General features: G+C 39.4%; 1 protein-coding gene and 1 long non-coding RNA gene across 6 annotated transcripts; one reads left to right on the top strand and one right to left on the bottom strand.

Moving 5' to 3' along the window:
- Nucleotides 1–22987: 22987 nt before the first annotated feature.
- On the bottom strand, nucleotides 22988–118815 carry ANO5 (anoctamin 5). 4 transcript variants are annotated; one of them, XM_055416044.2, is made up of 22 exons: nucleotides 118095–118815; nucleotides 107580–107620; nucleotides 104350–104397; nucleotides 93258–93299; nucleotides 90297–90410; nucleotides 82895–82963; nucleotides 81146–81430; nucleotides 74423–74536; nucleotides 69065–69180; nucleotides 62704–62838; nucleotides 61204–61309; nucleotides 61049–61109; nucleotides 56048–56199; nucleotides 53734–53808; nucleotides 51724–51946; nucleotides 49457–49626; nucleotides 48473–48570; nucleotides 40796–40926; nucleotides 37159–37364; nucleotides 34927–35105; nucleotides 32911–33016; nucleotides 22990–27189 (listed from the first exon to the last, which is right to left on the bottom strand). In XM_055416044.2, exons 1-22 carry the CDS (start codon nucleotides 118813–118815, stop codon nucleotides 26947–26949), a joined length of 3435 nt encoding a protein of 1144 aa, XP_055272019.2. In that variant the 3' UTR covers nucleotides 22990–26946. The 4 variants fall into 4 exon arrangements, with proteins under 4 accessions (XP_088688562.1, XP_088688561.1, XP_055272020.2 ...); XM_088832435.1 differs by lacking the exon at nucleotides 82895–82963 and having other exon boundaries at nucleotides 22989–27189; XM_055416045.2 differs by lacking the exon at nucleotides 93258–93299 and having other exon boundaries at nucleotides 22989–27189.
- On the top strand, nucleotides 118244–125081 carry LOC148773884 (uncharacterized). 2 transcript variants are annotated; one of them, XR_016036440.1, is made up of 4 exons: nucleotides 118244–118332; nucleotides 120825–120958; nucleotides 121705–121907; nucleotides 124804–125081. It is a non-coding gene; the product is annotated as an uncharacterized LOC148773884 (long non-coding RNA). The 2 variants fall into 2 exon arrangements; XR_016036441.1 differs by lacking the exon at nucleotides 124804–125081 and adding an exon at nucleotides 124442–124790.
- Nucleotides 125082–144179: the final 19098 nt, after the last annotated feature.

Below are 144179 nucleotides of genomic sequence, written 5' to 3'. Positions count from 1 at the left end.
AATCTACACTAGATGCTTTCCAGTTTTGTTATATAGATGACAACCTGGAGTCCTCAGTCACCATCATTCTGAAAGGTCTTTCCAACTCTTTTCTGTGTCACCTTCTTGCTTTCTGGATCCTGCATCCTTCCTGGATTACATGCTCCCATGGTTTCCTGAAATAGGAGTCTGTTTATGTATAAATAGGAGCCTGCTATTCATTTAATACAAGGCTTGTTATTTGAAACCTGGCAAATATGAAAGTTGACTTTTTCTACCTTCACACTTGATTGATAGTTTTGTTTCTATGAGTTTTAAGTATAACATTTTTTTCCTGATAATTTTTATCATATTGTTTCATTTGATCATATTGTCTCATTGATTTCCATCTTATAGTGTTCCCATTGGGAAGATTAATTCCATTATGATTCCTGAAGAAGTGTGTGTGCGTGTGTGCGTGTTTAATCTTTCTATGGAAACATTATGGTACTCTATTCTTTGGAAAATTTAATAAGGGACATTTTGTATCCTTTGTGCTTGTCACTAAGAGACAGAGTCTTTCATGTACTCAAATCAGGAAACACTCTTATTTAATCTTCCTGATGATTTCCCCTCCTTCTCATCTACATTGGAGTCCTCTAAGATTTTTCCTGGAGAAGATCACACATCTGGTAACCAGCCTTCTGGAAGCTGAATAGAGAAAGGAGCTGGGGGGGTAGAGTCTTACTATTCAGTATGAAAACTTAAATTTTTCCTTTTGATTTCATCTCATCTCACCCCAGGCCTCAATTATACCTCTCTCCTTGAGGTCTGGAACTATATGATCACCCTTGAGAGATACATTTCCATATCCTTTCATGATAGGTGAGTTCATGTGCCTGTCTGGGTAGGTCTAACTCCTCTTTATATACAATTGCAGCAGAGCACCTGTTTTTAACCCTGAGCCAACCACCCTGCTTTCAGAGTTATCTGTTCATTTCAACTCACAAGCTTTTCCTCACTTTGTGCATGAATCAGATGACTTCTGGTTGGCTTCCACTGGAAGGCATTTGGAGATCACCCTTCCTCACTCTCTAGATACTTTCCAATTGTCTATCAGCTTTCCATCTTCTGAAAGCTTAGTAACATCTTCTAACTATTGTTGCCTGGTGTCCCATTCTCTTTTTCCTTGGGGCTTTATTGCTTTTTAAAAAACTTTTTCATTATCATTTTAGTGAACCACTAGGAGAAAATGAATACAAATGGTATGTTCAATTATCCCAATTTAATTGGAAGCTTGTGTCCCTTTTATATTTAAAACAAAACTCAGTTGAAAACTTATGTCCACAAAAAAAACCTGCACTTGAACATTTTTAGCAGCTTTATTGATAATTAACAGTTAGAACTGGACATGGAACAACAGACTGGTTCCAAATAGGAAAAGGAGTATCTCAAGGCTGTACACTGTCACCCTGCTTATTTAACTTATATGCAGAGTACATCATGAGAAACGCTGGGCTGGATAAAGTACAAGCTGGAATCAAGATTGCCGGGAGAAATATCAATAACCTCAGATATGCAGATGACACCACCCTTAGGGAAGAAAGTGAAGAAGAACTAAAGAGCCTCTTGATGAAAGTGAAAGAGGAGAGTGAAAAAGTTGGCTTAAAGCTCAACATTTAAAAAACAAAGATCATGGCATCTGGTCCCATCACTTCTTGGGAAATAGAAGGGGAAACAGTGGCAGACTTTATTTTTTTGGTCTCCAAAATCACTGCAGATGGTGACTACAGCCATGAAATAAAAATATGCTTACCTCCTTGGAAGGAAAGTTATGACCAAGCCAAGACATTACTTTGCCAACAAAGGTCTGTCTAGTCAAGGCTATGGTTTTTCAGGTAGTCATGTATAGATGTGAGAGCTGGACTATAAAGAAAGCTGAGCACCAAAGAATTGATGCTTTTGAACTGTGGTGTTGGAGAAGACTCTTGAGAGTCCCTTGGCCTGAAAGGAGATCAAACCAGTCCATCCTAAAGAAAATCAGTCCTGAATGTTCATTGGAAGGACTGATGTTGAAGTTGAAATTCCAATACTTTGGCCACATGATGCAAAGAACTGACTCATTTGAAAAGACCCTGATGCTGGGAAATATTGAAGGCGGGAGGAGAAGAGGATGACAGCAGATGAGATGGTTGGATGGCATCACCAACCCAATGGACATGAGTTTGAGTCAACTCCGGCCCTTGGTGATGGACAGGGAGTCCTAGCTTGCTGCAGTCCATGGGGTCACAAAGAGTCGGACACGGCTAAGCAAATGAACTGAACTGAACTGATTCATAATTACCAAAACTTGGAAGTTATCAAGATGTCCTTCAGTAGTTGAATGGATAAGTAAACTGTGGAATATTATCTACATCAATGGAATATTATTTAGCACTAAAACTACATGAGCTATCAAGCCATTAAGAGACATATACATGTGCGTGCATGTTCAGTGGCTCAGTTGTGTCCAACTCTTTGTGACCCGATTAACTGTAGCCCTTTGGGCTCCTCTGTCCATGGAATTTTCCAAAGAAGAATACTGGAGTGGGTTGCTACTGACTACTCCAAGGGATCTTTCTGATGCAGGGATCAAACCCACATCTCTTGTGTCTCTTGCATTGGCAGGTGGATTCTTTACCACTTGGGAGGCAGAGTAAATGACTATAACTAAGTGAAAGAAGTTGGTCTGAAAAGGCTACAGACTGTGTGATTCAAATTGTACTAAACTACACGACATTCTGAAAGAGGCAAAATTATGACAACAGTAAAAACATCAATGGTTGCCATTGGTTATGAGAGTAAGGGTGGGTTTGTGGGGGAGGGGTGAATAGTTGAAGCACAGAGGATTTTTAGGACAGTGAAAATATGACATCATATTGATGGGTACATGTCATTATACATTTGCCCCAACCTATAGAATACAGGAGACTGAGAACAAACCTAAAGAAACTACACAGACTGAGTGATTATAATGTGCCAATGTTGGTTCATCAACTCTAACAAATGTACCACTCTGGTGGGGGATGTGCATATGGGGGAGGCTATGCATATTGGGGGACAGGAGTATATGGGAAATCTCTACATAATTCTCCTCAATTTTGCCATGAACCTTAAACTTCTCTTACAAAAAGTCTTAATTAAAAAAAATAAATCCCTTCCTTTACTGTGTAAAACTTTAAGCAGGCCCACGTTTCTCTTTTCCAGGCATAGAAAAAACACAATATTCATCACAGAAAAAATCGGTGTCTAAGCTTAACAAGACCAGGAGCTGACTGTGGCTCAGATCATGAACTCCTTATTGCCAAATTCAGACTTAAATTGAAGAAAGTAGGGAAAACCACTAGACCATTCAGATATGACCTCAATCAAATCCCTTATGATTATACAGTGGAAGTGAGACATAGATTTAAGGGACTAGATCTGATTGATAGAGTGCCTGATGAACTCTGGACGGAGGTTCGTGACATTGTACAGGAGACAGGGACCAAGACCATCCCCATGGAAAAGAAATGCAGAAGAGCAAAATGGCTGTCTGAGGAGGCCTTACAAATAGCTGTGAAAAGAAGAGAGGTGAAAAGCAAAGGAGAAAAGGAAAGATATAAGCATCTGAATGCAGAGTTCCAAAGAATAGCAAGGAGAGATAAGAAAGTCTTCCTTAGTGATCAATGCAAAGAAATAGAGGAAAACAACAGAATAGGAAAAACAAGAGATCTCTTCAAGAAAATTAGAGATTCCAAGGGAACATTTCATGCAAAGATGGGCTCGATAAAGGACAGAAATGGTATGGACCTAACAGAAGCAGAAGATATTAAGAAGAGGTGGCAGGAATACACAGAAGAACTGTACAAAAAAGATCTTCACAACCAAGATAGTCACGATAACGTGATCACTGACCTAGAGCCAGACATCTTGGAATGTGAAGTCAAGTGGGCCTTAGAAAGCATCACTACTAGCAAAGCTAGTGGAGGTGATGGAATTCCAGTTGAGCTATTTCAAGTCTTGAAAGATGATGCTGTGAAAGTGCTGCACTCAATATGCCAGCAGATTTGGAAAACTCAGCGCTGGCCACAGGACTGGAAGAGGTCAGTCTTCATTCCAATCCCAAAGAAAGGCAATGCCAAAGAATGCTCAAACTACCGCACAATTGCACTCATCTCACACGCTAGTAAAGTCATGCTCAAAATTCTCCAAGCCAGGCTTCAGCAGTATGTAAACCGTGAACTCCCAGATGTTCAAGCAGGTTTTAGAAAAGGCAGAGGCACCAGAGATCAAATTGCCAACATCCGCTGGATCATGGAGAAAGCAAGAGAGTTCCAGAAAAACATCTATTTCTGCTTCATTGACTATGCCAAAGCCTTTGACTGTGTCGATCACAATAAACTATGGAACATTCTGAAAGAGATGGGAATCCCAGACCACCTGACCTACCTCTTGAGAAACCTGTATGCAGGTCAGGAAGCAACAGTTAGAACTGGACATGGAACAACAGACTGGTTCCAAGTAGGAAAAGGTGTACGTCAAGGTTGTATATTGTCACCTTGCTTATTTAACTTCTATGCAGAGTACATCATGAGGAACGCTGGGCTGGAAGAAGCACAAGCTGGAATCAAGATTGCTGGGAGAAATATCAATAACCTCAGATATGCAGATGACACTACCCTTTTGGCAGAAAGTGAAGAGGAACTCAAAAGCCTCTTGATGAAAGTGAAAGAGGAGAGTGAAAAGGTTGGCTTGAAGCTCAACATTCAGAAAACAAAGATCATGGCATCTGGTCCCATCACTTCATGGGAAATAGATGGAAAAACAGTGGAAACAGTGTCAGACTTTATTTTTTTGGGCTCCAAAATCACTGCAGATGCTGATTGCAGCCATGAAATTAAAAGATGCTTGCTCCTTGGAAGGAAAGTTATGACCAACCTTGATAGTATATTAAAAAGCAGAGACATTACTTTGCCAACCAAGGTCCATCTAGTCAAGGCAATGGTTTTTCCCGTGGTCATGTATGGATGTGAGAGTTGGACTGTGAAGAAAGCTGATTGCCGAAGAATCGATGCTTTTGAACTGTGGTGTTGGAGAAGACTCTTGAGAGTCCCTTATACTGCAAGGAGATCCAACCAGTCCATTCTAAAGGAGATCAATCCTGGGTGTTCATTGGAGGGACTGATGCTAAAGCTGAAACTGCAATACTTTGGCCACCTCATGCGACGAGTTGACTCACTGGAAAAGACTGTGATGCTGGGAAAGGTTGGGGGCGGGAGGAGAAGGGGACAACGGAGAATGAGATGGCTGGATGGCATCACCGACTCTGTGGACATGAGTTTGAGTGTACTCCGGGAGTTGGTGATGGACAGGGAGGCCTGGCGTGCTGTGATTCATGGGGTCGCAAAGAGTCGGACACGACTGAGAGACTGAACTGAACTGAGCTTATACCAGTTCCAAATTTCCTCATTCGGATCAGGGTTAGATGGGCTCACGAAGCATGTTAGTGTCTCCTCTCTAATGAAGCCCACCTCTTCATCTCCATCTTCACTGTGAATCATTCTTTCACTAACACACCAAGAACACAGGTCGGGTGTAATAACCTTTTCAGTGGTTCACTGTCATATTATCCTTCCAAACTTTTTCTTCACTCTAGATCATAATACTACCCAAAAATATCTTGGCTTTTTTGTTTTTTTTTTTTTTCAGTTTACTATCTGTTTTAATATTTCTGTTGCTGTGGTAATAAGTGAACACAGTTTAGTGGCTTAAAACAACAGAAATATGTTACCTTAGAGTTCTGTAGAAGTCGGACACAGTCCTTCAGTTCAGTTCAGTCACTCAGTCATGACCGACTCTTTGTGACCCCATGAATCACAGCACGCCAGGCATCCCTGTCCATCCCAACTCACGGAGTTCTCTCAAACTCATGTCCATCGAGTCGGTGATGCCATCCAGCCATCTCATCCAGCCATCTCATTCTCTGTCGTGCCCTTCTCCTCCCGCCCCCAATCCTTCCCAGCACCAGAGCTTTTTCCAGTGAGTCAACTCTTCGCATGAAGTGGCCAAAGTATTGAAGTTTCAGCATCAGTCCTTCCAATGAACACCCAGGACCTTTAGAATGGACTGGTTGGGTCTCCTTGCAGTCCAAGGGACTCTCAAGAGTCTTCTCCAACACCACAGTTCTAAAGCATCGATTCTTCAGCGCTCAGCTTTCTTTATAGTCCAACTCTCACATCCATACATGACCACTGGAAAAACCATAGCCTTGACTAGACGGACCTTGGTTGGCAAAGTAATCTCTCTGCTTTTTAATATACTATCTAGGTTGGTCATAACTTTCCTTCCAAGGAGTAAGTGTCTTGTAATTTCCTGGCTGCAATCAGCATCTGCAGTGATTTTGGAGCCAAAAAAAAAACAAAATCAGACACTGTTTCCACTGTTTTTCCACCTATTTCCCATGAAGTGATGGGACCAGATGCCATGATCTTTGTTTTCTGAATGTTGAGCTTCAAGCCAACCTTTTCACTCTCCTCTTTCACTTTCATCAAGAGGCTTTTGAGTTCCTCTTCACTTTCTGCCATAACAGTGGTGTCATCTGCATATCTGGGGTTATTGATATTTCTCCCAGCAATTTTGATTCCAGCTTTTGCTTCTTCCAGCCCAGCGTGCCTCATGATGTACTCTGCATATAAGTTAAATAAGCAGGGTGACAATATACAGCCTTGACGTACTCCTTTTCCTATTTGGAACCAGTCTGTTGTTCCATGTCCAGTTCTAACTGTTGCTTCCTGACCTGCATACAGGTTTCTCAAGAGGTAGGTCAGGTGGTCTGTTATTCCCATCTCTTTCACAATGTTCCACAGTTTATTGTGATCCACACAGTCAAAGGCTTTGGCGTAGTCAATGAAGCAGAAATAGATGTTTTTCTGGAACTCTAGTGCTTTCTCCATGATCCAGCGGATGTTGGCAATTTGATCTCTGGTGCCTCTGCCTTTTCTAAGACCTGCTTGAACATCTGGAAGTTCACGGTTCACATATTGCTGAAGCCTGACTTGGAGAATTTTGAACATGACTCTACTAGCGTGTGAGATGAGTGCAATTGTGCGGTAGTTTGAGCATTCTTTGGCATTGCCTTTCTTTGGGACTGGGATGAAGACTGATCTTTTCCAGTCCTGTGGCCACTGCTGAGTTTTCCAACTTTGCTGGCATATTGAGTGCAGCACTTTCACAGCATCATCTTCCAAGATTTGAAATAGCTCAACTGGAATTCCATCACCTCCACTAGCTTTGTTCATAGTGATGCTCTCTAAGGCCCGCTTGACTTCACATTCCAAGATGTCTGGCTCTAGGTGAGTGATCACGCCATCATGATTATCTTGGTCATGAAGATCTTTTCTGAACAGTTCTTCTGTGTATTCTTGCCACCTCTTCTTAATATCTTCTGCTTCTTTTAGGTCCATACCATTTCTGTCCTTTATCGAGCTCATCTTTGCATGAAATTTTCCCTTGGTATCTCTAATTTTCTTGAAGAGATCTTTTGTTTTTCCTGTTCTGTTGTTTTCCTCCATTTCTTTGCATTGATCACTGAGGAAGGCTTTCTTATCTCTCCTTGCTATTCTTTGAAACTCTGCATTCAGATGTTTATATCTTTCCTTTTATCCTTTGCTTTTCGCTTCTCTTCTCTTCACAGCTATTTATAAGGCCTTCTCAGACAGCCATTTCACTTTTTTGCATTTCTTTTCCATGGGGATGGTCTTGGTCCCTGTCTCCTGTACAATGTCACGAAGCTCCATCCAGAGTTCATCAGGCACTCTATCTATCAGATCTAGTCCCTTAAATCTATTTCTCACTTCCACTGTATAATCATAAGGGATTTGATTTAGGTCATATCTGAATGGTCTAGTGGTTTTCCCTACTTTCTTCAATTTAAGTCTGAATTTGGCAATGAGGAGTTCATGATCTGAGCCACAGTTCGCTCCTGGTCTTCTTTTTGCTAACTATATAGAGCTTCTCCATCTTTGGCTGCAAAGAATATAATCAATCTGATTTCGGTGTTGACCATCTGGTGATGTCCATGTGTAGAGTCTTCTCTTGTGTTGTTGGAAGAGGGTGTTTGCTATGACCAGTGTGTTCTCTTGGCAAAACTCTATTAGCCTTTGCCCTGCTTCCTTCCGTGCTCCAAGGCCAAATTTGCCTGTCACTCCAGGTATTTCTTGATTTCCTACTTTTGCATTCCAGTCCCCTATAATGACAAATACATCTTTTTTTTTTTTTGGTGTTAGTTCTAAAAGGTCTTGTAGGTCCTTAGGAAGCTAAATTCAAGCTGCCAGCTGGGCTGCACTCTTCTAAATGCTCTAGGAGGGAATCTAGTCCTTTTTTTTTTTTTTTATCATTGAATGTGTGTTTTAAATAAGCTGCTGTTTATTTTCAGTCCACCGTATTCCATTTTTCTGTGTGGAGCCCGTGGAAGAAGAGCTTAAGACCACACCCATTCAGTGGCCTGAGCAGTGAGAGTTCCAGACCAGTCCCTGAGGGCGGCTCAGCCCTGCTGTCTGGCCTGGAGAACTGGTGACTAGGCACAAGAGTGCCCACAGTTTCAGAGTGGTCTGAAACCTCAGGTTGTGCACGCATGCATGCTAAGTTGCTTCAGTTGTGTGCAACTCTTTGCGACCCCACCGACTGTACCCCACCAGGTTCTTCTGTCTATGGAACTTCCCAGTCAAGAATCCTGGAGTGGGTTGCCATTTCCTCCTCAAGGGGATCTTCCCAACCCTGGGATCCAGATCGCATTCCTTGTGTCTCCTGCATTGGCAGGCGGATTCTTTACCACTAGTGCCAATTGGGGAGCCTAACCTCGGGTTGAGCTGTAAATGCAGTAAACCCAGGAGCTGAAGCAGTACACTTACCCTGAAATTCCTCCTGGGTCACAGCCTTTCCAGCAGCAGCTTGTGCTTCCTTTTCAATGTCTTCAGGATTCAGTAGACGCAGAGATAAGTGATGCTCTCTCATGGGTGCTCACATGGTACCACACATGCGCAGAACTTCCTGGGCCAGGAAGTTCAGACCCGTCACATCAGTGGCATCACATCAGACCCACTGCTGTTGCAGAGGATGGCATGTTTGCCAAGTGCAGAGTCTGACATATAAGACAGTTCTGTAAGAGGCTGTCTTAACCTCTAGAAGGCATGGCTTCTGGAAGGCTCCCTGGATCTGACTAGTGAAGTTTCCAGAAGCCAAGTGGCCAGCGATAAAAGTGGCTCTGGCAGCAGCAGCAAACTTCAGCTGAGCCCCACAGCCAGTTTTCATAGAGGATATGATGCTGACATCAGCCAGATTTTCAGTGACAATAATCATACAAGCCCTCAGCAGAAGCTTTTCCCAGGTCTTCAGATTTATGCTGTAAACACCATCACTTATTTCCTTTTGTAGAGGTACAGTTATTTGAAAGGCAACTAAGTATATTCCTGCTGCAAGAAATTTGAGAAGGAGACTCCTCCTTCCTTTGCAGGATATCAAGTGCTTCAGACAAGTTTCCCTTTAAGTTATGATGTGAATCTTAGACATTTTCATATGGATCCCTACTTGGGTAGCACAGAAATGCTCAACAGGCAGTTGGGGTTTGGCCTAAGAGTTGCTTTCTGCGGAATGTGAATGCATTTTGTCCCTCTCTTAGAACATTTGGCTCCTAAATGGGTCTTTGATCACCAGTCTGCCAGTCGCCAATCTGCTTTTCACACTCCTGGGGCGTTCGTCTCCCTGAAGCAGCAATCGGATCATTCTGCTTGGTTTGGCACACTCCTTCTGAACTTCAATCTCTTCAAAGAATAATTTCCCAGCTTCTCCTGACATTGGCTCGTAGGTCAGCAACTGGTCTGAATCTACCGTTCCAAATAAAGTCCCATGCTTCTTTTTCAGCGCACCGCGCACCCCAACAAATCCGGGCGCTCTGTTACTAACAAAAGGCCCGTTCTCTGTTTTCCTGCCTCTGTGCTCACTGTCATGCCCACAGCGCCCTTTTCCTTGCCTTTCACTCATCAGTGCCCAACATTACTCCTCATTCATGACCCAGGAAACGAGTGGTGGCATCTGCAGCATAAATCTGAAGACCTGGGAGGAGCTTCTGCTGATGGCTTGTATTCTCTTTAAGTTCCTTCCTTTATCCTCTCACTGGAGATCCCACCCTGGCATTGCCAAAAATACACAACCTCGAAGAAGGTAATTAAACTTCATCACGCTTCAGTTTCTTTTTCTGCTAAATGCAATAAGTTATATATACCTTTTGCACATTAAATTAAATAATGTATGTAAGTAATGACTCACAGTGCCTGGTACATATACGTAATACATGAGAGTGATTATCACTATTATTATTACCATTAATCTATACTTTTATATGACACCTATCAGCTCCTGCTTTGCAGTCTTTGAAAGTGGATCCCATATTTGCATCCAGTGCACCTTTCATAATTCATGTCAAAATATCTGACAAACAGTATTAACAGTCAATAAGGCTGAATAAACAAACAAATCCTCCTAAACTTTATTATTAGGCTCCCCTGTGGCAAAGAGTACTGCATTATTTCTCTTGGGCTGCCGTAATCGATCACCACATATTGAGTGGACTAAAGTAACAGAAATCAACTCTTTCACTGTTTAGGAGGCTAGAAGTCCAAACTCAAGGTGTCAGCACCGATTGCCTGTGAAGAGAAAATGGCCTCATTTCTTGGCTAGTTTCTAGTGTTTAAGGGGGTGGCAGAGGATAAGATGGTTGGATAGCATCACTGACTCAATAGACATGAGTTGAGAAAACTCTGGGAGGTAATGAAGGACAGGGAAGCCACGAGTCCTGCAGTCCATGGGGTCACAGAGAGCTGGATATGACTTACGACTAAACAAAACGAAGAGGATAGATGTGTTCCTCAAATCTGTGCTCGCTCTTTCCATTCCCTTCTTTGTGTCTCTGTGTCTTCTCTTCTTACAGAAACATCAGCCATTGGATTTAGGGCTCAGCCTGAATCCAGAATGATTTCATCTTAAGATCCAAATAAGGTCACCTGCCAAAGTTTGAGGAAGCGAGTTTTGTGGAAACACTATTCAACCCGTGACAAGTTTCAGCTTCTGCATGAAGTAAGGATAAGTCATAACATCTACCTGAAAGTGTTTCTATGTGGATTAAAACAGATAAGTCTTATAAAGGACTTAGTATAGTCTAGTTGTTTTGAATCAGTCAATAAATGTTGGCCTCTTCCTTTATTTATTTTTATTTTTACGGGGTGTGTCCCTTCATCTGGAAACCTCCCCACCCCTCATGCTTTTTACTTGACTAACTCCTTCTAAATAGTTGAGCCTCAACTTAAGTGTCACTTCTTCAGGGGTGTTCTCTGACATTTCCATAGAATCTAATAGTCCTCAATCCCCTTTCTCATTCTTGATCACAATTGTGTAATGACTGGCTAATTATGATGATCAAATAGTAATTGAATGTACTTCAGCTAATTAAACTTCAGTATCTGGCTCTCCCTGGAGGTACATGCTGTGTGGGAATGAGAACCCTTTTAGTCTGGTATGCACTCAGATTACCTGGGATGAATCCTACCTCTTCTTCCTTGAGTAAGTCCCTTAATCTGCTTAAGCCTCAGTTTCCGCATATGAAATGGCTCTAATACCATTACTTGCATGAAGCAATTGTATGGATCAAATGAAATCTGGTATGCAAAACACAGCTCGTTGTATACATTCAAGTGCCTAAAAACTGCTGCTTAGTATTAATATTATTTTCAGTTCCTGGCATCTAGTTGAGAAAGTGAATGAATTAATACTGAATGAATGAGACAGGTTATTGGCCAAACCTAGGAATTCAACCTGTGCCACAGAACAGTGTGGCAGTTTAATATGTTCCAGTGACCTTGTCCTTATTAGAGAATTTCTCTAACCAAACGAGCTAGAAAGCCCAAGGGAAGAGGTGCCTAACACCACTGCCCCAAATAATTTCCTCCATTATAACCTTTACAATCCCATTAAAACAAGAACTCAAAAAAAAAAAAAAAATGGTTCATAGAATCCAATCTGTTTCTAGCCCCAGGATGGTCTTTTGGAGATGGACAAGGACAGGAGGGCAGTGAAAAAAGATCAGCTAAGTCCAGGTCCTTAACAGGTGAAGTGTGTCTGGAGGCAACAGTACTGTGGTGTGAGAAGGGATAGAAAGTCATTAGGACTTTGCAGCTTTTACTGTGCTTCTCTACAGTTTAAGGGAGGAAAACCAATGTTGTATGGACATAAAAAGCAGCTTCAGTATTAAAAAGAAAACTATTCACTATCGTAAGAATATATCTTCATAGAACAACCACGCCCACTGAAGAGCAAGCAGTATTTATTTCTGCTTTGCCTATACAGCAGAAAAGATAATTTCTTGGTACACCTTTGCCATCAGACTGACCTGGTTTGAAACTTGGTGGAAATGGCACTTTCTTTTTAAAATGAATCAGGAATCATACAGGGTTTTAAGTTTTCTTTGAAGGGTAGACGGCTGACAGTTTGATTCCTAAAGTCATTTTATATTTCCTTAAATAGAAGAAACTGAAACAGTGACTTTTTTTTTTTTGGTTGAGACACATACTTTTAGAAATTAAAGATTATTTAGCTCAAATATGACAAGTAGGAAATGCCACTGCTCATAGCTTTGGAGGATGGTAAGAAGAAAGATAAAGTCAGAAGGAGATAGGCATATTAATCAGATGTAGATCGTATTTACATCTTCCTAGACTTCAGTGGGAGAGGAATACATGTCCTAATAACGTAAGTAGATGTAAGCAGATTCTATCAGTACCCCACCAAAGCTGTCACTCACCTAGAGTTTGCCTGTAGATTCCTTGGACAATTTCCATAAAGATTGTTGCATTCTATCCCAAGTACTTATAACTCTTCACCTGGATTTTTTTTTTTTTTTTCCTGCTACAGGAATGTCCTTGTCCTAGTAGGGCAAGTAGAATTGCATAAGAGTTACTCCTAGAAGCCACCCTCAATCAATGAGTGATTGGAATCAGTGGATAAAGATCCCACCTTGTCCATCCCTCAGTGTAATGATTCTGCTTTACGCAGTCTCTGAAGACCCTCAGTGAGATTGAACTCTAATTTCCCATAAAGGTAACCCCCTGATAAACATTTGCTTTACCCTCTGTCTCACTTTCTCACTCCCTGGAATTGCATCCTAAATATAGTACTTTCAGTTCATTCGTTCAGTCGTATCTGACTCTTTGCGACCCCATGAATCACAGCACGCCAGGCCTCCCTGTCCATCACCAACTCCCGGAGTTCACTCAAACTCATGTCCATCGAGTCGGTGATGCCATCCAGCCATCTCATTCTCTGTCGTCCCCGTCTCCTCCCACCCCCAATCCCTCCTAGCATCAGACTCTTTTCCAGTGAGTCAACTCTTTGCATGAGGTGGCCAAAGTATTGGAGTTTCAGCTTTAGCATCAGTCCTTCCAATGAACACCCAGGACTGATCTCCTTTAGAATGGACTGGTTGGATCACCTTGCAATCGAAGGGACTCTCAGAGTTACCCAATCTTTATTCCAAACTCTGCAAGAAGCAGGGGGGACACTGAATTCAGGGAGCGATTGCCCCCATTTCCAGGTGGGGTCCCAGGAGGAAACTAGGAAGTTATACAGAGAACTTCACATTGACTTGGATCAATCCAACATAACAACCAAGGAGTAGACAGGTATGATCAGAAAGAACATCTAGTTCTCTTCCACAAGTCTTCCTCAATTTTTGTTACAGAGGGTCCTAAGTAGAGAATCTGTGACACTGCCAGTTAGTGCCCTACCTAGCAGAGGCTGAGAACAGCAGGCCACTGAGCCGCGGGCATGGTGGGGACATGAAATAAACCTAGGGGCTTTAGTTAGCAAAACCCGGGGGAGAATGGAGTTGGCAAGTGGAGGATGTTGCTCCTCCCAAGGAGTGTTATACAAGCCTCTACTGCAGATTTACTTGCCATACGATGTCAGTAGAAAAGACTACAGTTTCAATGGCCATAGGATGCTAGGAGGGCTCCGAGTGATCAGACCTACAAGGGTTATCTTGCCAAAGAACAGCAGAAAGCAGCTCACACACTAAAATCAGCATGAAACCAGATACCCTTCTCCCATGCCACATTTCCTTCCACAAATAAATTGTAACACCATCTTCGCAGTGGAAACAAGATGGGAGACAGGCTCTCTGAGAAACTGAGCATTTTTATCCAGGAATTACTGAGACCCAACTAAAAGCACTGTTTATGTCTTTGAAACCAACAAAGTTGAACAGCCGGTAACTGTTAGAAATTATATTTCTCCCTGTCTACCAGCAGGTGGCGATCAAGATAAGAGTAAATAACGAAAAAAAAAAAAAGATAAATATTTTGTGGCTTACCTCAGATTCTAGTGTGAGTTAAACTGTGAATTTAACTATACACAGATGAGATGACTGTTTTGTAAAATCTCCGTATCAATTTCAGTAAATGATTGTGTTGTATCCCTTTCAGTCAGTTCAGTTCAGTTCAGTCGCTCAGTTTTTCGCGACCGCATGAATCACAGCACGCCAGGCCTCCCTGTCCATCACCAACTCCCGGAGTTCACTCAAACTCATGTCCACAGAGTCGGTGATGCCATCCAGCCATCTCATTCTCTGTCGTCCCCGTCTCCTCCCACCCCCAATCCTTCCCAGCATCAGAGTCTTCAACTCGTCGCATGAGGTGGCCAAAGTATTGGAGTTTCAGCTTTAGCATCAGTCCTTCCAATGAACACCCAGGATTGATCTCCTTTAGAATGGACTGGCTGGATCTCCTTGCAGTCCAAGGGACTCTCAAGAGTCTTCTCCAACACCACAGTTCAAAAGCATCAATTCTTCGGCGATCAGCTTTCTTCACAGTCCAACTCTCACATCCCATTAGGTTAGCTTATTTAATAATTTCTTCCTAATTACTTTTAGGTTATTTCCAGTATTTGTTACAGATAATGCCATAATAAATTGAATGCATTTGAGTTATCAACATTCTACACATATTTTTCCAATATACAGTTCACTGAATCTATGTAACATCAATTTCTAGAGTGAAATTGCTGGTCAGACAGTGTAGTTTGCTATTTTTAACTTTATTGTGGAAAATGTCAATATATGAAAGTAAAAGAATAGATCTTAAAAACACATATGTCCCCACTACTGAATTTCAACAAATGTGAGCATCTGCAAATCTTGTTTTATTTATATCTCTTTCCATTTAACTTCTCCTCTCTAATCTATTTCCAGGGATATAATCACATCATTTCAAGTACAAATAGCAATAACACCATTATCACACCTAAAAATTGAAAATGATAGCATCATTCATTTTGAGATGAAACTATTGTTCAAATACATGCTTCCCTCATACTCTGCTGCTGCTACTGTTGCTATTCCCTAAAAGTAATCATTGTTCTCGGAGAAGGCAATGGCAAGCCACTCCAGTACTCTTGCCTAGAAAATCCCATGGATGGAGGAGCCTGGTGGGCTGAAGTCTGTGGGGTCGCTAAGGGTCGGACACGACTGAGCGACTTCACTTTCACTTTTCACTTTCACACATTGGAGAAGGAAGTGGCAACCCACTCCAGTGTTCTTGCCTGAAGAATCCCAGGGACGGGGGAGCCTGGTGGGCTTCCGTCTATGGGGTCACACAGAGTCAGACACGACTGAAGTGACTTAGCAGCAGCAGCAGCAGCAATCATTGTTCTGACTTTTACTATCATAGGTTAGTTTAACTTTATATACATCAAAAACATAAAGACATGAACTAGTACTCCTTTTATTGACCTTTTATTTTCTGTGAAATTTATCCATAAATAGTCCATTTTTCATTACTATTAGCATTGTTTAATTAATATAATACAACTTTATTATATCGTAGCTGATTTTTAGATTGTGTCTAGTTTAGAGCATTATTAATAAACCTGCTACAAACATTCTTTACATGTCTTTTGGTGGGCGTAAATATTTAAAAATTGCTCCATCATAAGGTAAACTAATTAGATTTTTGTAGCTCATACCAAACAATTTTCGGTTATAGTAAAAATTTCAGTCTCACTAGCAATGTATGAGAATTCCATATGTTCGTCTCCTTTTCAACACTTGGTACTATCAGTCTTTTCATATTCTAGTGAGAGTGTACTGGTCTAATCAGAATTGGTAATAAATAATGATGCTGTTTACTTTTTCATGTTTTTATTGGCAACTTGGATAACCCCTTTTGTGAGACATTTGGTTAGTCTTTTGCCCACCTGTAAAATTGAGCTGTAAGTAATATTCACTTTGCAGGACTTCTTTGTACATTCTTAATATGTCTTTATTGTGGAAATATCTTATCTGTGGCGTGTATTTTTACGCTCAATGTACTTCTGTTGAATAGAATTTCCTAATTTTAAATAAGTTAAATTTATCTGTATGTATTTATTGGTTCCTATTTTGCCTATCCCAAGTCATGAAGATATTCTCCTGATTTTGTATTTTCTTCTTAATCATTTTCTAGGTGTTTGTTAATTTTACTATTTTTTCAAAGAATCAACTTTTGCCTCTGTTAATTTTCTCTATTGTATGCTTACTTTTTATTCCATTAATTTCCAATAATATTTCTATTACTTGCTCTTTTCTCTGTTTTTTGGACTTATTTTGCTAATTTTCTGTCTATATATTTGAAACAGAGGCTTAACTGATTTTCATAATTTATTCTAAAATATATAGTGTTAAGATCTCTATATATTACTCCTAAAACAGCAATTTAACTGTTTCTCACAAATTTTGAAATGTCGACATTCATTTTCATTTTAAAATGTTATCCAATACCCATTGAGATTTCTTCTTTGATCCATATGGCATAAACAACTATGTTGCTTCATTCTGAACTTTTGGGAGATTTTTGAATTATCTTTCCATTGAGTCTGTAGTTTAATCCACTATAGTCAGAGAACATATTCTAAATTATTTCAGCCCTTTGGAATTGTGTATGGTTTATGGTCCAGGATATGTTCCGTTTTGACTGATGTGCACTTGTAAAGAAGGTGTATTTTGCCGTTGTTGGATGTGTTATAATTTTTCTGTCAGTTGTCACATTGACTGAATACATCAGTTAATTTTTCTATATCTTTACTGCTGTCTATCAGTTATTGAGAGCATAGTAACATTTCCAAAAGGGCTTCCCTGGTGGCTCAGAGGTTAAAGCGTCTGCCTCCAATGCGGGAAACCCGGGTTCGATCCTTGGGTCGGGAAGATCCCCTGGAGAAGGAAACGGTAACCCACTCCAGTATTCTTGCCTGGAGAATCCCATGGACGGAGAAGCCTGGTAGGCTACAGTCCTCAGGGTTGCAAAGAGTCGGACACGACTGAGCGACGGAACGGAACATTTCCAAACACAGTTGAGGATTTACTATTCTTTTTAATTTTATCAACATTTTAAAATATCTTTTCCTCAATGTTATTAGATAATACATATTTAGAAGTTACGTCCCCAGGTGGAGCTAGTCATAAAAAATCCACCTGCCAATGCAGGAGACTAGATGTAAGAGACATGAGTTTGGTCCTGGGTTGGGAAGAGTCCCTTGAGGAGAAAATGGCGGCCCACTCCAGCAGTCTTGCCTGAAAAATTCCATGGACGGAGGAGCCTAGGTGGCTACAGTCCATGGGGTCACAAAGAGTTGGACATGACTGAGCGTCTGAGCATGTGTTCTTTTTAAATTACCATTATTCATTATCAGTTCAGTTGCTCAGTTGTGTCCGACTCTTTGTGACTCTATGGACTGCAGGACCCGAGGCTTTCCTGTCCATCACCAACTCCCGGAGCTTATTCAAACTCATGTCCATCGAGTTGGTGATGGCATCCAACCATCTCATTCTCTGGCGTCCCCTTCTCCTCTCACCTTCAATCCTTCCCAGCATCAGGGTCTTTTCCAATGAGTCAGTTCTTCATATCAGGTGGCCTGTTGCACTAACTGTCTGGGAGCAAGTGTTGAGAATGAAGACAGAACATGAAATCTGGTGCTATGGGTCAGGGGACCTGCAGCCTCTATGGGACTGAAGTGCAGAGTCCACTCTGAGTCCTGATTTAATTCCTAATTGCAGACTACAAGATTTTCTCAGATCTTATCTTTCTCAAGACACATGCTGTGTTAATCACCTAATCCTAAATGTCATGGACTACACTGACATAGTCCAGATCTCCTTGTGTTTACCCCAGGCTGTTTCCTTCTGGGCTAGTCTCTGGAACAATTAGCAAGTGCGTAGGCAGCATTCATGCCTGGCACCCACTGGTGTTCCAAAGTCCATGCTTTCATGATCCCAGTCTTACTCCCTTCTGGGTCTGGCCTTGGGGTTTGTAACAAGGCAATTATTTTTAAGAAAAACATGAAAGATAATCATTAACATAGTTTCTTAATATATGCTGTTTTTCCAGGTGCTATTTCTGTGAAATTTCTCAAGGCTATGAAAGTACATTATTAGGAATTCCCACTACAGTGGCCAAAGTTTTGAATTTCAGTTTCAACATCAGTCCTTCCAATGAACACTCAGGACATCCTTTAGGATGGACTGATTGGATCTCCTTGCAGTCCAAGAGACTCTCAAGAGTCTTCTCCAACACCACAGTTCAAAAGCATTAATTCTTGGGTGCTCAGCTTTCTTTATAGTCCAACTCTCACATCCATACATGACTACTGGAAAAACCATAGCTTTGACTAGATGGACTTTTGTTGCCAAAGTAACGTCTTTGCTTTTTAGCATGCTATCTAGGTTGGTCATAACTTTCCTTCCAAGGAGTAAGCGTCTTTTAATTTCATGACTGCAGTCACCATCTGCAGTGATTTTGGAGTAATTTTTCATTATAAAATATCTCAATTTCTAGTATTACATCTTGCTTCCCAATCTTCGTCTAATATATGCATAAATCTGTTTTGTTTAGTGTTTTCTTGGCATATTTTTGGTCCATTCTGTTAACTTTCAACCTGTGTTCTTATATGTAATGTTTCAAAAGGAAGCTCTGGAATTTTATCAGGGGTACTTATTCTTGGAAGGACCTCAAGATAACTTTTTCCTAGGCCCTGAGTCTGTTGAATGCTCAGTTGAACTTTTATTTTCAGCTATTACTTTTGCTTTGGAAATCTTCTATTTCCTTAAGATCAAATAATAACCATAAGCACAGGTTTAACTCCTGCACATTGTTTTTTTTTTCCTCTCCTAGACACTGGTTCTGTAAGGCCACAAGCCCCTTTTGCCTTGAAATTTCCTGATGTTTTCAACCAATTTTTTAAACCCTTTACCCAGTTTCTCTAGTTGTTCTCTGGATTCAGTAATCTGAACAAGAACCAGGATTTTATTATGGGAAGTGTAATATCTTACTGCTGATTAAAAACAGGATGAGTCTAACATGTTCCCATTAAGAATGCTTTCTGTACGCTTTGCATCAATTTTTCCTCTTAAATTGATTTTTCCTTCCTTTTCCTTTTCTTAAAAAAAATTATATTACTATCTTCTTTTGATGCTATTTTTCTTTGTTCTTTCAAAGTAGCCTAGTTAAAAACTACGCATTGTCCCTAAAAACCCATGAGAAGTATTTACTGCACCCATAATATTTGAGCTGCACAGTATTTTCAGTACCGTGTACCAGAAATTATTTAGTAAATTCCATTATATGATCTGTGAGTTATTTCAAAATTTGTTACATTATTTTCCTAGTTATTTATTATTGTTTTATAGTTTGATTTTTATTGTGAATGAAGAATTATATGATTGATTTTAGCCCACTGAAATTGCTGGGGGTTTTGGTTTGCTTTTAATGGACTGTTATTTGGTGTGGTTTGTAAATGTTAAGGGTGTGCATGAAAAGAAATTTCTATTCCTCAGATACTGAGTACAATATTTCATGAAGGGAAGTCTACTTTTTAATCACATTGTTCAAATGACCAATAGTTTTTCGGTATTTTTTTAACATTTTTGTCTCCATGGTAGTTTGTACTTTGCCAACTTGGTGAAGCTGCATTTACCAGAAGTCTTTTCTTTTATATGGTGTCATGTTAGATTACAAAAGAGGCAGATAGAAGGGAAGATGCAGCTTTCTTTCTGAATGTCTTTGAAGCCACTTATGGGGAAGGACGAGGTCTCCCTGCTGGCTCAGGGGTAAAGAATCTGCCTGCAATTCAGGATACGCAGGATCAATCCATGAGTCAGGAAGATCGCCTGGAGGAGGGCTTGTAAACTCATTCCAATATTCTTACCTGGAGAATCCCATGGCCAGAGGAGCCTGGTGAGCTTCCGCCTACAGGGTCACAGAATTGGACGCACGTGAAGCAATAGAGCACAGCACAGCGCATGGGGAAGGACGCCCAGAAACGGATCCAGTGGGTTCTACTTATCCAAGATATTTTCTACTCCACATTCACATCTTTCCAGTCAGCAAGTGGCCCCAAGCCCCTGAGTGAAGCTTGACTGAGAGCTCAGGGCAGTAACACAGCATGCAGTTTTACACAGACTCTTTCCTGAGCGTCCCGCGTTCACGCATGCTCCAATGTGTCCGCACATGGCGGTGTATCAGCAGCGCTGAGACTTCCCTCCCAGAAAATTACTATTTCCTCCCACAATACAAAAGTCCTATCTTTATAGCGAATCTTCTGTTCTACAGTATTATTTTCTAAATTCCATCATATGATCTGTGAGTTATTTCAAGATTTGTTACATCATTTTCCTAGTTATTTTTTATTATTGTTTCCTAGCTTGATTTTTCGGAGAAGGCAATGGCAAGCCGCTCCAGTACTCTTGCCTGGAAAATCCCATGGACAGAGAAGCCTGTGGGCTGCAGTCCATGGGGTCGCTACGAGTTAGACACGACTGAGCGACTTCACTTTCACTTTCCACTTTCACACATTGGAGAAGGAAATGGCAACCCACTCCAGTGTTCTTGCCTGGAGAATCCCAGGGACGGGGGAGCCTGGTGGGCTGCCGTCTATGGGGTCACATAGAGTCGGACACGACTGAAGTGACTTAGCAGCAGCAGCTTGATTTTTATTGTGAACAAAGAATTCACAAAGAATGATTGATTTTAGCCCAAGGAAATTACTGGGGTCCTGCTTATATCCTGAGAATCAACTTGTATTGTTTAAATTTAGAATGTGATGTATATAATTTCTCACCAATATGCAGTTCTATTTTCTTGAATATATTGGTAAAAGCACATATTTAATCTTATCTCTTTTAAGATTTTCCATAGTTATTTTATGTAATTATTTTCTGAACTACACAGGCCTAGGGTTCTGCTGCTGCTGCTGCTGCTGCTAAGTCACTTCAGTCGTATCCGACTCTGTGTGACCCCCATAGACGGAAGCCCACCAGGCTCCCCCATCCCTGGGATTCTCCAGGCAAGAACACTGGAGTGGGCTGCCATTTCCAATGTGTGAAAGTGAAAAGTGAAAGTGAAGTCGCTCAGTCGTGTCCGACCCTTAGCCACCCCACGGACTGCAGCCCACCAGGCTCCTCCATCCATGGGATTTTCCAGGCAAGAGTACTGGAGTGGCTTGCCATTGCCTTCTCCTGTAAGAATTCAGCCACTTCATGTGCTCGCTTCGGCAGCACATATACTAAAATTGGAAGAATTCAGTCACTTCTTCACACTGCAGGATTAGAACAGTTTGACAAATTGGGAAGCCCTGAGTCTACATGCCTTTGCATATTTTTCTCTGATAGGTTGGAATGATAGATGTTTGGGAGTCATTACATAAAATTCTCTTGGCTAGTGAATTTGTTACTTTTATGAAATTCCTACCAGTTTTATATCCCACCCCACAAAGTAACCCTGAAGATTTTAAAAGCACATCTCCATGTGACTTAGCAGCAACATGGACTATATTCCTAGGGATATGGGATAGAAACAAGGGAAATGCATTATCTCACAAGTAGCCCAGACAATTCCAGTGAAGCTTGTTGTGGATTTCTTTTGGGGAAAGATGGACTTAGAAAAAATTCTGTAAAATATCTCTACACACTATTTTTCTTTTTGGGCTTTTCTGTTCATTTTAATCACCTTTCAAAGTAGGAAAGATTAAAAAGGCAAAACAACAAAAAATTACCACCTTCTCCATTTTTTTCTGGACCATTCAGACTCTTTCTTCAAGAAATGTGCATAGCTAAATGTGACAAATTTGTAATTTTATGAATTAAACATGTCCCATATAATGCATTTTAATGTTTCTAGACAACCAAAAATGATTTAAAATCCTCTTAGAACACTCAAATTCAGAAAAAAATTATCAACATTTTACTATAAGAATAAACTGAGTTCATCAAAATGGAGCTTAAAATTAAGTATTACTTTATTCATTATGCGTATTTGAATCTCTTGTTGCTGCTGCTGCTAAGTCACTTCAGTCATGTCTGACTCTGCAGCCTCACAGACGGCAACCCACCAGGCTCCTCTGTCCCTGGGATTCTCCAGGCAAGAATACTGGAGGTTGCCATTTCCTTCTCTAATGCATGCATACACGCAAAGTCGCTTTAGTCGTGTCCGACTCTGTGTGACCCTATGGACAGCAGCCCACCAGGCTCCTCTGTCCACAGGATTCTCTAGGCAAGAATACTGGGGTGGGTTGCCATTTCCTTCTGAATCTCTTGAGATGAATGAAATTTATGTATATGGGCTTCCCAGGTAGCACTAGTGATAATGAACCTGCCTATGAATGCAGGTGACATGAGACATGAGTTCAATCCCTGGTTTGGGGAGACCTCCTGGAGTAGGAAATAGCAACCCACTCCAGTATTCTTGCCTGGAGAATCCCATGGACAGAGGAACCTAGCAGTCCACAGTCCAGGTCATTGCGAAGAGTCAGACGTGACCAAGCAACTGAGCAAACAACATAAGAGCAAATTTTCCTGTGTACCTCATACCACCCTCTTTGCAAAAAAAAAAAAGAGAGAGCGAGAGAAGAAAAGAAAGCCCTTGTTTTCTTGGTTAACACCATGAATCATTCATAGGAAAGTCATAGCTAGTCAGTTTTGGGGGAATGGAAGCAGGTATCTCATACACATTGAAACACACTATCCTTTTTAATATTCTTCTGAATTTTCACATAATCCTGGAATAACTGACGTGATTGAAGTATCACACACAAATAAGGGAAGTTAAATATCGTCTAGAAAAAAAATAACATAATAGTTACAGTGATTCATGGGAGCAGGCTGCTCTAACCCTGGCCAATGGTACACCTCACAATGCTATTTTTCTTAATGCTACTCTTTGATTACATAATAATTTTGGTGGTTTATTCACTCAGTTGTGTTGGTCTCTTTTGAGACCCCATTGACTAGCTCACCAGGTTTCTCTATCCATGGGCTTCCTTAGGCAAGAATACTGGAGTGGGTTGTCATTTCCTTCTCCAAGGGATCTTCCCGACCCAGGGATTGAACCTGGGTCTCCTGTATTGCAGATTCTTTACTGACTGAGCTACCAGGGAAACATAATAACTAACTAAAATCAACTATTGCTGCTGCTGCTGCTACTGCTGCTACTGCTACTGCTAAGTCACTTCAGTCGTGTCCGACTCTGTGTGACCCCATAGACGGAAGCCCACCAGGCTCCCCCATCCCTGGGATTCTCCAGGCAAGAACACTGGAGTGGGTTGCCATATCCTTCTCCAAAATCAACTATTAGAGAGGTTCTTTCACAGCAACAGATTCACCTTCTGAATCAGTAGTACAAATTCCTTACCCACAACTGCAGTAAATCAACAGAGATCCCAGGGTTACACAGGGCACCTGACACTACAAAGTCACTTTGGAATCAAAAGTTTTATTTTGACACATAAGAACTTTTAACTTGAAATTTCTTTGACTTTTCTCTCACCCTCATTAGATGGCTTAGGAAAGACACACAGCTGCACCACGCACCTCCCAACACTTCTATCCCCACAGAGGTACACAAAGTTTCATAAGGAAAGAACTCTTCATAAGGAAAGAACTCCTTAGCTCCTTCCTCTTAGCCTCCTGTTTATCTTCTTTCCTTGATAACTTGCTTGATGGTTTAGTTAAAAGAAAACTGTTAAAGTCAAGGGATCATAAAATATAGCAAAAATACAGCATTCCATTTCTTAAGCCCCCACCTGTTTTTTGATGGGTTCCTGTAAAAGTAATGTCTTGAAGTGGATTCTGCTTCTTTTGTGCAAAGAAAATCTGATGAAGGCAAGAATTTGAGATGACATTTGAAGAGTTTTTTTTTTTTTCCAATTTTTAAAATTTTGTACTTAATGTTATTTTGAATAAAATCTCAAATGATTTCTGGAACATTTATGAAAAAAAAAAACAGCTATGGGTTTCAGTGAATGATAAAAACATCTGCCATGCTGATAAATATCAACTTGCTTTTGGTAATCAGATGCTCAATTCAGCCCTCTCACAATAACTAATGGGTCCCCTGTGGCAAACTGAGAGGAAACCCGAGTTCCTCACCTCAACTCTAGATGAGGACTGACTACCATTTTGCACCTTAAGAGGAACCCCTATAGTTCCGTGGCAACTCGAGAGGAATGCAGAGTTTCCCGCCGCAACTGGAGAAGAACCCCGAGTTCCCCGCCTCCACTCTAGATGAGGTCCAATTCCCCTTCAGTGACATGAGTTGAATCCTGAGTTCCCCGTTGCAACTCGAGAGGAATCCAGAGTTCCCTGTCACAACTCGAGAGGAACCCCTAATTTCCTGCCACATCTTGAGAGGAACCCCGACTTCCCTGCTGCAACTCAAGAGGAACCCTGATGTCCCCCTCGCAACTCGAGAGGAGGACAGACTCCCCTGTTGCAACTCGAGATGATAAGACAAATCTATCTGAACCGATTTGGCATCAGATTTTGTTTATTTTTTCACTTCGGGTTTTGTTTATTGTTTAGGAAAGTGACCGATACTTGTATGTCCTTTTAAAATGTGAGAAATTTCTTGGTAGAAAACTGAAAGGTGAGTACAAAGCATTTTAAAAGGAAACTATCTACCTCATAGGAACTATTTACTTAACTTAAAAACTACTTCCTTCCTTGCTAGTTTCTCTGTACAACCTAGAAACTCAACACTTGAGTTGGTTTCAGATTGCAGTGTTACAGATAACCTTGTGAATTAAATTTGTTTTATTTATCTTACAACCTAGCTCTGCAAACATTCTTCAGCCATAATAATTAAAGCTTATATACAAGAAACCAATTTCCATGCTCTTCCTTATTTTTTATTAGCACCCAGGAAGGAAGCAATATGAGCTGTACAAAATGTACAACACTGCAATAACAGAGTTTGATTTGACAGAGATACTGCACCTGTGGCTACTTTCATAGTAGAACTAACTGGTTCTCTCAAGCATGAAAATACATCTCTTCCACAAGTGAAATCATTCTTCAATAATGAGAACATTTAAAATTATGCAACAATACTCATAAAATCTACCTACTGGATGACCAGTTACTGCTAATATTGGGGTAACCATCTCATGGTTTTATAAAATTCATAATCCTCAGTTCTAAATGCTTAATATTGATCATTAGTTAATATTACCTTCCATATACTTAATACTGGAAATTTTATAAAAACTATTAGAATCAAATAATGAAATGCTACTTTGAAAAAAAATCTTAAATTTTTTTTTGTTTTGTGTGCAATTACAGAACACTATTCTTTTGAAACTGAAGTGTAATTTAAAACTAGAGATTCAAATGTTGTATAATTAAACATCGTTCTATAGTGTTTAAAATACGTAGTAAGTATTTTTAAGAGAAAGAAGAACAAGAACTAGAGTACCTGTGCCATAGGCTAAAGCATCAGAGAAGTAATTCAACAAACATACTTTTTTTTTGAACCACACTTTGTGGCTCAAAGGCATAGGAACCCAAGGCACTCAGCACTGTACAGCAGTGCATCAATAGAAAAAGTTGTAAACTCATTAAAAGACTTGAGACTGCTTTAAACAATGAGATAAAATTTCATAAATGACTTGTACCCAACTTACATGAATAGTTAATGCTCAGACTCGCTTCATGATGCAAAATAGGCATTGTGGAAGAAAAACAGTTTTTAAAAATATCTTAGCGATTTTTTAGACTGAATTCAGTAAGTTAATCAATATACATTGTCTTGCATTCTTAAACCACTAAGACATAATCACTTCACTATATCTTAAATTTACTTAAGGACCTGAAACAATCTAACACCTTCTTAATGCTGTTTCTCAGATAAGACCATTCAGTCTTAAAACCACTGCTACCAAAGTGTTATATTTAAAGAACTGAGTTATTAGTCCTTGGCTGAAATCCAAATGCTCAGTCTCTTGAAAAATCAATTTTGTGTTCACCTGGAAGGTCTATCTGGAATTCTGATGGAAGTTTACCTTATTCAGGATGATTTCAGAACAAAGCTCTGCCATATCTATCCAGTATTTTTAACATGTAAGTTTTCCTAACTTATCTGATTTTGGCTTTTCACCTGCATAGTCTAAAATGGCAGGATATGCATATATATAAATATATGGCTCAGTAGACCTCTTCACTTCTATTCTTTCTGTCCCAATACTTTCTCTGATAGGGTAGAGATACAACACAACCCAAAAGAAAGACCATGAAAATGTGCACCTTCACCAGAAGGTGATAGGAGAGCCCACATCCAGTGTTTAATTCCAAACTGCGACATCCCATGATTTTCCAATATTCTGATTTCACACATACATTTAACAATCATTTATAGAATCCCAGAAACAATATCTAGGGAGGGTCCAGCCAGTGAAGCAGATAGGTGTTCTTCCAACCTCCATGAAGCTGTACAAAGGCCTCCATAAAAGTGTACAAAAATTCTGAGTTTAAAAAAAAAAAGAAGAAGAAGAAAGGGTAAAAGACACATGGCTTCTGGCTCCAAATCCAGATAAACTGTGAAGCCAGACAGGCAACCAACTGCCTGCTCATTGTGTTAAATAGGTTGTTGATTCAGCCAGATTTTCTTTGTTTTCCTTGATAGCGAAATGCCTGGTAAAATCAGTAGAAGAAGCAGAATTCAACCTCAAGTTCTCTTTTAGTTTGTTAAGTTCAAAGTCATGGAGAATCTTGACAGTCATTAACTTTTCTCGCTTGACTCTTTCCAGAACATCTTTTGGAACATCAGGGATCATCCAGGCCAAGAGAAATTTAATTAAAAACACAACATGCTAGAGGAAACATAAAAGAAAATCAGAGACACTGTTCAGCTATCAAATGTTCGGCAAAATGTTCTTACAAATAGTTTCATTCATTCAATAAACTGTGCTTGACACAGCAGATAGAAGGAAAAGCAAGAAGATTTAGTCCTTGGTCTTGGAACTTTCCTATAAATCCAACATTAAGCAAATAAATAAATAAATATATACTAAAATATGTAATTACAGAGATTCCACTTGAACTTGGTTATTGAATATACTCTTTATTTATGCTTCCTCCTGAAACCTCATCAAATATTTGTAAAGAAATTAATAAATTGTATTGTTCACAAAGAAACAAAAAAAAGGGAGGAAACAGTGAAAACAGACTCGAGAGTGAAGAAAGCTGGCACTTAAATTTGCAATTGATGATACCGTGATGGTAGAAACCAAGACAAAAGCCAGTTTTGTCTTGAATCATCAAAAAAGTTCAGGAAAGATGGTGCTGAGGATTGTGAAGTCATAGTGTGGGTGGAGTTAAAAATAAGAGGATCATTTAAAAATCTGTATAAGGGGCAGATGAATTTTCAGAACCTCTCTCTCATCCACATTCGGGTATTACTTCTCTCCAACCCCTGCCCGGCAGCAATTGAGTGCTTTATTTTCTGCAGAAATTAAAACAGGAAGCTGTGCACTCAGAGGCAGCAGAGATGGCAGAAGATGATGTGGCATCATACTGAAAAGAGGACAACTCAGTGAAGTTAAGCATTCTGAATCACAAGGTCTCTAATCCCTCCTTCCCTTCTTGGCTCTCAACACAGCCATGAAATAGCTCAACAAGCAGGAGGTTGAATGATTTTTTTTCCTCTAGAAAATATACCTAATCAGAGAAATTAGAATTATAGATATCAAAATTTTGTAGGTCTCAAATGAAAAGGCCCCTTTTTCAGCCTATTGTGAAACCCACCCAAAATGATCTTCTTCCGGTATGTACACAAAGCTCATGATCAGGTATCATTGTTTCGCTCTTAAATATGAGCAGATTGCTAAGACCAACCAAATATGTAAGGAAGACTCTAACATGGAAGAGTGAGATGGAAATGGACAAATAGGATCTACTGTCCATTTAGGATATCTAAGAGGATATAGAGAGAATCATGGGAACGAGAGAACAGTAGCATAACAAGACAAAAACACAAACTGGACTATTTATAAAAGAGGAAATAAATGATAATTAGAATTTCAAAACAGTTGTTAACATCTGAATAAGAAAAGTCTCAGAAAGTAGGACAGAGAAAAGAAGGAAATTACCAAAGAAATAATACAAGCAAATTGTCTCAACTTAAAGGGTAATAACATTTGCAGATCCAAGGAGTTTAGTGAGTGTCCAAAACAATGAATATTGGACAATATCACATGACTTTCTGGTGAAGTTTCATGAGAGAAGGTCTAGTGAGAGAATCCTCAAAGTTTATTGACATATAAATGGATCATAAACAAACACTGGAAAATTATAATGGTATTGTAACTTTATAGCACACTGGAAGCTGACAGAAAATAGAGCAATGTCTTAAAATTTCAGGAATACTTAAATAAATTTGATTCAAAATTTTTCAGGGAAAATGACTTCTACTCTTGAATACTATACCAATTAAACATCTATGAGAAAAATAAGCAATTTTAATATTCAAGTTCTTAAAAATTGCCCATTTTCCTCAGAAAATTAATAAAAGATGTGCTTCATCTTAATAAACCAGTAATCCGAGAATGGGAAAAACACAGATTGAAGAAAATACTGTATTTAATACAAGAGAAGTTAAACTCCCAGAATGATGGTGAGTCAGAACCTGTAATGAAAATCATAAATAAACAAAAACAAAAATTCAAAAGAATTCTTTTTGTAATTTACCAGGCTAAAAGGTGATCTAAAACACTGATGGAAAATGTGGGAATGAAAGTGACAAATTCGTAAAGAACTGAGAGGGGTAGAGATTTAAATTATATACACAACCTCAGTAAGAATAAAATTAAACAAAAACTGATTGGAATTTGCATTTTTTTGCCTTAGACTTATCTAGCCTATTATTGGCCGTTACTAATGCTCAAAATCCTACAAGCTAGGCTTCAGCAGTATGTGAACTGAGAACACCTGCAGCCAGACATCCTGGAGTGTGAAATCAAGCAGGACTTAGGAAGCATTACTATGAACAAAGATAGGGGAGGTGATGGAATTCTAGCTAAGCTATTTCAAAGCCGAAAAGATGATGCTGTTAATGTGCTGCACTCATTACGCCAGCAAATTTGGCAAACTTAGCAGTGGCCACAAGACTGGAAAAGGTCAGTTTTCACTCCAATCCCAAAGAAAGGCAATGCCAAAGAATGCTCAAACTACTGCACAATTGCACTCATCTCACACACTAGTAAAGTCATGCTCAAAATTCTCCAAGCCAGGCTTCAGCAATACGTGAACCGTGAACTTCCAGATGTTCAAGCAGGTTTTAGAAAAGGCAGAAGAACCAGAGATCAAATTGCCAACATTCATTGGATCATGGAAAAAGCAAGAGAGTTCCAGAAAAACATCTATTTCTGCTTCATTGACTATGCCAAAGCCTTTGAACGGGTGGATCACAACAAACTGTGGAAAACTCTGAAAGAGATGGGAATCCCAGACCACCTGACCTGCCTCTTGAGAAACCTGTATGCAGGTCAGGAAGCAACAGTTAGAGCTGGACATGGAACAGACTGGTTCCAAATAGGAAAAGGAGTACGTCAAGGTCGTATATTGTCACCCTGCTTTTTTAACTTATATCCAGAGTACATCATGAGGAACACTGAGCTGGAAAAAGCACAAGCTGGAATCAAGATTGCTGGGAGAAATGTCAATAACCTCAGATATGCAGATGACACCACCCTTATGGCAGAAAGTGAAGAGGAACTGTAAAGCCTCTTGATGAAAGTGAAAGAGGAGAGTGAAAAAGTTGGCTTGAAGCTCAACATTCAGAAAACTAAGATCATGGCATCTGGTCCCATCACTACATGGGAAATAGATGGGGAAACAGTGGAAACAGTGTCAGACTTTATTTTGGGGTGTTCCAAATTCACTGCAGATGGTGGTTGCAGCCATGAAATTAAAAGACGCTTAGTCCTTGGATGAAAAGTTATGACCAACCTAGATAGCATATTAAAAAGCAGAGATATCACTTTGCCAACAAAGGTCCGTATAGTCAAATATATGGTTTTTCCAGTGGTCATGTATTAATGTGAGAGTTGGACTGTGAAGAAAGCTGATCGCCGAAGAATTGATGCTTTTGAACTGTGGTGTTGGAGAAGACTCTTGAGAGTCCCTTGTACTGCAAGGAGATCCAATCAGTCCATCCTAAAGGAGATCAGTCCTGGGTGCTCATTGGAAGGACTGATGCTAAAGCTGAAACTCCAATACTTTGGCAACCTCATGCGATGAGTTGACTCACTGGAAAAGACTCTGATGCTGGGAGGGATTGGGGGCAGGAGGAGAAGGGGACGACAGAGAATGAGACGGCTGGATGACATCACCGACTCGAAGGACATGAGTTTGAGTGAACTCCAGAAGTTGGTGATGGACAGGGAGGCCTGGCGTGCTGTGATTCATGGGGTCGCAAAGAGTTGGACATGACTGAGCAACTGAACTGAACTGACGGTATTACACAAAATCCTTTAAGCTAGGCTTCAACAGGATGTTAACCAAGAACTTCCAGATGTTCAAGTTGGATTTAGAAAAGGCAACCAAGATCAAATTGTCAATATCCATATGCAAGAGAATTCCAGAGAAACATCTACTTCTGTTTCATTGACTATGTTAAAGCCTTTGACTGTGTGGATCATAACAAACTGTGAACAATTCTTAAAGAGATAGGAATAGCAGACCACCTCACCTGCCTCCTGAGAAACCTGTATGCAGGTCAAATAGCAACCTTTGGAACCAGACATGGGACAATGGACTGGTTCAAAATTGGAAAAGGAATACATCAAGGCTGTATATATATTGTCACCCTGCTTATTTAATTTCTATGCAGAATATATCATGGAAAATGCTAGGCTGGGTGACTCACAAGCTGGAATCAAGATCCAGGAGATATATCAATAACCTTAGATATGTAGATGACACCACCTTAATGACAGAAAGCAAAGAAGAACTAAAGAACCTCTTGATTAAGGTGCAAGTGGAGAGTGAAAAAGCTGGCTTAATACTCAACATTCAAAAAACACTAAGAAAATGGCATCCAGTTCTATCACTTCATGGCAAATAGATGTGGGGGGGGGCAACAGTGGAAACAGTGATAGACTGGGCTTCAAAAACTGCAGATGGTGATTCCAGCCAGGAAATTTAAAGACACTTGCTCCTTGGAAGAAAAGCTGTGACAAACCTAGACAGCATATTAAAAAGCAGAGACATCACTTTGCCAACAAAAGTCCCATTAGTCAAAGCTATGATACTTCCAGTAGTCATGTACTGATATGGGAGTTGGACCATTAAGAAGGCTGAGCATCGCAGAATGATGCCTTTGAATTGTGGTGTTGGGAGAAGACTCTTGAGAGTCCATTGGAGTGCAAGGAGATCAAACCAGTCAATCCAAAAGGAAATCAATCCTGAATATTAATTGGAAGGACTGATACCGAAACTGAAGCTCCAGTACTTTCACCACCTGATGCAAAGAGCTGACTCATTTGAAAAGACCCTGATGCTGGGAAAGATGGAAGGCAGGAGGAGAAGGGGCAACAGAAGATGAAGTGGTTGCCTGGCCTCACCGATTTGATGGACATGTGCTTGAGCAAACTCCAGAAGATAGTGAAAGACAGGGAAGCCTGTTGTGCTGCCATCCATGGGGATGGCAAAGAGTCACAAAGAGTCAGACACAACTTAGCAACTGAACACCACCACCAACATTCAAGTGAATAAGTGCCTTATATTTCTTAGTTGTTTAGTCGCTAAGTCGTGTCCAACTCTTTTGTGACCTCGTGGGCTGCAGCCTGCCAGACTCCCCACTCCATGGGTTGCCACTACTTCTACTCGATGGGTTGTTACTTACTTCTCCCGAGGATCTTCCCAACCCATGGATTGAACCTTCATCTCCTGAATTTGCAGGCAGGTTCTTTACCACTGAGCCACCATGGAAGCCCTACATTTATTTATCTCTCCCTTAATGTCTCATGATTTGTGGCCCTCGGTTTAAACCTTGGTCAAACACCCTCTCTCAATTGGTTCTCTTGTCTTATATCCATAATTATACTAGCTATTCTACAAGGAAGGAAATGTGATATAGTGGGAAGAGTGAGTGGAGGTTTGGCAGTGAGATATCTGGCATTGAAACTCAGTTTTAATATTAGCTGATTATCTTTAAACCAACTACTTAATTTTGCTGACTGTCAGATTTATTTGTCAAGGGTGAATAATAAGGCTGAACGTAGAAAGTTATTATTATAACTTCTGGAACTGGTACATAACAGGTGTTCAGTAAAATTGGTGGATCCTCTGACCTCAAGGGAAGAGGTCTTAATTTTTCTTTTCTGTGACCTTGGTATCTTCAACAATAGCAAGGAATAACAGGCAATCCACTGTACTTAAACTATTCCTAACTTACTTCTTATGACAACAAATACTTCCTTCAAAACACTCCACTGAGATAACGCTAATTTTCTGCTCAACAGATACTCTTAGAAATATATGCCTGAAGGGTGAAAAGAGACTTACTGCCATGAAAGTTAAGAAAGGCTTACCTCCATGGTTATAATGAAGGTCATCTTGGCAGCAAGGACATGCCAGTACTGAATATTAGGAACATATTTGTCCTCACTGTCAGGAGGATTTCTGTAATCTCTGTACCTGAAAAAATGGAAGTCAACGCAAAAAATAAGCTATAACTTCAAACAAAGAGACCTAGCATAAATTCATATTGTTTCTTGTAAGAGACCCTTTTAGTTGACCACAAAAGTCAAGTCAAAGGAAAATAACTGCTTATTACCAAACATTTATCTTTCCTATACAGATAATCATAACCATATGCTACTAATGTATAGTATAGATGTAGCAGGAGAAACAAGTGAAACTTCTCTCTTGCCACGAAGACAAGTTTCTCAGGAGTTAGCTAAACTTGCTCTTTTCTTTCCATTCCCTTTCTTCCTATTCCTTAACAACTCAGTTCTACCATCACTCCACAGACACCAACTGTCTCTGGTCATTAAATTGAAGGAACATTTTAATTCACATCTTATTTTTATGTCTGTGAAGAACAGAACTTGACACTGTTGACCATTCTCATTTTCTTGAAACTCTGTTTTCTTTTGGTTTACATGACGCAGCATTGTTTTCGTGTTACTTATTATCCTTTGGGGGTTTCCCTGGTGTTCAATTTGTGAGTGCACTTTTTTTTTCTATAATGTGTCTAGATATTGATGTTCTTCCAAGATTCAGTCCAGCTAGGAAGTGATGGCATCAAGAAATCTGACACTTGTTATTATTCTTCTCTATATAAATATGGACTAGGACTTCCCTAATGGTCCAGTGGTTGGGAGTCTGCCTCGTCAATGGGGTCACAGGTTCTATTCCTGGTGTGGGAGGATACCACGTGCCCCATGGAGGCTGAGACTGTGTGCCAAAACTACTGAGTTAGCGCGCCTAGAGCCCATGCTCTGCAACAAGAGAAGCCACTGCAATGAGAAGCCCACCATAACTAGAGACTAAGCCCCACTTGTTGCAACTGGAGAAAGCCCGCGGGCAGCCAAAAATAAAAATATGGAATATAAAAATGTTTTTGTCTACTTGTGTTGCAGGTAGACAAAAACAGATATTGCTGTTTTTACTGGAATCCCAGATGAAGCAGTTGATTTAAGGTTTAAGTTTAAAAGCTTTGATATACCATATATACGTGTGTGTGTGTATACACACACATATATATACACATATATAAACACACACACACATATATACATATATACACACATATACATACACACACATAAATGATCTTTAAATCCTAAAGTAAAAAGATCCGCACAGTTCATGAGACACAAAGTGTGAAAAGAGCAGGTTTACAAATCCAATTTCACACTCCCTGCATTGAAGAAACCTTTCAAACGGGATGGCTAATGAACAAACTATATTGTTCTTTCTCTCTTCCTCTCTCTCTGTTTGAGGACACATAGTTAAATTCAAGTAGGTTGAATGCAAATATAATATGACCATGCTGTGTGATCTAGAGACATTACAGCTTGAATCAAGGGAACATTTGCTGGAGAAAATTTTTCCAATAAATTTAGAAATTAAGAAACAATTCAAAAGTGACATTATCTTTACCGATAGTATTCTCTTACTTTTGAGTATTCTCTGTCTGTTCCGTGAGTATTCTCCGTCTGTTCCGTTCCGTTCAGTCGCTCAGTCGTGTCCGACTCTTTGCGACCCCGTGGACGGTAGCCTACCAGGCTTCTCCGTCCATGGGATTCTCCAGGCAAGAATACTGGAGTGGGTTACCATTTCCTTCTCCAGGGGATCTTCCCGACCCAGGGATCGAACCCAGGTCTCCCACATTGGAGGCAGACGCTTTAACCTCTGAGCCACCAGGGAAGCCCTTTGAGTATTCTACTTTTTACAAATCAGAACCATACAATGTGTGAATTTTAGAACTGATGTACTTTATCCAAGATCTTTACTGCCTCAAGTAAATTTTTGTTAAGACATGAAGAAAACAGAGAACTTAAGAAATACATTTAAAAAGCAAAATGAAAACAAGAGAAAACCTGCAAGTGTTGTAGTCTCGTTTTTCCGAAGGTACGGTGTTGTTTGGAAAATCGGCTATGAGGAATACGGATAGGCTGTTATTGACATACCCTCTCATAGGACAAGTTTCGTTTACTGAGTAGGCATACCGGTAAACTAAACGGGGAACCATGTCCGATGTAAATGCAACAATAACAGCCTAAAGGACAAAGCAAGAGGAAAATCATGAGCTGATAATGCCGGTTTATGAAAGTCTGATTTGTATATCATGCAGATCTTTGTGCCTTAAGGATGCAAAATTACTAGTATGCTATTACTAGTCATGTTAACATATGAGTCTTTGCCCTAAAATGTGAAATAGTTCATTTATGGTGTATGATTAGTATTACAAGATTTCATAGCTAGAAAGAGTTACATTGAAAATTTAACCTATTTGTTTCCAAAAACACCATACCTGTATCTGTCTCTTCCATCTTGCCTTGCTATTTCTTACATTTCTTACTATTTCATAATACAGTTCTACTCTTTAACCAAATTTTACTTGCCTGTATCAGTTTCATAGGATAGGACTGACTCTGTGTGTATGTGTGTGTGTGTGTGTGTGTGTGTGTGTGAGGGGGTGTATAAGGGAATGCAGAAACAGAAGACCATGTACTGGTAAATTTCCCATAGTTCAGTGCAATTAATTTCAGTATTTGATTCGTAGGAATGGTAGTTTCCCATCTTTTCCTAAGCTCTGGAATAGTGTAAATGTCATGTTTCCTTTGGGTAAGATGAGTCAATTCAAAATCATTTTGCTCTGCCATCTACATTTTTAGTGATAGATTTTAAAAATATTTTAATATTGCTCCTATAGTATAGCTACTGGTACATTTCATGTTTTATATCACTCACTGAGCACATTTTGGCAGTTTTATTTTCTAAAAAAGTGACAATTTCAAACAGATTTTAAAATGTATTAGAATATATATATATGTAGTATTTTTATAATTTTCTCACCTGTGCATTGTAATTCTTTTTTGAGGTTGTCAGAATTTTATCTTTTCAATGAGCCAACTCTTGATTTATTTAACAATTATATTACCTTTTATTTGTTTTCTAATGTGATTATTTCTGCATATACCTTTATTCTTTCTTTCTTACTACTTTCTATTGATTACTTTTACATTTTTTTCTTAGTTTCATATAACAGGCTCAGTTCAGACTTTCCTTCTTTTCAATAATAAAATCATTTATTGGTATACACTTTTTATAAATATGGTTTTAGCTGATTTGTTTGGAGAAGGAAATGGCACCCCACTCCAGCACTCTTGCCTGGAGAATCCCATGGATGGAGGAGTCTGGTAGGCTACAGTCCATGGGGTCGCAAAGAGTCAGACACAACTGAGTGACTTCACTTTCATTTTAATTAAGTTCTCCTTGTAATTTCAATTTTATTTCTTCTTTGTGCAATAAGCTTTCCTGGAAGCATGAATATTAAGTGGCTAAAGTTTCTTTTTTGGCTATCTTATTATCAAATTCATTTTTTATACCATTATTGTACGTGAATATGCATTGTAAAATTTCAGCTTTTGGGAATTCAATTTTATTACCTTTTAAATAAATGCTCCATAAAAATAACAGGTAAATGTTTTATATTCTATTTGTACTACACAACTTTATATATAATCAAGCTTTAATTGTATTACTTAAATTCTTTATACCGCTACTTATTTTCTGTCTACTTTGTCACGTGGTATGGGTATCATGATATTTTAATGTTTTACAATTTTCCTTGTATTTCCAAGAGTTTGCATGTCACAAATTTGTGTTGTTTAGCACATAAAAGTTTGCTGCTGTTGCTGCTGCTGCAAAGTCACTTCAGTCGTGTCCAACTCTGTGTGACCCCATAGACGGAAGCCCACCAGGCTCTCCCATCCCTGGGATTCTCCAGGCAAGAACACTGGAGTGGGTTGCCATTTCCTTCTCCAATGTGTGAAAGTGAAAAGTGAAAGTGAAGTCGCTCAGTCGTGTCCGACCCTTAGCGACCCCATGGACTGCAGCCTACCAGGCTCCTCCATCCATGGGATTTTCCAGGCAAGAGTACTGGAGTGGCTTGTCATTGCCTTCTCCGACATAAAAGTTTACGTTTTGTCTCTTTGAAGGTCACCATGATGAAATCAATGTAAATATTGAGTTAAACATTATTCACAACCTCTCTATCCCCAAGAAAATAAATCAATTACAGTTTCCGCTGAAATAGGTCTACTTACATTAGTTGCAACAGAAAGGACAGCCATTCCATAAAGAATGTCTTGCCAAACACCTATGCTATGAGCCTTAGCAGCTACAGGTCTTCTGTACTGCGTCGTAAGCTTCCAGGCATCCACTCGAATCTCTATGATGTTATTTAAGAGCGCGAGAAGAGGGGCCAAAGGAAAAGAGGCCACGAATAATGTCACAAATCCAAACTGTATGACTGCGGGGAGAAAAGAGAGAGTCACAAACGCATCATTGTGCAGGGGAAAAGGGGAACAGTCGGCCTCACTCCTGTCACTTCCTTCATTGTGAAGGGATCTACACCAGCAAAACACTCCAGGCCTCCTTCCAGCTGCTTTCTTCCCCTTTCCTAGAGGAAGCACAGTGACTTATTGCTTGCTAGAATAGGAAGGAAAAATTAGTCATGCACAGCTCAGTTCTATCCCTGCCGCTTCTTTTAAGATCTGCTTGTCTGAAGAAAGCATCTATTCTTATAAGATAAGATAGTCTTCTTATTCATAAAACACAGTCTTTTATTAATAGGGCCTATGTTTAGGTCTGCTAGTCTAGTATTTATCTGTGGGGTAATCAAGCTTTCTATTTTGCTAACTTATGCACTTTTTAAGATCAGAAATAATTACTGACTCATTTGTATATTCTGAGTATATAAATGTACTCAACTATAAGCCTTATGAATGAATGCATTATTTAAGATTTGAAGATGCTAACAGAGGAGAAGGTAGTATCAACAAGATATTTGAGAATAAATCAGAAAATGAACCATATAAACATCAGAAATATATATAAGTTGCATGTGGGCAAAGGAAATGCAGATATCCTAGAATGAGGTGTTTGGAAGGTCCCGATCCTCTGTACTAACTTGACATCTTTCTACGTATGTTTTACTCTCTTTCCTAAGGCCTAACACCTGTATAAGCTGGCTTATTTCTCCATGTTCTTTTGTTTCCACCAGTGCTTGGGACAAAAGAATCCACGCAGCTGGCTGACTGTGCTTCCCACAGGAGAGTACCAAAAATCAATAGACAAAGAGGACTCTCCATCGTAGGAAAAAAGAAAAAGGAATCTTCCACTAGTTTTAGATAGATAGTGAGTGTTTCTGGATTTCAGCATTTCTCATGATACTTTCTCATTAGCATCAGTCTTTTCATCTACTAATCCAAGAGAACAAACTGCCTCCTTCCTAACTTCTCTACTGAACCAAGAAACAGGAAATTAAGGTGAAGTGTTACGCAGAAACAGCTTGAAGTTCTAGGTTCAAATCTCAGATCTTCACCTATAATCTCTGTGGCCCATGGCAAATAACTTCTCTAAGCTTCAGCATTCTTTCAAATAAAATGCAATGAATAATGACTGTTCTGTAGAATGTTTTAAGATTAGAGATACAGTATGTAAAACAACCAGAATAAATTAACTCTCAGTTGTGTCTCGATAATTAATCTTGTTATGAAACACAGATTTCATCTTTTACTTTCAGTTATAACCTCTGACACATTTATGCAAAAATTCACTTGAAACATACACAATTATTTAAATATTACAGCCTTATGACTCCACAAATCAAGGACCTCCTAGTTTTATAACTGCAGACATTTTCTTATTTGCCCAAATACACCTATTTTAATTCAGGTATCACTTCAGTTCAGTTCAGTTGCTCAGTCGTGTCTGACTCTGCGACCCCATGAACTGTAGCACGCCAGGCCTCCCTGTCCATCACCAACTCCCGGAGTCTACCCAAACCCATGTCCATTGAGTCGGTGATGCCATCCAACCATCTCATCCTCTGTCGTCCCCTTCTCCTCCTGCCCTCAATCTTTCCCAGCATCAGGGTCTTTTCAAATGAGTCACCTCTTCCCATCAGGTGGCCAAAGTATTGTAGTTTCAGCTTCAACATCAGTCCTTCCAATGAACACCCAGGACTGATCTCCTTTAAGATTGATTGGTTGGATCTTCTTGCAGTCCAAGGGATTCTCAAGAGTCTTCTCCACCACCACAGTTCAAAAGCATCAATTCTTCAGTGCTCAGCTTTCTTTATAGTCCAACTCTCACATCCATACATGACCACTGGAAAAACAACAGCCTTGACTAGACAGATCTTTGTCGGCAAAATAATATCTCTGCTTTTTAATATTCTGTCTAGGTTGGTCATAACTTTCCTTCCAAGGAGTCAGCGTCTTTTAATTTCATGGCTACAATCACCATCTGCAGTGATTTTGGAGCCCAGAAAAATAAAGTCAGCCACTGTTTCCACTGTTTCCTCATCTATTTGCCATGAAGTGATGGGACCAGATGCCATGATCTTAGTTTTCTGAATGTTGAGCTTCAATCCAACTTTTTCACTCTCCTCTTTTACTTTCATCAAGAGGCTCTTTAGTTCTTCTTCGCTTTCTGCCATAAGGGTGGTGTCATCTGCATATGTGAGGTTATTGATATTTTTTCCGGCAATCTTGATTCCAGTTTGTGCTTCCTCCAGCCCAGCATTTCTCATGATGTACTTTGCATATAAGTTAAATAAGCAGGGTGATGATATACAGCCTGACATACTCCTTTTCCTATTTGGAACCAGTCTGTTGTTCCATGTCCAGTTGCTTCCTGACCTGCATACAGGTTTCTCAAGAGGCAAGTCATATGTACATATTTCACTGGAGAATCAGTAACAAATTCAGGTCATCTCATTTATTCTACCATGACTTTTATAGGCTACAAAAATAAGCTGGGAAAACTGTCCTCTTTGAAAGTGAAGTCGCTCAGTCGTGTCCGACTCTGTGACCCTGTGGACTGTAGCCTACCAGGCTTCTCTGTCCATGGGATTCTCCAGGCAAGAATACTGGAGTGGGTTACCATTTCCTTCTCCAGGGGATCTTCCCGACCCAGGGATCGAACCTGGGTCTCCCTCATTATAGGCAGATGCTTCAACCTCTGAGCCACCAGGGAAGACCTCTGCCCTCTTTAATTTCACCAAAACAGCAGAGAAGGTCATTTGAGAGGAAACACCCTGAGTAGATTTCACAATCAGTCCTGGGGTTCTCTCTCTCTTAAAATTTCACCCCGACCTCTCTTTAATCCTTAGAATATTTTATGCGTTTCTTATGTCCAGTTTGGGTTTCCCTTGCATATCTACTTTTAGCTTTCTTCTTTTCAGCCTGAAAAAAGGATATACACTAAATGTATGTGAGACCCTAGTAATGTTTTTCATTGTATTCACTCTATGAGCAATCACCAAGGCAAAAAAAAAAAGCAGAAGGCTATTTTGAGACAAATATTAAAAAGTGATCTGATGGACAGGGAGGCCTGGCGTGCTGTGATTCATGGGGTCGCGGAGAGTCGGACACGACTGAGCGACTGAACTGAACTGAACTGAACTTTATTTTGCTCAACAATATTAACATTAAATTGATAGGAAAAATATCTCTGAGATTGCTGTTTTGAAACTAAATTTCATTCCGCATTATATTTGGGGAAAATAGAAATACTGAGCCAATTTCTTTCCATATTTAGCCACCAATCTTTTCATCTACTATCCAATGATTTATTGAACACCTACTCTGTGCAAGGTAGGAAGAAATATTAAGACATGAAAAACACTTTTTTACTCGGGTGCTTTCATGTTTCAAGGCAGAGGTTGAAAATTACCTGTTTCCAAATACTCATAGAATAATTCAAGAGAACCAAAAGTTTCAAGGTCATTATCCTGCTCCCATCGACTGTACAGCTTTTCAGAGTTGGTTCGGGCTTTTCGGCGTCTCCACCAATTCAGAACCAAGCTGTTGGAAGTGATAAAAGTAAACATGAAATAGGATTTAAGAGAAAGGGGTCAGAGAATCAGAGTATTCTGATTATTATTATTATTATTATTATGAGTATTATTCATTAGAGGTGAGGGAGGTGAGGGAGGACAAGTAAGTTTAGATCACAGAACAAGTAGAGAGAGACATGACTGCAACTAAAGTCCAAGTCAAAATCTAGTGTTCTGTTCATATCTGCTTGCTAAGGACGAAAGATCTTTATTTGGATGATTAAGAAAGTAAGACAGCCCTGCCTCTACAGGGTAATGTATTTACTCAGAGACAGTTCTTTAAAGAGCACATGGAGGAGAGGTCACCACAGGACTGATTTTATATATTTAATTCACTAACCTTAATGATGTTGTGATACTAAGGCCACTTGGGGGAATGAGAAATGGGTTACAATAGAAAATATATGACAAGGGAATATAGAAGTTTATCTAACACATGACAATAGATATAATAATCCTAAACAAGATATTCCCTAACTCAATTCTATGTATAAATATATACAGAATATATACATTATATATATATATAACTTAATATATCATGATATATTGGATTATTTAAGAAAAAACTTTTTCAAAATTAAAAACTCAATCCATGTAAGAGATCATATTAACACATTTAAGGAGAAAATCATAAAATCATGGTGACTAATGCAGAAAAATGCATTTGATGTATTTTGACAACCTATTAAAACCTATTTATGATAGAAAAGAAGGAAAAGAAGAAAATTGCCTCAGTCTGACCAAAAGCATCTACCAAAATCCTGGGCTAAACATAATTCTTAATAGGGAAAAATTAGCAGAATTCCCTTTAGAAGTAAGATCAAAATAAGAGTGTATACGATCACATTCAAGACTTTAATGGAGATCTTAGCCAAACAATAAAATGAAAAAGAAAAAGTCAAAAGAACTGGAAATGAAAGAGAAATCTATGATTACAAACAGTAATGTGAATGGACTGCTTGCCTAGAAAACTCAAATGAAGATAGACAAAATTATTACAAATAATAAGATTTTATCAATATATTGCATCCCTCAGTTCAGTTGCTCAGTCGTGTCCGACTCTGCGATCCCATGAATCACAGCATGCCAGGCCTCCCTGTCCATCACCAACTCCCGGAGTTCACTCAAACTCACCTCCATCGAGTCGGTGATGCCATCCAGCCATCTCATTCTCTGTCGTACCCGTCTCCTCCCGCCCCCAATCCTTCCCAGCATCAGAGTCTTTTCCAGTGAGTCAACTCATCATATGAGGTGGCCAAACATCCACAAACATAGTAGAAAATATAATTTTTAAAAGGTTCCATTTACAATAGCAATTAAAAGTATCTAGAAATGGATTTGATCAGAGATTTATAAGACCTGTATGCCGGTTTAAATATTTAAAGTGATTAATGTTCAAAATAAATGTTCATGAATAAAAAGACCTGGCATAATAAAATGTCAGGTGTTTTTACTGAAACAATTGAAATGCAATTCCAATCAAAAAACCAAAATACTTTTCCATGTGAATTCTGCCAAGATGTTTCTAAAATTTACACGGAAAGATGAAAGACAAAGGATAGTGAAGATGTTTCCATAGATAAATATAAGAAACTGGCCCCATCATATATGAAAAGTTAATTATAAAGCTGTCTTAACTAAGGGAGTGTAGTACTGGTATGCCTGGTGCTAAGTCACTCAGTGGTGTCTGACTTTTTGCAACCCTATGGACTCTAGCTCGCCAGGCTCCTCTGTCTGTGGGATTCTCCAGGCAAGAATACTGGAGTGGGTTGCATGCTCTCCTCCAGTTGATTTTCCCAACCAAGGGATTGAACCCGTGTCTCCTGCGGCTCCTGCACTGTATCTGGATTCTTTATCACTGAGCCACAAAGGAAGCCCTGCGGTATTGGCGGAGGGACAGACAAATTCTAGAACAGAATGGAGGCCAATTATAACCTTGCATTTGCTGTTTGGCATAAACAGTGTTGCAGATCATAGAGAGTGGGGAAAGGGGACTTTCAATAAACAGCAACATGAAATTATGTGTGTAAGAAATGAAATTGGACCTTTATAGCAAACATGAAAATCCCTTCCATAGTATATTAAGAATTTAAAAGAGAAAGGCAATAGTAATATTATAACATTAGAAGTATTTAAATATAAGTACATGAGAATTGGTTTTTGATCTTGAGGTATGAAAGGATGTATTGAACAAGACTTTAAAAATGCTAAACCATTAAAGAGTTGATAAAAACTCTACCACATTAAAAGTATGGACTTTTGTCCATCTACAGAAGTGGTTCCATTCTGGAAGTGATTTAGCCCACACGGGACATTATTTGAAGTATCTGGTTGTCATAACTGGGGAGAAGGTGGGCTACTGGAATCTAGTAGGTAGAGTTCAATGATGCTGCTAAACATCTTACAATGCAAAGGGAGCTTCCAATACCAAACGATTATCTGGTCCAAAATGTCTATAGTACTGAAGATAAGAAACTGATTAAAGACACAATTAGAAAAACTTGTGCTGGGATAAGGTACTTGCAGCACATATAACCAAAAAGAAGCTAACAAAAACACAGCAACCAAAGTTATAGAGTATTCCTACAAATCAATTAGAAAAAAATATAAACAGACAAGGAGAAAAATGATTAAACAACATGAACAGCATCTCATTTGTATGGTCAAAAGACTCACTCATGTTATTAATCAAGGAAATGCAAAATAAGAGCAAAATGAGATACTATTTATACTCTCCAAACTGGAAAAGATTAACAAATAAGCAATATAAAAGCATCGTGTCAAATGTGTTAATTAAAAGAAACACTTATATGCTGCTTATATCAAAACTGAAATACAAAGAAAAAAAGGAATGATAAAAAGGGAAGAGAACCCCTGAGATTTTTGAGACAATACCAACAAGATGGGCATACACGTACCTGGAGTCACAAAGGAAAGGAGACCACCCAATTCAAGAAAGAATTTTTCCAGGAATCACAGAAGCACATCTACGTGCTCCATTCTAATGACAAACCTCTTAAATCCCTATTTAGTAACCATTAACTTGAATTCTATAATCACTTCCCTGCTTTTTCCAAAAAAGAAAAATGGTTATATCTATGATCCTTTTGTGGAGAAGGCAATGGCAACCCACTCCAGTGTTCTTGCCTGGAGAATCCCATGGACGGAAGAGCCTGGTAGGCTGCAGTCCATGGGGTCGCTAAGAGTCAGACACGACTGAGCGACTTCACTTTCATTTTTCACTTTTATGCATTGGGGAAGGAAATGGCAACCCACTCCAGTGTTCTTGCCTGGAGAATCCCAGGGATGGGGGAGCCTTGTGGGCTGCCGTCTAGGGGGTCGCACAGAGTCGGACACGACTGAAGTGATTTAGCAGCAGCAGCAGCAGCATGATCCTTTTGAGCTAATTTTTGAATGAAGAGTCAGAGTACATGGAGTTTTGTTATTTTGCATATGGATGCCCAGTTGTTCTAGCATTAGCTATTGAAAAAATGAGTTTTCTTTAATGAATTGTTTCTGCACCTTTGTCAAAAGTAAAATAGCTATATTTGTGTGGATTTATTTCTTCAGTCTCTGTTCAATTTGGTTTATATGTCTATCCCTTCACCAGTCCTGAGTTGATTAATATGGTTTTATAGTTTTAAGTCTTAAAACCGTGGACAGTGAAGCCTGGGGTGCTACAGTCCATGGGTTGCAAAGAGTTGGACATGACTGAGAGATACTGAATAATGTTAATTTCTCCAACTTTATTCTTCTTTATCAAATTTGTTTTGACCATTCTAGTTCATTGGCCTTCAATATAAATTTGAGCATATGCTTCTCTATATCTACTAAAATCCTGCTGATATTTGGATTGGAATAACAGATATATTTATTAATTTGGGGGATAATTGGCATCTTTACTAAGCTGAATCTTCCAATCCATCAACACAATACTCCTCTCCACTCACATAGATGTAATTATTTTCAACAGGATTTGTGGTTGTTCAGCATACAAATCTTCCACATTTTTAAGATTTGTATCAAAGTGCTTCATTCTTCTCAACTATCAATCGCTGTACTGACAATGTTTCTTCCATTCCATACTTTCTTTTCTTCTTTCAGCAGTTTTTCCAATGAGGGTCTATGAATGTGAACTCTTATTTTTTTTTCATGTCTAAAAATGCCTTTATTTCACCTGTACTTTATGTAATAATTAAAATGCTTCTAGAAATCTAAGGTGAACTTATTTTTCACTAAGAATCTTGAGAATACTTTTGCATGTAATGTTATTAGTAAGAAACCTGTTGAATATAGGTGGCATTCCTTTTTCTTCTGAAAGATTTTAAGATACTTTTATCTCTGATGTTCTATAGATTGACCATAACATATCCAATTATGAATTTAATTTAACTTGCTTCATATGTTGGATTCGTTTTCATTTCTGGAACTCACGCTTTTATTCATTTCAGAAAATTTTCAGCAATTACCTATTCAAAGAATCTTTTCCTCCAGTATTCATTCATTTTTCCCCCTCAAACTACTAGCATATTAATGTGAAAGCCACTATATAGCCCCCCTGCCACTTTAATTTTTTTCACCTCGTTGCCTCTCTGTTCCACTGTACAATGTGGGAATTTCTCAGTACTGTTTTCCAACTCACTAATTTACTCTTCAATTGTGTCAAGTCTGTAATGGATCCCATCTATTGTATTCTTTATTTAAAGTATGATTTTTCACTTATATATTAATAATTGATTCTTTTTGATATTCATTTGTTCTTATTTCATTTATATCTATATTTATTTAAAGTATTTCCTGATCCTTTTTATTGACAATATCACCTCCTTCTATATTTTTTGACTTTGTCAGAATCTTCCACCTGGAGTAAGTTCACTTTCTAAGAACCGATTTTGTTAGCGACCTTTGTAGTATTAAATCTCATTTAAGTTTTCAAATTTTGGTTTGTAGGCTTAAATTTACTTGTCTCTCTTTCCTTCTACTGCCCTTTCTGTCTCCTTGCCTCTCTGCAAATATTAATTTTCCTCTTGTTTGGTTTAGGGGTTTAACTCCATTCTGCCCTCCAGGTTCTTGATCTAGAGCTAGGATTTAAAATAACAGGTTGGCATTCCTGTGCCATTATTTCTTTGTGGCAATATTAGGGATGTGGTATATCAAATACTGTTTCAAAGGATAACATCTATGTTCTTCCTTTGTTGGCATGTTAAGTTAGCACCCCAGGAGTACTGTGAAACTGTTGGGGTGGGTGAGAGCAGAGTGGGAGGGTACTTTCGATCATCTTTCATGAGTAAGAATAAACCCAGTCCCTGGATGTAAGTACTGTTAAACTGACTAGTCCCCTGTCTTAAATGCTCCATTTTTAGTCCAGTTCATCCTATAGGCGTTAATACCCCAAAAGTGTCATTTCCTAACTCGGAGCCTGGCAATATTACAGGCTTATAATTCTATCTCTTTGTATCCATGGGAATTTTCATCTTACAATTGTCATTTTGGTTTGCTTTCTTTCTTCTATTCTTTTTTTTTTTTTTAACAATGCATTTATTATTGCTATGCTTTGGGGACAGAGAATGATCCCTTCATGTGCCAGCATTTAATTCATAACTGATCTTCGTGCCTAGATGGATAACTGAGGAGGACCCTGTGGAGCCTTCCTGGGACAGACTCCTCCCCATATCATCTGCTTTAGCTCCTCTTTGAAGGAATTAGATAATATTATCTGAGGCACATTTCCTGAGTTGTTTTACAGATATGAAAACCTCCACCAAATGGAAGATGTTAACTACGTGATGACCATAGCATATACCCCCAGGATTCCTGGAGCCTTAGGATTTATAATGTTTACCCCGTGACATCGTCCTGTTACCTCACCATGAACCAATCAGAAAACTATGCATGAGTTGATCACATATCCTATGACCACCCCTGAGGTCACCCGGACTTTGAAAATGCTTTCCTGAAACCCATCAAGGAGTCCAAGCACTAGCTGTCTCAGACTATTTTATGGCACATTACAATAAATTTCAGATAAGCAGATGACACCACCTTTATGGCTGAAAGTGAAGAAGAACTAAAGAGCCTCTTGATGAAAGTGAAAGAGGAGAGTGAAAAAGTTGGCTTAAAGCTCAGCATTCAGAAAACTAAGATCATGGCATCTGGTCCCATCACTTCATGGCAAATAGATGGGGAAACAGTGGAAATAGTGGCTGAATTCATTTTTTTGGGCTTCAAAATCACTGCAGATAGTGATTGCAGCCATGAAATTAAAAGACGCTTACTCTTTGGAAGGAAAGTTATGACCAACCTAGACAGAATATTAAAAAGCAGAGATATTATTTTGCCAACAAAGGTCCGTCTAGTCAAGCCTATGGTTTTTCCATTTGTCATGTATGGATGTGAGAGTTGGACTATAAAGAAAGCTGAGCGCTGCAGAATCGATGCTTTAGAACTGTGGTGTTGGAGAAGACTCTTGAGAGTCCCTTGGACTGCAAGGAGACCCAACCAGGACATCCTAAAGGAGGTCAGTCCTGAGTGTTCATTGGAAGGACTGAGGTTGAAGCTGAAACACCAATACTTTGGCCACCTGATGAGAAGAGCTGACTCATTTGAAATAACCCAGATGCTGGGAAAGATTGAGGGCAGGAGGAGAAGGGGACGACAGAGGATGAGATGGTTGGATGGCATCACCGACTCAATGGACATGGGTCTGGGTGGTCTCCGGGAGTTGGTGATGGACAGGGAGGCCTGGCGTGCTGCGGTTCATGGGGTCGCAGAGTCGGATACGACTGAGTGACTGAACTGAACTGAACAATAAACACTACACTTTCCTTTACCACAATCCGGTGTCGGTAGATTGACTTTACTGTGGGCAGGCAAGTGGACCAGAGTTTGGTTCAGTAACAGATGTTTCCACGACACACAGATATCTTCAAAGAGTTTGACTTCCAGTAATTTCGAGAAATAGAATGCAACTATAGAATAATTTACAGGGCATATAACTTTTAGATTTCCCAGTGAAATATTCACAGGAGATAGGGATAATTATCTTTCCCTAAACTTCACTCAAGCAAACAGAGGTGCATATTTAAAAGTCTGTATTACCTTTATATACATTTGACTGTTGATTAAAAGTGGAATAGCATTGAACATGTATATTACCCCATGTAAAATAGATGACCAGTGCAAATTCAATGCATGAAGCAGGGCACTCAAAGCCAATGCTCTGGGACAATCCAGAGGGATGGGGTGGTGAGGGAGCTGGGAAGGGATTCCAGAATGGGGAGAAACATGTGCATCCATGGCTGATTCATGTCGATGTATGGCAAAAACCACCACAATGTTATAATTATCCTTCAATTAAATAAATATTTTTAAGGTGAATTTTTTGTTGTTGTTGCTGTTGACTTAGACATTAGCTAACAAAGGCACCATAATAATCAAAGAATTCCACCTTCTTTCAGAGGAAATCTCTCATGGTTACTTAAATCAAGCAAAAACTTGTAAGTCATACATACGGATAAATGGCCTCTTTAATATTTCCGAAGATCTGTTTTCCAGTCATTATGATGGTCAACTGGGTTGTCAGTTCTACTAGACAGCCTGCAGGATCACACTATCAGAAAGAAAAAGGAGAAAAATTAAGTGAATGATGAAAGATGGACTTCTGCGACAAAAGAAATCTCAAACCAGAAGGTGAGAATCTGAAGATTTGCATTGGAACAGATATTAAATGATACAAAGGGATATTTGGTTCCACGTTTCAAGCATGATCACAGTGGTGGTGGTGGTGGTGGTGGTTTAGTTGCTAAGTCGTGTCTGACTCTTGAGACCCCATGGACTGTGCCTGCCAGGCTCCTCTGTCGATGGGGATTCTCCAGGCAAGAATACTGAAGTGGGTTGCCATTTCCTTCTCCAGGGGATCTTCCCCACACAGGAATCAAGCCCAGGTCTGCCGCATTGCAGGCAGATTCTTTACCGACATAGCTACTAAGGGAAGCTACTAGATTCAGCTGTGAAATATGTTTTTTTTTAAAAAAACAAACACGTTTCTGGGCCTTATTCTTAGAAAATTCCGAATCTTTCTATCTGTGTTAGGGCTGGAAGTTGGTATTTTCTTCATGTGATCTGGTTGCAAGCCAGATTTGGAAAGCACTGAGCTGGTCTCATTCTACACCCATGTGGGCAGCCCTTTCTGCTGTACCTCTAGGAAGTTATCATTCATCCTTTGCTGGAAGCCTTCAGGAATATAGAATTTACTTATTCCAGTTCATAGCTCATGTTTTGTGTCAAACAATAGGTACAAAATGACTTTCTTTCCCCGAACAAACTGGAGAGTCTATCAGTAGGATTCTAAGACCAATATGATCCATGGACAGAGTCAGTATCTTAGACTTTTCTTGAAACTTGATAAAATTTGAGTAAGTGTGGGGCATACCAAAAGGTACTGAATTAACAGTGAGTTTCTGAAGCCATAAATATCACCTCCAGAGGATTCTTACCTCTTCACTTCTCCACACACCAAACAAATATGTGTATTTTTCAGGATATCCCACAAACTTCCCTTTAAAGAAAGCTACGTAGAAGCAGGATGAATAATAATTTACAAACTGAAACAGGAACATTTTCAAGGTAAGACTGCTCTCATACTCCTGGTGAGTCCGAGGAATTTCTGATAAAACAAACAACAACAAGGTTTAGTAACGCACCTTCCTGTTTCTTCTTAAAATGTTTTACTCCCTGGGACGAGTGGATAGCTAGTCATATTTACTCAGAGTCTATTGAAATGCTCCCCACTCAGTTCCTAACTGACCAATATTAAGTAGCTATGGATGTGTACCAAGCTTTCTAGGACCGGCACTGCATTAATCTCATCACCAGAGAAGCCATCATTAGTATGTTTAGAGGGGTGAAATACTTGCCTAGGGCCACACAGTCAGAATATGGAATTCAAACCTTTATCAAACTCAAGAGACTTCTGCTCACCTCCATGATTCTCAGGATATGTGTGTGTGTGTGTGTGTGAGTCGCTCAGTCATGTCTGACTCTGCAACCCCATGGACTGTAGCCCACCAGGCTCCTTTGTCCAAGGGATTCTCCAGGCAAGAGTACTGGAGTGGGTTGCCATTTCCGTCTCCATATCACTACATGATATCCTGTAAACATTTCAGATCTCTCTTGTCTGTTTCCAATCCGGTTTAAACAAAGTAAATCATATAAAGGGCAGAGGGTGATTTTACAATGAACTGTGCTTCCCTCTCATGAATTAAATGGGTTCATCAATTTTTAAAACAATGTCATGCAAACAGTGGCAGCAATAGTACACATTTCCCCTCTCCTTCATTTAAAGTGGATGATCATGATCTATCAATGAACTCCAAAGATAAGAAAATGTTAAGAGTCTCTTCACACCACAGGAGAATGGCATGAGCCGTGAGAGTAAGGGATCATATTTTTCTGAGATGATGATCTTCCAAGGGTACGAGCTGATCCAGCCAAAACCATGACATGTTCAGCAACATGGAAATGGTAACACATATTCTAAAGACACAGATACTCCTCCACTTTACTAAAATTTAGCTGCATTCCTACAAAATCTCTAATGTGAGTACAGGTGATTTTTCTCAGTGATGAAAGCTAAGGTATTTTTAGGTGTTTGGGTTTTAGGTGCTTATATATATGTACACACACATATATGTGTACACACACACTGTTGGGAACTCCAAATTTGAAAAGAATGGCAGTGACTTCCCAGTGTTTACCCTGCTGCTGCTGCTGCTGCTGCTAAGTTGCTTCGGTCGCGTCCAACTCTGTGCGACCCCATAGACGGCAGCCCACCAGGCTCCTCTGTCCCTGGGATTCTCCAGGCAAGAACACTGGAGTGGGTTGCCATTGCCTTCTCCAGCGCAAGAAAGTGAAAAGTGAAAGTGAAGTCGCTCAGTCGTGTCTGACTCTTAGCGACCCCATGGACTGCAGCCTACCGGGCTCCCCCGTCCCTGGGATTCTTCAGGCAAGAGCACTGGAGTGGGGTGACATCGCCTTCTCCAGTGTTTACCCTGGTGCTGAGTAAACACTGTGCTGCCTTTTCGGTTACCATTGGTCCAGTGACAGTGCACAGATTTGGAGAAGAGGCAGCAGCTCTTGGAGACTGCAGTCACAGAAGAAGCTGAGGCAGGAGCTAAGTCTCTGATCTCATCTCCAGCTTGCAGGGGGCAAGGGCAGGAAACAACTGCGCTACTCTCCCCAACTGAACCTTCCACTCCACCTGGGACCTCTTCACCTTCCCTCATGGCTTTAGGAGAAATTTTCACAAGAACATAATCCAGGTCTTAAGATATGGCAACTGAAAAGAAAAGCACTAACTTTTAGATTTATTCAGGAGGACCTGATTGTTTGACAGAGGCTTTCAAAATTCAACACCTTCCAAAAGCCATATACAAGAAATAAAAATTATCTGTGTCTTGAGAAATGTGTGAGGATTTTATTTAGGCTTCAATTAATCCCATCAAGGAAGGATTAAAGCAAGAATACTCAAAGAAGATCTACAGAGGCCTAATTCCTTTTAGTTCTTCTTCCTGCTTCCATTATAATAGGCCTGAACGTAGCTGTTAGGGAATTCTGAAGTACCAGGCTATGCGTCTACCTGTAGGGCAAAACTGTCTTGAAATGTGCTTTGAAAAGTGAACTCCCTGGGGGCTGATCTAGAATGAAGGTGTAACATTGGTAGGAATTCTTTTTCAGAGTCATACTAATGATTTGACCAGCTTACCCATTTTTGTAATCCAGGCAGATATCTTTTCGTAAAAGAAATTCAAGATCAAGATGACAATAAAGTTCAAGCACGATCCAGTGAGAGATGTGGCTATCTGGGGAGTGAGGAAACTTTTGACATGCTTTAAGGATGCTTCACTTTCCATGAAGCTAGCAAATGTAGCAAAGACTGACAGGCGGTATACAATCACAGCTACCATACACGCGACAACCAGAGCCATCTGGGGGAGGGAAACAAAAACTGGTCACTCTGGTCTCTGTATCTGTGCGACGCATACATAGCTGAAACATACTCTTCTCTTCAGCTCATATATTAAGTTTAGCAGGTCTGACGTGGAGAGCAAGCCAAGCCAGTTCCTCTCACTATTGTTGTGGTTTAGTGGCTCAGTCACGTTCAACTCTTGCAATCTCATAGATTGTAGCCCACCAGGCTCCTCTGTCCATGGGATTTCCCAGGCAAGAACACTGGGTTGCCATTTCCTTCTCCAGGGGATCTTCCTGACCCAGGGATCAAACCCACATCTCCTGCTTGGCAGGCGAATTCTTTACTGCTGAGCCACCAGGGAAGCCCCCTCTCACTGTAGATGGTATAAATGGCAGGAAATGAAAACTAGGAAAGTAAAAAGGTTAGAGATAAGGCATATGGTAGCAGCTGAATAAGTAGAAAATAGGAAAGTACTCATTGCTCATCCTCTAAGTCCACCCTCTTGAACAAGTTGGAAAATTAGCCAGCAAGCCAGCATCTGACTGTGGCCTTACCTGTTCCTGGGTAGCCCTCTAAGATTTTTCCTTTTTCGGATTTTTAAAAGATTATAAAGAAGAAGACAATTATATGTAAGAGATTATTTGTGGCCCACAAAACCTATAATATATCCCTTACAGCAAATGTTTGGTAACCTCTGTTTTAGTTTAATATGTATTGTGAAGATTACATACTTTCTTAAGAAAAATGTGTTTAAAAATTCAATTTTATTTCCCCTTACAGTATTGCCATTAGCAGTGTGCTATGCCTGGTAGTTTAGATATTTGTATAGATCTAGTATAAATTTTATACCTTTCCATACTGCAAAATCACAAAGATCTTTATAACAATGATTGGAGAATTTTATTGTGAAAGTTGAGGAACTGAATAAAATTAAATGAGTACTAGCAATAAATGACAGTGATCTTACCACACTCTAGAATATTTTTCATTTAGTGTTCCCAATTGATTATAACCCCTTTTAATTCTATCATTTCTCCTAAAATGATTGTTATATCATCTAGGAAAATACACATTTAAATAGAAAAAGGCTTTAATAAAAAAGGTTAAAGATAAAAAAAATTATGGGACAACATGGAGTAGTGAGGTTAATCAATAGTCTACAATTGCCAATTATTTATACTTCAACAGGCTAATATCTTAGAGGGTAAGCTTGTCTGTTTCCTAAAATTAAAGGTCAACTGTAAGAGGGCATACATAGATTTGGAAAGGGAAGGCAGGAAATAGATTATGAAGATGGAGGAAGCTATTAGGTAAAAGGCATGGAGAAAATCTGACTCCCTAACAATGGGATATACTAATTAAATTCTTTAAGTAGAAGATGTAACATTTTCTTCCTTTATTTTGGCAAGAGAATGAAGCTTAATGGTATTGTATAGATACTCTAGATGGGTATAAAGAAAAATTAATATTTTTAACAAAAACTAACCAAATAGCCTGCAATCGAACTGTTTTTTATACTGTTCTGATTTCAAGTTATCACCAAATTAATGAAGAGCTGGAGGAGGAGGAGGAATAGGCTTTAATATAAAGCACCTCTCTCCCCCCACCACTCTTTTTCCAAGGTTTAATTATGACACATCCATGTAAATTACATTTTATGTAAACGCTCCATTCAAGATAAAAACAAAATACCGTGGAGGGGGAGGGAAGAGAGGCACATGGGCCATTGAAGATGAAACTGCTGAAGTAACCCCAGTATGATCTGAAATCAAACAGATGACAACAGTTTTAAAGAATGCTCACCCATAATGTCACTGTGACTCCTGATAAAATGTACCACGGAAGACGGCTACATAGAGGCAAGTAAGGTTCCATCTCCTGTAATTTTGAAGAAATCACAGCAAAATTAAAAATCTACCCTCAAAGTCGGGATTCCAAGCAGTAGTCTAAATTACAAAGCCCAGTTCAAGTAGCTCTGAATCAGTGGATTCATCATAGCTCATGGAAAGCTATATTCTAGTAGAGTGGTTCCTTACATTAGGTAGTAACCTTTAAAGCTCCTAGATGGAATATTCCACAAATGATAAGACTTATAAGATACACATTATTTCCTGAGTGTTGAATTCTAGTGGTATTCAGGGCAACATAGACAGGAAAAACAAAGCCAAAAACCTGAAGGCTGCTGCTCAAGTGGATATGCTTTAACGACGTTAAAATGTTCTAATTGAGTTAAACTGAATTGGGCAGGCTGCCCAAGAGCTCTACTGAACTTCAGGATGTGTGTGCATACATCTGATGACGTACCTGTGTGTATCCAATGCCTGTGTGTTTGTATGTGTGTCCATATTTGTGTGTTTGTGTGGGTTTTCATGCATGCATATGCATGTCCCTGAAAGACTCTGATGCTGGGAGGGATTGGGGGCGGGAGGAGAAGGGGACGACAGAGAATGAGATGGCTGGATGGCATCAGACTCGATGGACATGAGTTTGAGTGAACTCCAGGAGTTGGTGATAGACAGGGAGGCCTGGCGCGCTGTGATTCATGGGGTCGCAAAGAGTCGGACACGACTGAGCAACTGAACTGAACTGAACTGAACAGACTCAAATGTAAGAGGTTAGGTTGTGCTTAACAACTGAAGAAGCACTGCAATGAAGTTAAAAATAAAAACAAAAACCTCATTTCCAAAACCATTAAAGCTAAGTGAAGTAGATGATTCACAGTGAACTAATACATATGTTTTTTTCAACTGGTTTCAAATGTAAACATTCAATACATCTTGGTTTTAGGTCAATAGTTTTTGGCAAAGCCAACTGAACTGTTTTTATATTCTTTTTCTATCCCATGAAGTATGAACAGATATGCATCAAATCATTATTAGGATAATATTTCTTTTAATATATTTCAATTAATTCCAAATTATCACTCAAATTGTTAATATATTTTCTGAGGTGACTTTTATTTTCATTTATTTACTGAATTTTTTGTATGGTTTCAATGCAATTTAATAAATCTTCAGTGAATGCCTGAACCGTGAGAATTTTGAGCGTTATACCTAAGAATAGTGTCCTGAACAGAGTGGAGAATTGTACTGAAGAGATTTTAGAGGCTTTCTACTCTCCGTTTAATAGCATCGGGTAACATAGTGATTATAGAGTATGGCAAGGTAAGAACTCTAAGAATATGCAGCCAAGAGTTACAAAGCACCTTTCATTTTCACGTGAAACAAAAATGAGATACCAAGAAGTCAAAAAACTCAATTAACAACATACAGCCAGTTTGCCAGTTATCCCCAAATCTAGACTTTCCTTTCTTGACACCAGTGCAATTATATTCCCATTACAGTCAATTAGTATGGTCTAGATGGATAAACTTTGGTTTAATAAAGCAATCAATCATAAGCTCATTACCTTAATACAATACCATTTTAATTTTCACACATTAACTTAGTATCATTTCCATATATATGTGTGCTTCATATATATATATATATATACATTTATATATAAAGTCCACAACATACACACTATTTTCCATTTCATTTTATTTCACTTAGCATTAAAACTAGGTATTTTATGTATGATGGCTTGGATCTGTTTCAAAATAATTGCAGGTGGCAACAGTGGTAAAGAACCTGCCTGCCAGCGCAGGAGACACAGGAGATGCAGGTTCAATCCCCGGGTCGGGAAGGTCCCCGGCAGAGGGCATGGCAACCCACTCCAGTATTCTTGCCTGGAGAATCTCATGGACAGAGGAGCCTGGTAGGCTACAGTCCACAGGATCACACAGAGTTAGACATGACTGAAGTGACTTAGCACACACGCATGCATGCTCAATCTAGTTGCGGGGAGTGGGTGTGTAAAAGAAAAAAGATTGCCCAAGAATTAATAATCACTGAAGCTGGGTGATGACTCCATCCTGGGACTCATTACTCTTTTCTACCTACTTTTTTATGTGTTCAAAATGCATATTAGAATCAAGTAAATAAGTTTATGTGATTTATATGTTGGAGAATATTCATATTTAATGGCAGATTAAAATACACATCATTATTTGAGAGACCACCCACAGGCAGTGTGTCCACTGAAATACACTGCCTATTTCAGTTTCCTAATATACCTGAGTCACTGCATTCATTTTCCTTTTTGTACACATAGCTTCAAATTCAGGTCTTAGCTGGAGCTGCTGCTGCTCCTCTTCAAAGTCTACCAGGTCCCACTCATATTCCAGTCTGGCTTGTCGCTGCTTCCAAAACTCCAAAAACAATGTGACTATGGGCAAAGAAATATATAAAAACAAATATAATAAGGAGATGGCACAATAAATGAATAAGAAGTCAATAATTGGGTTTTCTTTCCTTTAGAAAAATCATTTTGGTTGTATGATGGTTATTCTGTTACTATTATGTTTGATGATAAAACTATAATACTATGAATTTTAGTATAATACTACAAAATAGTACTGAAATAACTCTATATATAAATAAAAATTAGTTTCGTAGACAAACATAGAAAACTTTTTTTTAGGCACACTATTCTCTCTTTCTTCATTCAGATAACTGAAATAATATTTGAATGTGACATTTTACTATCACCTTGATTTTGTTTACATGTTTCACTGAAATCATTCAAGCAACAGTACCACTTTCTCAGGCTTAGGGAAATTTAAGGAAAATATAAGAGCCATTTCACAGCTCAATATCTTTCTTTGTGCCTCTGTGTTTCTCTCCTCTGTCTACATCTGTTGGTCTGTCCCTCTCTGTATATGAAAGTGAAGTCGCTCAGTTGTTGTTTAGTTGCTAAGTTGTGTCTGACTCTTTTGCGACCCCATGGACTGTAGCCCACCAGGCTCCTCTGTCCATGGAATTTTCCAGGCAAGAGTACTGGAGTGGATTGCCATTTCCTTCTCCAGGGGATCTTCCTGACCCAGGGATCGAACCCGGGTCTCCTGCATTGCAGGCAGACACTTTACCATCTGAGCCACCAGGGAAGCACCTGGTGTATAATGTATATATTATACATATATATATAGTATATTATATATAATAATAATTGTATATTATAATTATACATTATATATATACAATATATATATAGTTTTTTAAATAAACTATCACTTAAATAATAATATATTTAGAGAAAAGCACACAAACATGATCAGTACCCCCAGAAACTCTCCCTTAGAACCTTAAAGCATAGATGTAACTGGTTTTTAAATATATATATATGAATATATAAAACACACACACACAGCAATTTCTTTAACAATTTGTCTATCAATGGACATTTAGGCTGTTTCCACTCCACACCTTGGTTAATGCATTAATAAAGAGTGTTGCAGTGAATATAGGAATGCTAATATCTCTTTGAGATCCTGATTTCAATTATTTTGGGTAAATATCCAGAAGTGGGATTGCTGCATCATATGGAAGTTCTACTTTTAATTTTTGAGGAACTTCCACACTGTTTTCCAGTTGTGCCGTTTAGCACTCCCATCCATAGTATACAGGAGTTCATTATAATTCTCAACATCCTCATTAACATGTCTTTTTTTTTTTTTGGTAACAGTCATCCTGACAGGTATGGGATACCATCTCATTGTGGTTTGATTTGCATTTCCCTGAGAACTGGCAAAGGTCAGTTTTCATTCCAATCCCAAAGAAAGGCAATGCCAAAGAATGCTCAAACTACCGCACAATTGCACTCATCTCACACACTAGTAAAGTCATGCTCAAAATTCTCCAAGCCAGGCTTCAGCAATATGTGAACCGTGAACTCCCAGATGTTCAAGCTGGTTTTAGAAAAGGCAGAGGCACCAGAGATCAAATTGCCAACATCCGCTGGATCATGGAAAAAGCAAGAGAGTTCCAGAAAAACATCTATTTCTGCTTCATTGACTATGCCAAAGCCTTTGACTGTGTGGATCACAATAAACTGTGGGAAATTCTGAAAGAGATGGGAATACCAGACCACCTGACCTGCCTCTTGAGAAACCTGTATGCAGGTCAGGAAGCAACCATTAGAACTGGACATGGAACAACAGACTGGTTCCAAATAGGAAAAGGAGTACGTCAAGGCTGTATACTGTCACCCTGCTTATTTAACTTATATGCAGAGTACATCATGAGGAACGCTGGGCTGGAAGAAGCACAAGCTGGAATCAAGATTGCTGGGAGAAATATCAATAACCTCAGATATGCAGATGACACCATCCTTGTGGCAGAAAGTGAAGAAGAATTAAAGAACCTCTTGATGAAAGTGAAAGAGGAGAGTGAAAAAGTTGGATTAAAGCTCAACATTCAGAGAACTAAGATCATGGCATCTGGCCCCATCACTTCATGGGAAAGATATGGGGAAACAGTGGAAACAGTGTCAGACATTATTTTGGGGGAGCTTCAAAATCACTGCAGATGCTGATTGCAGCCATGAAATTAAGAGACGCTTACTCCTTAGAAGGAAAGTTATGACCAACCTAGATAGCATATTAAAAAGCAGAGACATTACTTTGCCAACCAAGGTCCATCTAGTCAAGGCTATGGTTTTTCCAGTGAGTCATGTATGGATCTGAGAGTTGGACTGTGAAGAAAGCTGATCGCCAAAGAATTGATGTTTTTGAACTGTGGTGTTGGAGAAGACTCTTGAAGTAAAGAAAATTATACTTGATGAATGTAGATAGAAAGAACCTTAACAAAACAGCAGCAAATCAAATTCAGCAATATAGTAAAGAATCATACACCATGATCAAATGAGATTTATTCCAGGGATATAAGGATAGTTCAATACCCATAAATTGATCAACATGGTATATCATATTAACAAAATAAATGATTTAAAAAAAACCATCTCAACAAATGCAGAAACAGCATTTAACAGAATTCAACATCCATTTTGATAAAAACTCTCAAAACTATGGGTATAAATACAATGTATTTCAATATAAGGCTATACATGACAGGTCCACAGTTATCATCATAGTCAATGGTGAAAAGCTGAAAACTTTTCCTTTATGATCAAGGATAAAACAAAAATTCCCATTCGTGCCACTTCTATTCAACTGAGCACTGGAAGTGTAGCCAGAGCAATTACTCAAGAAAAAAAAATACATAAATTAGAAAGAAAAAGGGAAAGAAGTAAAACTGTCTCTGTTTTCATATAACATTAAATTACAAAAAAATCCTAGAGTCTCCACCAAAAAACTGTTAGAGTAAAAAATTTAGCCAAGTTCCAGGATAAAAATAAATACATTAAAACAGTTGTGTTTCTATATACTACTCATGTACTATCAGAAAGAGGAATTAAGAAAACAATCCCATTTATAATAACATCAAAAAGAACAAGATACCCAGGGAAAAATGTAACCAAGGAAGTGAAAGATATATATATACTATATAAGACACTGATGAAAGAAACTGAAGATAGAAACAAATGGAAAGATAGTCCATGCTCATAGACTGGAGGAATATAAAAATGTCCATACTGCCCAAGTGATCTCCAGATTTAATACAATTCCTACCAAAATCCCAATGCTATTTTTCACAGAAATAGAGAAAACAATGCTAAAATTTGTATAGGGCCAGAAAAGACTTCAAATGAACAGAATAATCTTGAGAAAGAAGAACAAAGCACTAGGCATCATATTCCTGATCTCAATATAACAAAGCTATGGTAATCAAAGTAGTATGGTACAATTGGCATGGCAATACAAAGAAACACACAGACCTAGAGAACACAATCAAGGGCTCAAAAATAATCCCATGTATTATGGTCAATTAATATCTGACATAGGGTCCGAGAATATTCAATGAGGAAAGAATAGTTCCTTCTATAAATGGTTTTGGGAAAATTGGATACTTGTTTGCAGGACAAACCGAAGAAAAGGGAACCATTGTGTAGGAACATAAATTGGCATAGAGTCATTATGGAAAACAGTATGAAGGTGACTTAAAAATTAAAAATGTAACTATAACATGGAAGCAATTCCACTTTTATTCATATCTCCAAAGAAAAGAAAATCACTATCGTGAAGATATCTTCACCTCCACATTCACTGCAGCTGCTGGGTGTTCCACGTACGGTTGCTCTTCTGTTTGTTATGACGTGTAAGGTTAGTGTTGGTGTACAAGCTCTCTCAGTGGAAAGAACTGAAAAGTATTACATCTGTTGTAATTTGTATATATACCTGTCATCCATTTCTGATTCCAAAAAAAATGACAGAGGCAGGACCTGTCTGGCCCATGATGAAGAGATGTCCATACACTAACTTAACCAGAGGAGGTTGGGGAATTGCGGGTGAGACCTCACTGTCCCGTTTTCTCTTTGAATTGGGGCTTTTCTCTTCAGACAAGCAGTCAAGCAGAAGTGACAGAAACCCATAAACCCCTCTGAGACACACACACCCTCACACGTTTAGGTGTCCTTTTGACTGAATCAAGTTACCCTGCTCCTTTGGCCAGTTTTTAAATGCACACACTTGTGCTTTGTTAAAGACTGTTTGTTAAACTGGGGAGAAAAAAATGTCTACCTTTTCCCAGGGTCCCCCAGATTTTGAGACATGTCTTAGACGTCTTTAGGCCTCTTGACAACTTACTCTTACAGAAAATACTCTCCTCACTGATAACAGGAGAAACTTCATGACACTTACTTCCCATGGGATACAAAAGAGAAGAGGTACTGGGGCATTTCCAAACTTAAGGGGAATTCCACTTTATACGGGAACTTCTAACCAAATAGAATTTGACACAGGGAACTTAAATTCAAATGTTGATGTATGAGCCCTCAGAAATTTTTGAGTCTTGTTCAAGTTTGTGTCCATGACTCAATATCCTCTAGCCACCAAATACTTAACATTTATTCTCCTGAATTAAGCAATAATTGAGCCTATTTTTACACAGCAACAAGAGGGAATGTGATCTGAATACGTATGAAGTTTCAAAAATGAAAGTGTTCTGGACCAAGGACTAACAACCACGGATGTAGACTCCATTAAGGTAGTGATGCTAGCAGAGACATAAAGACGTAAAATCACTTTTGGTTTATAAGGTATGCCAACTGTGTATGTTATATGAATAGCCATATAACATAAAACACAGAGAAAGCTGTTTTCACGTAACTATTTACTTACCCCAAATTCCCATGAAAATGGCAAAGAACACTGTTGACTCATTGTCAAATAAATGGGAGACCTGCAAAACAATATCAGAAAGACTGCTTAGTATCAAATGCAATACAAAAGGAGACAAACTGCAAGCCTTCAAGCATACCACAATACATACGTACCTTTGAAGCCAAACAGGTTGAATTTAGTCTCCAATAGTCACACAGTTCATCACAGAGTGGGCACATGATAATTTGACCCCCAATCTCAGGATCACAGATCTCAGCGCTGCAGAGGGAAGAGCAAAGTTGCTTGGTTTTGTTTTGGCCACGCCTTGTGGCATTTGTTGCTTAGTTGCTAAGTGTCCAACTCATTTGTGACCTCATGGTCTGCAGCCTGCCAGGTGCCTCTGTCCATGGGATTTCCCAGGGAAGAATACTGGAGTAGGTTGCCATTTCCTTCTCTGTGCCTCATGGCATAAAGAATCTCAGTTCCTCAACCAGGGACAGACACCATGTCTTATATAGTGGTAGTGCACGGTGCTAACTGCTGGACTACCAGGGAATTCCCAAGAGTAATACTATTTTAAAAGATGTGTTTGGTATGCGCATGTTTGTTCTCAAGGGGGAAGGGGTATGCACATGTGCTGAGTTGCCTGAAAGTGAAAGTGAAGTCCTCAGTCGTCTCCGACTCTTTGTGACCCCATGGGCTGTAGCCTACCACCCTCCTCTGTCCATGGGATTTTCCAGGCAAGAATACTGGAGTGGATTGTCATTTCCTTCTCCAGGGGATCTTCCTGACCCAGGGATCAAACCTGGGTCTCCCGCGTTAAAGGCAGATGCTTTACCGTCTGAGCCACCAGGGAAGTCCTAAGTTGCCTGAGTTGCATCTAACTCTATGCGACCCTATGGACTTTAGCCTGACAGGCTCCTCTGTCCATGGGGATTCTCCAGACAAGAATACTGGAGTGGGTTGCCATGCCTGTCTCCAGGGCATCTTCCCAACCCAGGAATCAAATCCACATCTCCTACGGCTCCTGCATTGCAGGCAGATTCTTTACTGCTGTGCTACTGGGGAAGCCCTGAAAAGGGGTGGGGTGGGAGGAATTGAGAGGTTGGAATGACTCATATACACTATCGATACTATGTATAAAATAGACAACAGATAGGAACATACTATATAGCACATTAACACACTGTGGTATCCTAAATAGAAGGGAAATCCAAAAGGGAGGGGATATATGTAAATATACATATGGCTGATTCATTTTGTGATGCAGTAGAAGCTAGCACAATATTGCAAAGTAACTACACTGCAATAAAGATTAAATGATAATAATAAATAGCTAAATAAAACATTCCAAGAAAAAAAAAAAGTGATGTGTTTGGGTGAAAGTCCAAAGCTATTCTTATTGAAACACCTTTATACAATTTTTCACATATGGGACAGGGTAATATAGCAGCAACTTTTGTAGGTCAAATCATGCTTAAGGAACAGAATCTTTAGAGCCCATTCTTAAACAGACTTTCCATAAAGTACCAAGTGAGAGGTAGCTGTTGTGTTTGGGTCTTTTTCAGAAATATCAATTATCTGCTGTAATAAAAAACATTCTGACACAAATTCCAGAAAAATACAATTTTGGTTAGCACAAGATTCTGTTTGGGCAGCTCAGCTGCACTTACCTGCTTGAGGTATTAGGAATTGTTAATACACCATAAATAAAACAAGCTAAGCCAACCACAGCTGCAAAAAACAGCATTTCTGTGTAAAATCCAAGAAAGACGAAATAGATGCCAATTTTTTCTCCATAATAATCCCTGTGAAAGAAGGTAAAAATAAAATCAGAGGCTGCAAGAATAATGCACTTCAGAGAGTCTTGGTTTTCCATTCAGACACACTTGTATTCTAACTTTGGCCCCATTGCCTCCTAGCCCTGTAATTTTGATAAAGTTACTCAAAGTTCTAAACTTTAGTTTCCACATCATAAAATGCAGCATGCTGCTTATTTATAGACTTGGTGTAAGGATTGAAAGAGACAACACATATAAATAAGAAGCCAACTGAGTGGAAGTTAAGATTTAATTTTAAATAATCAGGTAATTTGAAAAACTTTGAAATTTTAAAGAGAGTTTAAATGTTTTGAAATAAAGTACACAACGTGTTTCTAGCAATTAACAAATTAAAATCACATTCACAATGTGTCCCAAGACTTCTGCTTTATCTCTAAGATTGAAGAAAGTACTTGGACCACAATGGATGAGGGTAGTTTTACGTATGAATTTTTATCTTCCTCTAACTCTGGACCTCTGATGGATCATACAGAACAGTAAGATAGGGTACAAGCCAAGGAATAAAAAATGAGTGTGCAATAATATTCCAAACAATATATGGGCTCAGCTCTTGCTTTATAAGTTAAAAAATGACAGCATTCAGTTCAGTTCAGTTCAGTTCAGTTGCTCAGTCGTGTCCGACTCTCCGCGACCCCATGAATCACAGCACGCCAGGCCTCCCTGTCCATCATCAACTCCCGGAGTTCACTCAAACTCATGTCCACAGAGTCGGTGATGCCATCCAGCCATCTCATTCTCCGTCGTCCCCTTCTCCTCCTGCCCCCAACCTTTCCCAGCATCAGAGTCTTTTCCAGTGAGTCAACTCGTCGCATGAGGCATTAGTTAGCACAAATGTTCAAATTTTATAATCAAGTTGTTATCTTTTTTCTGCTGTTGTTTTTTAAACTAACTCTTCCCTTAAGGAATCTCTCAAAGACCCAGAGAATGTTTTTTCTGTCTCAAAAAACTAGACTTCAATAAAAAAATTAAAAAAAAACACACAAAACAGGTTAATCTTCCCCCTTATTCATATAGAGTTCAGCTCACCAAACATATGAAGTCTTTCCACAGCTTCCTAATCAGAGAGATGTGATTATTCTTGGACACTAATAGCATGGTATATATAAATCTATTATACCATTTATGATTAAATTGTAATTTCCACACTCAAAAAAACACAAATATAAACATAAAGGGTTTAAATTTTACATAATACAAACTTAACATAAACTTAATTTCCCAATGAGAAGGTTTTAAAATATTTTTCTCACTCAATATTATTGACCTCCCATCCTTCAGTTTTCAAAATTTCTAATATTTTCTAACAAAAGAGGGATCTTTCTGCTTGTACCATCTTCTATTCTTCTCAGTGGTAATAAACATTTTTACATGGTTGTTTTTTCCTTGTTCTGCTTTTCAAATTACTATAAACCTGAAATTAAACTATGATTCCATTGTATTCCCTTGTTAATTTACTTACAACTTCCTTAGTTCACTCACAAAAGATGAGTAAACTTGCTTTTTCTCCCTTCTTTTTTGCTGAAGAATACAGCAATTATTATGATACTGCATATCATCAAAATAAAAAGAATAAAAATATCTGAATATCAGTTTATGAGTTCCCTAGTAATTTTCTGGTTAGGTGCATAGCAGTAATATTGATGTTTTACCTTAAAATGACTGATTCTATAGTTTGAATATGTATAATATATAATTTATAACAGCAACAAAAATACAAACTACTGAGGATTAAACTTAAGAAGATTTTATAACTCTACAATACCGTTGAAAAAACCCAAAGTAGACTTAAACAAAGACACAGCTTTCCCTTGACATAACTTTTCCTTGATTAGAATGTCCCTACCAGCCTACCTAATTTATAAACTTAATGCAATTTCTTAAAAATACCAACCATCTTTTTTAGTAACAAGATAGACAAGTTGAGATTCAAGCTTATATGGAAGGATAAATTTGCAGAATGTACAAAGAAACACTGACTATGATGAGTTATTAGCCCAACTAGATATTAAAATACACTAGAGCTAAACCTCTACAATTAAAACAGCCTTCAAATCACTTTACTATACACTTGAAACTAACACAACATATCGCAAATCAACCATAATATAAAATAAAAATTAAATTTATAAAAACACCTTGCTACTGGTGCATGGATAGTTAGCAAGATCAACCAAATAGAACATCCAGCAATCAGCTAGAGTACATACAGAAATCTAGCACATGATAAAGGGTTTCCCAGGTGGCACAGTGATAAAGAACCTGTCTGCCAGTGCAGGAGATGCAGGAGACACAGGTTCAATCCCTGGGTTGGGAAGATCCCCTGGAGAAGTAAATGACAACCTACTCCAGTGTTTTTGTCTGAAGAATGCCATGGACAGAGGAGCCTGGCAGGCTACAGTCCATGGGGCTGCAAGGAGTCAGACACAACTGACTGAGCACATGTGATACAGGTGGTACCTCAAATCACTGAGGCAATGATAAACGTTTTAATAATATTAATATTTTGGGGACAAGCAGACAAAAGTAGATCTATTCTTTGAATAGAAAGAGCATGTTTAACTCTATAAGAAACTATCAAAAATGTTGTTTCAAAGTTGCTATACCATTTTGTATCCCCATCACCAACCTTTGAGATTTCAAGTTTCCCCACATCCCTAACAGCCCTTATTGATGCCAATCTTTTCAATGTTAGCTATTTTAGTGGGTGTGCAGTGGTATTTCAATGGCATTTTAATTTTTATACCCTAAGTGAATAAAGATAGTGTACATCTCTGGAGAGTCCCTTGGACTGCAAGGAGATCAAACCAGTCAGTCTAAAGGAAATCAACCCTAAGTATTCACTGGAAGGATGGTTGCTGAAGCTGAAGCACCAATACTTTGGCCACCTGATGCAAAGAGCCGACTCACTGGAAAAGACCCTGACACTGGGGAAAACGGAAGGCAAAAGGAGAAGGGGGCAGCAGAGGATGAGATGGTGAGATAGCGTGACAGACTCAATGCACACGAACTGGAGCAAACTGCAGGAGATCGTGGAGGAAAGCAAAGCCTGGAGTGCTGCAGTCATGGGGCTGCAGAGAGACACGACTTAGTGACTGATCAGCAACAACATCTTTTGACATACTTACTGGCAACCCATAAATATATTTCTTTGCTGAAAAATCTTTTATAATCTTTTTCCATTTTATTTTTATCATTGAGTCGTAAAAGTTCTGTAAGTATTCTGGGTAAAAGTCCTTTACTGATACGTGTGTTGTGCAAGCATTTTCTGCAGCCTATAGTTTGCTCTTTATTTCTGTAACAGTGTTTTTTAAAGAGCATACATTCTAACTTTTGAAATTAATGTTTTTAAAATTGTGCTTTTTGCATTTTTTCTGACAAGTCCATGCCTAACTCCAGACCGCAGTTTTCTCCTATATGTTCTAGAAGTTTTGTAGCTGTAGTCCTTATAATTAGTTCTCTTATTTATTTCAAGTTAGTTTAAATTTTTATACAGGAAAGAGTCAAGATTCATGCTTTTCATGTAGATAGCCACTTGTTTTAGTATCATATTTTGGAAGGACTATGCTTCCCCCAATGAACAACAAGCACTTTCATTGAGAATCTATCTATCTATTTCAGGACTCTCCTTTTATTAAATATTTTTCTTTGGAAATAATTTCAAATATAGAAGTAAAGTTGCAAGAATAATTCAAATAATACCTAAGTACCCTTTAATTCTTTTATTATAAATAAAACATTGTTCCATTGCATTTTGTCTCACTTCATATATTACCCCATATATATGTGTGTATGAACTTCCCTATAGCTCAGATGGTAAAGAATCTGCCTGCAAGGCATGAGACCAGGGTTTGATCCCTGGGTCAGTAAGATCCCCTGGAGAAGAAAATGGCAATTCACTCCAGTATTCTTGCCTGGAGAATTTCATGGACAGAGGAGCCTGGCAGGCTACAGTCCATGGGGTCACAAAGAGTCAGACACGACTAAGTAACTAACACACACGTGTATGCGTGTGTGTACACACTGTCCATGGGGATTCTCCAGGAAAGAATACTGGAGTGGGTTTCCCTGCCCTACTCCAGGGAATCTTCCTGACCCAGGGATCAAACCCAGGTTTTCCGCATTGCAGGTGGATTCTTTACCGTCTGAGTCACCAGGGAAGCCTAAGAATACTAGAGTGGGTAGCTGTATATATATATATTTGAATTACTTACAAATAAGTTGTTTGAATATGTACTTCATGGTCCTTCACCTTAAATACTTCATTGTCTATTAGTAAGAATAAGGATACTGTCCTACACAATCACTGAGAAGCAAGCTGAAGGATAATAACTGCTTTGTGCAGTTCCTTTCTCTGTGATAACATGGTGTTTTCTTTCCTGTCTTTTCGGTTTACCTGGTTAAAAACTTCACACCTACTCATTAATTCTTTACATAAATTTTGTTAAAATTTTAACTTTATTTTAAAGATTATCTCATTACTGAAATGGAAAAGCAGTACAGTTTGATATAAATGAAAAGCTATAATATGATTAAAAACTTTAAAAAGTTATTAAATTTAAGTTAGATACTGCTATCTGATGAAATATCTGAGCTTCCACTTTGTTCTTAAAGAAAATCAGAAAGTGCTAACAAGGTTCTGATCTGAGATGTAATGTGTTTGTCTATATCAAAGGTTATAAGTATAAACCTTTGGGGAATATTTATAGCAGAAATATCTGTAGACAGCTAAGTACTCTCAATATATTTTCAACAATGTAAAATATGTAAGCCTCATTCTGACAACCTTGCTTATTTGAAAGTATACTATGAAAACATTCTCTGAGGGCACAGTGTCTGCAAATGTTCTTAACAGCACTGACAGTAATAGTGAACATTTTGAAACAGCCTAATCTTTTTCAACAGAAAAATAGATAAAAGAGTTATGCAGAATTTATAATATGGTACTCTGTGTTCTGTTAAAAAGCAGAAGATAGATCTGGGTGCATTCACAGGGAAGTATACGAATAATATATTATTTAGTGATAAAATCTTTGCAAAAAAGTAAGTAAAGATTCCCTTGCTCCAGGAAAAAAACGTTTGTGTATGTATTTTGTTATGCATGCCCATAAAAATAAAGCTGAATGGCTATCACCAAATCAAGCATAGTTACTTTGGTTGACTTTAAGGGAGGTGTAATTTCACTTAAAACTTTGCACCCATCTTTATTGCTTAGAATTTTTTCAGATACATGTCCTACTTTTATAACTTAAAAAATTAAATGACCACTAATCAGAACAACTAAATATCCATCCAATGAAGAGTTCATATAACGATTTATAGAAACCGTTGTTTATATGCTAGCTGTCTTTTATTTATTCTTAAAAATTTCCCTTCTTATTTGTCTTTAATGAAACTGCTGGAATAACATTTCAGTTGACTTGCATATACACATCCAAATTGGTCTTATAAAAAAGAAGCTGTGATGCTGTGCAAGCAGAGCAGTTAAAACATAAATCATTGAGTAAAAATACCGAACCATGGGTTCTGTCATCTGATTGTTTCTTTACTGAAACCATGGCAGGAGTCTCCTAACATCCTGTATGTATGTAGCATTGTTATGGTTCAAAGCAAGAACCTGCAACCAGAGTCTTCTTGCACAGAGAATGAAACTAAGAATTGAAATAATAGAAAGACTGCCTTCACAGCTGAGATTGATATATACAAACCATATACAACCTTTCTGTTATCTTCTAAGTTCCTGGACCCAGAGAAAAAAAAAAAACAAAAAATAAATATATTAAACACTAAGTGCTAACCCCATTCTAAAAAATATACATATATCATTTAATTATCAAATAACCCCAAAGGAAAAATTCTATTGTTATTTCTATTTTACAGATGAGTCTCCTAGAGGTTAAATAACTTGAACATGTTTATATGTTTCTAGGAGAAAGAACTTGGATCTGAACCTAATCTACCTAAATACTAAGGCCTAACCTCTGAAACATCGAGCTGTCTCTGCATAGTGGTTAAGACCATTCTCACAACAGCATTTTTCTCACAAATGAATGACTAAATGATAGTTTAGATACAAAACTGGGCAGATGGGAAATACAGTGGGTGAAAATAGTAAAAAGAATGGAAAGTGATGCCATTGTGAATAAAAAGGACATAATCAAGTTTTAATCAGTTTAATTTTGTGTAAGAAACTTACCTAATCAAATTAAAAGGCTGCTCCTTGTAAAAGTAAGAAAACCGAGCCCAGTTCTGGTGGAGTATGTTCCTTTGATTGACAGGATTAGGAGGTTCTGATGCCTTCCAATATTGACCCTACAGCAGGCAAGAAGAAATTACTGAACAGCAAAACAAAAGACAAAGGATAATGAAGGAGCACTACTTTCATAAGGTGAGTGAATGAGGCAAATGTTCTTTTTAATTTTTCAATTTGGATTTTGATATTCCATCGATGTAAATTACAGTATCATGTAGTATATTATGGGCTCCCCTGATAGTTCAGTTGGGAAAGAATCTGCCTACAATGTGGGAGACCTGGGTTCAATCCCTGGGTTGGGAAGATCCCCTGGAGAAGGGAATGGCTACCCACTCCAGTATTCTGGCCTGGAGAATTCCATGGAGTGTATAGTGCATGGGATCGCAAAGAATCGGACACGACTGAGCGACTTTCACTTTCATGTATTATAGAGTATAGTATATTTGCTACACTCTGTAACAAATGAGAATAACAGTGCTTTATTTATTGAATTCTCACACCCAGTTATCTAAAACCACAAGTGGAAGCCTGAGACTGGTTTAACTCAAGCTGCTCCTTTGATGTGAAATGCTCCTTTCATTCCTACTCAAGTTCCAATAGTCACAGCTCAGGGATTCCTACAACTATAACTGGCTGGGACTCTGAAAATAGGCTGACTTTTTAATTTTATTGATGAAAAAAACAACCTCAAGCAAAGTTAAGTGAATGATCCAAAGTCACTGGCTATCACTGACACCCATTTCCCAAAAAACTTAATTAAAATATATAAAACAGACTTTTAGACTTCAGTTCAGTTCAGTTTAGTCACTCAGTCATACCAGACTCTTTGGGAACCCATGGACTGCAGCACGCCAGGCTTCGCTGTCCATCACCATCTCCCAGAGCTTGCTCAAACTCATGTAAATTGAGTTGCTGATGCCATCCAACCATCTCATCTTCTGCCATCCCCTTCTCTTCCTGCCTTCAATCTTTCCAGGCATCAGGGTCTTTTCCAATGAGTCAGTTCTTTGCATAAGAACATACTGAAGCATATTGGAGAACATAAGCATACTGGAGCTTCAGCTTCCCATCAGTCCTTCAATGAGTATTCAGGACTGATTTAGTTTAGGATTGACTGGTTTGATCTCTGTGCAGTCCAAGGGACTCTGAAGAGTCTTTTCCAGCACCATAGTCCAAAAGCATCAATTCTTCAGCTCTCAGCATTCTTTATGGTTCAACTCCCACATCCATACATGACTATTGGAAAAACCATAGCTTTGACTAGATGGACATTTGTTGGCAAAGTTATGTCTGTACTTTTTAATATGCTGTCTAGGTTGGTCATAGCTTTTCTTCCAAGGAGCATGTATCTTTAAATTTCATGGCTGCAATCACCATCTTCAGTGATTTTGGAGCCCAAGGAAATAGTCTGTCACTGTTTCCACTGTTTCGCCATCTATTTGCCATGAAGTGATGGGACCGGATGCCATTATCTTATTTTTTTGAATGTTTAGTTTTAGTCAGCTTTTTCACTCTCCTCTTTCCCTTTCATCATGAGGCTCTTTAGTTTCTCTCCTCTTTCTGCCATAACAGTGGTGTCATCTGAATATCTGAAGTTATTGATATTTCTCCCAGCAGTCTTGCTTCCAACTTGGGCTTCATCCAGCCCGGCCTTGCCTGTACTCTGCATATAAGTTAAATAATCATGGTGACAATATACAGCCTTGATGTACTCCTTTCCCAATTTGGAACCAGTCCATTGCTGCATGTCTGGTTCTGTTGCTTCTTGACCTGCATATAAATTTCTAAGGAGGCAGGCAAGGTGGTCTGGTATTCCCATCTCTTTAAGAATTTTCCACAGTTTGTTGCAATCCACATAGTCAAAGGCACTTCAGAGCCTCAATATTATTTCATGCATAAGTTCCTCCCCCATTTTTAGGTACCAATGGCGCTCCACTCCAGTACTCTTGCCTGGAAAATCCCATGGATGGAGGAGCCTGGTGGGCTGCAGTCCATGGGGTCGCTAAGAGTCGGACATGACTGAGCGACTTCACTTTCACTCTTCACTTTCATGCACTGGAGAAGGAAATGGCAACCCACTCCAGTATTCTTGCCTGGAGAATCCCAGGGACGGGGGAGCCTGGTTGGCTGCCATCTATGGGGTCACACAGATTCAGACACGGCTGAAGTGACACAGCAGCAGCAGCCTTATTATTGTTGTTTAGTTGCTAAGTTGTGCAACCCCATGGATTGTAGCCTGCCCGGCTCTTCTCCCCTTGGCATTTCTGAGGCAAGGATACTGGAGTGGGTTACCATTTCCTTCTCCAGGGGAACTTCCCGACCGAGGGATTGAACCCATGTCTCCTGCACTGGCAGGTGGGTTATTTACCACTGAAACAGGGAAGCTCTGAGTAGTCTTATTTATATAAAATTAATTAGGTTTTAGCAGAGCTCTGTCTAGGGCTTCTCAGATGGTACAGTGGTAAAGAATCTGCCATCCAGTACAGAAGATGCAGGAGACACAAGCTTGCTCCCTGGGTTGGAAGATTTCCTGGAGTAGGAAAAGGCAACCCACTCTAGAATTCTTGCCTGAAAAATTCCAAGGACAGAGGAGCCTGGCGGGCTACAGTCCATGGGGTTGCAGAGAGCAGGACCTGACTGAGTGACTCAGTATACATGCAGAGCACTATCTATATATATATTTGTTCAATATTGTTTCTTTAACTGTTTGCCTAGAAAAGCAAACTGCTAAAGACAACATGGAGCAAACACCTAATTTAAAATTAAACACATACGAAAATCTCTGTATGACAAGGTATAAAATTTTATATCATCCAGATTCCAACTTTCGTCTCCTATAGCTAATCGTACTGAATTTTGAGAAACGACAAAGAAAAAAGTAGCCTATCTGGATATCTTAAAAAAAAAAAAAGTTTCTTTAAAGCATGTAAGGGAAAAATCTAGTACCTAAACCTGTATTGAGGAGAGAATAAAGAAAAAGATAAAAATTAACAGTAAATGATAGCTCTCTCTAGCAACAGCCTAATAAAACTGATTTTCTAGTGAGCATGGAGGACTCTACAAGAAGGCTAGATATATGGATTAAAATTGCTGGTTACTGAAGACAGTTTGATAGAAAAGAATCAATGCCCTGAAAACAAACAATCCTCAAAATTTTTAAGAAAAAAAAGCGACTTCCTGGTGGCACAGTGGATGAGGATCTTCCTGCCAAAGAAGGGGACAGCCTTTGATCCGTGGTCCCGGAGGATTCCACATGTCATGGAGCAACTAGGCCCACGTGGCACAACTCCTGAGCCCATGTGCCGCAACTACTAAAGCCCGTGTGCTATAGCGCCCACATCACAACTACTGAGCCTGCGTGCAGCAACTACTGAAGCCTGCGTGCCCAAGAGCCCACACTCTGCAGCTACTAACCCCACATGTTGCAACTGCTACAGCCTGGGCACCTCAAGCCTATGCTCTGAAACAAGAGGAGCTACCGCAATGAGAAGCCTACACACCGCAACCAAGGGTAGCAAAGGGTGGCCCCCACTTGCCACGACTAGAGAAAGCCTGTTTGCAGCAAGAATGACCCAGCGCAACCATAAATAAATATAGATAACATTTTTAAAAAAGATGAAAGTCAATGAAACTGATTTTTCTGCTTGCTAGGAACTGAAAATATTTTTTAAAATCTTAAAAAAAAAAAAGAATGAACCCATTGGTGAAGAAAGATGTACAAAGACTGCATTGCAAAGTGTCTATTAACCTTCCATAGATCTCTCTGCTTGATCAAATGTCTTGGCATTGTTTAAAATACATAATCCCTTAGAAGTTCTAGGGCCCAGGGGGGGAAAAAAATTTGTGTGTGGAGTGTATGGGGGGAGTTTCTCTAACACAAGTTAAATTCACCTCAATTGATACTTGTATTGAGACTTGCCACTCTGTGGAAAATTCCTCTATACCCTTGTAGCTAACATAGGAAAGATAATCAACTAACCAATGTTGAACAGACTTAGAGTCAACAGCTGCTGCTGCTGCTGCTGCTAAGTCACTTCAGTCGTGTCCGACTCTGTGTGACCCCATAGACGGAAGCCCACCAGGCTCCCCCATCCCTGGGATTCTCCAGGCAAGAACACTGGAGTGTACACTTGAATAAATATTGACAGAGGATAGCTAAAAAATAGAGAGGTTGCCTTTGCGCTTTTGGAAACCATGAGAGCAACATAATTTTCAAAAACATGGGCAATGATTTAGATGCCACTTGTTCAAACAGAAATACCTAATTCTTCTATACTTTAAAGGCATGTGTTTCTCAAAAAGAGATCATCATCAAAAAGCCTTTCAAAGTGTGGACGAGTTAAACAGGAACAAAGGAAAGCAAAGCTCCAGGAAATGATCCTAAGTAGTTCACATGAATTTAGCCAAATCATGCCTGCTGATAACAGGTGATGAAATTTAAACACTAAATATCCAAAAGGAAAGATTTCTCTTAGACACCCCCAGAAACTAGGCTGTCTTGGTTGACAAGTCAAGCTGTAGGTTTGGTTGAATGGGTGCATGGTATAAATGTCACTTCTTTGTTGAACTCAACATGATCTGCCAGGCCCAAGGAATCCTTCTGCACAATCTCAGTTATTTGAATCTTTCTTATGGACTGAAGTCTTTAGCTTGTTTTTCATTTGTATTTACGCTTTACTTCCCAGAAATTCCTAGCCTGTGAGCCTGGATTCATGGTGTGTTCCAATAATACCTAACAAAATGATCTGCAAAGATGCATGTTTTGTTGCTCAGTCGTGTCTGTCTCTTTGCAACTCCATGGACTGTAGCCCACCAGACTCCTCTGTCCATGGAATTTTTTACATTATAACTAAAACCAATTGTACAGTTGATGAATGAATACAAGAATGCATGCAATTTAAGTCCTTTACAACTTCAAAACTTTACAAGTAAGAAAACATTTGATGAATCTGAATACAAATTTTCAAAAGCTATGAAAATTTTATGTTATAAAATGTTCTTTCACTAATAATATAACTTCCATTTTCAATATTGGTTCTAAAGAAAACTCATATGCAAATGTAAAGATGTTTTAATAAATTTCCATTGAAACCTCAATGTGGAGAGGTATTAACTACGTGTTTCAGCATAGTTCTCGGCTTGGACCTAGGGAATCCAAGGGATTTTCCCCAACATAAGTGAGATTAAGCAACCAGTTATGAAAGAGGAAGCAAATGGACGATTCTTTCTCCCAACAAGTAAGCCTCTGAATGTGGGAAAGCAAAAACAGGTTCAGTATTTCTAAAGCAAGCATATACTTACATCATGGAGTGGAAAGGCAGATGAGTAAGTGTGAGAATTTAGCAGTCTTTCAATGCCAAACCTTTTCTTCCCATCCTCCATGCCAAAAGGACACCGTGAGAGAATATAATAAACCTATGAGGTAAGCATAGATACACCTTTCAGAAGTTTATGCTTTTCACATTTTTCAAAATCACAATTTAACAATGTCTACTTTTTCACAGGAGAAGGGCATGGCAACCCACTCTAGTATTCTTGCCTGGAGAATCCCCATGGACAAAGGAGCCTGGCAGGCTACAGTCCATCAGGTCGCAAAAGAGTCAGACATGACTGAGTGACTAAACACACACACACACACACACACACACACTTTTTCTCAATGCAGATACAGGCTCTGGTAATGCAAGGAATCTTCCCCTTGCTGTTTGGGGGAAGATGCAGAAGGTGGGGTTGTGTAGAGTTACAGGTACTTCACCTCCTGGTTATGAGAGCTCCTTATTCCCTCAGGGAGAGGGAGACTGGCTTATAACTTATTTTTTCTTCTCACGTCCCAAGCTCCTCTGGGAGTTCTTTGTTCCAGAATTGATATTATAATTGGAGCTTTATGTTGGAGCCTATATCACTGCTCCTAACAGTTGAGTTAAAGTAATAGGGAGTAGAATTGACACTTGGCCAAGCTGTCTTGAATGCTTTCTAATTCGTTACTCTGATGTTTTATACAGGGCCTTTTCCTAATATTAACACAAGATGATGAATTTATTAACTCAAAAAGATCATACCTCTCTATATAACTACTATGAGATCATTTTTATATTTTTAATAGTCTTATCCTTTATAAAACTCTATATTTTCCTTGGGCTGTGTTCTTGTATATTTGTCAATTCAATCTCATCTGTTTTTTGTCTTTCAGAAACTTTTCAGAATTTCCGCTTTTCTTATTTCGGCCTTTTTAGCACTGTGTAGGTCTATTTCTCTTCCTCTCAGCTTTTAAACATTTTATTATCTAAGGAACTGCTGATTGCAAGGTCTGTTATCCTTGAATCATTATCTAATCTGGTTATTCATTTTAAGGGCTGTTTAACACTTACGTCTTGGTAAACAAATGATAATTTATGTGAGGTATTTTTAACTTTATAAATAATGTGATAAATATTAGCTGTTTTACATACTTTGGATTATTTCCCTAGGAAAGATTCACCAAAAAGAACTCCATATTGGGGAGCTAACAAAGTGGAAAACTTTATTCTTCCAGATATTAAGACTTATGATAAAGCTATGTTAATAAATTTGGCATGGTATTGTCAAATAAAAACAAATTTGGACTTAGGAAAGACTTTAAAGGATTAAAGGAAGAGGATGAGGCAGACTACTGCGACAGAGAGATGGGAACATGGAGAAGTAAGCCAGGTTCAGGACGTGTCTTTCTTTGTGTTAAGGAAGGGCTAGTCTGCATGCCAACACTGGCTCAGGTTATGGGCACATCAAAGTTTAGGGTCTTTTGGGGAAGAAAGAAGTCCAATTGAAGTTTGGTTAATTCACCCGGCAAGTACTTTGTTTCACGGGATTGATGAGGATAAATAGTTCAGACAACAATTTATGAAACAGAAGAGGACTGTGGAAGGCCTGTGTTTAAACTTTATTATCATAAAGTAATAACAAAAGGAGAAGCTGTAAGGGTAAGCATAGTATAGATTTCAGCCACAATAAAGAATTCAGTTTTGCCGTCCACTGTAACACTGACAAACCTGTAGGGTAGAGCGCTAAGTGAAATAAGTCAGAGAAAGACAAATATGTAGAATATGATATGTAGAGTCTAAATAAAATAAAATAAAATGAATGAATATAACAAAACAGAAACAGATTCAGAGAGAACAAACTAGCCGTCATCAGTAGGGAGGAGGAGGTGGGAGGGGTGAGATAAGGAGAAGAAACAGGAGATACAAACTATTACATGCAAAATAAATAGGATACAAGATATATTATAGAGCACAGGGACTATAACCAGTATTTCATCATTTAAATGGAGTGTAACCAGCAAAATTATTGAATCACTATGTTGTACAAAAAAACCGTGTCTAGGATATAGTAAGTGCTATTTAAATATTTGCTATTATTAACAGTAAGGGACTAGATCTGATTGATAGAGTGCCTGATGAACTCTGGACGGAGGTTCGTGACATTGTACAGGAGACAGGGACCAAGACCATCCCCATGGAAAAGAAATGCAAAAGAGCGAAATGGCTGTCTGAGGAGGCCTTACAAATAGCTGTAAAAAGAAGAGAGGCGAAAAGCAAAGGAGAAAAGGAAAGATATAAGCATCTGAATGCAGAGTTCCAAAGAATAGCAAGGAGAGATAAGAAAGCCTTCCTCAGTGATCAATGCAAAGAAATAGAGGAAAACAACAGAATAGGAAAAACAAGAGACCTCTTCAAGAAAATTAGAGATTCCAAGGGAACTTTTCATGGAAAGATGGGCTCGATAAAGGACAGAAATGGTATGGACCTAACAGAAGCAGAAGATATTAAGAAGAGGTGGCAGGAATACACAGAAGAACTGTACAAAAAAGATCTTCACGACCAAGATAGTCACGATAATGTGATCACTGACCTAGAGCCAGACATCTTGGAATGTGAAGTTAAGTGGGCCTTAGAAAGCATCACTACGAACAAAGCTAGTGGTGGTGATGGAATTCCAGTTGAGCTATTTCAAGTCTTGAAAGATGATGCTGTGAAAGTGCTGCACTCAATATGCCAGCAGATTTGGAAAACTCAGCAGTGGCCACAGGACTGGAAAAGGTCAGTCTTCATTCCAATCCCAAAGAAAGGCAATGCCAAAGAATGCTCAAACTACCGCACAATTGCACTCATCTCACACGCTAGTAAAGTCATGCTCAAAATTCTCCAAGCCAGGCTTCAGCAGTATGTAAACCGTGAACTCCCAGATGTTCAAGCAGGTTTTAGAAAAGGCAGAGGCACCAGAGATCAAATTGCCAACATCCGCTGGATCATGGAGAAAGCAAGAGAGTTTCAGAAAAACATCTATTTCTGCTTCATTGACTATGCCAAAGCCTTTGACTGTGTGGATCACAATAAACTGTGGAACATTCTGAAAGAGATGGGAATCCCAGACCACCTGACCTGCCTCTTGAGAAACCTGTATGCAGGTCAGGAAGCAACAGTTAGAAACGGTCATGGAACAACAGACTGGTTCCAAATAGGAAAAGGAGTGCGTCAAGGTTGTATATTGTCACCTTGCTTATTTAACTTATATGCAGAGTACATCATGAGGAACGCTGGGCTGGAAGAAGCACAAGTTGGAATCAAGATTGCTGGGAGAAATATCAATAACCTCAGATATGCAGATGACACTACCCTTATGGCAGAAAGTGAAGAGGAACTCAAAAGCCTCTTGATGAAAGTGAAAGAGGAGAGTGAAAAGGTTGGCTTGAAGCTCAACATTCAGAAAACAAAGATCATGGCATCTGGTCCCATCACTTCATGGGAAATAGATGGAAAAACAGTGGAAACAGTGTCAGACTTTGTTTTTTTGGGCTCCAAAATCACTGCAGATGCTGATTGCAGCCATGAAATTAAAAGACGCTTGCTCCTTGGAAGGAAAGTTATGACCAACCTTGATAGTATATTAAAAAGCAGAGACATTACTTTGCCGACCAAGGTCCGTCTAGTCAAGGCAATGGTTTTTCCCGTGGTCATGTATGGATGTGAGAGTTGGACTGTGAAGAAAGCTGATTGCCGAAGAATCGATGCTTTTGAACTGTGGTGTTGGAGAAGACTCTTGAGAGTCCCTTATACTGCAAGGAGATCCAACCAGTCCATTCTAAAGGAGATCAATCCTGGATGTTCATTGGAGGGACTGATGCTAAAGCTGAAACTCCAATACTTTGGCCACCTCATGAGACGAGTTGACTCACTGGAAAAGACTCTGATGCTGGGAAAGGTTGGGGGCGGGAGGAGAAGGGGACGACGGAGAATGAGATGGCTGGATGGCATCACCGACTCTGTGGACATGAGTTTGAGTGTACTCCGGGAGTTGGTGATGGACAGGGAGGCCTGGCGTGCTGTGATTCATGGGGTCGCGGAGAGTCGGACACGACTGAGCGACTGAACTGAACTGAACTGAACTGAACAGTAATAGTATTTTAAGGAAACTCAAAACTATTTTGCACATTTTAGGTGTCACTGTTTTAAGTATATACTTGCAAACATGCCTAAGAAGAATACAAATTTGGATACATGCATTTGGTACATATCAAAAGAGTAAGAAAGAAAGAGAGGAAGGAAGGAAAAAGAGTAACGAAAGATGGAGGGATGGAGGAAGGAACCAAAGAACAGACGTTTCCTTGTTGTCAAATTGTAGAGCATTTCCTTCAGAGACTTATAAATTCTTTTTCTCTTCTCTCAGAGATGTATGCAAATCCTTTTAAAAGCTAAATAAACTTCTTGCCAGTTCTCTAACTCAGGAGTGTTTTTCTTAAGTTTTCTAGGAACCATCTCTTTCAAATGTAAACATCAAGAAAGACAGCATCACTGTTTTCTTGTCTCTATATGGGAGTGTAATTTAGGCATCTGGTTCTAAGTTGTAGCTACCTGCTTCACATAGATATATGAGAAGCTTTAATATTATGAACACTTCAATTAGTAGATGAACTTAGAATAAATTATGTGGCAAATAGTACAGCCAAGCCTAACAGAGGGGTCATCTGTGAAATACACATTGTGAGGCTCAGATAGCATGATGATTGTGAAGATGCTTTGAAAAGTCTGAAATCTTGTACCAATGAAAGATGCTCTTGTAACACTACAGTTTATATACGTACATGAACTACAGTGTTCCAGTTGAAGATAGGAAGGAAGGGTCTTTTCTACATCAATTTTCCAAATAACTTCCTGAATAGAGCAAGAACAGTATTGCTCCATTATGAAGGAGGGGAAATTGTTGAGTTTTAATGATGAATTAACCTAAGGTATTAGCACTCATGACAAAAAACAAGTAAAGATAAATGAGTACTGATCTTTCTATACCTGAACAAGTTACTAACTTATTCCTATAAGTTCAGTCGCCTATTGCTAGCAATTTTTTAAAGCATTTACAGTTTACAGAGAGCTTCATGTATACTCTTTCACTTGATCTTTCTAATAATGCTAGTCTTTACCATTCTCTCTGTTTTAAGACAGATTATCTTGTTTATAAAGTAGACTTGCGAATTGAAACCTGGCCTTCTGATTTCATGCCATGTGCTCAACATCCCCTTAAATGTTGCCTCTAGATCTGCTGTTCCTGCTGCTGGTGCTTTTTAATCCAGGTAAGACAAGGGAGAGAACTTTTAGTTTGCTGATTTGCATTTTTATTTAAATTCTAGGTATTACATTTTGTTTAATATTCCTGTCAGTGAATTTTTCAAAAACCAGATCTAGGGACTAGAAGAATGATTATTTCAAAGTCCTTCTTAGACACTTGGGAGCGGTGAATCTAGAGGGAATGAAGTCTCTCATTCCTCAAGGAAAGAGTAAGTAATCTCAAGAAGACTCTTGTCATTGTTAGAAGCCTGGTGATTTCATCAGTAGGCAACTGATACATGGGGAAAGAGTAGCAAAGAACCTGAATTTTTTCCTCTAAAGTCAGATCAATAATAATAGGATCACACACTTAGTAAATCCCCCATGCATTCCAGAAACTATTCAAAGTCATTCATACCTTAACTCATTTAATTCTCAGGGTAACCTATGAGGTGGGCATTACTCTTAACAAGAAGAAACAGGGGCAAAGAAACAGTGAGAGATTTTTAATGAGAAATTTAAAGATTCTAGGACTACAATCAGAGAGGAAATATTATTATAAAAAAGACTGAAAATGGTTTTAAATGAAAGGAAAAAGCTCTGTGTTTCTCAAATGCTGTCTCTTGTGGACAAAATAAAATAATGCCTGCCATTTCAATAAACAAGGAATGTTGCCTGCCAACAAGCCATTAACCACTGCAGCCATCCCACAATGGGGAATTCAGGACAGAGAAAAGCAGGATACAGGTCCTACATAGTTAAGAGGTATATCAAAGGAATGATTTCAGCGAGCCCAGACTCCTGAATCTTCCCATACCCAGAAAAGCACTAAAATTATTAACTTGAGATATCTGCGTTTTGTGATTAGCAGTAATCTTTTAATGCTTCATTACATGTTTTCTTTTTTTTTTTCCCTAGCAAAAACTCCTTTTTATCCTGGGTCCTCCTTGACTTCTGCAGCAGTTCCTCAGAGGCTATAGTCCATGACAATGTCCCCGAATAAAACATAATTCTCAACATTTAGGCTGTGCTTTTTTTTCCAGTCAACACACCATATATAAAGAAATTAAAACATTTCATTTCCATTTGGAATGACCAATATTTCTCCCAACATGCACTGAATATATAAAGCCAAATGCTAAAATTATGGAATAATTTTACGGAACTCTTACAACATGAAAGTCCTCTAGGACTAAATTAAGTGATTTTCCCAGTATTGCATGAGGCCTCTCTTTGCTACAGTCACACTGTCAACTATTCACTTTTAAACAATCTGAGAAGTAGGGAGGTTGACAGGGTTAAGTGGTCCAAGATGGACATTCAAACCTGCCCAATATCATGAAACATATCAAAATTTACACAGAAACACCTTGCAGTCATAGTATTGCACATGTACACATATAAAAGCACACTTTAAGGGATGTACCCAAAGGTCTTCTCTACCTACAATTCTGTTTCTTGATGAGGATGGAAAGAAGCTTGACTCATCTTTAATGAGGAAGAGCTCTTGCCGATGCCTGGAGAACGGGACAGTGAAATATTCCGGAGTAGGATGCTTCACCTCCCTTGGGAGCTTCAGAGGCTCAAGCATACAACTAAAAGGGATTTTGTCAGCTGGGGGAATATCACTCTCCTTAACAGGCATTTTGATTCCCAACACTTCGGCATAAGTAGCTAACACCTCCCAAGGGGCATGGATCTTGACAAAATAAGTCCTTCCATCTTCGGAGTTCTGTATAAAATGGAGGCAAAATAGTGGAAAGATTACTAAATTGATCAAAGAAAGAAAATTTTTACAAAACGTCAAATTAAAGATGCCACAGAATTTTCAATTTTTTGAAAAATTTCAGCAAAATTTCTGTAAGAGTAATGCTTAAAACAGTGGTGCATACTTTCTTATTGTTTAGTTGCTCAGTTGTATCTGGCTGTTTGTGACCCCATGGACTGTAGCCCACTAGGCTCCTCAGTTCATGGGATGTCCCAGGCAAGAATACTGGAGTAGATTGCCATTTCTTTCTCATATACATACATATATATATGTATGTATGTATAATATGTAGGTTTTCCTGGTGGCTCAGTGGTAAAGAATCTGCCTGCAATGCAGGAGGGGCACATGTTCAATCCATGGGTTGGGAAGATCCCCTGAAGGAAATGTCAACCCATTCCAGTATTCTTGCCTGGGAAATCCCGGGGATGGAGAAGCCTGGTGGGCTACAGTTCACTGGGTTGCAAAAGAGTCAGACACCACTTGGCAGCTAAAAATAACACATACACACACACACGTATACACACACATGTATATACACACATTATGCATGTGTGTGAGAAAGAAAGAGACATAGAAAAACAAAGCAACAGTCTTTTTAAAAATATATTTCAGGATCAACGTACACTAGCCTGATATCCATAGAAACACATATGGTTCTGGACCATCTCTTAAGTTTTTAACAACTAGCTATTAGCTCAGAACTGTGCTTAGGATATATGAGAAATACACACAAGTATAAGATGTACTCGCTCTTCTTTCCCAGTTTCAATGTATTGCCTATACCAAGAAGAAGAACTTTAGGTAACAACAGTTCATTACAAAGGAGAATATTTAAGTTACAGATAGAATACGTGGTATAATTCATATTTATTAGAGTTTAGTAAGAAAAAATTCAGCGATAAATACAAAGTAGAGAATATTAATTTAGAACTAGAGTATTAAGAGTTTCATGGACAGCGTTGGATCTGAAATAGGTCTTTAAAAGCAATTTGGAAAGAAATTCTGAACAAGTAAATGGTAGGTTAGGAAAAAAAAGTCCTATTAATGAGCAGAAAAAATGTCTAGGCCTTAACTAAAAGTTTATGTTGTAAGACAGCGAGGTTAACTAGTTAAGGTGTTAGATTATAGGCCGCCTTCAAAATGAGACAGATATGAAACAAAAACCATGACTTTCTCTGGATCCTGATGAGAACTATGCATGCCTATTTTTAAAGCACTCCACTCATCACTCATGATCTCAATTTCAGAGCACTGACCTAGGTATTTACCTGGAATATCACAGGCCCTATCTACCCCAGGGTAAATGTCGGTAGGCAGAAAAATTTATTTTGCTTCCAAACACAACAGTCTCGTCAGTCAAAGGTCAGAGTACAAGGAAACAAAACTTAAAAAACCAAGACTCTGGTATGGACTAATAACTACATTTACCATTTTATCTTCAATTTCCAACTCAAGACCAGTTTTTCTCAGATTTTGTTCAAATTGTTTTCTTCTCTCCTATGGAAAAACAAATCAGTAGAATTCTGTAAAATACTTTTATCTGCCCAGTGTTTAACAGACTTGTTACGCAATGACTGGGCCTTCAGATGTTCTCTGGTTGTATATAAAAGCATTCTATCTATTACCCCCATCTGAGGGCCATGAATGGCTTTTCACCTGTATTATAATTCACACTATAACTATAAAAATCAATATATCTAGGAATAATCTCCAGGAAATATGCAAGACTGCTCTCTGACAAAAAACATACAGAAAACTTTACTAAATTAACATAAAACATTTTGATAAACAGAGATACATTATACTTCTAGTTGGGAAGACTCAGTCCTACAAAGATCTCAGACACTTTAAACAAATGACATATTTAATGCAATTTTCAGGCAAAATATCATCATGACTTTTTAATCATGAAGAATAGTTTCACTCAGAAAAAGTAAAATTAAATTTAATTCAATTAAGTGCAAATAGTCATTACTTGTGAGCTTTAAAACAATAATTAACTGTTGAAAATGCTTTTGGCTTTAACTGCAAGTGTGAAAAATTGTAACTGTGATTTAAGTATAATTCAAGTATGAGTTAACCCTTATGTAAGTGTGAAAAACTGCAACTGTGACTTAAATGTAAAAAAATTATGATATAACTATGAAAAATAGTAAATGAAATTTTAAAAGGTTTTACTAGGATATCACATGACAAATCTTCAAATGGATCTGTCTACCTTGAGAGATCTTCAAACTTTACAAGGAACATAATTTTAATGAGTTCTTTTTCTCCAACATCCAACATTTACAACATGTGAGAATATGTTTATGAACAATTCTCCCCATCTGATACTTTTTCACAATTGCCCTTCTTCTATGTTACCAAAAGAAAAAGCAGGCTGCAATCCTCCAGGAAAGCAAAATCAAAACAAGAAAACAAGGGGCGAGAAAGACATTCAAAGTACATTATCAGTATTAAAAAAGTGAATAAGTTCAGTTCAGTCACCCAGTCGTGTCCGATTCTTTGTGACCCCGTGGACTGCAGCACGCCAGGCTTCCTTGTCCATAACCAACTCCCGGAGCTTACTCAAACTCATGTCAATGGAGTCAGTGATGCCATCCAACCATCTCATCCTGCCTTCAATCTTTCCCAGCATCAGGGGCTTTTCTAATGTGTCAGTACTTTTTATCAGGTGGCCAAAGTATTGGAGTTTCAGCTTCAGCATCAGTCCTTCCAATGAATATTCAAGACCGATTTCCTTTAAGATTGACTAGTTTGATCTCCTTGCAGTCCAAGGGACTCTCAAGAGTCTTCTCCAACACCACAGTTCAATAGCATTAATTCTTCGGTGCTCAGCTTTCTTTATGGTCCAACTCTCACACCCATACATGACTACTGGAAAAACCATAGCTTTAACTAGATGGACCTTTGTCGGCAAAGTAATGTCTCTCCTTTTTAATATGCTGTCTACGTTGGTCATAGCTTTTCTTCCAAAAAAAGTGAATACCTCCTCTCATTATAGTAACAAATGCTTTTGTGAGACATGTCAACACCAGTTCTCTGACTTCAGTAAAATTGAAAGCTGAGCTAAGTATTGTTAGGTGATAGACCATTAAATATCACTTTTATGACAAATCACCTTGCAATTTGCTGCTGTAATTCAGGAGTTCACCCAAAAAGATTAAAGCTGCTAAAACAGTACCATTTCTAATCCAATCTACTTATCTGAACAAGCCTAATTTATACTAACATTAAAAAAAAGAATATACTTGAAGCTGAAGCATCTCATTCTAGAAATAATTCTCATTCATCTACGAATAAAGAAAATTTGGTTGGGCTTCCCTGGTGGCTCAGTGCTGAGGAGTTGCCTGCCAAGGCACCTGATCCTGGAGGATCTCGCATGCCATGGAGCAACTAAGCTTGTGTACCACAACTATTGAGCCTGTGCTCTAGAGTCTGGGAGTAGCAACTACTGAAGCCCATGTGCTGCAACTACTGAAGTCCATACACCCTAGAGCTCATGCTCCTCAACAAGAGAAGCCCCGCAATGAGAAGCCTGAAAACCACACGAGTGAATAGCTACTGATAGCCACAAGTAGAGGCAAGTTTGTGCAGCAGCAAACAAATTCATATTTGACCAAGCACAGTCAATTATGAATAAATCAACAAAATTATTAAAAGAAAAAGATATTGTTTCAAGCCCCCACATTCATTTCATTAACTGATGCATTTAGGATGAGTTTACTTTTGATGTTTGATAATTACTTGTCAAATATTGTCGTATTTCAAGTTTTATGCACTTGTTCAACTGTATTAAAAAAAACCCTCAAAAAACAAAGAAAAAGCTTAATGCTTAGACCGTTCTGATGAAGAAATAAAAACCCTTCAATGTACGTACACATTTGTTGTAGCTAACTTCAATGAACAAACGATAGAAGCCTCCTAAATATAAAACACATTTAAATTAGGGAAAAATTACACAGAGAAAGTGGAAGGAAAATTTTAGGTGGAGAAAAGTAAATTATGTAAAATTTGAATTGTTAAAAAAGAGTTTCTTCATATAATTCATTTTTTAAAAATAAATGATGATGGGTGCCAAACTGCCATGACATTTACCTTCTAGGGATAAAAGCTAAAAAGTTATTTAACTGGACCATTTACAATACACTATAAATTTTGTGCTTTGCAACTACTGAAATATATGATAAATAACTGTAGATGGGGAAGACTTGCAGATGAATCAGGCTTTGGGGAGAAGTCCAGGAGTTTATTTTAGACCTGCTGAGTCTGAGATTCTATAAGACTTCCGAGCAGAGATACAGAACAGCCATTTAGGAAAGAACTATGAAGTGGAAAAGTAAACAGAATTAGCACAAACATGGTCTTAAATTTTAAAACTGGGAGACTGGATGTATCATCAAAGAAATCAATGTAGATTGAGACTAGAAGAGGATCAAGGACAGAACCTAAGGCAATACGCTAACAAGGGATCAGGGAGAAGAAAAGATTGAAAAGGGGTGGCTAATGAAAGAAGAAGAAAACTAAAAGAATGTGGAGACTTGGAAGCGGAGTCGAGAATGTGCGGCACAGAGAAAGGAATGCTAAGTGGTGGCAGATGCTGCTAACAGGTCAAGCAAAATGAGGGTTGAGACTTGAACACTAGATGCATTTATACAAAGATGAGCAGAGTGGGTGAGGTTAAGGCCTGACAGGAATGGGTTTAAGAGAAAACTGAGACAAAAGAAAACTGAGAAATTGACAGCGGCTGACAGGGAAACTAAGATCAAGAGAAGGCTTTTATTCTTGCTTTTTTATCTTTTAAATAAGGAAAAATGAAGAGCACATTCACTTGTTGAAAGAAATGATTCAGTAAAGAACACAGAATGCAGTTTAAGGGAGAAAGAATCATAAAAGCAGCATCCCTAAGTAGGCATACTATAACAGGCTTAAAACTGCTATTCTCAGAGAGGCCTGCCTGCAAGGTTGGTTCTGGTGTCTGGAAACTGGTTTTGGGGAGTGTTCCCACTACTCTCAGAACTACTAAGAGTGGCTGACTTCACTTCACCTGTTTTGTACAAACTATGTCATTTATACTGAACACTTGCTTCCCTTCAGGACTATGAAATATCGGTATGAGCTCAGCAGAAGGTGAGAAGTAAAATCCTACAATAAAATCTTACAGCGCTGCATCATTAATGAGCTTCCCTAGCAGTCAACACTTCCAGTGCAATGTCACACATTGTTACTGGAAAAATCAAGTGCGTCCCATGACTCCCCTCCACCTGGCGAGAACTCTTACAAGCTTGTATCTGGTTTTCCCTGGATTTTATCCCACGTATTCTTTTCCTTTTGCTGATTTTGCTTTACTTATTGCATTGCAATAAATCATAGTCATTGAGTATGGCTGCATGCTGTGTCCTGTGAGGTCTTTTAATGAATCAGCAAACCTGGGGGTAGTCTTTCTGATCCCTAAAAACGGATTCAGGAGGCTTTAGACAGAAGGTCAGTCAGCTCATCTGTGGTAACGGAAAGAAAGGTAGATTACACAGATGAAGACACTGGTCAGACAGTTCAGTCGCTCAGTCGTGTCTGACTCTTTGCGACCCCATGAATCAGAGCACGCCAGGCCTCCCTGTCCATCACCAACTCCCGGAGTTCACCCAAACTCATGTCCATCGAGTCAGTGATGCCATCCAGCCATCTCATCCCTGTGGTCCCCTTCTCCTCCTGCCCCCAATCCCTCCCAGCATTGGAGTCTTTTCCAGTGAGTCAACTCGCATGAGGTGGCCAAAGTATTGAAGTTTCAGCTTTAGCATCAGTCCTTCCAGTGAACACCCAGGACTGATCTCCTTTAGAATGGACTGGTTGGACCTCCTTGCAGTCCAAGGGACTCTCAAGAGTCTTCTCCAACACCACAGTTCAAAAGCATCAATTTTTGGTGATCAGCTTTCTTCACGGTCCAAATCTCACATCCATACATGACCACGGGAAAAACCATAGCCTTGACTAGATGGACCGTGGTTGGCAAGGTAATGTCTCTGCTTTTTAATATACTATCTAGGTTGGTCATAACTTTCCTTCCAAGGAGTAAACATCTTTTAATTTCATGGCTGCAATCAGCATCCGCAGTGATTTTGGAGCCCAAAAAAATAAAGTCTGACACTGTTTCCCCATCTATTTCCCATGAAGTGATGGGACCAGATGCCATGATCTTAGTTTTCTGAATGTTGAGCTTCAAGCCAACTTTTTCACTCTCCTCTTTCACTTTCATCAAGAGGCTTTTTAGTTCCTCTTCACTTTCTGCCATAAGGGTGGTGTCATCTGCATAGCTAAGGTTATTGGTATTTCACAAGCAATCTTGATTCCAGCTTGTGCTTCTTCCAGCCCACCATTTCTCATGATGTACTCTGCATATAAGTTAAATAAGCAGGGTGACAATATACAGCCTTGACGTACTCCTTTTCCTATTTGGAACCAGTCTGTTGTTCCATGTCCAGTTCTAACTGTTGCTTCTTGAGAACCCCATGAAGATACTGGTAGATGGACAGATATAGTAATGAAAATTCATAATTTCTCTTCTACTTGCTTCCATTTTCTCAGTGACTTAGAAAAGTGATCAGCCAAGCTTGAAAATAAGGAGGATACATCCAAGAGAAGAAAGAGAAAAGGTTATAAAACAGTCATCCAGCAGATTGGGAAACTGAATAATTTAAAGAAGTAAAGTATGACTGCCAGATAGCATTAAGAACCTAGTTGAGGTCCACTGGCACAAATACGAGATAAAGTCAGTGAGTTATATGTCTTTCTTTCTGCATGGTTCTGGCTTGTGGTAGGTAGACAGCTGGGTTGAACCAAGTTGTTTTGCAAAGTTAAGTATGACTGAGAGAGGAGCAAGGGGTTGGATGGCATATGCCATAAAGTATAATTTGATATGAGATTTAAAATGAACAAGCATAAAAAAGAGCATAAAGATAAGGAGCAGCAGGAAGAAGATTAACATAATTAATTTAATCTGGTCCTGGTGAGTTGAAGGAAGAAGGGTATTGGTCAGACAGCTGGATACTTGGAATGAGATTGTAAAGAGCTGTAGTTATTAGTAATGGCAAGTTCTAAGGGAATGAAGGACTGAGTTAGAGACTAAGATAACTGGAAAAGGGAGTTCAAGGAACAGAGGCCAGGATGCCAAAATAATCATCTATATATGCATTGAGATTATAAATAATTATAAAAGGAGCTTGGGTGCAGAGAGTAATAGTGATCCAGGAGCTAAAATTGTTGAGAAACTTTTTGTTAACAAAATCTTCCCTGTTGGAAGATCAGGGACAGAATAAGGGCAGCAACAATGCTGGGTAGTGATAACTCTGATGAGATTTAAGGCTCAGGAGTTTTAGGGATAAGCGAGGGAGGACAGGCTGGAATCAACAGCAAGATACAAGGACAGCAGGCATTCATCTATCTCCAGAAAAACAGTCTGCAGGGGAAAACCCGCCACCATTTAAAAGGGCTGACGGGGGACGGCATCAAATCCCCAGGAGAAGCTAGGCTTAAAGAGACATTCAGACGAGCTGAAAGTGGTGACAATGAATGAATTTTAGTGCCCTGGTGGAAGAGTTTCCAGGGAAAGAGTAGAAGAAAAGGACAGGGAGGGATAAGCATAGGGACTTACATAATATCTCTAATTTTTTACTTTATGGGACATTTATTTCCTATGTTAAGCATGTCAGTAAATGTGCGTTTATATGCTTACCCATTGCTGCTGTTGTTCAATCACTAAGTCATATCCAACTCTTTGAGGCCCCATGGACTGCTGCTGCTGCTGCTGCTGCTAAGTCACTTCAGTCGTGTCCGACTCTGTGTGACCCCATAGACGGCAGCCCATCAGGCTCCCCCGTCCCTGGGATTCTCCAGGCAAGAACACTGGAGTGGGTTGCCATTTCCTTCTCCAATGTGTGAAAGTGAAAAGGGAAAGTGAAGTCGCTCAGTCATGTCTGACTCGTAGCGACCGCATGGACTGCAGCCTACCAGGCTCCTCCGTCCATGGGATTTTCTAGGCAAGAGTACTGGAGTGGCTTGCCGTTGCCTTCTCCGCCATGGACTGCAGGGCACCTCAAATATTTAATGGCTCAATCAGCAAAGAATCTGCCTGCAAAGCAGGTGACCCAGGTTCAATCCCTGGGTCAGGAAGATCCCCTGGAGAAGGAAATGGCAACCCACTCCAGCATTCTTGTCTGGAAAATCCCATGGACAGAGGAGCCTGGAGGGCTACACAGTCCATGGGGTCACAAAACAGTTGGACACAACTTAGGGACTAAACCAACCAACCAATATTTATTAAGCATCCATTATTCTCCAACTACTCCTCTAGGCATTTGAGTATACAGTAACAAACAAGACTAAATCTTTGGTTTTGTGAACTTACTTTATGGTGTTGGAGACAGTAAACAAGTGAAAAAAAACACAAATAATGTAAGTTTAGAAAGTGATAATGTAAGTTCAGAAAGAACATAATGTCAAGGCTATTTCAGATAGAATGGATTAATGAAAGCTGAAATGAAATTGAATACAAAAGATGAATATTATATTCATACATAAACCTCAAATTCTGGTGGTCACATTTAAGAACGAAAGCGAGCTACAAAAAGAAGCCACTGTCCAAAATGTTAAAAAAACCTTGAAAGTACATATGCATTTTGGGGTTGCATATTTTGTAGTCTTTCCACTCAGTTTCTGATTCCAGAAATACTCTGGGGCCTCTAACTTTTAAAAATAATTTCAGTGGAAACATCCCTGTCAAATTAAGGAATGTGCTTCTTTGTATTAGTTCCATCTCTCTCTCATAAGTACTTACCGCCTTCACTTCTGCTTCTTTCTTTATGTCATCAACATAGGAAAGCACAAAGTCAATTTTCCTAATCCCATCTCTGAAGAAGATAGAATCTTTGCTTTGTTCATCTTTTTTAAACTGCAGGAGACATGAATGGCACAGCTTTAAATTACAGTAGTATTTTCAGATGGCAAAAACATGAAAGAAATTAAATTAAAATTTGTTCACCACCTAATTTCATTTTCCGAAAAGGACAGATGCAGACAGAGCTTTCATCAGTGGAAGATCAGGCTTAGTTTAGAAAGTCACATTCATAAAGAAGTTACATATTAAACAATGAAGACTCAAGATGAAACTAAGCATATTGACTACATGCACATATAATAAAAATGCTACAATTATACTAAAATACAAAATGAATACATGTATACATTGATTCCAAAAGCATATTCAGAGAGAGACTTGTTACTTCATTAACCAAAATACCAATTAGTCCAACAAATAATTCATGGTCACATACTACTTTAGGGGTATAATTAATTACAGATTAATTAATGAATTAGTGCAAGAACACTGCAAGAACAAAAACACAATTAATGCTCATGCTATGTTTTCATAAAATTGCTACTTTTAATTAACTTTTTGAAGGGTTAAAATAAAATCAAGATGCAGCTAAAAATCAGAAAGCAAGTTAGCTTGCTAGCTGACTTCAAGTAAACTCGCATACAAATCTCCTTTTCAACATCAATTATTTAAGTGAGCCAAAATCAATCCATTGTTTAAATCTGTGTTATCAATTCTCTCAGTAAAATGGTCAAACTTGCAAATTTACCCTTCACATGTATAGTTCATTAATTCCTCCCCTTTCAAAACTACAAAAACATCCGAGAGCTTCAAAAAGAAGAGATTTTAAGTTTGACTGACTTGGTCCGCTTGGGAGTTTATATGTGATAGTTAATATTTGGAACAGTCCACATATAATACCTAGAATGAGGTAAATAGATGATACAGTGCATATCAGTGATCTCTCTAACCCTGTGATGTAAATTTATAATATAGACAACTTTACAACTGCTTGAGCTAACTTGTGAATGGGGAACTGGGTTTTTAATTTTCATAACTGGTATTTATTTCAGTGTATGAGTTTCTTTTATGGTATTCTATGCTGTTTTTCATTCAAGTCAGCCCAGGCAAATCACCCATAAAAAGGACTGGATGTAGATCAGTCAAGAAAGAATAAGAAAAAAATCTCATGCTTGATCTGTGGTTTATGAACAGAATAACTGTATTTTAGTTATACAAATGCATAACTGGTATGTCTCAGAAAGAACTAGCTCCCAAGGCACAGGAGGAAACAAGTGAAAAAAGAATGAAGAAACAAAAAATACTCAAGGAGTGCAGAGATTCCATGTTAAGATTTAGTCATTTAAATGTTATGTCAGTTTTCTGCACCCCAAAGGATACATAGTCATCTCTCGTCTCATAAAAGTTAAAAAAAAAAAAAAAACCCAAGAAAAATTCAAACTGTTATCATGTTATAAATCTTGATTATAAATCACGAAAAAAAGTGAACAAAATGAAAAATTATTTGAGCTCTTGTAAGTTGTCACAGGATTAGCATATTTTATGAAATTACCAAACTGGGGAAGGGAAAATAATACTAATTATATTAAATACAATCAAAGCAAAAAATTAGAGGGAAAAATAATAATCTTTTTGCTCTAAGTCTGGGTCATATTTTGTCTGGTAGAGTTGTTTTTTTTTTAATGACATATACTGGTAAGAATTCATAGTTTGTTTGAACAGCTAAATTTAGGTCCACAAAGAGAAGTTCTGGTGATATAAGATGTGCATATAGAAATCAACAAAAACCACACTCAGACTTTTTTTCCATTAGGGACCTAACTACAAAGTAGTTAGACTATTTAATCCTATTATTTTCTGAATGTTCAGTCAAAATGTGCTGTTCTGAGTTGCTCAGTCCTGTCCAACTCTTTGCAACCCCATGGACTGTAGTCTGCCAGGCTCCTCTGTCCATGAGCATATGTAATTCCCTTCTCTCAAAAACCAAAGGCTACCTAGAAAAACCCAAATCTCTATCATTATGTCATTCCCTAATTATAAACTGTAAAAAATTTTTAAAATACAGAGAAATCACCGGTAGCCCTGTAAAAGCTATGAGGAGAATCCCATGGATGGAGGAGCCTGGTAGGCTGCAGTCCATGGGGTCGCTAATAGTCGGATACAACAGAGCGACTTCACTTTCACTTTTCACTTTCATGCATTGGAGAAGGCAATGGCAACCCACTCCAGTGTTCTTGCCTGGAGAATCCCAGGGACAGGGGAGCCTGGTGGGCTGCTGTCTATGGGGTCGTACAGAGTAGGACACGACTGAAGCGACTTTGCAGAAGCAGCAGCAGACGTCCTTAGGACTGTTCATAGAAACCGGTTGAAGTCAACTGGGGCAGAAAAACATGACAATTTTGTTACATGTAATTGAAAACTATGAAAACATCTCATTCTTTTGTTTTGCACAAGACATGACATTAAGATCATTTTTTTTTTGCAGTGTGTGTATCTTTTTATTTATATTTGATTGTATTTGTATTTGTTCTTAGAAATGCCTATTTATAGTAAGGCAAACATCTGTGTGGCTATTGAATGAGGTAGATATTCTGAGGTTCATAAACTTGGATTCTTCATGGGAATTCATAAACTTCTGAAACTGTATGTAAATTGAATGTGTGTAAGTGCAAGTGCGTTTATTTGTGTGTTTGCGATTATATTTTTTTTAAGGAAGAGGTTCCAAAGCTTAAATCAGACCCAAAAAAGATTATGAATCACCATTCTAAAATCTCAGTTGCCTGGGAAATAGGAACCAATAACGAAGTCCCTCAAATTAATAGCATTCATTGCAACAAAAATGACTCAGGCTAGCAATGCAGCCATCCACAGCACAGGCAGTTATCATTTCATACTGGTTACCAGAAGACGCCGCGTCAGGAACAAATTGTATCGCTTGGCAGACTGTGAAGCAATCAATAGAATGTTAGCAAATCCTGCCCAGAATTAAAGATTTCCCCCAAAACAGATATGCAAACAAACAAACCCCAGTATGATCGCTCATGTGAATATGCGTGTGTATGTGTAATACTTAAGATTTGGAAGGTGGGAGAAGACAGTAAGAAGAAAAGAAGAACAAAAATAGAAAGAAGACAATAAAGAATAAATGAAAGAAAAAAAGGGGACTTTGAAGTAAAGTTCCCTAAATCCTTTTACAGTAACTTTAAATAATACACATTTGGGGACCTGGATTAAGAAAGAAAGAACAGAAAAAATAATGAAGGAAAACATGAGAACGGAAATGCAAAGTAAAATAGTTGTAGTAGAAATTCTGTTGTGTATACCTATATACATCAGGCAAAGAAAGCAAAATTATTACAGTTATTCTGGGACTGTGTATGGTATGAAAAACTCACCCAATAGTGTAAAATATTTCATTACTGAAAAAAAATACTGAAATGACCATTACCATATAAGTGTGCATGTAATTACTTTTTTTAGAAAGAGGTTCCAAGCTTTAATCAGATCTAAAAGATTAACAATCTTTCATTACAATTAAAATATTTCACTATCAGAATACTGGGAGGGAAAAGTCACTTAATTACTTAAATGCTGATTTGTCTTCAATCTTCAGTTACCATTATTTTTAGAATACCAAAGCAATTCACTAAAAAACATCTGGGATAATCAATGATATTTCAAAGGAAAACAACCTATGCCACAAAAAGGTAAGTACTATATTTCATAGTATAATGAAATTATAAATTATCTATTTAAATTATCAATAAAGAATTTCAGTTCTTGCCATGCAAAGTTTTGTTTATAACTGTTGTTTTTCTGGAATATGCTAAAGAGACCCGGCAACTGGTGACTAAGCTGGGAAAGTCTCAGCTCTGTAAACCGAAGAGCCTACTATGTACAGATGAGTTAATACTGCCTTTACTTAAAAAAAAGACAGATACATGATGGATGTTGGTCACCGTATAAAGCATATTATTTTGTGTTGGGCTGAAATATTTCAACTTAGCACTTTAACTTTCTTGGGATCTTTCATGAGATCCACAAGTTACTACTTTTTCTCAGATATTTTACCAGAAGTCATCATAAAATTGTTAAGGGAAATGAAACATTCATACTCTTAAGAAGCCATATAGGACCATATTATGACTTTCATGGGTTCCTTTTTCTATTAAATTTTTAATAAAAAATAATATATATGATTATACTTTTTTTACTCTGATTCTAAAGTATATTAATATTAAAACATTTCCATGGGCTTCAAAAAGTATTTTGTGCTTCCCATGCCTAAAGAATAAGTTGGTCCTGGAGTCATGGTTTAACTAGTACCACCACATTAAGAATGTTGAGAATGCAAGGTATAAAAATTTACCTAAATGACTGGCAAAAAGCCTTCTGTAATAAATACATCTAATGTCAAGTTACTTGGCAGCCTTTCCAATACACGATATCTTCACAATGTAAAAATCAGTGAGCTCGTATCAACAGTTGGTGCTGAAAAAGTACTGACTTAATATTTTTAAAAATTAATTTTAAATATATTAAATGAAGATCACCAAAGGACTTGATTACAAAATGATACAATTAACATTCCATAGACTAAAAATTTAGAATAACTTTATTATATATTTCCATCATGTGCCGAATATGTTCACTTTTCATTATAAAATAGTGTAGCAGCAACATTAAACCTACTAAAAATGTATTTTTAAAATCATTCCTATTTCCTTGTCACTTTAGTAACAAGGTATATTTACTTCTAGCTTTGGTGTATTGGTGTATTTACTTCTAGCTTTGGTGTATTTGGTGTATTTACTTCTAGCTTTGTCTAAGCACTGAATTTTTTAATATAATAAGTGGTTACATTTAATGCACACATTTTTCTTGCCTTTTTAATAATATTCAGTTCAGTTCAGTTCAGTCGCTCAGTCATGTCAGACTCTCTGGGACCCCATGAATCACAACACGCCAGGCCTCCCTGTCCATCACCAACTCCCGGAGTTCACTCAAACTCATGTCCATCGAGTCAGTGATGCCATCCAGTCATCTCATTGTCTGTTGTCCCCTTCTCCTCCTGCCTCCAATCCCTTCCAGCATTAGAGTTTTTTAAATATTACCATGATATTAAAATTCGTTTTCATATTATTATAAACTTGCCATAAGCATAACTTGTCTGTGTCTTTTCAATTCATTAAGTTTAATCGAATTTATTTGTGAAAAGATATGTTAGAGCCTCTTCTCTATAAACAGAGTTGAAAACTTTTATTACTGGTGCTATACAAAAGTTGGCAATAACATCTTTCTTCCATTACACATAACTTGAACATCTTAAGTCTGAACTTTTGAATTATTATGCCAGGTGTTTTAAATCTGTATATTTTTAAAATCCAAGATAGAAATGAGAGAGAGAGAGAGAGAGCAATGTCCAATTGGAAATTAAAAAATATATATTTACATGAGGATCAAAAATATGAAGCATCTATGGGCAGATTTAATATATATGTACAATACTTGCACATTAAAAATGAAAATATTGCTGATTATATTAAAACATACCAAAACAGAGATATATTTTATGTTCATGTATTGAAAAAGATCAATATCATTAAGATGCAAATTCTCCTGAAATTAAACTATAGATTCTAAGCAATACCAATCAGAACACCAATAATAATTTTTTTAGACTTGTCAAGCTGATTGTAAAATTTATATGAAAAATGTAGATTCTAGAGTAGCCAAACAATTTTGATAAAGAAGAATAAATTGGAAATAATCTGATTTTCATACTTTTACTATAAAGTGAAAGCAGAGACAATACTTTGTCAACAAAGGTTCTTCTAGTCAAGGCTATGGTTTTTCCAGTAGTCATGTATGGATGTGAGAGCTGGACTATAAAGAAAACTGAGCACCAAAGAATTGATGCTTTTGAACTATGGTGTTGGAGAAGACTCTTGAGAGTCCCTTGGACTGCAAGGAGATCCAACCAGTCCATCCTAAAGGAGATCAGTCCTGGGTGTTCATTGGAAGGACTAACTTTGAGACTGAAGCTCCAATACTTTGGCCACCTGATGCAAAGAGCTTACTTATTTGAAAAGACCCTGATGCTGGGAAAGATTGAGGGCGGGAGGAGAAGGGGACGACAGAGGATGAGATGGTTGGATGGCATCACCAACTCAATGGACATGAGTTTGGGTAAACTCCGGGAGTTGGTAACGGACAGGGGTCCTGGCATGCTGTGGTTCACGGTGTTGCAAAGAGTCGGACACAACTGAGCGACTGAACTGAACTGAACTGAGAGTAATCAGGACAGTGTAATATTGTCAGAAGAACAGACATATGATGGGGCAAAGCAGAGTTTAGAAATAAACTCATACCTACATGGTCAGTTTCCACAAAGGTGGTTCTATGAGGAAATGACAACACGTGCTACATATGAATAGTAAAAAGCAAGTAAGTTTAGTTCTCACCACAAATCATCTAGAAAAGTTAACTCAAAATGAATCCCAGACCAAAGGTAAGAGTTAAAAGTATAAAACTAGAAACTCTGAGAAAATGTCCTCTACTTTGGTACAGACAAGTATTTCTTAGAGCACAAAGCGCATGGTTCATTAAAAAAAAAAAGAATAAGAATCTGAACTTTGAAACTTTGAAAATTTGTTTTTTTAAAAAACAGTGTTAAGTTAAAAAAAAAAAAAAAAGGAAAGTCACAGATTGGGAGATGTCTGGAATACACAAAACTGACAAAGGTCTTGCCTTCAAACTTTTCACTCAACCACCAAAATTAAAAAGCTGACAATATCAAGTGCTGGGGAGCAGGGAGTACAACTAGAACTCTCATGCATTACCTGTGGGAATGAAAAATACACAACTCCTTTTAAAAATATTTTTGCAATTTCATATAAAGTTACACATACTATTTCCATATGACCCAGAAAATTTCTCCTAGGAAATTAACACAAAGAAATGAAAATATATGTCTATACAAACATCTCTTACATGAATACTCCTAAAAGGTTTATAAAGCTGAAAACAATTTAAATATCCATCAAACAGGTGAATGGATAAACAAATTCTGGTATATCCATACAATGGAATACTACTTAGCAATAAAACAAAAGAAACAAAAAACTTATGGAGATATTCAATGAGATTCAATTTATCAGTATCACGTGGAATTCTGGATGAGCTTCAGCAACATTGTGCTGAACAAAAAGTCTAGGATCCAGACATAAAATATAGTATAGATAGTATGATTCTGCTCACATATCACTTTAGAAAAAAATCTTTTTTAAAAAATAAGAGCTTGCCTAGGGCAGGGGTAAAACAGAAAAAATGAAGCTTTTTTCCTGAGGTAATAGAAATTTATATCTGGACTGCTGTGATTTGTTCAAATTTGTCAAACTGTACACCTATAATGCATTTTATTGTATGTAATGTATAAACAATAGCGATGATAATTTTAACTTGAACAGCTAGAAGAATAGATTGTGCGTAGTTGAGATATGAAAGATTTCAATTGAGCAGCTTCTTGTATGGGGAAAAAATTACATTTTAGACACATAAATATTGGAATGTCTTTAGACATTCAAATGCATATGGTGGGGAAAGACTTGGATATTTAAGCCTGAATGTCAGGCGAGATGTCTATACTAGAAACTTCAAATTGAGTGTGGCAACATATCAATGGTAATTAAAACCATGAAACTGAATAAGATCCCCAGGAGATGGAATTAAATGTCTTGAGTCCTAGAGCAATCCTATCTAAGTAGATACATGGACCAATTATAAATACAAATGGTAATCCACTCCAGTGTTCTTGCCTGGAGAATCCTGGGGACGGGGGAGCCTGGTGGGCTGCCGTCTATGGGGTCGCACAGAGTTGGACACGACTGAAGCAACTTAGCAGCAGCAGCAGCAAACTATATTCAAGCTAATTGCTTCTGGTTCATCTATTCAAATGTACATTCTGGATGGTTTGCACCTATGCCATACACGTCATAAAATATTTGAACAATTGTCCCTGAGTTGAGTAAAATCTACACCCCCTTAAAACCATTAACAGCATGTCGGTTGTTATTAAGGCATACCTCTAGTGAGCTTTCTAATATCCATTCCTCCTCCTTTAAACCCTAATAGCTTTTCAAATTATTCCCCTTAAATACAAACAGCACTCACTCTAATACAGGTTCTTTTAGGTATAATCTTCATTTTTCTGTATCTCATTTAATGGTTTTAGCATCCTTCTAACCTAGCTATTCAGCAAGCCATTTAGGTACCGATGACTTCCTGGTGGCTCAGAGGGCTTCCCTGGTGGCTTAGACAGTAAAGAATCTGCCTGCGATACAGGAGACCTGGGTTCAATCCCTGGGTCGGAAAGATCCCCTGGAGAAGGGAATGCCCATTCCAGTATTCTTGCCAGGAGAATTCTATGAGCAGAGGCTTCAGGTCATGGGGTTGCTGAGTTGGACACAACTGAGCGACTAACACTTTCAACAACACTTAGGTACTCAATCAAATCTACTGTTGGCTGTGCTGTGCTTAGAGGCTCAGTCATGTCTGACTCTTTGTGACCCCATGGACTGTAACCCACCAGGCTCCTCTGTCCATGGGGATTCTCCAGGTAAGAATACTGGGGTGGGTTGCCATGCCCTCTTCCAGCAGATCTTCTACTTTAACCCAAAAGTAAGAGGATAAATTGTGTGAATTCTTCCGAAGTTATAGACTCATTAGTCGGGAAGTTCTAGCATAATAATGGCTGGATTACTTTTTTTTTTCCCAAAGGGGAAATACATCCAATGATATCCAGCTGATATCTTCGGCTTGTCTCAGCAGATCCCTTTTCTATCCATCGCTACCCTGCTTTTTTTTCCTTGGGAGGGTGACTGGTTACAGATATCAAAGAGTTCCTCTCATCTCTGGCTTTCTACAGATGACTGGAAGGAGGGAGTAGAGTGTAAATTTCTTCCTTTCTGAGAATGGATTCAGGATAGTTCTAACCCTCCCTCCACTGAAGTTCACTGACTGTCTCCTGGGTCCTAACAACCGTCCCCTCTCAAATTCCTTCATGAGCAAGGGGGTGATAATAAATATGTAAACAGTTCCCCCAAAATAATCAAGGGAAAAAAAAAAGAAAATCTAACAGCTTGACAGGAAAATAGACAAGATATATAAACAGAATGATCCAGCAAAACAAATGAAAATAACCATCAATGTAGAAAAAAGATAAATGTCTCACTTATAGTGAGAGGTATGAAAGTTTAAATTATCCTAGGATAGAGTAGTAAATGAAAAAGCTCCAGTATCTATACCTCTCCAGACAGGCAAACATCTAAACTCAGTAAACACTGTTAGTAAGGCTCTGGAGAAAGAGAACACTTGTATATTTCCTGGAAATGCAAAACAGAGGGAAATTTGGCAATACACATGGTAAAATTACATATGCCTTTATTTTTGATGGTTAAATACTACTTAGAAAGATACACTTGGCCAAAATATTATAAGCCTGATTCCCAAGGGTCAAAGACTAAAAAAAGAGAAAAGATTTCCAAGATTACAAACAACCCAAAGGTCCATCAGTAAAAGACTGGATGAATACATTATCCTAAACCCACACAATTGAATGCTATGTCACCTACTAGCAAATGACAGTTAAATCAATACACAATACAGAGGGAACTCTAGGATATTTTTAAGTGAAAACCAAGGTATAGATCAATATATAGAGTATGCTGTCTTTAGTGTAAGAAGCAGGAGAAATGTAAATACACATATGTATTTAGACATGGACAAACAGAAAAGTAAAGGATGCACTGGAAGGACAAACTAAATAAAAATGCTTACTACAGAAGACTTAAGAGGAAAAAAGAAAGAAGACATTTTTCTTTGAAATGCTGATTCATAGTTTCAAACAGAGACGGATTTACCTTTAGATAATGAAGTCAAAGTTTCAGTGCCTCTTACATCAGTCCCTTCAAGCATTTAGGAAGAATTCTAGCAATGTGTTCGTTCTCACGGTCAAACATTTTTGTAAAGATTTTAAAGTAAATTATTGTCCTATTATTCTTCTTAAAAAGTGACACCAAAATAGCATAAGCTTCAGGCTCCACTTAACCTTATTTGATCTATAGTGTTCAACTTGGGAATCGGTAAGTGTTTAACATGGTCAAAAAATAAACATAAACTAAAAATTTAAAAATAAAATTTCCAGTATTTTATTTTGATCAACCCACAACCTTCATTCTGGAACATAAAGATCAGTATGCTAGTAAAAAGGAAAACATATGTATCAAAATTGTCAGTAAGAAAATAACTGTTTCCCCATCTTCCCAAATGGTATCTTTTAGTTACTAAGCAACGAATAAAAAATTTTGAATGCCTTTCAGTTCAGTTCAGTTCAGTCACTCAGTCCTGTCCGACTCTTTACGACCCCTTTATTTACCTCTTAATTGACATTCAAATTTGCTAAATAAATTGTACTTCTTCATGATTATTCTCAGGTGTGTACCTACAGGTAAGACAAGAGACATATGGACAAAGCATACTAAATTAGACCTCGGAAACCTGAGAGCTAATCTCATCCAGGATACATGTTTAATTTTGGACAAATCATTAAACGTCTTACACCCTTCATTTTCTCATCTCTAAAACTGAGAAAGTAAAATGCAAGCAAAGTGCTATGCTTTAAGAGCATTCTAACTAATGTGCCTGATGACACCTTTTTCCCCACAAGCAATGGATTGTTTGCAAAAAAATTATCAAATATCATGTATAAGAACTTGAAAAATAACTGTGAACTAAATAACAGTCTGACAGAATATGGTCTGACAGAATGTGGTCCACTGGAGAAAGGAATGGCAAATTACTTCAGTATACTTGCCTTGAGAACCCCATGAACAGTATGAAAAGGCAAAATGATAGGATACTGAATGAGGAATTCCCCAGGTCGGTAGGTGACCAGTATGCTACTAGAGATCAGTGGAGAAATAACTCTAGAAGGAATGAAGGGATGGAGCCAAAGCAAAACCAATACCCAGTTGTGGATATGACTTGTGATAGAAGCAAGGTCCGATGCTGTAAAGAGCAATATTGCATAGGAACCTGGAATGTTAGGTCCATGAATCAAGGCAAATTGGAAGTGGTCAAACAGGAGATGGTAAGAGTGAACGTAGACATTCTAGGAATCAGTGAACTAAAATGGACTGGAATGGGTGAATGTAACTCAGATGATCATTATATTTACTACTGTGGGCAGGAATCCCTTAGAAGAAATGGAGTGGCCATCACGGTCAACAAAAGAGTCCGAAATGCAGTACTTGGATGCAATCTCAAAAATGACAGAATGATCTCTGTTCGTTTCCAAGGCAAACCATTCAATATTACAGTAATCCAAGCCTATGCCCCAACCAGTAACGCTGAAGAAGCCAAAGTTGAACAGTTCTATGAAGACCTACATGAATTTTAGAACTAACACCCCAAAAAGATGTCCTTTTCATTATAGGGGACTGGAATGCAGAAGTAGGAAGTCAAGAAACACCTGGAGTAACAGGCAAATTTGGCCTTGAAGCACGGAATGGAGCAGGGCAAAGGCTAATAGAGTTTTGTCAAGAGAATGCACTGGTCATAGCAAACACCCTCTTCCAACAACACAAGAGAAGACTCTACACATGGACATCACCAGATGGTCAACACTGAAATCAGATTGATTATATTCTTTGCAGCCAAAGATGGAGAAGCTGTATACAGTTAGAAAAAACAAGACCAGGAGCTGACTGTGGCTCAGATCATGAACTCCTTATAGCCAAATTCAGACTTAAATTGAAGAAAGTAGGGAAAACCCCTAGACCATTCAGATATGACCTAAATCAAATCCCTTATGATTATACAGTGGAAGTGAGACATAGATTTAAGGGACTAGATCTGATAGATAGAGTGCCTGATGAACTCTGGACGGAGGTTCGTGACATTGTACAGGAGGCAGGGACCAAGACCATCCCCATGGAAAAGAAATGCAAAAAAGCAAAATGGCTGTCTGAGGAGGCCTTACAAATAGCTGTGAAAAGGAGAGAAGCGAAAAGCAAAGGAGAAAAGGAAAGATATAAGCATCTGAATGCAGAGTTCCAAAGAATAGCTAGGAGAGATAAGAAAGCCTTCCTCAGCGATCAGTGCAAAGAAATAGAGGAAAACAACAGAATAGGAAAGACAAGAGATCTCTTCAAGAAAATTAGAGATACCACGGGAATATTTCATGCAAAGATGGGCTCGATAAAGGACAGAAATGGTGTGGACCTAACAGAAGCAGGAGATATTAAGAAGAGGTGGCAAGAATACACAGAAGAATCTGTACAAAAAAGATCTTCATGACCAAGATAATCACAATGGTGTGGTCACTCACCTAGAGCCAGACATCTTGGAATGTGAAGTCAAGTGGGCCTTAGAGAGCATCACTACGAACAAAGCTAGTAGAGGTGATGGAATTCCAGTTGAGCTATTTCAAATCCTGAAAGATGATGCTGTGAAGTGCTGCACTCAATATGCCAGCAAAGTTGGAAAACTCAGCAGTGGCCACAGGACTGGAAAAGGTCAGTCTTCATCCCAATCCCAAAGAAAGGCATTGCCAAAGAATGCTCAAACTACCGCACAATTGCACTCATCTCACACGTTAGTAAAGTCATGCTCAAAATTCTCTAAGCCAGGCTTCAGGAATACGTGAACCGTGAACTTTCAGATGTTCAAGCTCATTTTAGAAAAGGCAGAAGAACCAGAGATCAAATTGCCAACATCCGCTGGATCATGGAAAAAGCAAGAGAGTTCCAGAAAAACATCTATTTCTGCTTCATTGACTATGCCAAAGCCTTTGACTGTGTGGATCACAATAAACCGTGGAACATTCTGAAAGAGATGGGAATACCAGACCACCTGACCTGCCTCTTGAGAAACCTGTATGCAGGTCAGGAAGCAACAGTTAGAACTGGACATGGAACAACAGACTGGTTCCAAATAGGAAAAGGAAAATGTCAAGGTTGTATATTGTCACCCTGCTTATTTCACTTCTATGCAGAGTACATCATGAGGCACGCTGGGCTGGAAGAAGCACCAGCTGGAATCAAGATTGCCGGGAGAAATATCAATAACCTCAGATATGCAGATGACACCACCCTTATGGCAGAGAGTGAAAAGGAACTAAAAAGTCTCTTAATGAAAGTGAAAGAGGAGAGTGAAAAAGTTGGCTTGAAGCTCAACATTCAGAAAATGAAGATCATGGCATCTGGTCCCATCACTTCATGGGAAATAGATGGGGAAACAGTGGAATCAGTGTCAGACTTTATTTTTGGGGGCTCCAAAATCACTGCGGATGCTGACTGCAGCCATGAAATTAAAAGATGCTTACTCCTTGGAAGGAAAGTTATGACCAACCTAGATAGCATATTAAAAAGCAGAGACATTACTTTGCCAACCAAGGTCCGTCTAGTCAAGGCTATGATTTTTCCAGTAGTCATGTATGGATGTAAGATTTGGACTGTGAAGAAAACTGAGTGCCGAAGAATTGATGCTTTTGAACTGTGGTGTTGGAGAAGACTCTTGAGAGTCCCTTGGACTGCAAGGAGGTCCAACCAGTCCATTCTAAAGGAGATCAGTCCTCGGTGTTCATTGGAAGGACTGATGCTAAAGCTGAAACTCCAATACTTTGGCCACCTAATGCAAAGAGCTGACTCACTGGAAAATACTGATGCTGGGAGGGATTAGGGGCAGGAGGAGAAGGGGACGACAGAGAATGAGATGACTGGATGGCATCACCGACTCGATGCACGTGAGTTTGAGTGAACGCTGGGGGTTGGTGATGGACAGGGAGGCCTGGCGTGCTGTCATTCATGGGGTCGCAAAGAGTCGGACACGACTGAGCTACTGAACTGAACTCAAGTAAGAGTCATAATTGGTGATTATACAAAGATAACTCATAATGTCCATGCAAGAAAGTGTGCTACTGATTGCTGCTTACCCGTGGTTCTTGACAGATGAGAAAACTGGACTCTCTGCTTCTCGGGTCCTAATAGCACCATGGAAAAGACACAGCACTGTTAATAATAATGCAACGGAGAGCATACAACTGTCAACAACAAAAACTCTAGATTCTCTATGCAAAATCTAAACCTACAACTCAGGGGAGCTATGAAAACACATGAAATTGGATGCAAAATTCTGTATGTACGTGGGACTTCCCAGGTGGTGCTAGTGGTAAAGAACCCACCTGACAATGCAGGATACATAAGAGATGTGGGTTTGATCCCTTGGTTGGGAAGCTCCCCTGGAGGAGGGCATGGCTACCCACTCCAGTATTCTTGCCTGGAGAATCCCCATGGACATTGGAGCCTAGCAGGCTATGGTCCATAGGGTCACAAAGAGTTGGACACGATTGAGCAACTAAGCACAGCACAGATATAACTTTTCTTCTTTTAATTCTGATTTTATTTAGGTTCTCTTGTTTTCTTAATTGAAACTGAAAGCTTGTAAATTTTATTTATCTTTTCAAATATCAGCTCTTAATTTCATTGATCTTTTCTATTGTCTTTTTAGTCTCTATGTCATTTACTTCTGTTCTGATCTTTACCTACTTTTATGAAGAGTTTTTATCATAAATGGATGTTGAATTTTGTCAAATGATTTTCGGTATCATATTCTTTTTATCTTTGATGTGATCATATGATTTTTATCCTTTATTTTGTCAATGTGATGTATTATGTTGACTGATTTGCATGTATTGAACCATCCTTGCATCCCTGGAATAAATTTTCACTTGACCATGGCATATGATCCTTTTAATGTATTTTTTAATTCTTCTTGCTAATATTTTGTTAAGTGTATTTGTATATGTGTTCAAGAGGTATATAAGCCTGTAATTTTCTTTTTTTGTGGTGTCCTTGTCTGGTTTTTGTATCAGCATAGTTCTGGCCTCATAAAATGAATTTGGAAGTGTTTCCTTTTCCTCAATATTTTGGAAGGGCTTGAGAATGATAGATATTAAATTTTCTTTGAATGTTTGGTAGAGTTCTCCAGTGAAGCCATCTGGTCCTGGAATTGTGTTTGTTGAGAAGTTTTTGATTAATTATGAAGTTATATATCACCATAAGAAAGGCTATATATGACAAGCCCACAGCGAACATCATGCTCAAAAGAAAAGTTTTCACCTTTTTCTGTAAGATCACGAATAATAATAGGATGTTCATTCTTGACACTTTTAGTTAACATAATATTGCAAGTCCTAGCCTTATCAATTAAGAAAGAAGAATAAATAAAAGGCCTACGACATTTAAAAGGAAAAGTAAAACTGTCACTATTTGCAGATGGCATGAGTTAATATAAACAAAAACCTGATGACTACCCCCCCAGAACTGTTAGAACTAATTATTAAATTTAGTAAAGCTGCAGGGTATGAAAATACACAAAAATCAGCTGCACTTCCACACACACTAGTAAAGAGTTATCATAAAGAGAAATTAAGAAAACAATCCCATTTACAATTGCATCAAAAAGAATAAAATACTTAAGAATAAATTTAACCACGGAAGTGAAAGACCCATAACACATTGCTGAAAGACCCTGAAGAAACACATAAGTAGAAAGATATCTATGCTCATGGATTGGAAGCTTAATATTGTTAAAATGTCCATATCACACAAAGCAATCTACAGATTAATTCAATCAACCATAATTCCAATGGCATTTTTCACAGAACTGAAACAATCCTAAAATTTGCCTAAACCCACAAAAGACCCTGAATAACCCAACCAATCTTAAGAAAGAAGAACAAATTTGGAGGCATTATGTCTTCTGATTTCCAACTATATTATAAATATATAGTAATCAAAATATAATAGTATTGATATAAACACAGAAACATAGATGAACAGAACAGAGAGCCCCAAAATAAACCCATTATATATGATCAATTAATTTATAACAAAGGAGCCATCAAAATACAATGGGGAAAGGACAGTGTCTTCTTCAATAAGGGGTGTTAGGGACACTGGATAGTCACATGCAAAATAATGCAACTAGACCACTATATTACACCATACACAAAAATTAATTAAAAATGCATTAAAGAATTGAGTGTAAGAAAAAAATATAGGTGGTAAGCTCCTTGACGTGAGTCTCAGAGATAATTTTTTGCATCTGACTCTAAAACCAAATGCAATAAAAACAAAAATAAACCAGTGGGATTACACCAAACTAAAAAGTTTCTGCATAGCAAAGGAAATCATTAACAAAGTGAGAAGGCAGCCTACCAAATGGGAGAAAATATTTGCAAATCATACACCTCATAAGAGGTCAACACCAAAATATATATACATATATATAAAAAACCCATACAACTCAATAGCAAAAAAGCCAAACAATCCCATTGAAAACATGGGCAGAGGATCTGAATAAACATTTGCCCAAAGAAATACAGATGGCCAACAGGCACATGAAAAGATGTTCAACATCACTAATCATCAGAGAAATGCAAATCAAAATCACTGTGAGATATCACCTTACTCTTGTAAGAATTGCTACTATCAAAAAGAATAACAGCGTTGGCAAGATTATGGGGAAAAGGGAACCCCTATGCACTGCTGATGGGAATATAAATCGGTACAGATACTTTGAGAAACAGTATGGAGATTTTTCAAAAAATTAAAAATAGAACTACCACAGGGTCTGGCAATCCCACTTTTGGTTATTTATCCAATGAATAAGAAAATACTTATTTGAAAAGATACATGAAACCCTAAGTTCACCGCAACATTATTTACAATAGCCAACATATGGAAACTACCTGAAGTACCTATGAACGGAAATGCACTAATCAGATACCACTAACTCTAACAAAAAAGGCCATCAAATATTATTCCTTGCATTATAGTCAAGCAGAGTGTTAAGCTAAAATACTATTATCTTGCATATCAAGTCTCAGCATATCTGAGTTTACATCACAGAAAGCCTCAAAACAAATCCAAACTTACGTTTTTTCTCCTGTAACACCCAGAAAGATTCAATATTAAGTTTACGTGAAACATGGAATTTGCTTTATTTAAAAATTAACAGGTTGGAGGACAAAACATGAAGAATGTAGTATGAATAAATAACCGAAGTACAAAGACCCAAGTATTCATATGAAGTACACATTTAACCTTGCCTCAATTTTTGCTCAGACTTATAAGAAGCTAATACATATATTTAACTTACCTCATTTGCTTTGGAATGATCTTCTTTACTGACTCGTCTGTCTAAAGTAAACAACAAAAAAAGCCATGTTAAAATGGCCAGCTGATCACAATATGTTAAAACTATCAATAGGGAGAATTCAAAATTTAAAAGATCATATTATCTGTGAACAGAAACAATTTTAATTCTTCCTTTCCAATTTAGATGTCTTTTATTCCTTTTCCTGCCTAACTGGTCTGGCTAGAACTTCTAGTACAATGCTGAATGCTGCTGCTGCTGCTGCTAAGTCGCTTCAGTCGTCTCCGACTCTGTGCGACCCCATAGACGGCAGCCCACCAGGCTCCGCCATCCTAGAAGTGACAAAAGTAAATATCCTTGGATGACCAACAAAGTTAACTCATAAACAAAGTTCCTAATAAGTATTAAAAGTATAAAGGGGTTCTGAGATTTAAAAAAAGTTGACAAATGCTATCTTAGCTATAAATTCAGCAGAAATGCATGCACTATGGGAATGGAACAAGAATGTTCATAACAGTATTATTGGTAATAACCAGAAAACCAAGGTTTCCCAGGTGGCTCAGTGGTTAGAGAAACAAAACAAAATAAAACCCGCCTGCCAACGTAGGAGACACAGGAGATGTGTGTTCGATTTTAGGGCTGGAAAGATACCCTGGAGAAGGAAAAGGCAACCCACTCCAGTACTCTTGCCTGGATAAAATCCCATGGACAGAGAAGCCTGGTGGGCTACACTCCATGGGGTTGCAAAGAGTTGGACAAGACTGAGCACACAACACTCAGAAAATCAGCATCACCCCAAATATCCAGAAACAATAAATAAAATGTAGATTAAAAAGTGGATCAATACAATGTAGTATAATCACACCATGTATGGTACTTAGCAATAAAATTGAATTAGTTTTAAATAGATGCAAAAACATAAATCTCCCAGAAATAGTTCAGCAAAAAGACAGAAATAATTAGCAATATTTCAATTACATAAAGTTTAACTATGCAAAACCAAAGCATGTTACTTACGGATGAATACTTAAGGGAAGGTAAATGTTGGGATACAATTAATACAATTACTCGCCAAAAAAACACTCCAGTTCCCTAAGCTCAGATTCAAACAACACACCAAATATTCAGGCCCTCTCTGCACTGACCTGTGACAACCTGGGCTCAGGAAACTGACATATGCTGCTACTCTGGCTACTGCTAATGCTGTGAATAGGAAACTGTTCTTTGTCTCCCATCCAGGTGTCTCTTAATCTTCTACCAGTAACCATGAAATTGTAACAGGCTGCTTTGTCAACTTTCAAATGCAGTCAAGTCTCAGACTTTTCACAGTTCTTGACATTGATCATCAGTACAACGATAATAATGGTGGTGATAATCGCTAACATGCATTGATTCTCTATTGTTAAATTTAAAGTACGGTAGTGGAGACAGAAAAGAAATGCAAAAAAGGCAAAATGGTTGTCTGAGGAGGCCTTACAAATAGCTGAGAAAGGAAGAGAAGAAAAGACAAAGGAGAAAAGGAAAGGTATACCCATTTGAATGCAGAGTTCCAAAGAATAGCAAAGAGAGATAAGAAAGCCTTTCTCAGCGATCAATGCAAAGAAATATAGGAAAACAACAGAATGGGAAAGACTAGAGATCTCTTCAAGAAAATTAGAGATACCACGGGAACATTTCATGCAAAAGGGATAAAATAAAGGATAGAAATGGTATGGACCTAACAGAAGCAGAAGATATTAAGAAGAGGTGACAAGAATACACAGAAGAACTATACAAAAAAGATCCTCATGACCCAGATACCAAGATGGTGTGATCACTCACCTACAGCCCCACATGCTGGAATGTGAAGTCAAGTGGGCCTTAGAAAGCATCACTACGAACAAAGCTAGTGGAGGTGATGGAATTCCAGTTGAGCTATTTCAAATTCTAAAAGATGATGCTGTGAAAGTGTTACACTCAATATGCCAGCAAAGTTGAAAAACTCAGCAGTGGCCACAGGACTAGAAAAGGTCAGTTTTCATTCCAATCCCAAAGAAAGGCAATGCTAAAGAATGTTCAAAGTACTGCACAATTGCACTCATCTCACATGCTAGCCAAGTAATGCTCAAAATTCTACAAGCCAGACTTCAACAGTATGTGAACCATGAACTTCAAGATGTCCAAGACGGATTTAGAAAAAGCAGAGAAACCAGATATCAAATTGCCAACATCCGTTGGATCATCGAAAAAGCAAGAGAGTCCCAGAAAAACACCTACTTCTGCTTTATTGACTGTGTGAAAGCCTTTGACTGTGTGGATCACAACAAAGTGAAAAATTCTTAAAGAGCTGGGAATACCAGACCACCTTCCTGCCTCCTAAGAAATCTGTATGCAGGTCAAGAAGCAATCCTTAGAACTGGATATGGGACAACAGATTGATTCCAAATCGGGAAAGCAGTACATCAAGGTATATTGTCGCCCTGTTTATTTACCTTGTATGCAGAATATAGCATGCGATATGCTGGGTTTGATGAAGCACAAGTTAAAATCAAGATTGCTGGGAGATATATCAATAACCTCAGATATGTAGATGACACTACCCTTATGGCAGAAAGCGAAGAAGAACTAAAGAGCTTCTTGATGAAAGTGAAAGAGGAGAGTGAAAAAGTTGGCTTAAAACTCAATATTCAGAAAACTAAGATTATGGCATTGAGTCCCATCACTTCCTGGCAAATAGATGGGGAAACAATGGAAACAGTGAGAGACTTTATTTTTTGGGGTTCCAAAATCACTGCAGATGGTGACTGCAGCCATGAAATTAAAAGACTCTGGCTCCTTGGAAGAAAAGCTATGTCCAACCTAGACAGCATAGTAAAAAGCAGAGACATTACTTTGCCAACAAAGATCAGTCCAGTCAAAGCTATGGTTTTCTAGTAGTCATGTATGGATGTGAGAGTTGGACTATAAAGAAAGCTGAGTGCTGAAGAATTGATGCTTTTGAACTGTGGTGTTGGAGAAGATTCTTGAGAATCCCTTGGACTGCAAGGAGTGAAAAGCGTTAATCCTAAAGGAAATCAGTCCTGAATATTCATTGGAAGGACTGATGCTGGCAAAGACTGAAGACAGGAAGAGAAGTGGAAGACAGAGGATGAGATGGTTGGATGGCATCACCGACTCGATGGATGTGAGTTTGAGTGAACTCCGGGAGTTGGTGATGGACAGGGAGGCCTGGCGTGCTGCAGTCCATGGGGTCTCAAAGAATCAGACATGACTTAGCGACTGAACTGAGAGGAGACAGACCCAAAACTGATAAATGCTATACAAGAGACTAAAAGAGCAAACAGAGAAAGTAAGAAAAACAAGGAGGGATGCGGTTTAGACATAAGGAACTCAGAAAATCTCTCTGAGGGGGTAATAATTATACTGAGATGGGAAAGTTGAAAGGTTACAAGAAACATGAGAACACGCAAAGGCTGGAAGACAGGAACAGTTTTTTAGGTGCTGGAAGAAACAAAGGCCAAGCTAAAGATGAGTAGGTAAACGGCAGACAGATATAACAGGGTGCTGGAAAGGCATGGAGTCGGGGGACCATTTGTGGAGGACCTTGTATGACTAGATTTCTTCTTTGATGAAATAGGAAGCCACGAAAAAGTATTTAAATAGTATTTACATTTAAATTTTATGAAAAGTACTAGTTGCTGACTGGAGGATGTGTTAAAAGATATTGAGAACTGAGAAAAGAAATAAATCATGAGAGGTTGATGCAATAAATCACCAGAGATGATGGGGGTCTGACCTGCAGTTGGAAACACTGCAAATGAAGGCACCTAAGTGGACTCTTGAGAAACCTGTATGCAGGTCAGGAAGCAACAGTCAGAACTGGACATGGAACAACAGACTGGTTCCAAATAGGAAAAGGAGTACATCAAGGCTGTATATTGTCGCTCTGCTTATTTAACTTATATGCAGAGTACATCATGAGGAACGCTGGGCTGGAAGAAGCACAAGCTGGAATCAAGACTGCAGGGAGAAATATCAATAACCTCAGATATGCATATGACACACCCTTATGGCAGAAAGTGAAGAGAACTAAAAAGCCTCTTGATGAAAGTGAAAGAGGAGAGTGAAAAAGTTGGCTTGAAGCTCAACATTCAGAAAACGAAGATCATGGAATCTGGTCCCATCACTTCATGGGAAATAGATGGGGAAACAGTGGAAACAGTGTCAGACTTTATTTTGGGGGGCTACAAAATCACTGCGGATGCTGATTGCAGCAAAAGACACCTGCTCCTTGGAAGAAAAGTTATGACCAACCTAGATAGTATATTAAAAAGCAGAGACATTACTTTGCCAACCAAGGTCCGTCTAGTCAAGGCTATGGTTTTTCCCGTGGTCATGTATGGATGTGAGAGTTGGACTGTGAAGAAAGCTGATCGCCGAAGAATTGATGCTTTTGAACTGTGGTGTTGAAGAAGACTCTTGAGAGTCTCTTGGACTGCAAGGAGATCCAACCAGTTCATTCTAAAGGAGATCAATCCTGGCTGTTCATTGGAGGGACTAATGCTAAAGCTGAAACTCCAATACTTTGGCCACCTTGTGCGACGAATTGATTCACTGGAAAAGACTCTGATGCTGGGAAAGATTGGGGGCGGGAGGAGAAGGGGACGACAGAGAGTGAGATGGCTGGATGGCATCACCAACTCGATGGACATGAGTTTGAGTGAACTCCAGGAGTTGGTGATGGACAGGGAGGCCTGGCGTGCTGTGATTCATGGGGTCGCAAAGAGTCGGACATGACTGAGCGACTGAACTGAACTGAAGTGCACTATAGATATCTCAGTAAAATGGAAAACAAACTGCTAAGAAATTGCAGCTGTGCTGGTGGAGAGACAAAGAAGATGAAAGATTACTAGACTTGAGCAATTTGTGAATCCATTTACTGAAATGGGGAAGATTATTAATGGCAGGCAATTAATACATCAGATGCTGCTGGCTCCCCACAAATATCCTTTCTCTTCCTTGTTCTTTACTAACAAAATACTAATTATATGGTGCAGCCATGAGCTCTCACAAAAAAAGGACAAAAAAACACATTTCCTAGCCTTCCTTGCAATCTAAGAATACAGCGTAAATTCAAAGCTGTGTGCTGTGCCATGCTAAGCCACTTCAATCGCATTCAACTCTTTGCCACCCTGTGGACCATAGCACTCCAGGCTCCTCTGTCCATGGGATTCTCCAGGCAAGAATACTGGAGTGGATTGCCTTGCTCTTCTCCAGGGGATCTTCCCGACCCAGGGACTGAACCCGCATCTCTTACTTCTCCTTCATTGGCAGGCGAGTTCTTTACCACTAGTGCCACCTGGGAAGTCCAAATTCAAAGCTACCAAATATCATGTAAATGGCTTTAATGTCTATATGATATTCTAAGATGTGTGTAAGCATTAGTTGTAAATGCACGTAAATTGTTTCATGTAGCCAGTCGCTGGCACAGAGATCATGAATGTTATTCTTATTGATATTATTATTATTATTAGGATATATTCTATACTTTTATTAATTTTCACAAATCTTTCAAATTCTTTGGATAAGTTGTAGCATGTCAGAATAAAGATAAAAGAATATATTTTGTCTTCAGGTCTTTTTGTTGCAGGATCTATTAAACAGTTACTAGCTAGTGTAAGCAAAGTATGAAACTAACACGCTATAGATATAGCCACATCACTTAACTTTTCTGAGTACAGGTTTTCTCATCTAAAAGATTTAAAATATAGGTAAAAAATATTTGACATATACAAAATGTCACACAGTATCATTACCAAAGGGTTTTACTCATGAATACTGTCTAATGTACAGCTCCAAATTCCACAATGTCTCGACTACCTCTCACTGGACTTTCCAAAAAAAAAAAAGAAACCAATCTAGCAAACTCTTACAATAAGTAGATAAAGAATAGAAGTCTAAGAAAATATATGCCTTGTCTCTCAGTGTATTGTACTTGCACACTGGCATAGGGAGGCTTTTATTTTCTTGAGGACAAAAACAATCACTGTTATGCACAGAATTAAACACAGTTCCAAGCACAGAGAAAAAAATGTACACCTTAAGCTAGAGTTATAGAATATTTTATAATTCTCTATTTTAGAAAAGAAAGTAGAAAAACTGGAAACACTAACTAAAAATACTTCCTCTATTTTTGCTGTACTTAGCATAAAACAAATAGTTTAACAAATATTTTCAAACTGTTATCAGAACTTGATGCAAAGTGTTCATTTCAGAATGTGGAAGTGAAGGGAAGTGAAAGTCACTCAGTCTTGTCCGACTCTTTACAATTCCATGGACTATATACAGTCCATGGACTTCTCTAGGCCAGGATACTGGAGTGGGTAGCCTTTCACTTCTCCAGGGATCGAACCCAGGTCTCCCACACTGCAGGTGGATTCTTTACCAACTGACGATATAGTTCCTTCAGATTATCTCCAATCCATAAGAGTTCTCTCTCATGCTTTTGCCTTTCAGTTTGCTGATTCCTCACCCTGGATCTAACAACTGTTTCTTTTTTTAGCTAATTTTTGCCTTTTTTTCCACTTTACAACAGTTTTGACATCTTCCTTTAAAGCCTCTCCAGAAACCTCCTCATCTGGCCCCTGGTCAGCCTCCTCCCTGCTCCCATAGCACCCTGGCCTTAGCTCTTTGGGAAATGTAGCCCCACTCTGGGCTTCCCTGGTAGCTCAGCTGGTAAAGAATCTGCCTCCAATGCAGGAGACCCAGTTTGATTCCTGGGTTGGGAAGATCCCCCAGAGAAGGGATAGGCTACCCACTCCAGTATTCTTGGGCTTCCCTGGTGGCTCAGATGGTAAAGAATCCTCCTTCAGTGCAGGAGACCTGGGTTTGATCCCTGGGTCAGGAAGATCCCCTGGAGGAGGGCATGGCAACCCACTCCAGTATTCTTGCCTGGAGAATCCCCATGGACCGAGGAACCGAGCGGGCTAAAGTCCATGAGGTCGCAAAGAGTCAGACACGAATGAGAGACTAAGTACAGCACAGCACGGCCTGTTCTACCACCTGCTACAAGATTGCAAACTCCCTGAGAACCAGGCATTGTGTGCTTTGTAAACAGCATCCTTTCTGAAAAGCAGAAACATTAAAGAAGATAGATGTGTTTCCTAACACACCATGCTCCCTCTCTCACACAGCGCTCACCTACTTGCGCTCTCTCACACACAATCAGATGTTTGCACATGTCAGAGACCCAGATACACTTTCACACCCAGAAAATATAAAGTTGAAGAAACTGCGTAATCTACAAACCTCAGAGGCGTATCCGAAGAGGCAGGATTTGAAGCCAACAACTCTAGATCAGCTTCTTGCTATTCCTGCAACTTCCTCTCAAGTTAACAGAATTAGTTAGGCCACTTTTCCTGTGACCTAGAAACCAGAACTACGAAAGGTTCAGTACAGATCACTATCTCTCTCAGTCTCTCTAGTCGCTAAGTCATGTCCAGCTCTTGCGACCCCATGTACTGTAGCCCACCAGGCTCCTCTGTTCACGGGATTTTCCAGGCAAGAATACTGGAGTGGGTTGCCACTTCCTTCTCCAAGGAATCTTCCTGACCCAGTAATCAAACCCGGGTCTCCTGCATTGCAGGCACATTCTTTACTGGCTGAGCTATGAGGGAAGCCCTATCGATCACTATGGAGAATCATAAAATATGAGTCAAAATTTATGTCAGCCCAAAGACAGCTTTGAGTTTTCACTGAAAGCACATTACTAATACACACTCAGTGAACCCAGAACCCAAAAATAGCCCTTGGATTTACCAAATGGTCTTCTCAGTTTACATTTCTTCCAGGAGTATAAAATAACATAAACATAAATATGGCCCCAGACAAAAAATCGAATGTTTCAAATCAGAACTTGCTAATAATGTCGATCAGTCAGTAAGTCAATTTCAGCAACATTGACATTTTACTAGCAGCATTTCTTTACATAACAATTTAATGTTCTATTACACATTGCCTTTATAATTTCTCTTTAAAAATTATCATATTGTGGGAAAACAGTTAATTGGAGATCACTGATTGTTTCTATATTCAACTGTAAAGAAAATAAACAGAAAATATAACAAATCCTAGAAAAATCTATTATGTCTGAAAGGCACAGTGTAAATATTCTCTCTCCAGGGAGAAATTTTATCACATGTAAATCAATTGTTTAACTTTCTTTTCAAAGGTGATTTAGAAAATATGTAATAGAGATTCAGGCTTACCTATATTGGGGAATTTAAGAAATCCATTTTATATTAAAACACAAGAATAAAAGTAGCTCTTAAAAATTCATGCTGTGGGGGACTTCCCTGGTGGTAGTTGTATTTCCCTCTATATTTAATTATTTTTGTTTAAAAAGGGAGGAGTTGCTTCAAGTGATACCATCAATAAAATGGAAAGAGAATCCACAAACAGAAGAAAACATTTGCAAGCCATATACACTGAATATATAAAGTCTTCCTACACCACAATAATTAAAAGCAACTAATATTTTTAAACAGGCAAAGGATTTGAATAGACATTTTTTTCAATGAAGATACATGAATAGTTAATAAGCACTGAAACAGGTACTTAACACTTTTGGTCACTGAGAAAATGTAAATCAAAATCACATTGAGACAGCACTTCACAACCACTAGGGTTGCTATAAATAAAAAAGACAGACAATCACAAATGTTAGTGAAGACGTGGAGAAATTGGAGTCACTATATGCTACTTGTGAAAATACGAAAATGAGGCAGAAAACAGTTCAGCAATTTCTCAAAATGTTCTATATACAGCCACCATATTATTCAGTAATTCTAATACTAGGTGTATACCCAAGAAAAATACAAACGTATTTTCATACAAAATCTGGCAATAAATGTTCATAGCAGCATCATTCATAGTAGCCAAGGAAGTGGAAACAATTCAAATGTCCACCAATCGATAAACAGATAAAGTATGACTATATCTGCAATGGAATATTATTTGACAATAAGAAGGAATAATGCAATGATACAAGTTATAACATTCATGAACTTCAAAAACACTATGCTCAGAGGAAGAAACCAGTTACAAAAGATCACATATTGTATGAGTCTGTTTTCCAGAAGTGTTCAGAATCAGGTACCTAGAGACAGTAAATAGATTAGAGGCTGCCTAGAGCTGGGGGTACCTGAGGTGGGAAGGGGCGTGAAGGGGGAGTGACAGCTAAGAGATTTCTATTTGGGGTGATGAAAATGTTCCAAAATTAGATTATGGTGATGATGGCAAAATTGTAAATAAACTAAAATCGAACTGTACCTTTAAAGTGGGTGATTCTTATTGTATTTAAATTATACTTCAAGCTGTTAAGGGGAGGAGGAGGATGCGTAATAAAATAAGGCATTTTATTTCTTTGGTGTCTTTGAAGACTAAATAGTATGACTTCTTAGATCATTTATTACTTTACAGAAGAAACCCCACTGCTTCCATGTTCATATCTAACACTTAATAAGACATGAAAGTAAAGTGTCATTGAGAGAACTGAATATCATTGAAGGCCCTGGAGTCAGACCTAGGAAAATACGTGCATTTTCAGGAAATGTGTACTAAAACAGACCTATAGAATATGGGTCCGAGATGGCCACAAGGCGAGTTTCCAGAGGTTGGCCCTATCTCTGTCCCATCCTGTCCCATTGGGCTTGGTATTTCCCGGGACCCACACCTGTTTAGCTTCTGGCTGGTTCCTGGGGCCTCTGGCAAGGCTCAGGAGGAAAGCCCAAGTATCACGGGTAGGGGGAGATGGGAAACCCCGGAGCAAACGATGGACAAATATTTTTCCAAAGAAACTAAAAATTCAAAGAAAGCTTGTGAAATAGCAGCCTCCCCACGTGCATAGGAATCTCAAACTGATGGACCTTAGGGTTCGGTCTGCTCCTCCCATAATTAACAAGGATCTCAAAGCTTGAGCTAAGTCACTTCAGTCGTGTCCGACTCTGTGTGACCCCATAGACGGAAGCCCACCAGGCTCCCTCGTCCCTGGGATTCTCCAGGCAAGAACACTGGAGTGGGTTGCCATTTCCTTCTCCAATGTGTGAAAGTGAAGTCACTCGGTCATGTCTGACTCGTAGCGACCCCACGGACTGCAGCCTACCAGGCTCCTCCATCCATGGGATCTTCCAGGCAAGAGTACTGGAGTGGCCTGCCATTGCCTTCTCCGAAAGCTTGAGCAGTAATTGGCAAATAGAAACAGGCAACAGGACTCGAGGGCCCACACCGGGAACCGCTGTCATGCGCCCTAGGCTTGGGCTCTCCCCTTGGTAGGAGGCTCCTTCTTTCCTCTGCCCAAGTTCAGAGGCCGGAGAACCCGGGTTCACCCGCCCTCGCTCAGCCACCCGGGCAGGGACCCGTGCGCCCGGCGGCCGCGGCCTCGCGCGGGGCGCAGCGCACCCACGAACGTCCCTGGGATCCGGGCGGCGGGGCCGCCAACGTCCCGCCCGGGGTCCGCGCGCCACGCGAGCCGGCTCCCACCTTGTTGCACCATCTCCAGGACGTCTGGGTCGCCCATCTTCGCCAGCTCGTTGATGACGCTGCCCGAGGGGGAGACGGTCGACCGCTGCGACGACTGGCGAAATTTGGCCTGGAGGCTGAATCTGACGGTGGGCCGCAGTGCTTGGGACGGGATCAAGAGGTCCTCCTTGGAGACGTCGTCCGCCTCGGGCTCCTCCGGCGCCGGGCGCGTCGGCCCGGGCGGCTTCCTCTCCGGCCGGTACTTCCACTTGCTGGGGGCCTTGACGCTCAGCTTCAGCGCCCTCTCCCGGTAGCGCCGCTTGGACCGCTCCCAGTACATCTCCCGGATCGTGCCGGGATGGAAGCTGCCCAGCCGCCACCAGTGCTCCGGGTTCAGGCCCTCCCGCGGCTCTCCCCGCCTCTCTCTCCTCCCCGCCAGCTCCCCGCCCCGCGACCCGCCGGGCTGCGGGCTCCCGGGCTCCCGCTCGCTCCCGCCCCCGGCCTCACCCGGCCCGGGCTGCTCCGCCTCCCGTTGCCCCTCCGGGCCCGCGGCCGCCTCCCGGCCCTCTCGGTCCGGCAGTTCGCTTCTCAACCGGCCTTGCTGGTCCCATCCCAGCGGGCTGGCGCCCGTCCCGGGCTCCTGGTTCTCCTGGGCTGCCGCCTCCCCCCTCTCCGAACCAATCTCCGTTGCCAGCCGACGGGTGAACCGCGCCCTCAGGCTATCGGTCTGGCCCGCGTCCATCTATCTGCCCGGCCCTCCGCCTAGAATGGGCGGCACTCGGAGAGAACCCCCTTCCCGGTTGAGGAGTTATTTTTTGTCGGGTGAGGAAAAAGCTGCTTTCCTTAAGGGGCCCCCACCCCTTAAAAGGCCCGCGCGTGGCCCGTTCTGCGAGATTCTAGCAGCACCTCCTTCCGGGATCCTGCGCAGGGTAATTTGCAGCTGGTAGCAGCAACACGGTTGGTGGTGGTTTAGTCTGTTAAGTCGTGTCCGACTCTTGCTAACCCATAGGCTCCTCCGTTCATGGGATTTCCCAGGCAAGAATACTGGAGTCGGTTGCCATGTCCTTCTCCAGGAGATTTTCCCGATTCAGGAATCGAACCCAGGTTTCCTGCATTTCAGAAGGAATCCCATCTCACACAGTTGGTGGAAAGTCAGTTCAGTTCAGTCGCTCAGTCGTGTCTGACTCTTTGCGACCCCATGAACCACAGCACGCCAGGCCTCCCTGTCCATCACCAACTCCCGGAGTTCACTCAAACTCATGTCCATCGAGTCGGTGATGCCATCCAGCCATCTCATTCTCTGTCGTCCCCTTCTCCTCCCGCCCCCAATCCTTCCCGTCAAGTTTGCCCTAAATTGGAATTCAGCCTCTGCCCCTTAGAAGTTAGATGGCATTGGTCAAGTTTCTTCAGGAGACATTGGCTTGTTTCTTCAAGAGAACCATTATTAGGACCCACCTCGGGGACTTGTGAGGGGCACATTGTACAGTGCGGTAGTAATGAGTTAAGAATTCAGATGCTCTCAAGACGAAGCCATTTTTCACTGAGCCCTGCTCCATCTCAGTTTCTTAGTGGCTTCAGCATTTCGACCTCAAGCAGAGTGAATGGTCACATTCTTCACAGGCTCCTCTGAATTGATTTATGTCTTTGAGACCTTAACAAGTACCAGCTCCCCAATAATTGGGAGATAAAAATTACGGTCTAAAAGAGGAAAAACAGATAAGTGGTGTGAACTAAGGGTGAGAGAAGGCAATGGCAAGCCACTCCAGTACTCTTGCCTAGAAAATCACATGGACAGAGGAGCCTGGTGGGCTGCAGTCCGTGGGGTCGCTACTAGTCGGACACAACTGAGCGACTTCACTTTCACACATTGGAGAAGGAAATGGCCACCCACTCCAGTGATCTTGCCTGGAGAATCCCAGGGATGGCGGAGCCTGGTCGGCTGCCGTCTATGGGGTCGCACAGAGTTGGACACGACTGAAGCGACTTAGCAGCAGTAGCAGCAGAGGTCTGAGCTGAGCGTCTTGAGAGTGCTAAGGAGGGAGGGACTGAGTCTGGGGCAGGTATGGGCTGATTTAACAATAAGGAGAACATAACCAAGAAAGACTTGACCTTTTTGAATTTTCATGTTACTCTGTTTTTTCCCCCTTCTATTGACATTTTTGAACCTGGAAGTATCTTTTACAGATGAGAAAACAGGCCTGAGAGAAGTGTTTTGGTGAAGTCCATGGTTAACTGTGGAACTGGAAATCATCTTTTTTTTTTCCTATGCCTTGCTATCTGTTCTCTATTTCAGACTATAGGCAATTGCTTACTTGATGTGTTTTGGAATGGTGTTTGAAATGTTGGTATTCATAAGTTAAGCCGTAAACTTACATGTAATTATAATAAATTGGTAGTTATCTGACAAGTGTTGGTATTTACCTCTTGATTAATCATTGTTTGAGTCTAGTAAAATGTTTTACCATGTGATTTGTTTTGTGTTCTTCCCACATACCAAGTACTCTGCTAGGTGCTATAGATATTGTGATTTAACACATAGTACAGATTTTGCTTTATGTAGATTAAATAAAAATAAAAACAATTTTTTCTATAATTTTATATAATTGTATATTTAATATTTCTTGATTCTGCACCGTATTTGAAGTGACATGTGAAAAACACTTTGATGATGATTTTGTGCAAAATTGAATATTTTGTTGCTGATTTTGCTGATACTCATCTTCTCTGGTGGGTTTGAATGAACTCCGGGAGTTGGTGATGGACAGGGAGGCCTGGCGTGCTGTGATTCATGGGGTCGCAAAGAGTCGGACACGACTGAGCAACTGAACTGAACTGAAGATTTGTTAACAAAAAAGATGGATCTTTCTTGTGTTCTTTTGATAAAGGTATGTATTTTCTCCATAACCCCTGAGATCTTGAGAAACTGTCTCTGTATTTGTATCACTGAAATACTTTATTTTGCTTATCCATTCATAATTTTAGGATCTGTCAGTTTCTTTATTGCTACACCCTGCCTCTTTAAACTCAATCTTCAACCATATATTTCCAGAATTATGAATAATAAATACATATTCTTTTAATGTAACTGAATACACAGTTAAGTGTTGTATTGAGACTAGAAACTTATCTTTTTTAGCCCTCCAAATTATTTTAGTCTTTGTTTCCAGATTATTCAGCCTTTGTTTCAGTGTTATTGCGTCATCTGGTAGGACCTTTTTATTTTAATTTGCCTTTTGTGTCCTATCCTAAGGGTGGTATGCAAGTGTTTAAATGATAATAGAAACACAGCCATAAATATAAAAATTGTGATACTTTGGGTGCTAAACTGTCAAATGATTGCTTAAAATACTTGTTTGCCAACTAGTAAGTAGGGTTCCCTGGTGACTCGGTGGTAAAGAATCTGCATGCCGATGCAGGAGACGTGGGTTTGATCTCTGGGTTAGGAAGATCCCCTGGAAAAGGAAATGGGAATCTACTCCAGTATTCTGGGAAACCTCATAGACCGAGGAGCCTGGTGGGCTACAGTCCATGGGTGTCAGTATATAATACATGCAAGCCTGGGCTGTATGAAAGTTAAATGTATAAAAATGAGCAACAACCTGCATGTGAATATTTTTTTTTTTTATTCTAGCAGCCTCGTTAAATGGATGGGTTTAAGGCTAAAGAGGACAAGTTAATGAGCTACACTCTGGAAACCAGGAAAGATCTTGGAAAGTCATGCAATGAACGCTTCTCCCCGCTGGTATTTAAAGCAAAGATATGGTGCCTCCAGTCTGTGGTCTGGATCAGTCTGCTTTCTTGGTATCTCTGCCTGCCAAGGCTTCAACTCCTCCAGTAAGTGTTCTCCTTTTGGGCTACTTGGCATTCATTTATTTTTTAACTCCTAAAATTTTAAGTGATGCTAGTGGTAAAGAACCAGACTACCAATGCAGGAGACGTAAGAGACGTGAATTAGATCCCTGGGTTGGGAAGATCCCCTGGAGGAGGGCATGGCAACCCACTCCAGTATTCTTGTCTGGAGAATCCAACGGACAGAGGAGCCTGGCAGTCCATAGAGTCACAAAAGAGTCGGGTATGACTGAGGCTACTTGGCACACAGCACCCAAAAATTTTATTTAGTCCATATATTTTCAACATCATTACAATCCACATAAAATGGCCTGCTCTCAGGTATGAATCTGTGAATCAGGAGTCGAAAGACCTGCATGTCTCTGGCTGTCCCTGAATGAGCTAAAGTGCATGGTGACCTTGAACAGATGATTCTGCATCTCTCCTTCCTTGCCTGTGACTATTAAGGCTCTTAACCTGTTCCACCCATCTCCCAAAGTTGTGAAAGTCAAACAAATCATATGCATGAAAGGACTTTGGAAACAGTAAAAATATAACAAACAGAAAGTTTTATTGACTGGCAGAGGTAGTTATAGATTTAACAGCAGGTAGGAATACTAGTTGTGGGGTATTGTTTTCTCCACCCAACAAAAATGCCATTTCAACCATTTCTCTGAGATTTGGAGGCATTTTCTGACTCTACATAGATTCATCACCACTAAGCACTGGTGTCAGTGGAGGGGGCCAACTCTCCTTATTTGTAATATTTAAACACTGCAATATTTGTTTCTTTGAATCCTGATTATTTAGGTCCTAGACTTTTTCAGTGAGCCCTAGCCCTATCTACTAGGACTGCCTACCATCTGGCATTCTTCCCTCTCCTAGAAAAACTCACTTTACAGGCTGGCCTCTGGGACTATCATGATCATCAGAAACACCAGTACAGTTTTGAGTACTCACATGCAACCTTACCATTTGCCAATGTAAAGACTCAGGGTGGCATGCCTACTGTGCCCTGTAACTAGGAAGATGCAGTTGGTTCCCAGTCTAGAGAGATGGGGAACTGTCTCAGCAAAAGATGAGAAACAAGAATGTTTTCATCTCGCTCATGACTGCTTGCAACAGCCCCTGAGATCATAAATGATGCCCTTCTTCTTGCTGTCTGCAGTGACTTTTTTTTAATCAGAGGATAATTGCTTTACAATGTTGTGTTCGTCTCTGCTGTACTAACAGCATGCATCAGCTGTAAGTATTTCATATATCATCTCCCCCTTGAGCCTCCCTCCTACTCACCGCCCCCTGCCACCATCCAGCTTCTCTAGGTCATCACAGAGCACCAAGCTTCCCTCTGCCAGTGACTTTCTATCATATGTAAGGGGAAATCTAACCACCTTTCTTACCAGTAGGATTGCAGCACTATCCTTCCATGATCTAGGCCTCGTTCCCACCTCTGCTATCATGTTCTAGCCATGCTGTCTTGTTGCTGATCCACAAACCGAATAAGAATTTTCCGATCATTTCCCAAGCACTCTGTACTCACTGTTCTCTTTTCCATAAAGATCTTTACACCAATAGTTGATGAGTCACTCTCTCCCATCATTTTTCTATCCAAATGAAGAACTTTGCTGACCACCCTGAGTCAATAACCTCACATTACTATCCTCTTAGCCTGAAGTTTTTCTTTAGAGCTGTTCTCTCTTTCTGACTTTGTATATTTAATTGCTTGTGCATATTTATTTTTGTATAAGCTCCCTGGAGGCTCAGGTTTTCTCAGTTTTCTTTTCTCATATATCAATGACACTTAGAATGGCATAGAAATGTTCTCATAAATATTTGATGAATGAATGATTTGTCAAAGGTTTATCATCACATTTCCTATTCCCTGAGTCACTAGCTGTCTTCTTCATTGCCCCTGACTTTCCTGCATCTGGGAGAATAATTGGATTACACACTTGCAGTGGCTTGTGGCTCAATTAGAAATAATTTTCTAATTTTGAAAAAAAAAAAACAAAAACCTCTAAAATTTACATAGGAAACAACTAGAATCAGCAGAGATAGAGACAATAGTCAGGACTTTGCCTCACTATCTGAGCACCAGTCTCTTGGCTGCTCTTTGCTCTTTGGCAAGCAGTGGTGGCAGCCACAAGGGAAGCCCAAGAATACTAGAGTGGGTAGCCTACCCTTCTCCAGCAGATCTTCCCAATACAGGAATCAAACCATGGTCTCCTGCATTGCAGGCACATTCTTTACCAACTGAGCTATCAGGGAAGCCCAAATTAGAAGAAGAGAGCAAAGACCCATCTGTGCTCTAGTGCTATGTTCCTGTATTAACAAGTGTCCTTTGGTGTAAAGCAATCACATCCTCTTGTTTAAATGCCAGATGCTTAGGATTGTTATTTGTCTTTGGCATATACATACACAGGAGATGAAAAATCAAATGAACCCATATGGTCCACACTGGCTGCATCAAATAAAAATCTGGATCTTGGACCTTGAATGGGGATACCTATATTACTATATTTCCCTTTCTTCTTTCACAGATAAAGTTTTCCATCAGGAAACCTACACCCACTAGCTCTGCATTTTCTTTACCATCATATCCCTTTAGAACCTCGTCATGCCAGTGAAACTGTTTCCTTAAAGGTTATCCTTCATTGCCTTCTATCAGCCATTATATCCAGCATGTCTTTCCAGATCTTCACAATCAACCTGTGCCACTCTGAGTCTCCATCCATAATTCTGTCTCTCTTACTTTTCTGGAAACGTTATATATGAGAAAGAGCAGGCACGTTACAGTTAGGCATTCTGGATCAGGCAGACCTATCCAAGTATGAAGTGACTGCATAGCCTTTAACTAGTGGGTTAACCTCTATAATCCTTAATTTCTTCATCTCTATAATAGAAACAAAGGTCCGTCTAGTCAAGGCTATGGTTTTTCCCGTGGTCATGTATGGATGTGAGAGTTGGACTGTGAAGAAAGCTGATTGCCGAAGAATTGATGCTTTTGAACTGTGGTGTTGGAGAAGACTCTTGAGAGTCCCTTGGACTGCAAGGAGATCCAACCAGTCCATTCTAAGGGAGATCGATCCTGGGTGTTCATTGGAAGGACTGATGCTAAAGCTGAAACTGCAATACTTTGGCCACCTCATGCAACGAGTTGACTCACTGGAAAAGACTCTGATGCTGGGAAAGGTTGGGGGCGGGAGGAGAAGGGGATGACCGAGAATGAGACAGCTGGATGGCATCACCAACTCTGTGGACATGAGTTTGAGTGAACTCCGGGAGTTGGTGATGGATAGGGAGGCCTGGCGTGCTGTGATTCATGGGGTCGCAGAGAGTCGGACACGACTGAGCAACTGAACTGAACTGAGCTGAACTGATAATAGAAACAATCATATCCACCCAACAGTGTGGTTATGAAAAATAATAATGCTAAGTCCTTGGCACAAAGTATTCATTAAAAGGATGTCAGTTTTCATCTTTCTTTTGTACTTTCAACAATTTCCTTGAAATCGAAAGATGAACTTCTTTCAGCAAATTCTCCCTTGTTATTCTCATTTACTTTTTTTTTCCCCATTAACTATTTCTTCTTTGAGGCTCCCACTCAAATATCCAGCTCCACACTAAGTGCTCATTGGAAAGTTCTAAAGTCTTAAGTCACTTGTATGTTTTAATATTAGTCATCTAATTTGAATAAGTGCAAGGCTAAATCAATCTTCCTCCAAACTAATTCAACTTCCCAACTCTACCACTTATGTCAAAGTCATCAGGATTATCTCAAGCAGGTGATTAGTAATTATAATAGCCACTGTTATTCATGTAAGTATTAATTAATGTGCTTTGGAAGTATTACTACACTGATTCCTCCTGATGATGTGAGGTAGGCACTTATCATCAGACATCTCTGTGTGTATTGCACAGCTTGGCTCACCTTTTCTTTTAAAATTAACTCTATTGAAGTATAATATTTATTAGTAATTATATTAATAATTAAAATCATTAATTTTAAGTGTGCAATTAGATAACTTTATGACATAAATTGTTATGTAACAATCACCACATTCACAGACTAGAACATTTGCCAAAACTGTTCTACACATTTGAAGTCAATTCCTTTATCCAGTCCACTAGCCTCTGGCAATTACTGATATTCTATCACAGTTTTGTGGCTCACTTTTTATTCCAGTTTTTACTGTAGCAATTAGTTATGCACATGTGTAGTTTGCAAGAATATTACTTTGACTCTACGGAGTATCTCATCCTTTCTGCCCTGGTGTTTCTCCACCACCATGAAGTAGGTCTCCTCCACGCCACACTATTCTGACACACATGCAAACCTTTAATTTAAGTAGGAGAATGTTAACACAACATAAGGCAACTCTGACCAACTGGGAATGAAAGATAAATACTCCCCTTTCCCATTGTCCCTTGGAGAGGCAATTCTGAGGTTCATTTAACATAACGCTTCAAGGGTTCTTCAGAGGGATCTACCTCCATTTGCCCTTGGATCGCCTTGTCTTCCTTTCATGTTTGTTCATGTTTGACTCTTCCCAGCCTTCCTTAAGATCATTTCCCAGAAAATCCTTCCTGTATAGAAGTCTTACCTTGGGCTCTCCTATTAGGGGAAACCCAAGCTAAGACAGAATTATTATTTTTATCCCTATTTAAGAACTATTTTGTAAATTAAGGTTTAAAAAGGTTATCAGTCCACAATTGCATAGCTATTAAAAGAGCAAGAATTTGGACCCAGAATAGCCTGATTCCACAATTTGTGTTCTTAATCACCACATAGCTTGACAAGGTGGAAATTAAAATCAACTTTGATTCTGTGCAGTATTTTCATAATGTGCATCTAAATTGCCAGCTTTCTGATATTTATTCTTTTGAAATGTCTCACTCTTCAGTTACTGAAAATGATTTCACCCAGCTGGAAGTCACACTGGGTAATTTCCTACTGCTCTCACTTTGTAGCCTCCCTTTTTGCTTACTATGGCAGCCTGATAGTTGATTTTCTTTCTTCTCATCAGGCTATGTTGTTCAAGGTTAAGTGTGTTGGCTCTGAGGCCTGAAAAAAACTGATCTCAAATCGTAGCTCTCTCAGTCCTTAACCAAGTGATATTTGATGAGATTCTTAACCTCTCTGAGCCACAGTTTCTTTATTTATAAAATGGATAAAATGATTCCTAACACAGGATTGTTTAGGTTCAATAAATATAATCATGCATATGTTTTCACTTGTTCAAATATTAAACCATGGGATGCAATTTTCACTTTATTGCATTTATTATTATTGGTGTTGTTGAGTTGATTTTAAGTGGTAAAGTTTTGAGAAGCTGGAGCTTATTATTGTTAAATATATATTCATTCTGGGATTTCCCTGGCGGTTCAGTGATTAAGACTCCGTTCTTCCACTGCTGGGGGCACTGGCTTGACGTAGTTGGGGAACTAAGATCCCACATGCCACACAGCATCGTCAAAAAATTTAAAAAAGTAAAAAATATATATATATGTGTGTGTATATATATATATATTCATGCCTTTAATTTCTATGAAGGGATTTATTTTATTAGTCTAACATTTTTATAATATATGAAGCAAACAAGATTTCTGAATTTTGAAATCATGTGTGTCATATATAAAGATGTCAATACAAATATTGCTTGAAGTAATGGAAGGAATTCTGAAAACCCAGCAGACTCACATTATTGATTAAAATGCTCCATTTTGTAGCATTCAGATGATCTTCAGTGCTGGGGCAATGAAATAAAAGCTTCCAAGAAATAGTAATTTCCTGTTAAAAGACGATTTAATGCTTGGATTTAAATATGCTGTCATCCAATTCATATTCCCTAAAATAAATGGCAACCCCAATTGAAATTTTAAAGGAGTCCTTAAAACTTGGGTTAAATAGAAAACCAAACTTGACCGAAATACAGGAGCTTCTAGTTAGTGAAAGCATACAATTTTGTACACTGACGTTTGTCAAGCCTTTTATAAAATATGTTTGTGCAAACTTTGTCTATTTTCAAAGAACCTAATTTGGTTACAATTTCAACCATAAGTACAAAGAAAATACAATTAAAGTGTGTCCCTCCCTCAATGGTTACATCTGGCATTTTATGTACCTAATTAAGACCTCTTTGTAGTACTCCACCCAGTGGCTACGAGGTTATAACCAGAAGCATAAGTAGCGTCAAGAGTATATTTGACTGTCCCCAAATCATGAGCAAGCTTGTAACTGAGCCTCCTGTGGTTTGTAATTTCATGTTTTACAAAGAAAGTTCTTAATCATATTCTTTATTTAGTTCCCCCAAGCTAAATACTTATTTGTAGTTGCAAGCAGTCACTCCCACCCTGCTTGATTACATACCTGCTATACATTAAGGGGAGGACTCTATCCCAAAATTGCCAGAAAAGTCATCTTCAAAGACAAAGAAATGGGAGTCTGTAAAAGAAAAACAGGCTGCTTCAAAAGTTAACTGATCACTATCTGCTCTACTGAGGTCAGAGGAGTTCCTGGAGGTGGACCCGGGAGCAGAGATCTGAACAGATTTTATATCTGTGATTATTTCATTATTTGTTCACTGATCTCACCTCTTGTTCCACAAGGACTCTAACTGTGTTGCTTACCCATCACTGCATCCACCAGAGGCAAGCATAGGGCTCGACATATGAATATTCAAATGAATTGATATCCAAATGAATCTCTCCTTCATTGTTTTCCTCTCTGATCCTTTCTTTCATGAGGATTTTTTCTTCCTAACTAGACCATAGTCATCTGAGAGCAAAGACCGTATCTTATACTTCTGCAAAATCCTCTCCAATGGTATTCCATTCAAATCAGTGTCCATACCTATAGGATGTTAAGTTGTGAACTTGAGAAAGTAAAGGGAAGGGAAGGAAGCAAGAATGAGAGTAAACAGTCGTGATGATTTATGCACAGCACATCTCTAAATATACATTGAATTACGTGCAAATCCCAAATTTGATCTATAAACTCTATATTAATTTCATATGGCTTCACCCAGATACTGGAAAGTGAGAAAAACTGAGAAGCCAAGGAAAAAACTCGAGGCATTTGGGTAGGCAAACTGAAGTCTAAAGTATAGCTCTTTTACTTACCAGTTTTATAATCTTACACAAACTTCCAATTCTTGTTGGATTTCAGTTCTCTCAGTTGTGAAATGGGTCTATGTCTTTTTTTGGAGGGTTATTGTGGAGATTAGGTGAGTGGAGAATTTAAGACTCTAACCTATTTTTTAAAAAAATACAAAAACCTATTATAGACTACCCAGTCATTTTATGTAAGTATTGTAACATCTCTGTAACTTAGTCTGCTTTTCTGAAAAGCAGGCGAAACAGATAAAGGGGTTAAATATGAGTCAGAGTTCACGATCATAAACACAATACTATAATTTTAAGTTAGTTCTTAATTAGTTTTTATAATGGCTTTAAACTCAACTCATTTAAAAATTAACAGTCTTTCATACAATATTATATGGCACTTATATAGGACATAGACAAAAAAGGATGTGTGTGTGGTGTGTGTGTGTGTTTGAGAGAGAAACAGAAGGTAAAGTTTTCTGTGTCTGGCCTTGGTTCACCTGTTTTTTTCTTCTCGGTGTATGAGTGAGTGGCTATTACGTGTCACCCTTCATAAAGCTTTGTGTGCCTAACCTTCATTTAGTTAAGCATAAGGTGTTTATCTCAGAGTCAGAGCTCACATATCTGCTTACACTATAGGGTTAACTGTTTTGAATAAAAGAAGGTTAATAGTAAAAGAACATGTATCATTTTCTTCATATTTAGGGATCTTTGAATCACTTTATTCAACTAATTTTAGTTTGCACTCTGGTCAAAGTACTTTCTATATCATTTAATCTAATACCTCATACAATATGCACTCTTCTCCCTCTTCTCATGAGGGAGCTGGGGTGCAAAGGGTTTCAGTAACTTGCCCATGGTTACACAACAGGTAAGTGCTGAAGCCAGGATTTACACGGAGGTAGATAAGCTCGGGAGATTATGCTCTTCCTCTCTGCGCTTTTGGGCCGCCTAATGGTTTACTAACTTCATATATTACAGCTGAAGTCTTACTGCCTAGCACATGTGTTACAGCAAAAGTGATTACCAATTCGTATTATGTAAATGACCCTGGAGGATGCCCTGACAAAAATATCTCTCTGACTGCCTGTCATTGCACCAATAAAGTTTCATTTATTTGTATCACAAGTTACCTCCTTTCAGATGTATGAAGGTTGGACCGGGGCCAGGAAGGAGAGAAACAAATCCCAAGAGCATTGAAGAACTACTCAGAGGGCATGACTAGATTTGGTGCCTCAGTAAGAGACAGACAGAGGGGACGGAAAGGAACTTCCCTGTTAGGTAAATTGCCATCACCATAAGGCCCTATTTGTGAACAAGGAAACTGAACATCAGAGAGGTTAAGGACTTGCTCATGGTCACAAAGCTGGTAAGTAGCACAGCATGGGTTGGAAATTGTGTCTAACTAAGCCCATGTTCTGGAGAAGGCAATAGCAACCCACTCCAGTACTCTTGCCTGGAGAATCCCCGGGACGGTGGAGCCTGGTGGGCTGCCATCTATGGCGTCGCACAGAGTCGGACACGACTGAAGCGATTAGCAGCAGCAGCAGCAGCAAGCCCATGTTCAAGTGCTATTTCCTCCAATACCATTCTAAGGAAGAGGAGAAAAGGGGGAAGTGGAGTATCTAGAGACTTAAAAGGTAAAATAGAAGAGTTTGGAGAAAAACCTCTTTCTAAGTCTCTAAGGGTGACCTGTTCTTCAATTGTTTTTCTTTACTATTCTTCTTTTTTATGAATTCATATCAACTTATTATCCCTTATATTCTGCTCTACCCACTGTGTTGATTGCCAGCGTTGTACAGTGTACTATGGAGGTGGTTTAGTCGCTAAGTCATATCCAACTCTGCGACCCCATGGTCTGTAGCCTGCTAGTCCGTGGGATTCTCCGGGCCAGAATACTGGAGTGGATTGTATGTGGGATGCCCTCCTCCAGGCGATCTTCCCAACCCAGGGATCAAACCTGGGTCTCCTGTGTTGCAGGCACAATATACTGTACCTGCTGCTATATATGTATGCAGTTGGCAGCATGGAATAGGGGTTGGGTGGAGAGATTTTTTTTTTCTCTAAATCAAGGAGTTTATGATCTGGATAGAGAAAGAATGTGTACATGTTTTCCTAGATAACACCCAAAATTTCTCAGCCTGACCCTGACCCCAAGGCTCTTCCCAAGTGGATCATAGCCTTCCTCCTTGTCCTAGAGCTCTTGCCTTCTCACTTTGACCTCATTGAGACCATCCAGCTACTCAACATGCAAGCCTGTGCTTTGTAAGTACAGTTTTCTGGAATATGTTTGTCATTTGAGGGCACTCCTTTCCTTCCTAACTCCTAAATACTAGATGATAGAGTAGCAGCTAAAGATCAGTCTCATGACATGTCTTTGTTGTTTAGTTGCTGAGTTGTGTCCGCAACACAAATCTTTGTGACTCCATGGTCTATAGCCCGCCAGGCTCCTCAGTCCATGGGATTTCCCAGGCAAGAATAATTCTCCAGGGGATCTTCCCAACCCAGGGATCCAATCTGTGTCTCCTGCATTGGCAGATGGATTCTTTACCGCTGAGCCACCAGGGAAGTTTGCCAATTAGTTACACCCTTTTAGTTTTTGGTAACCTGAGCAAATGGGGTGCGTGTATGTACACCCACACACAGACACACACAGAGATCTGAATTCCTTTATGATAGTGGTAAATGGAATCCAACAGAGGGGCCATATTCAGATGTGTGATGATGGCAGCAGCAATGTCTAGGATGGCGGGTATCTTGGCTAGATCATTTCTGTCGTAAGAGGATTATTGTCCCTCCTGTTCCTGGGCCCTTTAAAACTGCTTTGATTCCTATTTCTTTCCTAAACCTGGTCTTCTGTGAAGTGTTGAATCTCTGAGTTGTAATGCTGCTGCTGCTGCTGCTAAGTCCCTTCAGTCGTGTCCGACTCTGTGCGACCCCACAGATGGCAGCCCACCAGGCTCCCCCGTCCCTGGGATTCTACAGGCAAGAACACTGGAGTGGGTTGCCATTTCCTTCTCCAATGCACGAAAGTGAAAAGTGAAAGTGAAGTCGCTCAGTCGTGTCCGACTCTCAGCGACCCCATGGACTGCAGCCTACCAGGCTCCTCCATCCATGGGATTTTCCAGGCAAGAGTACTGGAGTGGGGTGCCATTGCTTTCTCTGCCTGATCACTGTTAGGGAGCTCTATTTTACTTAATCATTCAGAGACTCAGACTGAGAGATGATTCACCATCATCATCCTGTATCTTTCAACTTTGCCCTGAATCTAGATATACAGATGAGCGTGTTAGGGAGTTGGGAGAGAGAGGTGAGTGGGTGACCTCATGAGAGGGTTTACGGGCCAGCTGGAAGTGATGTGCAGCATTTCTGCTCACAACCAGCTGTATGACCACACCAAACTGCAAAGGGAAGTGGGAAATGCTGCCTACATGGTGCCCAGGAATAAAGGGAAACAGTTCAATCAACCTTGGTCACTGCAGTGAATTGTCTGAGGCTGTCTTTCTTGGTAAGTAGCAGAACACAGTGTAACTAGCAGCCGTTTTAAGGCTTCCTGCCTATGCTGTGTGTATGCTGTGCACTAAGTCGCTTTAGTCGTGTCTGCCTCTTTGTGAGCCTATGGACTACAGCCCTCCAGGCTCCTCTGTCCATGGGATTCTCTAGGCAAATATACTGGAGTGAGTTGCCATGCCCTCCTCCAGGAGATCTTCCTGATCCAGGGATCGAAACCCCGTCTCCTGCATTGCAGGTGGATTCATTACCCACTGAGCCACCTGGGAAGCCCCTCCTACCTATGAAAGGTGGATAAAGACCAAATGTATTTTGAAAACCAAAGTTCAACTAAATATAATTTTTTTTAGAAAACAAAAAAACGCTAAAACGTTGATAATAAAGACTACAAAAATTACCTTGCCTAACTGGGATGAACGAAAGAGGAAGTGATTCTCAGCTGAAGGAACTTCCATAGGACAGGTAGTGGGTTGAATAGTGTCCCCACCAATAGGTATATTTAAGTCCTAACCCCTGGTACTTGTGGATGAGACCTTATTTGGAAATAAGACTCTTTGTAGATGTAACAAAATTGTGTATCTTGGGATGAGACTGTTGTAGATTTAGATGTTATTTTACCTGGGGCTTCCCAGGTGGTGCAGTGGTAAAGAGTCTGTGGGCAGTGCAGAAGACACAGGTTCAATGCCTGGGTTGGGAAGATCTCCTAGAGAAGGAAATGGAAATTCACTTCCATATTCTTACCTGAAAAATTCCACAGACAGAGGAACCTGGTGGGTTATAGTCCATGGGGTCACAAAGAGTCAGACACGACTGAGCACAAGCAAGAGCTACCTGGAAAGATGAAGAAGAAAGGAAGTAGATTTCGAGTTAATTTTATCCCCAGTCAGTACTTCCAGTGTACTCCCATGTGCCCTCTGTCAACAAGGTATCTTCCCTTCTCATTTTCAGGGATCCTCACAGAGCACCTGTCAAAGGTTCACTCTCTCCTTTCAGCCACAAACAACATATAGCGCCTGCTATATCTCACTCAAACTCTCCCTTGTCAGAACCCAGCATTTCACAGTTGCTTGAGGGAATCTCAGTGCACCTGTGATTATCCATGCATGTAGCTAAACTAAAGGTGCTGAGGTCCCTGGAGGTCAAAGCAGGAGTTTTAAAATTTGTTTATTTGGCTGTGCTGGCTTTTAGATGTGGTAAGCAGGAACTTTCCACTGTGGCATGTGGGAATCTTTTTTTAGTTGCTGTATGTGGGATCTAGTTCCCTGCCCAGGGATTAAACCCAGACTCCCTCCATTAAAAGCTCAGAGCCTTACCACTGGACCACCAAGGTAGTCTCCTGCTGCTGCAGCTAAGTCGCTTCAGTCGTGTCTGACTCTGTGCGACCCTATGGACAGCAGCCCACCAGGCTCCTCTTTCCACGGGATTCTCCAGGCAAGAATACTGGAGTGGGTTGCCATCTCCTTTTCCAATTTAATTGCTAAGTCACGTCTAACTGTTTGGAACCCCATGGACCATAGCCCACCAGGCCCCTGTGTCCATGGGATTTCCCAGGCGAGAATACCAGAGTGGTATTCCTTCTCCAAGGTAGTCCCCAACACTGGGTATTTTAAGGAAGGGAGGGGAATGATCCTCTGCTCAATTTTCTAGCAACTGAGTCCCATAGGGGCAGTGCCAGTTCCCCAACTGTCACCAGGTCCCTCATGGAAGGGGCTCCTTCATACTCTTCATACTTCATCCTCTCTTGCCCCAGGAGCTCTCATATGACCCAAGAGGCGTGATGGGCAGCAAACGTGGTCCGGGCGTCTCTGTTCTTTCCATCGTTTTTATTGACTTGACACCTCATTCTTGAAAAAAAGAAAAAAACTGATCTTCCAGCCAGTTTTAGCGAGAGAGAAGACTGTCACCTAGCCATACACACCTCTTCTCCAGGTCATACACAGATCTCATAAGGAGAAAAGTAGAAGGAAAAAAAGAGGATGATTGGTGTAGAGCAGATTTGCAGCTGTCAGATATCACACCTCCTCTCCTGAGGTTGATCCTATTGTGCTAATGAGCCATCAAAGATTTTGAACTGGTAGTTCAGCTTTTATGTGACTTGCTAACGTATTTCCAATGCCTGGGGGAAGTTCACGTCTCCAAGACTTGGTGGGGTATTAGTCGACGAGATATTTATAAGGTATAGCTGGCAGACTTTGGCTTGGTTCAACCATAGGATTTGGGTTGAGGATGGAAAAAAATGTAGCATCTGGTGATTGCAGGAGCCCTGTAAAAGAGGCTTCAGGAAAAATGCCAGCCTCCATTTATGTCTGCTTATTTTGTCCCTATCGGAGAAGGCAATGGCAAGCCACTCCAGTACTATTGCCTAGAAAATCCCATGGATGGAGGAGCCTGGTAGGCTGCAGTCCGTGGGGTCACTAAGGGTTGGACACGACTGAGCAACTTCACTTTCACTTTTCACTTTCCACTTTCACACATTGGAGAAGGAAATGGCAACCCACTCCAGTGTTCTTGCCTGGAGAATCCCAGGGACGGGGGAGCCTGGTGGGCTTCCGTCTATGGGGTCACACAGAGTTGGACACGACTGAAGTGACTTAGCAGCAGCATTTTGTCCCTATAGAGGCTAAAAGAAGGCCTAGTGCAGGAGAATGCATTCCAACTGCAGCTTAGGAAGAAAATCAAGGACAATAACAGAGGAAAAGGAGAATGAATTAGTTTGAGGAATATGTTTAGGGTTAGAAACAGAGAACTAGAAGGTGTTGGGGAAATAACTGTGACATGTCAAATATATTCACATATATATTTATTTCATGGGGTAGCGTAACAGAAATTTACTTTCTTACAGTTCTAGAGGTTGGAAGTCTAAGATAAGGTGCTAGCAGGTTCAGTTTGGTTCAGTTTCTCTTGAGGCCCTTCTCTTTGGCTTGCAGATGGCCGTCTTTTCTCTGTGTTCTCACATGGCTGTCGCTCAGAGCACACATGCCCCTGGTGTCTCTCTGTGTATCCTGGTTCCCTCTTCTTACAAGGATACTGGTCATATTGGATTAAGTTCCACCTTTTCAGCCTTATTTTAACATTTTAAGTTTTTAAAGGCCTTATCTCCAAATACAGTCACATCCTGAAGTACTGGGGCTTAGAGCTCCCACATATAAAATCTGGAGTAAACACAATTCAGGTCATGACAGATGTATATTCAGGATAACGAGCAAGCATGATTTCATGTTGAAGCACTAATTGATGTTAATCTTTCACTGTCTCTTAAATATTTGTTTGGTAGAAGTAAACAGTGCCTAGGCCTGGATGGTGTTTAGAATGAGTCAATACTTTTCAGCTTTTAAAACCTTATTACATTCATGTTTACAAAATATTATTTCAGTTCAGTAGTTAGAATTTCCCATTTTCAGATATCCATCAAGTGATTCAATTGTTATTGAAAGATAAGACTTCTTGGACTTGTCTGGTTGTCCAGAGGTTAAGAATCCACCTGCCAAGGCAGGAGACATGGGTTCAATCCCTGGCTGGGGAAAAGTCCATGTACTGCAGGGCAACTACACCTGTACACTGCAACTGCAGAAGCCTGTGTGCTCTACAGACCATGCTCTGCAACAAGAGCAGCCATTGCAGTGAGAAGCCAGTGGATTGCAACTGGAGAAAGCCTGCAGGCAGCAACGAAGGCCCAGTGCAGCCAAAAATATAAATAAATAAACATTTTTTAAAAAGATAAGACTTCTTACCTCCCACTCCATGCTGAGGTCTGTAGATGGCAGTTGCCTGCCTTTAGGAAAGAGCTTGTGTGATTGACCTCTTCATCCCTCTGCCCTTCCCCTAATCCACTTGCTAACTGACATTTCTGGTTTCTAGGGGCAAAGCTAAGAAGAAAGCTAGTAGAAGTGAGAAAAGGCACTGTTTTAGTCAACTTATGCTGCTGTTACAAATACTACAGACTGGGTTCTTGAACAACATGTATCTATTTCTCACAACTCTGGAGACAAGGGAGTCCAAGATCAGGGTGCTGGCCAGTTCAGTTCTTGGTGAGGGCTTTCTCTGTGGCTTGTAGACAACCACCTTCTTCCTGTGTTCATGTAAGGCCTTTCTTCAAAGTATGTGGGAGGACAGAGGGAGATCTCTCCTCCTCTTCTTATAGGGGCACTAATCCCATCATGAAGTTTCCATCCTCCTGACCTAATCTAAATCTAATTATCTCCCCAAGGTCCTGCCTCAAAATATAGTCACACTGGGGGTTTGTGTTTCAGCATAGGAATTTTGGGCAACACAAATATTCAACCCATAATAGGCACAGAGGCAGCCTGGCTAGACTGGATGGCTTTATGATCTCAGTTGCTAGCAAATGTTATTGGATCCTTAGTGAAGACCATTGATGAGCACCTCTGTCCAGCAATTGCCTTCATCTGATGGCTGCCTCTTTATTCCAAGTGGTTGCTTAAAGCACATTTTCTTAGACCCCAAGACTGTACTGGCCATATCCAGCTACTTGCAGCTAGGGCTCCTCTGCCCTTCTAGACAGCTTCATTGGCAAGACCTAGGATAACACAATACTGCCTGTTGCTTTTGCATGGTTTACAAATGGTTAATGGAAAACTCATCCCCTCACTTCAACAAAGCTTGAGAGTTCAGGCCTATCCCTCTACTTTGCGCCATATACTATATTGGCACAAATCATTTAGTGGTCATCAAGTTTTCTTGATTACAGTAACAATTTTACTTTGAAACCATGTATTAATTTTTAAATTGGGGTGTAGTTGTTTTACAGTGTTGTTAGTTTCTGCTGTACAACAAAGCAAATCAGATATTTGTATACCTATATCCCCTCCCTCTTGGGTCTTTCTCTCACCCCCTGTTCAGTTCAGTCACTCAGTCACGTCTGACTCTTTGCAACCCCATGGACTGCAGCATGCCAGGCTTCCTTGTCCATCACCAACTCCTGGAGTTTGCTTAAACTCATGTCCATCCAGTTGGTGATGCCATCCAACCATCTCATCCTCTGTCATCAATCTTTCCCAGCATCAGGGTCTTTTCCAATGAGTCAGCTCTTCACATCAGGTGGCCGAAGTATTGGAACTTCGGCTTCAGCATCAGTCCTTCCAGTGACTATTCAGGACTAATTTCCTTTAGGATTGACTGGTTGGATCGCCTTGCAGTCCAAGGGAGGCTCAAGAGTCCTCCAACACCACAGTTGAAAAGCATCTATTCTTCGGCACTCAGCTTTCTTTATCTTTTTCAATACTCTCACCCCCATTCTCATTCTATTCATCTAGGCCACCACAGAACAATCCTATTACTCGGCATATACCCTGACAAAATCATAATCCAAAAAAGACATGTGTACCCCGATGTTCACTGAAGCACTATTTAAAATAGCCACAATATGGAAGCAACCTAAATGTCCATTGACAGATGAATGGATAAAGAAGATGTGGTCAATATACACAGTGGAACATTACTCAGTCGTAAAAAGGAATGAAATTGGATCGTTTGCAGAAATGTAGATGGACCTAGAGTCTTTTACAGTAACACATTAAAATATATTTATCTATTTGGCTGCACTGGGTCTTAGTTGCAGCATGCAGGATCTTTAGTTGCAGCATGTGAAACCTTAGTTGCAGCATGTGGGATCTTGCTCCTGGACCAGGAATCAAACCCACTCCCCCTGCATTGGGATCACAGCATCTTAGTCACTGTACCAATAGGGAAGTCCCTCATAACAAATCTTAAGTCTTGTGAGTGGTCCTATGAGCTTCAAGTAAGGGTTTCACCAAGGTCTGGGGTGGGGTGGGGTGAAGGGAGGACTCACAGTACAGAGACAGCTTTCTTCAAGGAAATCTCTTCAGTAATTCTTCTGCTGACTCTCTGATCCTTCTATATTTTTTTATATGGTTGCAACTTTCAAGAATCAGTTAAAATTTCTCATCTATTTTATTTTGGAATCTGGTCAAATCACACATACACTTATCCCAAGAGAATCCGTGAATGTGAGAGAGAGAATGGGAAGGATGAAAAATATTGAAAGAGCTGGAGATGGAAATAGAGTGATATGTTGCTTCACTCATGTCCAACTATGTGCAACCCTACGGAGTTTAGCCCGCCAGGCTCCTCTGTCCTTGGGATTCTACAGGTAAGAATATGGAGTGGGTTGCCATGCCCTCCTCCAGGGGATCTTCCTGACTGAGGGATCCGACTCAGGTCTCCTGTGTCTCCTGTGCTGGCAGGAGGGCTCTTTACTACTGCAACACCTGGGATAAAAGAACAAAGATAAATAGGGAGGTTGGAAAGAAGAAAAGAAGGAAAGGGAAGGGAGCGAGAATGAGAGAAATATGCTAAAAGTATTAAAGGTATTTATGTAGGAATTGTGTGAAAGATGATTTAAGTATTCCTCTTCACACATTTTGTATTTTCCAAATAGATTATACTGATTTTTAAAATAAAATTTTAATTTTATAATAGCTTTAGGTTTACAGATAAACTGCAAGGTAGGAAGAGTTCCACTATGTCCTGCAACCAGGATCCTGCATTAACATCTTATAATGAGCAGAGTATTTTTGTTACATTAATAAATCAAAATTGACATATTATCATTAACTAAACTTCATATTTGTTCAAATTTCGCTACTTTTTACCTAATGTTCTATTTCTATTCCACGATCTCACTCATAATATCATATTACATTTAGTAGGTCATGTCTCTGTAGAAGCTTGTTTGCTCTATTTTCTCATCATTTCCTTGTTTTTGATGACCGGAACAGTTTTGAGGAGTATTGGTCAGATATTTTCTAGAATATCAGTCAGCTGGGACTTGTCTGATGTTTTTCTCATGGTTAGACTGAGATAAAGTATTTTGAGGAGGAAGATCACAGATGTGCTATTTTAATCCCATATATCAAGAGTCAGTTCAGTTCAGTCGCTCAGTCATGTCTGACTCTTTGCGAACCCATGAATCACAGCACGCCAGGCCTCTCTGTCCATCACCAACTCCCGGAGTTCACTCAAACTCATGTCCATCAAGTCGGTGATGCCATCCAGCCATCTCATTCTCTGTCGTCCCCTTCTCCTCCCGCCCCCAACCTTTCCCAGCATCAGAGTCTTTTCCAGTGAGTCAACTCGTCGCATGAGGTGGCCAAAGTATTGCAGTTTCAGCTTTAGCATCAGTCCTTCCAATGAACACCCAGGACTGATCTCCTTTAGAATGGACTGGTTGGATCTCCTTGCAGTCCAAGGGACTCTCAAGAGTCTTCTCCAGCACCACAGTTCAAAAGCATCAATTCTTCAGCACTCAGCTTTCTTCAGAGTCCAACTCTCACATCCATATATGACCTTTAGAAAAACCATAGCCTTGACTAGACGGACCTTTGATGACAAAGTAATGTCTCTGCTTTTTAATATCAAGAATAAGTACTATCAAAATGACTTATCATTATTGAGGTTAGTCTTAATTACCTAGATGAGATAGTGTTTAGGAGATTTCTTTACTGTTAAGTTACTCTTGCTATCTCTTTTTGTACTATCCTGTTTGACAGAAAGTCACAATGCATAACCCACACTCAAGGAGTAAGGAGTTATGCTCCACCTTCTTGGGAACAAAACTACATAGATTATTTGGAATTCTTCTGCACAGGAGATTAGTTTCTGGTCCCTCATTTACTTCCTGGTCTCTCATAGGACTTTCCTGGTGGCTCAGATGGTAAAAGCGTCTGCCTACAATGTGGGAGACCTGGGTTCGATCCCTGGGTCAGGAGGATCCCTCTGGAGAAGGAAATGGCAACCCACTCCAGTACTCTTGCCTGGAGAATCCCATGGACCGACAGAGGAGCCTATAAGGCTACAGTCCCTGGGGTTGCAAAGAGCCGACACGACTGAGCGACTTCACTGTCACGTTCTTCCCTCATCTATTTACTCAGCCCTTGCTTGTACCTGTAATGGACACATTGACAATTAATGCATACCTGGGGAAACATTGTAAAAAATGAAGTAAATGAAAATACTTCCAATTTGACATCATATTGAAATGCATTAGTAACTACAAAAGAACTTCATATTAACTATTTCACATAAGCTAAATATAACCAAAAAAGATCTTCACGACCAAGATAGTCACGATAACGTGATCACTGACCTAGAGCCAGACATCTTGGAATGTGAAGTCAAGTGGGCCTTAGAAAGCATCACTACGAACAAAGCTAGTGGAGGTGATGGAATTCCAGTTGAGCTATTTCAAGTCTTGAAAGATGATGCTGTGAAAGTGCTGCACTCAATATGCCAGCAGATTTGGAAAACTCAGCAGTGGCCACAGGACTGGAAGAGGTCAGTCTTCATTCCAATCCCAAAGAAAGGCAATGCCAAAGAATGCTCAAACTACCGCACAATTGCACTCATCTCACACGCTAGTAAAGTCATGCTCAAAATTCTCCAAGCCAGGCTTCAGCAGTATGTAAACCGTGAACTCCCAGATGTTCAAGCAGGTTTTAGAAAAGGCAGAGGCACGAGAGATCAAATTGCCAATATCTGCTGGATCATGGAGAAAGCAAGAGAGTTTCAGAAAAACATCTATTTCTGCTTCATTGACTATGCCAAAGCCTTTGACTGTGTCGATCACAATAAACTGTGGAACATTCTGAAAGAGATGGGAATCCCAGACCACCTGACCTGCCTCTTGAGAAACCTGTATGCAGGTCAGGAAGCAACAGTTAGAACTGGACATGGAACAACAGACTGGTTCCAAATAGGAAAAGGTGTACGTCAAGGTTGTATATTGTCACCTTGCTTATTTAACTTATATGCAGAGTACATCATGAGGAACGCTGGGCTGGAAGAAGCACAAGCTGGAATCAAGATTGCTGGGAGAAATATCAATAACCTCAGATATGCAGATGACACTACCCTTATGGCAGAAAGTGAAGAGGAACTCAAAAGCCTCTTGATGAAAGTGAAAGAGGAGAGGGAAAAGGTTGGCTTGAAGCTCGAACATTCAGAAAACAAAGATCATGGCATCTGGTCCCATCACTTCATGGGAAATAGATGGAAAAACAGTGGAAACAGTGTCAGACTTTGCTTTTTTGGGCTCCAAAATCACTGCAGATGCTGATTGCAGCCATGAAATTAAAAGACGCTTGCTCCTTGGAAGGAAAGTTATGACCAACCTTGATAGTATATTAAAAAGCAGAGACATTACTTTGCCAACCAAGGTCCATCTAGTCAAAGCAATGGTTTTTCCCGTGGTCATGTATGGATGTGAGAGTTGGATTGTGAAGAAGGCTGATCGCCGAAGAATCGATGCTTTTGAACTGTGGTGTTGGAGAAGACTCTTGAGAGTCCCTTATACTGCAAGGAGATCCAACCAGTCCATTCTAAAGGAGATCAATCCTGGATGTTCATTGGAGGGACTGATGCTAAAGCTGAAACTGCAATACTTTGGCCACCTCATGCGACGAGTTGACTCACTGGAAAAGACTCTGATGCTGGGAAAGGTTGGGGGCGGGAGGAGAAGGGGACGACGGAGAATGAGATGGCTGGATGGCATCACCGACTCTGTGGACATGAGTTTGAGTGTACTCCGGGAGTTGGTGATGGACAGGGAGGCCTGGCGTGCTGTGATTCATGGGGTTGAGGAGAGTCGGACACGACTGAGCGACTGAACTGAACTGAACTGAAATATAACCAAGTATAATTAGCTTTGTAAACATGTTTTTTCAAATAATACAACTTGGAGGGACAAAAAGAACTAACCAAATAACTTTAAATAATATTTTAATAACTTTTGAACCATGCCATTATTCTAAATACAGAAAGAACTATAAACTAATTTTGAGCTCTACTTGGTAAGTTTGTATTTCATAGTAGTAAGAGGGTAGCAATTCAGAAACTACTTTTTTGTGTATTGCAGTGTTAAGCTAATGAGTAAAGACACTGATGACCAGTGTTGTAGATCTTGGAGAAGGGAGATACCAATATGGAATAGAGGAAGGCTACAAAGAACTCCATAGTATCAGATTAGAATTTTCCATGGTTGAAACAGGAAATGTACAAATGAACTTGGAACATTTTATGGTGCCCTAAAGTAAGAAAGTGCTCAAAAAAAAAAAAAAAAAAAGATGGGATTGTGTCCAAAGGACAAAGGGCAAGCCTGAAGGGGCTTTCAGTGGTCAAAGCTGGCACAATTGAAATTTCAAAATAAAAAATTATAGTAATGAATTATAACCCATTGACAAGTAAATGGGAGAGAAAGGAAATCTTTTTATAGTAGAAGAATGCCAACTACTAAAAGTAGAAGGGATGATGGTATTAGAAAGTCTCCATTTTGTGATTACGATAGCAATAATTGATTTAGGCATGCATCATCAAAGAATGATAGAGCTCTAATGCAAATTTTAAAGGGAAATAGGATATGTACATATCTCAAAGTATTTTCCCAGAAATTACTTACTAGTCACCAAAAATGCGACATCTGATGTGACTCACTGAGGAGACAACATTACTTCATTAGTATCCCAGACAAAATTGTACCTTGAATTGAATTATAAGAAGAAAAAAAAACACACACACAAATTGTTGCGAGACATTATACTTAAATAATTGACTTGTGGTCTTCTGAGAAATCAATGTGGCCAGAGACAAAGAAAGCCTAATAAACTGTTCTAGATTAAAGGAGACTAAGGGCTTCCCTGGTAGTTCAGACGGTTAAGAATCTGCCTGCAAATGTGGGAGACCTGGGTTCGATCCCTGGGTTGGGAAGATCCCCTGAAGAAGGAAGTGTCTACCCACTCCAGAATTCTTGTCTGGAGAATTCCATGGATAAAGGAGCCTGGCAGGCTACAGTTGCAAAGAGTTGGACACGACTGAGCAGCTTTCACATAAAACATAAACACATTATATTATTCAATGCTGGGTAAGTACATAAGAAAATAGGTTCTCTGATATACTAATGACGTGTATGTCCTGATAGATGATTGGCTGGCTGGATGAATTGAAAGACAGGTAAAGAGCAATATATCATCTAACCTGAATACTTTCATTTCTTAAATGTATCCTAATAAGAGCTATTTTTTACTTTTCTTGTATCTTTTTGGAAACTTTGATTTTTTTTTTCTAAGATAAAATGTACAAGTATTTCTTTTCTCTGATTAGAAGATTGGTTTATGCCCATTCAAGAAAATTTAGAAAAGATGAAAAATTTAAAAAGAAAATGCCATTTATCTGTAACCCTATTACATAAATCTAACAACCATTAATAAAAGAACATTTAAAATTAGATTGAGAACATATTTTTATAATTTTATTTCCTATTAAAAAATTAACATGTCATAATGTTGTCAAATGTCATTTAATAATTTCTGAATAACTAAATTTTAATGACAGCATAATATTTGGTCTATGGCTGAAACAGCAGTTTATTATACCATTTTCTAAACTCCAATACTTTGGCCACCTCATGCGACGAGTTGACTCACTGCAAAAGAGTCTGATGCTGGGAGGGATTGGGGGCGGGAGGAGAAGGGGTCGACAGAGAATGAGATGGCTGGATGGTATCACTGACTCGATGGACATGAGTCTGAGTGAACTCCGGGAGTTGGTGATGGACAGGGAGGCCTGGCGTGCTGTGATTCATGGGGTCGCGGAGAGTCGGACACGACTGAGCGACTGAACTGAACTGAACTA

The sequence above is a fragment of the Moschus berezovskii genome, chromosome 25 (genome assembly GCF_049115385.1).
Source record: "Moschus berezovskii isolate FMDL1 chromosome 25, NW_MosBer_1.0, whole genome shotgun sequence".
Lineage (NCBI taxonomy): Eukaryota > Metazoa > Chordata > Mammalia > Artiodactyla > Moschidae > Moschus > Moschus berezovskii.
This window is presented reverse-complemented; position numbering and strand designations above follow the sequence as displayed.

Bases quoted from the DNA above. Each gene is read 5' to 3' on its own strand.
- ANO5 (XM_055416044.2), bottom strand. From the start codon at position 118,815: ATGGACGCGGGCCAGACCGATAGCCTGAGGGCGCGGTTCACCCGTCGG. The intron at 93,300-104,349 runs GTAAGCAGCAAT...ATTGCTTCACAG, and splicing joins TCATCTGTCAAGAACCACGG to TCTGCCAAGCGATACAATTT. The intron at 90,411-93,257 runs GTAACCAGTATG...TGTCTCCTGCAG, and splicing joins TCCTGACGCGGCGTCTTCTG to TTTAAAAAAGATGAACAAAG.